Genomic DNA, 143481 nt, shown 5'->3' with positions numbered 1-143481 from the left:
TGATTTAAACCTGATGTTGCTCTTAATTGGTTTAGTTGGTTTTACTCCACGATTATGATCTAGACCTAATGCATCCATTAAGTGATTCAGACTTATAAAAAAAAAAAAAAGTGATTCAGACTCTGTATTCGGAACTTACTGTTTTATATTGAGGAGTGAAAACAGCCATTTTGGATCCACCATAAACAGAAAACCATCCCATTTCCTGATTGCTCGTAGCATCCACTGTTTGGTGAAACTCGTTATTATTTCTCTGAGTGTGACGCTCACCCACTCTGCAACTACTTCCTCTTTGTTTTTATCGCTTGTAGTCTGACCTTTTTAAGATAGAAATAATAAATCGCCTTAACTCAGTGCATGTGTTTGATCGATTGTAGATTTGCCTGGTCGGCCGAAATTGATTAGACAGGCAGCGAGGTATAGGATGAAAAGTAGAATTTTTCTTTGACAGCGTATCTTCCAACCACCACCAACCAAGCTCCCCCTCCTAAGTCTTGGTATTCTGAGTACCCTAAAAATATATCGTAGTAATGTGGAAGATATAATCCTTTTCACAGCAGGCATTTTGTAAATATCATAGTCCTAGTTCAAGAAACATGAGTTTTTAATACATAAATCGCTCCTATTCTTGTAATACCTTTACAATTTTTTGACCTAAAACTTTCTACAATTTGAATAAAAAAAGACATAATACGTAAATTTCACAACATTAAAGTGTTGTTCGTGAACTGATATTAAACACAGTGAAACTCAAATGTTATAGCTACGTGTGCCTATTCTATAATAAAATCAAATAATATGATCGGTATATTTGGTTTTCAAGAACCATTATTAATTTTTCCAATGGATTAATCATTCAATGTAACAAACCTCCCCTTAATTTTAATTCTTTCGATTATAATATTTTGAAGATCCAAAAAATAAATGATCTCATCTAAATATATAAATTAATACATTTAATATATGAGCTTAAAAAACTATCTTCAAAACAAAATTAAGCAAATTAATTATTTCACGGGCTTGATTATTATGTCATATGACTCGTATTAATATAAACCACACACTGTTCTTAGCTAAATGGAAAAGACTCGAAAGATGCCTTCCTTGAAACCCCCCACAAATAGCCGAGCCTTTCACACGATCCGTACGTCATTCACTCCCTTTCGACAAACGCAAACGCAAACGCAAACGCAAACGCCCCCCTTCTTCTCACTTTCCGTTTTTTCCCTTCCGCTTTTAAAAGTTCCCCCCAAGTTTTATCGGATAAGAATCCAGACCCCTCGATTTTCACTGATCCGCCAGCATGCAGCCACCCGGTGAAGAAACCTCCCGCTGCTGCGCGTGCTTCGACGGAGAGAATTGTTGTTTTCATGGCGATCAAGACCGATCCAGTGATCCGAACTGCCAGCATTGCGGAAAATCTGATAGGTCGTCTTCATTTTCATATTCTTCGCCCGCATTGGATTCGATTCTGTTGACGGACTCGGAGAAGCTACGGAGAATTTTCATTGCTTCCGCTAAGGGCTTCGCAATCGGAGCTGGTCTCAAAGGTGGCCTTGCTCTCTTCTCGATCCTTGCTCGATTGAGGCGACGAAAGGTTCTAACCTCCCTCAGGTGCGATTCGTTGAATATCAAATCTTCTGTATTTTTTTTTAATTATCCTTTTTTATGAGTTTGTTCTTACTTTTTATTTAATATTCATTTAGTTCTTTTTCGCATGGGGTTCAGGAAAGAGAGTGTGATTACGAATAGTGAAGCAACTATGATGGCTGTGAAGGAGACCTTGAGATACGGTCTCTTTCTTGGCACTTTTTCGGGTACATTCGTCTCTGTGGATGAGATTATTGGTTCTTTTGGTGGTCATCGTAGGCATGTCTTATATCTTCTGTTTGCTAGTTTTTGCTCTCTAAATTGTTTGAATTTGAGACATCTTTGTTTAATAAACTTATCAGCTTTGGTGCTCGTATTTGATGGGTGGACTGTTGTAACTCTAGTTCAGGACTGCGCGATGGAGGGCTCTGGTAGCGGGGGCAGTGGCAGGGCCTTCAATGCTGCTGACAGGGTTAAACACACAGCATACGACCTTGGCGATATACATACTTCTGCGTGCTGCAGTCTTGGCCTCCCGATGCGCGATAAAAAGCAAGCGGTTCGGGCAAATTTGTAAACCTCTGACCTGGTCGCATGGTGACATATTCCTCATGTGTCTCTCCTCTTCACAAATTTTGTATGTATCCGTACTTCCAAAATCATCTTCCATTAAATGCATAGCAGATTTGCAGTTTATTTGGATTTTAAGATTTCGATATGTTTTCATATTAGGTTGTTTTCTATATTTATTTCTGGCGGTGTATTGTGAGGTATAATGCTACTACAAACTGTATAAAGTTTGCGAGACCTTGTGATCTGTTCAGAAGATTTATCAGCTGATATTACGGCTGAGAATAACACAGCAATTATGATCTTTACTAGGCTGATAAATTATGTCCAACAACTATTTGAAAATACCTATGTAGATGTTTGATTGGTCATAAATGTTTATGTACACATATTAATAATATGCTGAATTACTTTATACCCAATATTGAATGAGCAATATTAAATTTGACATTCCAAGTAGCTTAAATGGTAAATATGTTGGGTGTTGTGCTATCCCGTTAATCTCAAACAACTTCCATGCCTACTTGGACTTTTAGCTAGTAACTATCTGCTTGAATATGAAAATTATGAAACCTATGTCTGACGAGTGCTGGGTGCCGTGTTCAACTCACAAACATTAGACGGTCAAACAATTATGTGTTGCAAGAGAGAGAGGTCAAACAAAGGTGAAAGGCACTTTTCAAGCCTTGAATTAGGAAACTTTGAATTCATAAGAGAGAGGGAAAGAAGGGATCATCTAAGATATTTATACCATTCCACATTTGGTTTTAGATGTATTAAATTAAATCATAGTGAGGCAGTGTTCAGGTTTTTAGATTGTCAAATTATAGTTATGATAAATGGAATTTTTGTTCTTACTTTTTTGGGAAAAAAATACACGGCGGACTGATTTGGCCATGCAAGACTTCCAAATTGAAGAAATGTATTCCTCTGATAGGTTTATAGGTCAATAGCTGACTTCAAAATCTGTTTTGATTGATATATTTATAAGGAGGCAGTTGATTCCTTTTTCCTATTATACATTCTAACCAGAATTATGTTTTCCAGGTCTGCTTACATATTGAAGCAAGAGAGTCTGCCTCCATCATACAAGTCCTTTCTCAACAAACATGGTGGAAAGGATTCCATTATCCTCCAAGGTGTGAAACAGATTGCAAGTGGCATGCCTTTGACGAATTTGGAGGAAATTGAGAAATATTTTAAGGCCATGGGCACAGACATCAAACTAGATCCAAAAATGAAGGTTCCCTGCTCGGTATGTCCCAGGTTTATTGTATTTTTATTTTATTAAGTGACCATATCATGCATTTTTGTACATGGATACACCATTCAGTACTCAATTGGACAATGTGATAAAAACTGGGTGCTCTACATTCTACAAATGATTACACAATCTAAGGCTAAAGTTCCTTTACTTTCCTATTTTGGTCAATAACTCCTAACTTTATTTGTACTATTGTGTTTAAGTTCTCACTTCTAGCACTCCAGTTCAATCCTGTGTGGTATTTTAATGATACTATTCTCAATTAGTCTGGCTTTTCAGAAAAATGGATGATTGATCGTTCAAAATGCATAGATGTAGTTGCAAAAGTAGTTTGAAATTGGAACTCCCAAATACATAGATTGAGTAGACGGTATTCATCAAATGGAAGGGGGTGGGGGGGGGGGGGGGGGGGGAGAGAGAGAGAGAGAGAGAGAGATATTTATTCTCCCACCCAATGTATCATGCAAATTTCCTGGCAACTGGGACCTTTGAATGTGAAATATGTCATTTTTCTTTATTGTTATTTTTTCTTGATCATTCATCGATGTACTTGCAACAGTAGTTTGAAATTGGAACTCCCAAATACACAGATTAAGTAGACAGGATTCGTCTAATGGAGAGGGAGGGGGGGGGGGGGGGGGGTGACATTTATTCTCCCGCCCAATGTACTATGCAAATTTCCTGACAACTGGGGCCTTTGAATGTGAAATATATCATTTTGCTTTATTATTATTTATACGTTGATGATTCTGCGCCATGCATTTAGCGTGCAGATCCTCTTCAAGGTAGATATATCCTAGAACGACATATATTTACTTTTCAGCTTGTGCTTTTAAGTATGTTTCTTATTGCTATAGTCTACTTTGCTTACATTTTTATGCATACTATTTATATTTATGTGCTTAGCTGGTTGCAGATCATACATGCAAATCAGTCATGCAGTTCACATGTTCTTTCTTTTTTCCTTCAAGCCTATAAAAGAGCAATACCGGTGTATCTTCCAGTATATTTGATTCCTGCACTGATAGTTCACCGTCAGGGCCTCTTGAAAAGGTGACAACTGGTTATTTTTCCTAAGTCATCATTTACTTCCTTGGCTTAATTGCTACAAGATATGCATTATATTGTCTTCTGGTTCTAATTGCCATAGATTATTCTAATTGAAGTTTAGTTGGCGTTTCATGTGAAAATTATTCTGTATTGACCACATCCTAAGCCCATATGGTTGCCAGAGTTCCTAGATGCACTTTTATATTAACGTGCTAGTTAGCTACGCGGCTGCATGAGTTTGCTATAAATTCTTGGCATGCCTTCGTAGTTAAAACAATATTTTTGCTTTAGCTTATGTTAATGGAACCAAGTTTATTCACAGTTGTTTGTTACGTATCTTTGTACAGTTGTTTATATTCATATATATATATATATAAAGTTGTTTCTATTCATCCATTAGCTCCTAATAGACTCATCTGCAGCAGTCTTATATAAAGCTGATGTCTTTCTTGTGAGACTGATGAAGTCAAGTTTGAGTACTGCAAAAATATTTTTTAGTTCCTTTTTTTCTCTGAACTCTATTCTGCATTATAATGAAGATTTCAGCTCATGCTTTATTTCTCCTGCTTTGGGCTTGTTTTTATTTCAATTAACAGTCTAAGTTGAATTCAGGACCCAACCGGTTTTGAAGATGAATTTGGTCCTTTATGATTGTGCTAAGAAGACATTGTTTTTGGTGCTTTAATGTGCTATAAGTTTGTATATATACATAGCGGGTGTTTTTGCTGTGAACCAATGTTCTGCTTGTAACATTGGCCATGAAATCTGTTTGGTGGTTGCAGGCCTTACACGATCTTAGGAAAAGGTCTTCTTGGCACTGCAAGATCAAGCTTGTTTCTATCTGCATATTGCTCATCTGCATGGTTAGACTATTTTCTTTTAATCATCTTATGGACTGTCATGATACCATTAATTTAGTTCTATTTTTACTTTTTGATTGTAGTTTGTAATCTGGTCTAATATTTCTTTTCACGTTGTTATTTGCTAGCTAAAGAAGGTATTTGGTGACATAAGAGGCTTATAAATTTTGTCTACATTAACACATGAATGGCATGACGTTATGAACTGGTTGTTTGCGTATACTGTCACTCCATTATGATAAATGATTGGAAAGCTATATGTGTATTCTTATTGTTAACAGAGAAAAAAGGGATGCAGAAAAAAGAGAGAAGTTTAAATACTGAAAAAGGATTCTGATCAAGTAACGGAATGTGGCATAAATAATCATGAAACTTCTGGTATTTCTGCTTATTGTTACAACAAAGAAATGCTATTATTTTTTTCCTTTTGTCTTTCATCTTTTTCGAAGTTTTGGCTGGCCTCAATAAAAACTTATTGGTCAGTGATCAAATTAAGTTGTGTTTGCAAGTCTTTTGCATTACATGAAGTGGTCCAATCTTTTTACTTACTCATTCGCATGTATCCTTAAAAGTATCTTCATTTTAGCTCATACGAACATTTGCATTGTTCACTGTACGAGAATAATGAACTGAGATATCCAGAGATCCCAATTTTATTGTTTTTCCAGGATGTGGACTTGCTTGCTCTTCAGGATTTTCAAGAGATGTAACATTCCAATGGTGGCAATGGGAACAGTACAGGACTAACCCCAACCATTTTAATAATAACAAGTTGTATGCTTTTGCGTTACTTCTAATCCTTGTGTTTTTGTGCAGTTCCCAGCTGGCCTGGCATTGGCCATTGAGAAGAAAAGCAGGCGAATGGAGATATCACTCTACTGCCTAGCACGGGCTATTGAGAGCTTCTTCACATGCATGGCTGAAGCGGGATATCTGCGGCAGTCTAAGAACTTGAAGAGAGCTGATGTGGTGGTATTCAGCTTATCAACTGCCATCATAATGCACTGCTATTCTCAGGAAAGGGAAGTATTTCGATCCAAATACTTGAATGTTCTTGATTGGGTGTTTGGCGTACCTCCTCCCCCTTGTGAAACGCCGCGCTGCAAAAATAGTTAGAATCTCTAGTTTTCTTTCCATTTATGTTTAACCTTCTCCCAAAATGAGTCCAGGCAAGTTGCTTATAGTGATGAGGGGTTAATTTATATATTAGTCAGTAACCATTCATGCTTAAATTTTGGTAACTATTCATGCTTAAATTTGATTAGAGTCGCATTTTTTTTCCTTATTTTTCTGTGCCATCTTTAAACTTGCGCCAGAGGTACAAATTGTGCTTTCAGAATGTCTTCTGGTGGCGCTCTCAGTATTGTAAATGACATAGAAAACTGTTCTCACCGCTCCATTATTGTATTGAAACTTGAAAGACAGTTTGTTAGGAAAAATCCTTAGCTCAGAAGTCAGAAGTGCCAGATGGCCTGGAAATCACCTGAAAAAATATAATAATGCTGGGCTTACCGAGGATGCCATCGATGCGGAGGAATTAAAACCAACCCTAATTTCACATATTAATTGCCAACCCAAACAAAGGCGCAGGAATTAAAATGTTCCGAAACCACATACAATTTTGAAATTCCGGGTACACACTCGATCCTATTAGCCAAAAAATACTCACTTGCACCTATAACTCAAATCATAGGCACCGATATCTCAGATTTCAGACCTCGTCCTCACGAAGGAGCATATTGGAAATACTTTTATTGACCGAATACGGCGACATGTCTGGAGACAAATTAGTGCGCCCTCCTCGAGGCGGAGCTCCAAAAGGCCATGGTGGAACTTTGTCAAGAATTTGTCAGAGTCTAGCAAGGAAGAGTCCGCCTCCTCGGGAAGCTCGGGGTAGCCCATGGTCCTGGCTGCATCTACGAAGGCCTTCCACTTGACCTTGGGGAAAATGTTCCGGAGGAAGCCGGCCTTGAATTCCACTTTCTTCTCCACCACCGTCTCCACCTCAATGCAGAGTGGGAAGCCGTTGGCCACGCCATTGATGTTCGACGAAAGCATGTTGTGAGTTAGCAACCTCATCTCTCCCTCTCTCCTTAATCACTTCACTTGCAAGGGATGGGATGGCCTCTTTTTGCCCTTTTGTATTTTGAATGGGAACAAGGGTTTTGAAGGAGGAAGAAAAAACCTTTTCCTATGATACTTGAGAAGGGGTAAAATGGTTAAATTGAAAACTTCTAAAGGATTATAAAAAAAAAATAAATAAATCTCAAATACAAGAATAGTAAATAAGTGATAGGAAATTACGACTAGGAAAATTCTTCTTGCACGCGAGTTTGTGCACTAAATCGCGTACCGATACTAACATGTAAGGCATTCATTTAATGAAATGGTGTGAATTAAATATGTAAATAATTTTTATGAGATAGATGACCTTTTCTTCTTTTCATTTTATTTTATTTTTCAATAAAAAGAGTCGTTGGTACACGATTTGGTACACCAAATTGCTTGTACCTAGCAATACTCGAATAATTTTTAAAATATCCTCATACACATCTCAAGCAGATTGCACTTAAGAGGTCGGAGATATTAAGTTTGTCGTGTACTCGTTAAAGCTAGGATCGCCTAGCTTCGGCTCTTCCTCAGAAAATCCTTGTACTTTTAGTAGTATGCGCTTGCATTCAGCCGAGGGCACGTGCCAAGATCTCACTACCATTTGGGATCAATAAACTTGAAGAACGCCCAGCTGACAGAAGGAATGGATCCAACTTTTATTTATCCTTTAGATAGATTTGGGCTCAATGGTTGAGATGGTCAAAGACTAGACCACAAAATCCTCGATCGACCAACCTCAATTGCTGAGAAATCCACCTCGTGCCGGGTGAAAACTTACATGACCTTGTTGTTCTTACGAGTATAAACATGGTAGGAAGAGCTCATATTGTTGAAGTCACAAGAGGCAATCCCCTCTCAAGTTCCTACGGTTCCTCCAGATAAAAGAGTAGTGGTAGAATGAAAGAATAAAATTCTGTTAGAGGTTGTTATCGTGAGTTGTCAATATATTCTTTGTATTCTTTATTCATTTTGGAATCTATAAATAGTAGTAGACATTTTGTTTACAGACAGATTATTGAATACAATTGAGCATATTTTTCAATTATGGGCACTTTGTTCCATCGTCTTCTACTTTCTCTGTGTTACTCTTAATATGGTACCAGAGCAATGATACAAAACTCATCCAATACCAATTCAAGCATGTAGATTAATCCTGAAACCAACCCTCACCATCCTACCAGCCCTTACTATATTCAACCTGGTGAAGGAGTCTCTTCCCCGTTGGTTCCAAATATCTTAACCACATAAAATTATGTGACCTGGGCAAGGACTATGTGTCGTGCACTCAACATAAAAAACAAGCTCGAATTCGGTTGGTTTTGAACATCGATCAAGCATCGCCCATGCCGATAACGCTACAAATGTTTGGAACGATCTTCGTGAATGGTTGTTACAGTTCTCTATCCAAAATGCTCCACGCATTTTTTCAACTCACCAAATCTATTTCCTCATTGCTGCAAGATACTAATTCTGTGAGCCAATATTACAATAAACTCAAAGAGTTTTTGGAATGAACTTGAGATCTATAAGCCCATGCCATTGTGCACTTGTGGCTCAGTGAAAACGTTGCTGGATTATGCACACAGAAGCAAAGTCATGCAATTCCTTGTGGGACTTGATGATTTGTATGATTCCGTTTGTGCTCAGATCTTACCATATGACCCTCTTTCTACATTAAATTGAGTGCTATCACTAGTTCAACAAGAGGAAAGGTGCAGGCCGCTCCACCCTCTACCTACACCTATTGCTATGACTACAAGAGGCCCCAACATCAACCTTCTGTAAGAAAAGATCGTTTGTATTGCTCCCACTACAATATATCTAGAGATTCTTTGGAACGTTGTTTTAAAGCCAATCCCAATCTCCCTGCGTGCTCCCACTGCCGCATACCTAGCCACACCAAGGAGAAGTGTTACAAACTTAATGGCTTTCCTCCTGGACACAAAAATGGTTCCAAATTTAAATCCTTTGCTAATCAATCTTCTCTTGAGCAGGACCAAATCATCCATGGATCGCCTATTACTCAAGAGCAGTATAGAAATCTCCTTACCTTGCTCACTCCTTCTAAAACTGCTACAAATGCACTTGTTGCCAACCACGTGCATGCTTCCACCTTTGATTCCACTCCCGTGTCTGGTATTCTCTCTTGTAATTCCATGCACACATCCACCACCATTCCCAACTCCACCACGGCATGGATCCTCAACACGGGAGCTACGGATCACATGATCTGTATGTTGAATCCAAGGTTTCAAATTTCGTGTAATTATAAATCTACACATGAATTTTGATGATAACAAATAAATTAAAAGAATAAAGGAGTCTTAAGCTCAAGTTGTTCACACAATGGAATCAAGTACATCAAGGAACCAAGCATGAGCAAGAAGGGAACAAGTTCACATTAAAGTCATAGAGTAATATTGTAAATCTCTTAAAAATTTGAAATTAGGATTAAGGTTCAAAATTAATATTTTATTATAAAACATTATAATACATTTTTCACATGTGCATGAATATTTTAAAAATTAAATTTGAAAATTTTAAAAAATGACTAATTTTCATCTTTCACATGTGCATTACATGATTAAAGATTTGAACTTTGAAAATATTAAAGATGATTGATTGTCATCTTTCACATGTGTATGTTTTATTTAAATATTTTCAAAAGTGATTGATACTTTTTTTGACTTATACAAAATGTAGATGATTTGTTTGAAAAATTTGAAAAGTAAAATATGCTCCTTTTGTCATATGCAAAAAATAAAAAGATTAGATTTGAAATTTTTGAAAAGTAAAGTGTGATCCTTTTGTCATATGCCAAAAGTAAAAGATTAGGTTTGAAATTTTTGAAAAATAAATAATGTTGTCTTTGACAATTGAAAAAGAATAACATTTTATTTGAATTTTTTGAAAAAGTGAATGATGTTGTTTTTGACATGTGAATATTTTTAAATTTGAATATGAAGTCTCATATGCCTATAAATAGATCATTTGAGAGTTTCACATTTACAACACCAAGAGTATACAACATTCATTCAAATCTTTCATTCTCTCTTCTCTAAATATTGAGCCTTAAATCCTTATTCATTTTAAGAGAGATATAGTTTACGCTGTATTGTTTTTATTTCACTCATTGAGGATTGTTTTATGATAACCTACCCACTATCAGCTCTTGTATCAGTAAAAGGGTATGTATAACCCTTGTGCATATAGAAAGTGTTCTACACATGACATAGTTGAATCACCACGTGTAAGGTGATTGCAAGTATAGAGGGTGTTCTACACGGATTCTTTGTAGTGGTGTTGTGGAATAGGTTTCTATCTCTACCTGAAAGAGGTTGAATAGTGAATTTGGGGATCCTCAAATGGTAGCTTAAGGCGAGGACGTGGGCGGTGGGGCCAAACCCTGTTAACATATTGAGTTTGATTCTCTCTTACCTTAACTCTTTATATTTATTACTGTTTCGTATTTTGTTTATATTTTATATTATATATTTGACTTATAATTGTTATTTTTTTAAATACAACTCAATTTACCCCTTCTTTTGTGTTAGTTATCTGGACAACAATTGGTATCAGAGCAAAACAAGGGCTCTGTTATAAGATTAACTATCTTTTGAGTTAAGATCTTATAGCTAACATTGCAGCTTCATTTGGTGAAGGTAAATCTCACAGTTGGCCTCCACTCTTTTGTGGAGACAATTATTCATTCTGAAAAGTTAGAATGAGAATATTCCTTCAGGCTCAAGGTCGAGAAATTTGGAAATGTATTGTAAATAGATCTTATATTCCAACAAAAGTGGTTGATGGAGTAAAGGTCAAAAAGAAAGAAAAAGAGTTTGATCATGAAGACGATAGACTTTATATTTTGAATTTAACTACTGTGAATTTATTATATAATGCTCTCAATGGAAATGAATTTAATAGAATAATGACTTGCGCTACTGCAAATGAAATTTGAGATAACTTGGAAGTTACTTATGAAAGAATTTCGTAAGTCAAAGAATCAAAAATTTATATTCTTACTTATGAATATGAAATGTTTAAGATGAATGATGATGAATTTATTTCTAGCATGCACACTCATTTTACTAATTTCATAAACAGTTTGACAGCTCTTGGCAAAGTTTATTCCAAGATAGAGATAGTAAGAAAAATTTTTAACTCTCTACTAAAACGCTGGGAATCAAAAGTGACAACGATTCTTCAAACTAGAGACCTCAAGAAGCTCGAAATGAATGAACTCATTGGGTCACTTATCACCCATGAGTACACATTGAAAAGAGGAGAAAAAGAAGGAAATTCAAAGAAGAGCTTGGCACTTAAAATTGTTCCTCATGAAAGTGAAAGTGATGAAGATAAGGAAAATTACGACAAAGATGAATAAGTTGCGATGATAACAAGAAGAATTCAGAAGTTTTTAAAGAAAAATAAAACTCTTCCGATAAAATCCTTCAAAAAGTTTTTCAAGAAAGATTCAGGTAAAAACGACACTTTAATTTGTTATAAGAGGAACGATTCTGACCGGAACATCCTATTATGTGCAATCAACGGAAACCAATGAGAACATGACACGTATGCATATCTTACAAATCTAAATACAGTGCAAAGTAGAGGATTATACCTCCTCTTTAATGTGCAGCGCCTGTCCCCCTCTACTCTCTCTCTCTCTCTCTCTCTCTCTCTCTCTCTCTCTCTCTCTCTCTCTCTCTCTCTCTCTCTCTCTCTCTCTCTCTCTCTCTCTCCGAAAATCCCTGTGTGACCGAAGAACACTTTCTCTCTTACTGGAAGTGGAAGCAGCAGCAGCATCACGCATTATATCGAAGCATCAAGATCTTGAACCGTAGTTTCGTATTATTTTTCACTTGTGAGTATTATTTTCTCATCATTTTTTTTTTATTATTTGTTTAACTATGCTTATTTAGATTTTTTGAGTTTCTAAATTAGGATTTTCTTAGCCCATAAAATTCCTACTAACAAGCTTTTTTTTTTTTTTTTTTTGAAATTCCTATTCGGATTTGTTGAGCCCATGAAAGAGTTCAGTTCAGATTTTTTGAGATTTCGATTTGATTTTTCTCTATTATTTTCCTGAGTATTAGGGTTTTATTTTTTTTATATTATTTTCATAATTTTCAGTGGGAAGATTTTCTCTATTTGTAATGATCTTTGTCTTTTTTTTTTTTTTGTAGGGTTTTGGCTTGGCTTCGATTTACCATTGTTCGCACATTTGGCATGGTCAATACGATGGTATTAAATCTGCTTGGTTTTCTATTGTTTGCTATGTTACAGTTTTCTTTTGAAGGAATATGGGTTTCATAATCTAGAATAAAATTTGTACATTAAAATAATTTGAAATAATTGGATTCTCATGTGGTGAAATATTATTGGATATGTTAAAAATCATTTTATTGGTTGAGATATTATTTATTTGTCTATTAAAAAGCAGTTTATTGGATATGTTAAAAAGTATTTTATTGACTGAGATATTATTTATTTGTCTATTAAAAAGTAGTTTATTGGATATGTTAATTGATATTTTATTTATGACATTATTTTATGGTGGGACGAAGGATTTTGGGTGGAGTTCAGATAGTGATGACGTTGAGATAGTGACGAGTAGAAACTGCCCAGAAGACTTTGTAAATGAAATTATTGAGGATGAAACCGTGGAAGAGCAATGTGATGTGAGCATGGGAGATGGATTGGATGTGGGAGATGACGTTAATTTGGGAGATGGTGATGGAGATGGAATCAATCTGATTTCCACTTCCAGTAGTGGAAATCTTGAACCGTTTGTTGGGAAGGAATTTGATGAGGTTGAGGATGCCTAAGCATTTTACAAGGCATATGTAAGACGAAAAGGTTTTGTAATGAGAACCAAACATACGCAATTATCCAGAGAGGACAGAAAATTAGTTGCAGTACACTATGTTTGTACGCGGGAAGGATTTAGGCGTGAAAGTCTCAAACAAAAAGAAAGAAAAAATCCCGAACTTGCTGAAACAAAGATTGGTTGTAAAGCTACCATGTGTATAAAAAAGGATAGTGAAAGGTGGATAGTTTGCAAGTTTGTGCCTGAACACAACCATGTGCTACTGACACTAAGAAGTACGAGATTGCTCCGTGGACATAGAGGGGTAACGCGTGTGCAAAAGAAACTCATTCTCACTTTGAATGAGTCCGGCATACCGACAAGGAAGATAATGTCGGTCTTGAGCAAAGAATCAGGTGGTGATTTTAATACAGGTTGTATTGGTAAGGACGTTGAAAATTATTTGGAAAATAAAATAAGAAAATTGTTTGAAGAGGGGGATGCACAAAGGTTATATGCATACTTTCTTGATCGACAGTGTAAAGAACCTGGGTTTGTGTATTCCATGCAGATTGATAAGAATGGGTGTATGGGAAGCTGTTTTTGGGCAGATGCAAGATCAAGGTCTGCATATCAATATTTTGGAGATGTTGTCACATTTGGTGCGACGTACCTCACAAACATTTATAAGATGTCATTTGTGTCGTTTTCAGGAGTAAATCATCATCACCAAACCATAATGTTTGGTTGTGCGTTGTTAGTTAATGAAACAACTGAGTCATATATATGGTTATTGAGGACATGGCAGGAAGCAATGCTTGGACGTGCCCCTTTAACTATTATTACTGATGATGACAAAGCCATGGCGAAGGCAATTGCAGAGGTACTTCCAAATACTATTCACCGGTTGTGCTTGTGGCATATTTTGCAAAAATTTTCAGAACATTTGGCACATGTTTATAACCAGTTTTCGGACTTTTTGAAAGAGTTCCGTCATTGTATTCATGAGACAATAACATGTGATGAAGTTGAGGAGGAATGGAGTTCAATAATCCTGAAATATGGTTTGGTTGGTAATGATTGGCTGGAAAATCTATACAACCAACGACATAAGTGGGTTCCGGCTTACTTGCGAACCACGTTTTGTGCTGGTATGTCAACCACTCAAAGGAGTGAAAGCATGAATAAATTTTTCAAGGATTATGTTCGTTCGAGCACGATGGTAAGTGATTTTGTTCATCAGTATGAGAAAGCCTTAGATGCACGCTATTTTAAGGAAAAAGAGAAGGATGTGAGAACGAAATCAACTAAGGCGGTTTTGAAAACATGTTGGTCAATTGAGGAAGAGGCGGCGTCAGTGTATACAAGGAAGTCATTCCAAATCTTTCAAGATGAGCTATTTAATAGCCAACGATACAAAGCGTCCAAAGTTCAGAAAAAGGGTGAGAGTAAGATGTATGCAGTAGCACCTAATGGCAAAGAGAAACCCATTTATTATGTGACTTAGGAGAGTGGAGAAACGAAGGCAACATGTACATGTCATATGTTCGAGTTTCTGGGTATTGTTTGTAGGCATATCTTATGTGTCCTAACAAAGAAATCAAAATTAGATGTGTTGCTATATCATTATGTGGTTGAGCGATGGACAATCAATGCTAAGAGTCGAGCTATAGTTGAGTTACCAGTTTCTGAGGGGTATGTAATGACACAAGAAGATCCGATAATGTGAAAAAACAAGTTGATGATGCAGTTTTACGATGTTGCAGACCTTGGCGCACAATCAAATTTTAAAATGAACCACCTTTCTCATGCCTTGGAGAAGGTCCACAATGAGTTGCTTTTAATAGAAGATATTGGAGAAAGAAATTTCGAAGTCGGGGACATGTCACATAATGATTCCCCTATGTTAAGATCACAAGTAATATCAAATTTCTCACAAACTATACAAGATCCTCAACGCGTGCCAACGAAAGGAAGACCGAAATCCTTGAGAGCAAAGAACCCGAAAGAAACTCAAACAGTGAAGAAAAGGCGTTGTAGCATTTGTAAAATTGAGGGTCATACGAAGAACAACTGCCCATCGTTCGGGTATAGTACTTATATCAAAATTTTCTTTGGTTTTATAATATAATAACTTAACAAGTCATTTTGATGCTTATTGTCTTGTTCTATTTTTTTGTAGGGATATTAGAAATATAAATGACAACATATCACAACGGCTTGATATTGAAGAACAAAATTAGATGAGGTTAGTGTTTATTTTATTTGCAACTGGTTTTTTAAATTTTTTTTTACCCTTAATTTTTTTTAAAGTTTGTTGCTAATTTTTTTTACCCATCTTGTGCTTGCTTTTTTGCAGAGTAGCTAACTGTTGGAGCATTTTGTGTTGAAGTGGCATACTACGCTGAACTGGATGATTTGTGTTGTACTGTCTTTGTATTTTATTTAGACTGTTGGACATATCTTTGCATTTTATTTAGACTGTTGGAAGTAATTTTTCTAATTATTTAGACTGCTCATGCATTAAGCAATGTTCAGATTCACGTATTCACGTGTTACCATAACCAGAAAATGAACTTTTGTGTGTTTAATCCCATATCCAGGTGCTTTAGTGGCCCATGCAAATAAAGATTGTTGGTCATTAAAAACAGTAATTTTATTACTAGAAAATTTGCTTGTGAATTTTAATCTCATATCCAGATTTATTTTATAGTGTAAATCAAACCGAAGTGGCACATGCATTCAGACGTTCTAGCTTACAGTGAGAGCATTACATTACTAAAAAGTGGAATGGAGTTAAAACCATCAAATTTACCAAAATGGGTAGTTACATTCAGATTACATCTATTACCCAAACACTAACCATATAATATTAGCATTGGAACTGACATACATGATTATTGTTCAAATAAAAAATAATTACAGCACAAAGCACAACGCCACATAACCATAACAAGAATAATGTTTCCTTGTACTTCTTTTCCATAGCTTTAAATTTTGCTTCCTCAGCCATTACACGTTCTTGGCTGATCCTATCATTCCTTCTTTGAGCTAATTCCAATGTCATTTTGCAACAATGGTTTAGTTCTTGTTCAAAATCAATCCATTGAAAAAATGAGCATTGTCTCTTCATCTTATAGTTTGGACAATTTAAGAATCGTCTACCAAAACTAGTATTTTTGACAGAAATTCCTAGCTTCGCTGGAATCCCACAATGGCAAAGTGGTTCTACACCACTGTCATCATCAGTGGACTGCATTTGTGATGCTGATTAATATTAGACAAACCAAGACATAAGCATACATATCACTGCCGTGCAACAGCCACTAATTTACTGAACAACAAACCAAGACATAAGTATACATATCAATGTCGTGCAACAACCAATAATTTACAGAACAACAAACCAAGACATAAGCATACATATCAATGACGTGCAACAACCAATAATTTACAGAATAACAAACCAAGACATAAGCATACATTATAAATATAAAAATGTTAAAACATGCATTTGTAAAAATATTCTAAACAACAAACCAGTTTACAGAACAACCCAGTATATGCACGATAACTCTAGGCATTGAAATTTATAGAACAAATCATCAGGCATTGAAATTTATAGAACAACAAAACCAATTCATTCGGGTACTAAATAATTAAGAAATATAAAATGTAGACATAATGACTCAAACTTGCTTCTAAAGAGAACCTGTACCTTCATTCTAATTCGGGTGAGTTCGAGTAGGACGATGTGGGTGGGTTCGGCGTTCGGGGGTGGGTTTGAGCAGGACGACGTGGTGGGTTCGAGAAGGACGACGTCGATGGGCTCGGCGTTCGGGGGTTGGTTCGGCTTTCGACGTGGGTGGGTTCGCTGGTAGGTTCGGCTTTCTGTGTTCGGCGTTCGACGTGGGTGGGTTCGCCGGTGGGTTCGGCTTTCTGGGTTCGGCTTTCGGGGGTGGGTTTGGAGTGGGTGGGTTCGACTTTCGACGTGGGTGGGTTCGCCGGTGGGTTTGGCTTTCTGGTTCGACGCCGGTGGGTTCGGCGTGGTTGGGTGAGCAGGACAGACAGGCCTCCTCTCGGTTCCTCGAGTTCGGCTTTCTGGTTCGATAGAGAGAGAGAGAGAGGGGAAGCAGACAGATACAGTGAAGAAGAAAACTCGTGATGTGTAAGAGAAGTGCTTGATGCAGTGCGACGCGGTTTCTTCATTTAGTTGATGTCCCTCTTACGTGTCATGTTTTTATTCGTCTCTGTTGATTACACATAAACGGAGTATCTGGTGGGAAGATTTTCTCTTGTTATAAATGCAATAAGTCTGGTAATATCAAATCAGATTTTCTTCTGTTAAAGAAAGATCAAAACAAGGGCAAGAAAGCAATGAAAACTACATGAGATGATGATTCAATTAGCTCAGTTAGTGAAACAAGTAATAGAAAATCAGCAAATTTTTGTCTTATGGCTAAAGATGATATTGAGGTAACAAATCTTGATAATATTGAAAATCCTTCACATGAAGAATTGTAAAATATTTTACAAGAGGTATATGAGGAATTTGAAAAATTGGGTATCAAGTACACTGTTTTGAAAAATAAAAATTCTTTTTTAACAAACGAAATTGATATTTTAAGAAAAGAAAGAATCGTTTTAAAAGATAAAAATCTTGAGTTGAAGAATAAGAAAATGATTTAGAAAATATTGTTGAAAACTTTACGAATGGAAAAAGAAATTTTGAAAAATTTCTTGGTAGTCAAATATGTGTTTTTGACAATGTAGACTTGGGATATATGTCAAAACAAAAATACAAACCTTATAAAAAAATTTTTAATAATCCTACTACATCAAAATCCAATATTCAAAATTCTTTTCATAAAAATAATTTTATCAAAAAAAGATACTATTATAATCACTCAAGTTTTTCATATATGCCACATGCTATTTATAATTTTTGTAATAGAAATGGTCATAATTATCATGCTTGTCCTATTAGAAGAAAGCATATAATGACTATTAAGGTCATATGGGTACCTAAAAATCTTGTTTATTCTAATACTAATAAATAAGGATCCAAAGAACTTGGGTATGCATGAAGTTCTCCATAAGCATAAACAAATAGTTTTTAGATAGTGGATGTTCAAGATACATGACGGGAGATTAGACTAAGTTATTTAATCTTAAATCTAAAAAAGAAGGACACGTGACATTTGGAAACAAATTGAAAGGGAAGATCGTGGGAATAGGTAAAATTAGTAATGAATCTTCTCTCATATTTGAAGATGTTCTACTTATTGAAGGTCTAAAACATAATTTTTTGAATATAAGTCAATTATGTGATAAATGATTTACAGTTACTTTCAAAATAGATAAATGCATTATTTTGAATGATCATGATTGTAATATTTGTTTTATTTCTTTTAAAAGTAACAACATTTATACAATTAATTTTGAAAAAATTACCTCACAAGATGTTATTTGTTTTTCAATTCAAAATGAAAGTAGTTGGGTATGGTATAAAAGACTAGATCATGCCAACATGGAACTTATTTCCAAACTTTCAAAAAATGATTTTGTGAGAGGTTTACCAAAAATAAATTTTCTTAAAGACAAAGTTTGTGATGCATGCCAATTTGGTAAACAAACAAAAACTTCTTTTAAATTCAAAAAACATATTTCTACTACTAGACCATTGCAACTGATACATATGGATCTTTTTGGACCAAATAGAGTTGCAAGTTTAGGAGAAAAATATTATATATTTTTTATTGTTGATGATTTCTCTAAATATACTTGGGTCATCTTTCTTACTCATAAAGATGAAGCACATAATACATTTACAAGTTATGCAAGAGAATTCAAAATGAAAAAAGATATACTATTTCAAGTATTCGAAATGATTAGAAAAAAAGACACATAATGCCTTTACCAAATTATGCAAAAGAATTCAAAATGAAAAGTGTTATATTATTTCAAGTATTCGAAATGATAGGGGAAAATAGTTTGTTAATAAAAATATTGAAATATTTTGTGATGAAAATGGTTTTGTGCATAATTTTTCTACTCCTCAAACTCATCAACAAAATGAGTTAGTAGAGAGAAAAAATAAATCTTTTCAAGAGATGGCATTAACAATACTCAATGAGAACAACTTACCTAGTTATTTTTGGGCCGAAGCGGTAAGTACTGCATGTTATATTATAAATAGAGTTATACTAAGGTCTAAATTAGATAAAACCTCCTATGAGCTTTAGAATGAGAAAAAACTCAATATTGGTTACTTTCATGTATTTGAATGTAAATGTTTTATTTTGAATGACAGGGATAATTTAGACAAGTTTGATACAAATTCTGATGAATGTATCTTTTTCGGGTATTTTACTAATAGTAAAGCTTATAGAGTATTCAATAAAAAGATTTTGACTGTATAAGAATCTATGCATGTAGTATTTGATGAATCTAATTCTCTACTCTCCAAGAAATCTATTGATGAAGAAACAGAATGTATAAATAACACGAAAAATCTTAATTTCAACAAAGAAAACATAATAGAGGAAGTTCAACATAGAAACATCAAGAAAGATGATCAAAATTTAATACAAGATGCAACCAAACAGTGAAAAATTGTGAAAGATCATCCAGTGGAACAAATTTTGAGAGAACTTTCACGAGGTATAAGTACTCGAATATCTCTTAAAAATATTTGTAATCATACTGATTTTTTATCTCAGATTGAACCCAAAAATATTAATGAAACACTTCTTGATAAATCTTGGATTCTAGCTATGCAAGAAGAATTGAATCAATTTGAAAGAAATGATATTTGGACACTTGTTCCTAAACCCAAAAATCATACTATTATTAGAATAAAATGGGTTTTTAGAAACAAAAAAGATGAATTCTGAATCATTACTAGAAATAAGGTTCGACTTGTAGGCCAACGTTTCCATTAAGAAGAATGAATCGATTATGATGAGACATATGCACCAGTCGCAAGATTAGAAACTGTTTGAATGCTACTTGCATATACTTGTTATAAAGATTTCAAACTTTTTCAAATGGATGTTAAAAGTGCTTTCTTAAATGGTTTTATAAATGAAGAGGTATATGTTGAGCAACCTCCAGGTTTTAAAAATCATATTTTCCCAAATCATGTTTTTAAACTCACAAAAGTACTATATGGACTCAAACAAGCTCCTAGAGCTTGGTACGAGAGATTCATTGGTTTCTTGATTGAAAAAATGTTTTTCAAGGGGAAAAATTGACACAACTCTTTTCATTAAACACGAAAATGACGATATTCTTTTAATTCAGATTTATGTTGATGATATAATATTCGGTGCTACTAATGAAAATATGTGTCAAATTTTTGCTAAGACTATGCAGGAAGAATTTGAAATGAGCATGATGAGAGAACTTACATTCTTTCTCGGATTGCAAATTAAGCAAGTAAAAAGTGAGACATTCATCAATCAATTAAAATATATTAAGGAATTACTGAAAAATTTTGGGATGGAAGGTGCTAAGGAAATTGGAATACAATGAACCCATCCACTAAACTTGATAAAAATGAATCCGGTAAACCAGTTGACTCGAAAGTATATCAAGGTATGATTGATAGCTTATTATATTTGACAGCCAGTAGACCAGATATTATGTTTAATGTGTGCTTGTATGCACGTTTTCAATCATCTACAAAAGAATCACATTTAATTGCAGTTAAGCGCATTCTTCAATATTTTAGTGGTACAATTAACCTAGGGTTATAGTATCTTAAGAACACATCTTTCGATCTAATCAGCTACACAGATGCAAATTATGCTGGTTATAAAATAGATCGAAAAAGAACTAGTGGAGCATGTCATTTCTTAGGTCATGCACTAGTTTCCTGGTTTAGTAAAAAATAAAATTCTGTTACACTATCTACTGCTAAGGCAGAATATGTTATTGCGGGTAGTTGTTGTGCTCAAGTTCTCTACATGAAGTAACATTTTGAAGATTTTAAACTCATGTATAATCACATTCTAATCAAATGTGATAATACAAGTGTTATAAATCTTTCAAAGATCCCAATACAACATTCTAGAACTAAGCATATTGAAATAAGATATCATTTTCTTCGAGATCATGTGCAGAAAGACGATATAGTATTAGAGTTCAGAAACACACACGATCAGTTAGTAGATATTTTCACAAAACCTTTACCAGAAGATAGAGTATGTATGATTAGAAGAGAAATATGTATGATGCATGTTATGAATATCTCTTAAAAGATAGACCAGAGTCAATAAAAATAGAGAGAGATTTTTTTAAATATTTTTACATAAACTTGAGATTCTTTGCCTCATGTTTGAGACGCTCATTCTTTTCATACAATATCATGTCATTCTTATCTATTGGAACTGGCAAGCGGAATGAAAAATCTAATAAAGGTTTCAACTATTTATTCTTCTGCCGAATGATTCTTTCCCTTATGTGAGACTCTTGAACAATTCGTTGAAGTACAACAATTTATTTTTTAAGTTTTTCAATTTCATGATTTTTGACTTGTAGCTGCTGGGAAAAATCAATAATAGAGGAAGACTCACCAAATCGTAGATAGCATCGGAGTCTGACTTATTAGCCGAATTATTATTTTCTTGCTGCAACATGGCACCAATGGTAGCTGCAGAAAGGACATGACGTTGATGTGTAGAATACCTCATAGATGGATCTAGAGAAATATTAGAAGAATGAGCCATTGAGAAAAGAATTGAAGGCTTAAAGCGAGAATATTGAAAGAATGCAGATGAGTAATAGAGATGAGAATACGATTTGATGCGAATTGGATGAACCTTAAGATTGATTTTACAGGGTATTAGATGGGTGAAAATTATTTTTTTTTTTTTTAGAAACTCAACCCTTAATCTTATTTGTCAACAACATCAAGCGATTTTTCAAATCTCCAGCCACACTTGTCGGATCACGGGCGGCTTCAATTTTTCAATTATCTACAGTTTTTCTTAGTAGCACATCGTTTTTTTTTCTTCAGTCCATTTACTTGCTGTAGATCCTTTTTAATGATGCTAAAAGGGAGAGAAGTTTTAGACTAGAACATTAATATTGTCTGAAGTGTTAAACTTGTTATATATGCTTGGGATTATATTTATACTTTTACTTGAATAACTAATGCACATTCTCAATGAGACCTTAAGTATTAATACAGATTTCAGGTTCTATCAATTATTTGTCATAAGCAAAAAGGGAGAGATTGTTGAATCCAAGGTTTCAAATTTCGTATAATTATAAATCTACACATGAATTTTGATGATAATAAATAAATTCAAAAAATAAAAGAGTCTCAAACTCAAGTTGTCTATACAATGGAATCAAGCACATCAAAGAACCAAACATGAGTAAGAAGGGAACAAATTTACATTTAAGTCATAGACTAATGTTGTAAATCTCTTAAAAATTCGAAATTAAGATTAAGGCTCAAAATTAATATTTTATCATAAAGCATTAAAATACATTTTTCACATGTGCATAAATATTTTGAAAATTAAATTTGAAAATTTTGAAAGATGATTGATTGTCATCTTTTACATGTATATTACATGATTAAATGTTTGAATTTTGAAAATATTAAAGATGATTGATTGTTATCTTTCACATGTGCATGTTTTATTTGAATATTTTCAAAAGTGATTGATTTTTTTTTTATTTATGCAAAAAGTAGATGATTTGTTTGAAAATTTTGAAAAGTAAAGTGCGTTCCTTTTGTCATATGCAAAAACTAAAAAAATTGGATTTGAAAATTTTGAAAAGCAAAGTGTGCTCCTTTTGTCATATACCAAAAGTAAAAGATTAGGTTTGAAATTTTTGAAAAATGAATAATATTGTCTTTGACAATTGAAAAAGAAAAACCTTTTATTTGAATTTTTTTAAAAAGTGAATGATGTTGTCTTTGACATGTGAATTTTTTTTAATTTGAATATAAAGTCTCATATACCTATAAATAGATTATTTGAGAGCTTCACATTTATAACACCAAGAGCAAACAACATTTATTCAAAGCTTTCATTCTCTATTCTCTAAATATTGAGCCTTAAATCCTTGTTCATTTTTAGAGATATATAGTTTGCGTTATATTGTTCTTATTTCACTTATTGAGGAGTGTTTTATGATAACCTACCTACTATCAGCTCTTGTATCAGTAAAATGGTGTGTATAACCCTTGTACGTGTAGAAAGTGTTCTACACAGGAAATAGTTGAATCACCACGTATAAGATGATTGCAAGTGTAGAGGGTGTTCTACATGGATCCTTTGTGGCGGTATTATGTAATAGGTTTCTATCTCTACCTGAAAGAGGTTGAATAGTGAATTTGGGGAGGACGTAGGCAGTGGGGCTGAACCTTGTTAATATACTGAATTTGCTTCTCTCTTACCTTAACTCTTTATATTTATTGTTGTTTCGTATTTTGTTTATATTTTATATTATATATTTGATTTATAATTGTTATTTTTTTTAAATACAACTCAATTCACCCCCCCTCTTGTGTTACTCATCTGGGCAACACTGTAGCCCCAAAATTTTCACACACAATGTCACTATAGTTTCACACACTATCAAGCTCCCTAATGGTGCCACAACAGCCACTACCCACATTGGTGATGTCCACCTATCGGAGCACTTAATTCTTAAACATGTGCTATGTGTGCCTTATTTCTCTTTTAATCTCATTTCTACTAAATTATTGACAAACCATTCTAATTGTTATCTAATCTTCTTCTCAAATTTTTGTTATATCCAGAACCTTTTATCTTGAATGATGACTGGAGTGGAAAAGGTGCTTAATGGCTTATATTGTCTTCAACTTACGTGACCCAACCTAAATGCCTTACACTCTTCTTTAACATTATTTTCCAGTTCTGTTAACACCACTAATGCTTCCCCACTTGATGAATTTACGTTGTTGCACTATCGGCTTGGACATAGTTCCATGACCCAACATGTATTGAATGAACTTAAAAGTATTCGTAAGCCTATGGCTACTTCCAAAGCTCCTTGTGAAATTTGTCTACTTGCAAAACAACACAAACTCCCATTTCCCCAATCTGAAACTAAAGTCACTAAACCATTTGAACTTATCTCTGTGGACATTTGGGGTCCTAATCAAATTCAAGCATATAATGGTGCTAAATATTTTCTGACAATGGTCGAACAATTTACTCGTTGTACTTGGATTTATCTACTCTAAACAAAAGCTGAAGCTCGAACTTCACTTTAGAATTTTTTTCTCCATTGTTGAAACTCAGTTTGACACTCAAATCAAAACCATTAGGTCAGACAATGGTGCCGAATTCCACATGCCATCTTTCTATCAATCCAAATGTGTCTTACATCAGCTTACTTGTGTTGCCATACCTCAACAAAATGTTTTAGCCGAGCGTAAATATCAGCATATACTCAATGTCGCAAGGGCCTTAAAATTTCAATCAGGACTTCCCATGCACTATTGGATTGATTTCATTACCACTGCCATCTATTTGATCAATAGAACACCCACCCAAACTCTTAATTACAAATCTCCTTTTGAACTTCTCTACCATACCAAACCTTCATACTCCCATTTAAAAGTATTCGGATGTTTGTGTTTCGCATCCACCCTCAGCCATGCTCGCTCCAAATCCAACCCAAGAGCTCAAAAATGTTTATTCCTTGGCTACCCATACGGTGTCAAGGGCTACAAATTACTCTATCTATCCACAAATCAAATACTCATATCCTGTGACATCGTGTTCCATGAATCTTCTTTTCCTTCAAAACATAACAGAACCAATGACTACTTCCCTTCACAGTCACTGCACAAATTCTCTAACTCTTCATCACCTTCACCAATTAATCATCCAAATTTTCTTGATCCTTCCTTTTACACTACCCAGCCTGATCACACCACCATTACCGAAATTCCCACCTCTCCTGAAATACCTTCTCCATCTCTTCCACGGCAATCCACTCACACACGCAAGGCTCCAGCTTACCTCCATGATTTTCATTGACAACAAGTCACAGCACCACCTCTCCTCTAGTTAGCATCCAAGCAACAAGCTCCTGGACCTTCTCCTATCACAGGTTTGACAATTTAGTTTTCAGTATCTTCTATTCTATATTATGCCTCACTTTCACCAACTTTCAAAGCCTTCACTATCTCTATCTCTACACACACCAAACCCACCTCATTTACTCAAGCCATCAAACACCCAATTTGGCGTGAGGCAATGGGGCAAGAGCTAACTACCCTTGAGCTTAATGAGACATGATCCACTGTTGATCTACCTCCTGACAAGATGCCGATTGACTACAAATGGATTTATAAATATAAATTCAACGTTGATGGAACCATTGAATAAGCCAAGGCTCGCTTGGTTGCAAAAGTTTTTACTCAGTGTGAAGGAGTTGATTTCCAGGACACCTTCTCGCCAGTTGCAAAATTAGTATCCATTCACTGCCTTCTTGCCGTAGCTGCAATCAAAGGCTGAGATCTCCAGCATTTGGATGTAAATAACACATTTCTATATGGCGAACTTGATGAAGAATTATACATGAAGCCTCCTCTTGGCCATCCTTCCACTAAAACCAACCAAGCTTGCTTGTCTTCAGAAAAGCCTCTATGGCCTCCGACAAGCATCTCGCCAATGGAATACCAAACTATCATCATCCTTGGCCGAATTTGGATTCATCCAATCGAAAGCCAATTATAGTTTGCTCACCAAACACTCAGATGCATCATGTGACTTCAACACATATTATTGACAAAGGTGAGATCTATATGTTCAAATTAGTTTTACTTTTTATCTGCCTCTTCCGATACGATTAGAACATTACAAGCAATTATGTAGGAAAAAAAAAAAAAAAAAAAGCATATTTGATATGAAAACTACAATGGAATGGTTGCAGCTGTGAAATATTTGAAAGATTTTTATTTTTTAAAAGAAGCAATTTTCACCTTTAACATTGAACAAGATGAGTTCAGATGCAATCTTGCAAACACGATGGCAATGAAAAGGTCTTCCTTTGGCCAGTATTGTTGAATGTTGATAAGTCCTCACCATTGTGTGGTAAAGGCAAAATTCATGAGAAAATAAAATTACACTAGCACTCACAAGCATATTTAGTACTACATGGAATCTTGCAAATCCCTAGCCAAAATAAGGAAGCATTGATGATGGGACCATGGTCCATGGGAACCCAAAGGTTACTGCTAGCTTGATACAAATATCCACCACTTGTACAGCGCTAAGCAATAGACTGTCGTGTAGATGGCCGTTCTCAGTGGATAGATCCTAAACCTGCAGCGAAAGAGAAGAACTTCTAAATCAAATCAGAAAATATTCGTTCCCCTCATTTTTCTATTCTAGCATTTCTCCTTATAACTGTGTTTTTGACATGGCTAAACTTCCATTTATACAAAGAAAATGAGTTTAACTATATGGTTTTCTAATAACAACCCAATGGTCCAAGTGCAATTCATGTTAGATCTGTGAAAATGGCCACTTCTTTAGAAGACCTTGCGCACAAGGTCAGGGATAGCAACCATCTCGTTGCGTGCATCATGCCAATCAATAGCCACGGACACAAACGTTTGATGAAATGGTAGTTAATTAAGACAATCACAAGTTGGTAATCAGATAGCCTCTGCTGCATGCCATTCAATTGATGGTGATTTCAATCTCTCCTGGATATATACACCGGGTATCACCGTATGAAACCCCAAACAAACGGAGGTGTTTTTCTCATCATTTTCACGACCTACGCAGTTACTTCTTGAAGTCCCGGGAGGGTGTAAATTTCCACCTTTAAAAAAAAAAAAATCTTTCGCCACTACGCCCCCACAGTAGTCATTAGACCATGCTTCAGTGCTGATCGCAGTCTCTCATGACTGGTCGGTTGAGCCTATGATGATGTAACCGTGTGGATGATGTTTTGGTGGTTCCGGAGAAAATGGGGTTGCTGTTGCAAGTGACTTTTTTGAGATTGGATCTGAAAGATAGTGGGGTACTGTAAATTTGTTATGATCCTGTGCTCTTCATCTACTCCTCAAGTGGGACCATAACAAAATGGTAGTGATTACTCGAATAGCAAGGTGTTTGTCAAGGTGATGGTTTTGAATGGGACTTGTCACTTTGGTGGTTGCCCGTATTGATGGAATTGAATGGGGGATGGGGATGTTGAGTTCGACCCACGATGGATTAAAAAAAAAAAAAAAATGTCTAGGAGGGAAATGAAAAATCAAACCAAAAGTGTTGGTTTATCCTAGATACACATAAAGAAGAACCTTTCCACAAAGTAAGTACCTTACCGTCTGTTTGTAAATAGATTTTATTTTAAAATTTTCATTTCATTCTCTGACATAATATAAATACAAAATTTTTAAACTAATAATTATAATACTTTCCAAACTTTAAAAAAAAAATAAACAATAATTTAAAATTTTCAAATCATCAAATAAAAATAATATTATAAAATTATATTATAATAATATTTAATTTTATAATATTTTTTTACTTAATTTTTTCTCTCATATTTTTTAAAATCTAAAAAATATTCAATTCAAATTATTTTATTACTATTGATAAAAATTTTATGTCTTCTCACTCATTTTATCTCACTCGCTTAGCTGGTTTGGGGAGTGAGACAAGCCATGAGGAGATCAAAATTTATTTTGCGTCAAAGAAAGAAAAGATGAAATAATTGTTAAGAGTGCCTTCATGAACGAAGGCCGGGAAGAAACTCAAGAGGCTTTCGAGGGCAATTCGATGCACGTGTTGTGATTTTTGTACAAGTTAACGTCTGATATAGACATAGGATTATGTCTCCAATACCCGGGTTTCTTTTGATTTTTCCCATTTTTCTCAGCAACCAACAGAGTAACATGCTACAATAAAATTAAGCTTGAATTCAAAGAATAAAAATTTGTAGACTCCAGTTAAGAAATGATGGAAGCTAGACACTAAACCTTGTTGATCCAGATCTTAGAGCAACATGAGAGGCCCTCTCTTGTGCAGTAACAGGAGAAGTCCACCTTGAGAAATCGCGATCGAAGTAAGCCCAATCGGGTAGGAGCACCCCAGCGATTCCAAGCACACCGACCAGGTACGTGGCCATCGTTTTCTTGAAAGACTGCGTGGTCACCCCAACAACCACTAGAATTGCAGCTAAACATACCAGAGAGTAGCGGAGTGCGGCAACATTTGCCATCACCTTGCAGGGGCTGAGTCTTGAAGATCGTGAGTGTAAACACCCAAAGAGCCAAACACGACGACGAAGAAGAAGGACGCCATGTTAATGGAATTGTGCGTTGCTTTTTGCGCGCTACAGAACGCAAGTAGTTATTAGTTAGGTGCATCTTTAATTCGTTCTGCCACGTGGCGCATAGTCAAGTGTTGAGCTACAGCTGCTCGATTTCATCTCGATCTTGATTTAAAAAAGCGGTTTGCATTAGGCCCATCTTGAGTAGGTGTAGTGTACCAATCCTGGCAGTACACGCCATGTAAGTACCATAGTGGGCCTTCTCAATATTTATTAGTAGGCCCAATATATCTTTGTATTTTGTTTATCTATTTTACATAGATTGTATACTGTAGATAGTCCAATTCTGTATAGCGCAAACAGTTTCTGTATCGTCCAATATAGTGGGCCTGTTAATATCCTGCATTTTCTACGAATCAAATTCAGTGCAAACTGTTTCTTGGTTTTTAATGATTCGTAACTAAAAAAACAAACAATTATTAATGAATATAATATAGAGGTCTAAAGTTCATCAACAATGAGAATTAGATGACAGTTGGTGTGGAGCTTCATGATTTCGAGGATCGAGTTCTAGACAGATGGCTTGTCAAAGAGATTAGGCAGGCTGAATATATATATATATATATATATATATATAGCCATTGCCATATTCCTGATTCAGTCAAAAAAGAGTAATTCTAGAACACAAGAAAAGCTAGCTAGCCATGTATGCATGCTGCTCTTTATATATATTTACTTCCATTATATCTTTGCACAAATGCCAACGTACAGATAAGGTATAATCATGACTATCTTAGCAGATTCCTTTTATCGTCAGATTTTTGTCTTCAACTCTTTTGATTTTGTTTGTTTGAACTTTGACCAACCAACGTACGACAATTCTTGCCTACTTCTACATAGCCAGCCTTGTTTTTCCACACTATAGCCTATATATGTCTTCCATCAAGTGATGATCTATATGCTAGCTGAATGCAATTTATAATATTGTTAATTAGTACTAATGAATTAAAACTTGTACAACCATTTTCATGTCACCTACATTTGTATTATTAATGTATTATTTTAATGTCCATGGATCTCAAAGTACTGTGTGCAAAAGTCAAGTTTAGTACCATAGGTTGAGACGTTGTGTCCATTGGTACTGAGGCTTGTTTTGGTTTTGCTTGTTGATTAAATTACTGTATGGTGTATATATATATAGATATATATGGTTGTTGCAGTAGTGGTTGGAATGCAGGCTCGTGGGTATTGGGTACTGCTACAGGTTGATGGAAATTTTGTTGTGTTCTAATACCAAGCTGGTATGACATATTGGATATATTATAATGAGGTAAGGTAGGTAGCAAATTCGTGGCTTCGACCAATTAAGAGAGGTCAATCCATTTTAATTGTGAAAGAAAACGTACGCCTCCTGCCTTCCAATTGGAAAGATCACGTTAATATATAATATATATATATATTATTAATTAATGCTTCAAACTTGACTATCACTACTACAACACGGGAATCAGACTCATCACTCATCATATATATTTCTAATCACATACACCATTTGCAATATTTTCTGTTAATAGGAGGAAATACTCGTAATATATCTATTTAAGTCAAAGGTCGCAGTCGTTTACTAGCTAGCTACATAGACCGAGCTACGCTCGTCTGAGGCTGCCTAACACTTTTTAGACATCTTTAAAAAAAAAAAACAAAAACACATGGGAAGGAAAAGAAAATGAGAGTTTCATGAGTCATGACTAATTTGGTCGAGCATTGTTCTCTGTCCTAATTGATCAGTCATGATGATCATTTGGATATATACATACATATATATATATATATATATGATATAGTACGTATATATATATATATATATTTCCATATCTAATCTTCCATGACATTAATTAATAACGTATAATATCCGCTATATATTAGTCATGATTAATAATTCCTCTCTGGTCTACACATAGCGCTGTGTTCCTAATTAGTTTTTTGTTTTTTAATTTGTGTTTTCTTCGCCACTTAGGTATTTTTGGTCATCAATTTTCTTCCTGATGATCTTCGTTTGGGTCAAAGAAGAAACTTCAATGCTAGGAATAAGTGATATTGAAATAATAACGAGGCTAGAATTTTAATTAGCCAATCAGACAATATTTCATTTCAGACTTCACACGCACACGACATGCACATGTAGTAGACCAAGTGAAAATCTGCATCATAACAGGCATTTATACATGCATGCATGCTCGTACGTAATATCGTTCCATATATAAACATAAAATTAAAATGCATGCATGTATGCATATTATATATAGCATTTTTATCATCAGATTAATTAACAATTAGCTTATTAATTGGTCCAGTTAGCTCCAACCTCTCTGAAATAAATAAACCAACTGGCATCATGCAGGGCACGAATATTGATCAATGGAGTGAGCCGTATACTATTATATGTTAAACCGAGCGATCATAAGTAACTAAAAGTCTGCACTTGTATTATTTAGTGATTTCTTTAGTCTTGGGCGCAAAGTCCTGATTAGGTTACCCATGAGGCACTTATAGCTCACACAAGTTACTGATCGATCTCGCAAAGAATTCTCTACCATATATTAAATTTATGCACTCTCACTACAAGAAAAATAGACTTTTGTGACTAATTTATTGAAATTAAAAGATTATTTATAACCAATTTTAACTTAAAATAGTCGATCGTTGAGATTAACTGATCGTAAATAAAAAGTTTTCTTGTAGTGCCAGCATGCATGCATGATGAATACATATATGCATTCATATATATATATATATCATCTTCTGTACAATAACTGTGATATCTATGGCGATTGTGAGTTTCAGATTTGGGAGACAAAATTATATATGTACACAACGAGTCTCACCTAAAATTTAACGAATGACCCAAAAAAACCTACGTGGTACGTTTGAATTCAACAGTCAGAAAACTTTTCTTGGATCGATACATACACGAGTACTACTCACTAGGGTTTTTTATGTGAGAAATTAATATATATATATATATATCTGTATCATGAGATAAAAGAGACATTAACGTGGCGCTAGTAGGCGAACAAGTAGATGGCCATAAAGTCTGGGTTTTAGATGTGTTGGTTGGAAATCTATTGAAGCAAGCAAATCAGTTGTTTAGCTGACACCACAAACAATGATTATTATTTTAGAACATATCTAAACACTACGATTTATCTGACATCATAGACTCTTTTATTCAAATGTATGGTCCACCCGACAAGGAATCGAACCTTGGCTGAATTAAGGACCAAATTAATTAAATCTCCGACTGTCTTTGTGTTTGAGTAGTAACCGTTTACTAACAAATTCAAGGAGGTGGGAAAATGAGGGTTTTCCAGCATATGATCATGACTGAGAGAGAAGAAATAAACGCTTAGAAAATAGCCCTCCCTCCTCAGTACTAGTCCTCAGTCCTCTTTGATCTGTTGTCATTTGACGCTGACACTAGAACAATTAAATGGGAAATTAGGTTTGAAACTTTGCTAGCTTTGCAGTAAGGTACGTAATTAACAACCATTTTCAAATCATTTCACTTACCCATGCAGAATCCAGATGGCTGCCCCTGCCATTGTATGATATTACAAATAAGAAATGAACAGATTCTTTTCATGTTTTTTCTTTTCTTCTTTCCTGGTCTTATAATTATTATACGTATTAACGAGAATTGAGTGGTAAGATTTGATGTTCGAAAATCTAGATAGGTTCACGTACATACAATTTTAAAACCTTGACTGGTTGCGGTTGGTAATTATATACGCGATCGCTCTGACATGCTTAATTTATATACACTTGTTGGCTTGTGCTACAAGACCAGATAACCTTTTACTTTAGTTCATTTAGTATCAAATTAAAAGGATACCCATGACATGCATGCATGGGGAAATTAATTTTTATATACAAGCGCGCAAAGGAGAATGAAGATCACAAGCCACCAAAAAATGCCATTGAAGTATTCTCAAGCGTGTACAGAATGTCAGCTTGTAGATTACAAATGGTACTGTCGCTTAGGGCGTCTGCTCCACCAACTAATTCCCCTAACTGCCCTACCCTCTCCGTCGAATTAATGGAACATCACATGATCCTCTTCTGTCGTAAAGAAAAAATATCCCTGCTAGCGTCATATCTTTCCTTTTCTTTCTTTTCATTTTTTTACATATTTTTTCATATCCACCTGCTTTGATTTAGCGTTTAAGGCAAGATGTTTAAGCACCATGCATGCATTCCATGGCATGTAGCGTTGACAAACATCTAGTGCGGCCGGGTTTGGCTTCGATCGCTTCAAATTATGATCATCTGAACCGGCTGGTTTTAACTTTCATCGCGACCTTGTTTCATGAATTAGTTGCACATCGGTTAGTTACTCTCAATTATGAGAAGGAAAGTAGTAGTCCCTGTAATGGGATGTGGAAGTGAAGTTGATCGAGCTAATCAGGGCAAATATTCGTGAGAAAATACTTACCAGCCAAAATTGAATTAAACACTTTAGCAATTTATAATTAATTAACTTTGTATATATAAAATATACTAGGTTTACAAAATCATCATTTTACAAAAGTAATTTTATAAATTGATATAATATTTATGTTAAATTCAATTTACACTACTAAAAAGAATTTAACAATATAATAAATGTATCAAATCACGTAAATTTATAAATTTATTTTTATAAATCAATTAAACATTTCTAATATATATGCGTGTGTTTTAGTAAATGCATCGTTTTCGTCAAAAAGTATTCTGCATTGCACCCTTCATGGTAAACGAAATGTACTGACCAATATCAATATATTATGGTACTTTATTTCCGCGCGTACAATCCATATATAAGAGGGAGATGTACATTTTAAGCTCCCGATGTTAAAGTTCCAAAGAAGGCCCAGATTACATATACGTACATATATTCTAAAAAAACTAGTTAATAATATAATTGAAATCCATTTGAGCCATTACAGAGAGAAAATTAAAGTTTTCATGTCATTTCCAAGCATTAATATGTATTTATGTATATGATTATATCAGGTAATTAGCGCCTGTATTGTGGTTGTGTCACGTAAATGTAAAAAACAGTACTAATCGAGACATAATAAACAAGTGTTGAAGTAAATTCGATCCCTTGGGCCTCGTAAATCCAAAATGTAAACAATGACGTTTGAAGCCATGCAAACAATGACGAATTAAATAGCTGCTTATTGCGTGCATGGATTAACGGGTTCCTCTGTCAAGTAGGGACGAGCCACGTTCCAGCATTTGAGGATAATTTAATGCAGGAATTAAAAATGAAACAGTACTGTAACAAGCTGTTGTCTTCGCCTTTCTTATATTTTTACCAATAGTACCGTCCGGAACTAATTATGACATGAAAATGTATTCATGCATGGCATAAACCGAGAATAAATTGGACACTTCCTTTGATTTTGTGTTTGAGCTGGAATTTCCTGTTCTCCGATAGCGATCGGTCAGTTTGGAAGAAATGTTCGTTTATCATCAATTACAAGGTTCTATACGTTTCCAATGTCAAAGAACAGCCCGCCATCAGGCCTGCTTTCTCCTCGGACCTCAGCCTAGGAACCTTTTCGTGTCGGCCGGTTGAAGAAAGTCACGGAAATACGTGAACTCTGAAAGGATATACTTGTCATTTCATGGAAGGGCCGGCTTCTCGCGTTATGTAAGCAGGTGGGAGAGTGTCTCAATCTTGATCAACCAAATGAAAAGGAGATCAGAGATTATTTAAATAAGATGATCAACCACCAGAATTTCTTTTAAATATATACCAAGCCCTAGTTTATGTAGCAACTGAGGGAAGCAGCAAAACGAAAGCAAATCTAGACAAAGGGGAGCAGAATGGGGAGGTCTCCTTGTTGTGATGAGAATGGCCTCAAGAAAGGACCCTGGACTCCTGAAGAAGATGAACAGCTCGTCCAGTACATCGACAAACATGGCCATGGAAGTTGGAGGGCGCTTCCCAAGCTCGCAGGTTTAATATTTTTAATTACAGACCCAACTCTCTCTCTCTCTCTCTCTCTCTCTCTCTCTCTCTCTCTCTCTCTCTCTCTCTCTCTCTCTCTCTCTCTCTCTCTCTCTCTCTCCAAGGGCTTTGTTCATATCTGCCTTTTTTTTCTCTTCGCAGGTCTAAACAGATGCGGCAAGAGCTGTAGGTTAAGATGGACGAATTACTTGAGGCCGGATATCAAGAGAGGGAAATTTTCTCAAGATGAGGAGCAGACTATTCTACATCTCCATTCCATCCTTGGGAACAAGTAATTCTCTCTCAACTCCTGGACGTTCTGTGAAACTAATAGATATATAAGTATCAACAATATTAACTCTGCCTAGCTATTCTGTTATCACAAACTTATCTTTATCTGCATGCATTGATGCTTTACAAGATGGTCGGCTATTGCGACTCACCTACCTGGCCGGACTGACAATGAAATCAAGAATTTCTGGAACACGCATTTGAAGAAGAAGCTGATTCAGATGGGTTTTGATCCAATGACCCACCAACCAAGAACTGACCTGTTTTCTAGCCTCCCCCATCTTTTAGCTCTTGCTAACCTCAGAGACCTGATGGAGCATCACTCCTTAGATGAACATGCTCTGAGAATACAAGCAGAAGCTGTCCAGTTGGTGAAGATCCAATGCTTACAGCATCTTCTTCAATCCGCCACTTCGATGACCACCAACTCGTATGGCCAAAATGGCATCACAGACATGGAGGCTGTCAATTTGTTGAATTCAGTTCCCACTATCAGAGAAAATCCACTTCTCAATTCATCACAAAATGAGAACCCAGCCTCATTTTCACTTGGAAATGTTACCCCTCAACTACTCCACCACCCAAGCTTATTAGCTCACCTGTCAGACCCACATGTCCCTTTCAGTTTTCAAACACCTTTCAATAGTAATGAGATGGGCCAAGGTTCTGACTTTGCAATGATCAGCCAAGGAGATAACCCACCTGATGATCACTCCTCATTGGTTTTCCCATTTCCCTCTTCTGTTAATCTTTCAATTATGACCGATGAGACGTCAATAAGCAATCCTGGAGATGCCAGTACTAGTAGTACCTCTAGCTATGGAGGAGGAGTTTCTTCATATTGGTCTGAACTATATTTTGAAGATCCTACTATGCATGAGATTGCTTAGTTAATTACTTCAGTTTGGGAGGTTTGGAGTTGCATCAGCATCATGTATTGTTGTGGTTACGTACGTATTGTCCATTCTCGCAATAAATAGACGCTTATTGCATGTATATATATAGGCACAGCAACCTAGCTCATTACACGAGTGCATCGATCTATGCATGTATACGACACATGATATTTACCTGTGATCATCCCTATATATAGTTTTTGTATCTTTCTGATTGTATTAGCTTCACTTTTGAGTTTTGTTTGTATCTCGTTGAACTTCCATTTATAGTGAACTTTGTGAGTAATTACAAGCTACAATTCTAGAAGTTGATTGAAGCATTAATCGCATATGACCTATACTGTAAGTTACAAATCATGGGAATCAGACAAACAAAGGTCAATTGGCAACAGCTTGGAACATGGTGTGCGTGTTTCCAACGAGCATTAGTTAATTAATGTTGTACCACGTGTCCTGATCATCCTCGCTTCTAGTACTCCTTATAGAGATAGATTAACCAAAATATCCCGTACTTAAGGTTGATTAATAATTTCTTGGACAACACTCGATGCACAAAGGCCAGGCATCATATATATAACTGTTGAAAGAATTAACTACTCAAACTTGGCAGTTGCTGCATTTTGACTTATCATCAGCCTCGCTGATCGCGTGCGCTAGCTAGCTCGAGCCTAACCGCTTCTTCTTTTTTTTATCACTTTTCAACCTTGTTCTGGGGCTAGCTCTGTGTGCAGCATGGAATGTTTATTGGTCTATCTTCGTTGGCTAGGAATGGTACTAGCGAGTCCTTTCTGCAATATATAGTACTACTCTATGGAAGATCAGGTGCATGCTAGTTTGCCGGTCTTTCACAACAGATTCGGTTACTAGCTAGGGTTTTAAGCCCACCTTCTACATATGCATGCTGGATAATTTCTGATATGGTGCTGATCTTTATAGGAAAATTCGGAGACGATTACTGATCAAGTCATTTTTGTGCCTTCTTTCTACAGTCTTTTGATCAAATGATCAGGTAAATTTTTATACGAGTACTCCAGCTTGATTTGCTTTCCAATTTTTATCAATAGATCAACAATAAGTACATATATATATATATATCGATCGTTATTTTATGACGACAATCCCTATTGAATATTATATAGGTGAGGAGAGGATCATGATGATAATTTGAATATGCACAATCCCGGCCTGTCATTTCTTAATTAGGATTGAATTTTCCTTTGTGAGCAGTTAGAGTACTTCACTCTTTTCTTCCAAGAAATTGACTCAATTAACTGATCAGCCCTTCATGTATAATAAAGTCTTCATAATGAAGTTATAAGTTTCACACGCACGTCGATATCTCATCAATGGACTCAACGAGTTACTTATATATATCTTTTTGTGAGCTGTTAGCTGCGTTAAGTCAAGTGGTATTGTTGTCAAAGCAGCATAGAAAAACAGGATATGGTTAGGTTTCTAGGTCTCTCGGCCTTCCATATATATATATATATATATATTTAAAACAGAAGAAAATATTCACCACCTAATCCTACCCCATTTGTTGGATGCTAGCCAAAGTTTCCCATCATGTACGTCATGGCAATCATGTCAATATATAAGATTTTCATGACGTATAATTTATTATACGAGTCATATTATATGTATAAAACATGTTGATGTATGAATTGGGACTCCATCAGGCGATCATATATAGAATATTATAGAGTTGGTGGCAACGACATGGAAAAGATGGCTCCGAGTGGAACATCAACAAAGGGATGTTTTGATTTGAGTGTTCATATAAGAATCAAACTTGCCATGCATTGTATATTAATATATGATTAAAATATGACAGAGATAGTTATGAACCAATGATTTTAACAAATTTATGCATTAATTTATGTATAAAGATATGTATTCTATATTGAGAATCATGAATTGTCATTTTCTTTTCTTTTTAAATTTTTCTAGCTTTAGGAACATTGATTAATGCAATTCACAAAACTAATAGATCAATATCACGACACTACACGTACGAAGATATTTCATAAAAATAAATTACTCACAAACTGTCATGATTTAATATGATATGTTAGATGGTAAAATTATTATTATTATAAAATAGATTTAACATAAATGGCATGAAATCACATCACTCATTAGTTTGTAAATTTATTTTTATAAAATCTATTTGTTCATGTAGCCCTTCTATATATATATATATATATCATATAAATGAGCTTATAATACGATAACACGAACAAAATAAAATCTTGGAATGTTGTGCTTACTGCTTGCATATATGTATGTGTAAGACCAGGAGCAACTCTCTCTCTCTCTCTCTCTCTCTCTCTCTCTCTCTCTCTCTCTCTCTCTCTCTCTCTCTCTCTCTCTCTCTCTCCTCTTGATTTCGTAGTACACAATTATCAATATTAATATTCATGACCAAGCACAAAATTCATTCACTCACCATGACTAAACCAGCTTGTTAATTAAGAGACAACCTCAAATATGTGCTTCTCTTCTTTTTCTTTTTTTTCTTTCTGAGCTTTGTTCTTGTAATGTATACAGATTCACCCAACGAAGTAAAGTACGGATTCTCCGAGGTCTTAAACTATACGGTATTACGGTACTAATCGAAAGGGGGAAATTTTGTGCAAATACCTTTTATCCTTTATTTAAAAAAAGAAAAAAAAAACAAAATACCCCATAATTATTGGGCTTAATCGGTTGAAATAGCCCTTATAAAAGGCCCACGGTTGAATACTAGTTGGTCTAAACAAACACGGCTCTGAACTCCGCATGGGTTAAGTACTCTGAGGAGGAGATAGCTTATTTGGACTGACTCAAATGAGTTCAACTCCGTAGCAAATTGGGTTTTGGTCCGAGTCACGTCCTAAGATTTGGGCCTGTAAATCAGGGGCCTACATATGTCAAAGGGAGCCGGATTAGCCCAGAACTCACCCATTTTTCCCCCTTTCACCATTAACTGCTTCTTGTATTAGCTGAAAGAAAAAAACTGTATTTTTTTTTTAAATAAATGACCAATGTTTATCTTCATCTTATATGTTGTCATTCTTCATTATATTTATTTATATGATACATTTTAAGTGATTTCATCTATTAATTTATTAATTAATTACAATAACATAAAATGTATCATTTATAGGTGGGATTAGAGATAAAATAAATACAATTAAATTAAAAAGAAAGATAACATTTCTCTTAACTTTTTGCCGCAGCCACCTAATTGAAAACCTCGTACATTTTCTTACCCACATGTTGGGAAAACTTTGCCAATGATCGTTTAATTAATCATAATGGCGTCTTGAGTACTTCATTATATTCTCATCAGGAAAAGTGATTGTAAGTAAAACTTAAAAATTTTCATTTGACATAAAAAGTCTTAGATGTGCTTGGGAATATAATTGTTTTTTATTATTTTATTATTATTTTTAAACAATTTATTATTATTTACAGATGATTTACTATTAATCACAAATTATTTATTATTATTTCACTACTATTTATAGTTGATCTAAAATACTCTGTTAAAAATCTAACTATTAATCTAAAAGTCTTAAGATTGTTAGATATTAATTTAATTAAACATTTAACCCCCATTATCATAACATTCTATCGTACTTTTGAATTTGACATTCACAATAACTCACTATAGTGACATTAATATGGTGGTACCCATTTTTCCTTTTAGCAACTTTACTATTTTATTATTATTAAATGATTTAACACAATGCCCATACAAAAGCTCATCCGCAACTTGAACTCATGACGTATTTTATGCTTTGACATCAATTGTTAAAATTCTAATAATTGATCTAAAAACTCTAAAACTATTGAATATTAATTTAGTTAAATTATGAACTCTCATGATCATAACATCCTCGCATCCAAAGGGAGCCTTACTTTTCAGCACCTACCACTTTAATCCTTAATTGAGACCTCAACAACGTCCAACCTTGATTCTATTAACGAAGTTGGAGCTTTTTCATCCAATCTCCGTCCTAAAAACACACGAGAGTAAAAACCCATCCTAATTTTCACTTCCAGGGAAAAGTTGAAATATTTTTTTCATCCCTTTTATTGTACATGCAAAAAAATATAATAAATGATAGTTATAATCGTGAGTGTATAAGTGTTACGTGATCATTTAAGAAAAATTGAATAAATATGAAACTTACATAACAAAAATTTATTTTTAATAGTGAACTCTAGTATTTTTTAAAGTGATTATATAATACTTACATATTTTATAACTATACGTAACATTACTCAAAACATATATGAGGTTTGGGAAGTAGCCTATGGAGAAGATAAATATTTTTCTTTTGTTTTTGTAACGAGCGGTTTTAGGGGTGTGAATGGTTGCTTGGTTAAACACAAACTTTCAGTGTTGTTTGGTGGTTGGTAATAAGAGGGGACCTCGAGTCCCATGGCAAATTATTAATGCAGTAGCAGCTGCATTAAGCTTTGCCTGCTTACAAACAGAAGCAGACGGACCACACCCACATGATCACATGTGCCTACATTTATTTTTGTGCTGCAGCTGCTAATAAGTCCCCTCAAGTGTACACCTAAGTGTTACCGTAGTACATTTGATTTTTATTTTTTATTTTTTTAAATATTATAATAAAAACACACACTCAAATATACTGACCATAATTTTTTTAAAACAAATGCACTAACAATAATTTTGAGCATTACACTTTAAACTCTCATACTTTTTTGTTTCAAGAGCCGGCCTTCTGCACATTATCTTTATAACATACACATTTTTTATTTTATTTTTTTGTTCTATTCTAGTTAAATTAAACAAGTTATTATATTCATCATCCATTAACTATATATTTGATAAGGAAAAAAATATTCACAGTGTGTAGTATAAAAATGATAATTATAATTTTTCTTGTTTCAAATTCAAGTTGGAAACGAATAGAGTCGTGACGAATTCGAACAAGGATACTCGAGCTCGATTAAAATTTTTGCTCATTCGAATTCAAATAAAACTCAAATATTGTTGTTTAAACTCGGTTTGTTAATTATTAATGTTGTTCGAATTTGACTAGAGTTAGAGTAAAAATAAACAAACAATTTGGCTCAAACTCGATTTTTTATTTTGAAATTCCTGAATTTTATTTTTTAAAATTTTACAAAAAAATTCAAACCATTTAACTATTCAACTAAATAATTTTGATTTAAAATTATTATGGTATAACTTTTTTATAAAAATAACTTATAGTTATATATTAAAAGAAAAATACACAAGATAAATGTAATAAACTAAACTATTTAATACATATAGATAATATGATAAATCAATAGTCGTAGTTGTATGATATATTATTATACAAATTATCCTATACACATTTTAGAAACATAACATATACATATTAAATAGGATAAACTATAAATAAATTAATAACATATATAAATAAGTATATAAAATATAATTAAGATATAATATATATTACATATACATATACAAAATATATTACAAATTTCAAAACGAGCTCAAACAAATTAAGTCGAACTTGGATAAATTTTACTCACGAATTTAAACCGAATCCAAACAAATTTATACAAATTTGACTTGTTTAATATTTAAATTTATATTAATATTTATGAAATTTCTTTTATTAAATGAGACTAATTCAAACCGAATATATCAAACTTTTCAGAGCTGATCTGTTCGTTTGCAGACCTACTCCAAACTCTCGGACTTGGTCTTTTTCCCAAACAACCACTTCTCTCTGATCTTTCTGCGTTAAAAATGTCAACGAGTGTCTGGCCGACTGCCCGGTACGTCGTAATAAAAAGGACGAATCTTCTACTATATCTTGTTGGTATGTCGATTTCGGAACCCTACAGTTTTTTAAAAGCCAACGTGCACGTACCTGATTTTATGAATTTGAAATCCACGATCATGACTACATATCCTTCATCCTTTTTTAGGTATTGAGAAATGTTGAGAAGAGTTATGAATAGTAATAAAAAGTAGATAAAAGGTAATAATAAAGTAATGAATAGTAATAAAAAATAAGTAAAAAGTAATGAATAGTAATAAAAATAGGTAAAAAGTAATAATAAAATAATAAATAGTAATGAGAAAAGTTAAGAAGTGTTGAAGATACTTCAACACCCAAACACACCCAAGTCTTTAATTTTCTGTTTCTTCTTTGCCTTTTTTTTTTTTTTTTTTTTTTTGATGTGTACAGCTTAAAACTTCAAAAATTAAGAAATATTTTATGAATAAATAAATTTTATAAAAATAAACTTATAAATTGATATGATATCATTATTGAATATTTTAAATTATAAAATTAATTTTATTTTAAAATAAATCTATCTTATTATATGAAATTATACTAATTTATAAATTTATTTTTAAGAAATCTCTCGTTATTTATGAATATTTTGTTAAAAATTGAATAAAATATTATTATAATATAATTTTTTAATATTAATTTTATTTTAAAATTTATAAAAATTAAATTATTTATTATATTTTATATAAAAATTTAAAAAAATTATAATAATTAGACGATGATAAACAAGCAATAATTTCCTGATCATCTATGATTGAAGTTTGCTACTTTAATTCTATATGGATATGATTCATATATATAAAGATCTGAATAAAACCAGATTGAATCTCCACTTCTAGACCAATAGAAGATCCCGAAATCTCAAACTCAGATATCCGATAGACGTTAATTAGAGACATGCATATATATATCTATATCTCTTGCTTATTAGTCAAGATATTGAATAATAAGGCAGCTTACACGTCGGTTTCCTAGCAGGAAAACAAGCCCTGCCTTGTCATACCAGTATCATTTAATTTAAGATCCTCCAGCTTCGGCATGCAGCCGGCCCTAACTCTAACGTACAGCTTCCCATCCATCACCATCTCAAAAATAGAACTAGATCGATCTAGAGTCATGCATGCTATCTTGAGTCATTTTGTACGGATGATATCTAGAATATCTTATCCTTATCTTGTTGATATGTTTGGTCCGTTGTCATTTTCTTTTTAAGCTATTGATTTTACTAGATATGCTTGTTATGTCCAATTCATATGTTGTATCATTTTATAACAAAACAAATTAAAAACATCATTATTAGGTAGCGTTGAAATGAGCTTCCTTGAAATTAGTTAGATTTAAAAATCATCTCAACTCATTTCATTTTATTTTATATAATCGTTACAATTTTTTAAAATTTTAAAATAAAATATAATAAATAATTCAATTTTATCAAATTTTAAAATAGAATTTATATTTTAACAATATTTTATTTAATTTTTAACTCTTATTTCACTTGATCAACTCACTATCTAAATCAATTACCAGTTAGTACAAGATGCTGAATGACATTTTCATAATCTATGCTTACGAAAGAATGGGTGGCTTTGAAATCACTATACTATTCCAATAATGACAATATTTATTTATTTTTATCTAGTTGATTAGAAAATACAAGCTACCGAGTACCGAATAGTTACTATATTTTTCGCAACCATCCGAGTAGTGTAAAAGTCACATTACTTAAGCGTGCTAGTTTTAGGGATTGTTTGGATATCTCAACTCATTATTTAAATTTGTCCTTAATCACATATAATTATATTCATGCGAATCTCTAATCACAATATATATGGAGTTTCTTACAACAAATTTTTTAGATCCGAACCACCTTGTCATACTAGCATTGGTTTACGAGCCACACACCACACATGATTACACGTGTATGAAAAATGTTTATTTCTAATTTACTTAACCAAGGGTATAGTAATATTATTAGAAGGTGATTACTTTTCCATGTCTGATATGATATTAAGATAATTCATGTTTACCGTGAACGATTCAGACTTCTGATAGCAACTACTGAAAATCTGTCGATTGACAAAGGAGATAACTGCCAACCGGGATCAAAATTAGAATCATCTACCGTATTTTTTTTTTTTTTTTTTTATCGTTAGAAATATCACATTGTTTTCTCATCTTAGTTCTCAATTTTTATATAAAGTTATTTTAGAAAATAAAAAAATAAAAAAGCATTCATGTTTCAATAAAATTTATAGAATTTATTTTATGATAAAAATAATTTTATAATTAAATTAATCTTACGACTCAGGCTAATCTCTTTAAAAATTATATTAGTTGATGTCAGAAAATCTTGAGCTATATACAGTACGGCTTGTAAGAGCAGGGGGAGGAACAAGAGCCACATCATAAATCACCCTAACAGTGACCTATAAAAGGAATCTGGGCAACATGAAGAGCCCCAAACAAAAGAAGCAGAGGCCCACCTCAATGCAAAAAAACCAAATCCAAGTAGTCAGCATACTTATCTCTACCATGGATCCTGTTCCCTTCCAATATCGGACCCTCCAGCGCAAACCCAAGTTTAAAATAACGTAACTATTGAAAATATAGGTTCTCGAGTGGCAAAATATTGCTGGAATCAGGTACAAGCAAAAGAAAAGAAAAGAAAAGAAAAAGATAAGAAATGAAATGAAAAACAGGTTGAGGTGGATGAATAATATTAAAGACAAAACATGTCATTTCTGCATAAAAAACAGAAACATTATTCGACAATAGGAGATTGGTTCAATATGTGCTGCAGTGATAAAACGATTGCGAGCGCCCGCATGGCTTCAAAATACAGACGACAAGATAATGCATAAAAATCAATTTAGCTTTCAATTTGCAAATTTCCACCCTGCCAAAGAGAAGGAACTAGAGACGTGGGAGGAATTTGTTGTTGCATAGGATGAGAAAAAACATAAATATATATATATATATAAAAGACGGAGAAACCAAAAGTTGTGGCTGCAATTTGCCAATCAATTCGTATCCCCATTACCCCAATCTCGTCTGCACTCGTTCTCCAATCAAAATCGCTCTCTCTCGCTCGCAAAGAGCCTTTTGGTTGCAACTGGTCTCCATATGCATAAAGAGGGCACTCACCCAACAAAGTGGGAAAATGAATAAACAGAAATTATACTGTAACAGAGTAATATGATCATATCAGAAAGACAAGTAAAAGCTGAGTGCACAACCCATCCACCCTAAAATGAATTGAGCTTTATTCTTGCTTATGGCCTAAAATTCCCTCTTCATAATAGCAAAAACTATAAGGAAAAAGGCAAAAGATAAAAGGATTAATTCCAATATCCTGCTGAGCTCAACAGACAGACACAGAGCAGAGAGAGAGAGAGAGAGAGAGAGAAGGGGGGCGGGGGGATTTGATGTAATTCCAAAAAAAAAAATTTATTATTTTCTTGGGGTGAAGGGGGAGATGTCAGGTGGTGGGTGTAGCATAGTCTGGTTCAGAAGAGATCTGAGAGTAGAGGATAACCCAGCACTGAGTGCTGGAGTGAGAGCAGGTGCTGTGGTTGCAGTCTTCATATGGGCACCTGAGGAGGAAGGTCACTACTACCCAGGCAGGGTCTCCAGGTGGTGGCTTAAGCACAGTCTGGCTCACCTTGATTCCTCTTTGAGAAGCCTTGGCACTTTTCTCGTCACCAAGAAATCCACCGACTCCATTTCTTCTCTACTCGAGGTTGTCAAGGCCACTGGTGCTACTCAACTCTTCTTCAACCACTTATATGGTCTGTTTTCAACTCTTTTCTCTTCTGTTTCGTCTCCCCTAATGTTACCCTATATTGCTAGCATTAAATATTCTTGTTCTTTTCTTTAATTTATATTAATTGTTTTCTTTCTATTTCGAAACATGATCTTTTTGGATGATCAAATTAAGTAGCTTTTTGTTTATACGTTTGATAGCTTCCAAGATTAGAAATTCAAAGATTATTTGTTACGATATAATCACTTAGATATTATCTTCTATGATGGGCTAGATTAATCAGTTTCTTTTATATCCATTCATCTTTCATAACTAAAGTTTGAGTATCGAAAGTTTCCTCGATTAATTGGAAAGGGAAAAAATATTTCTTTGTTCTGCTAAAAGGTATTCTTAAAAACTCGAGTCACGATCTTCTTATAAACTCGAGTATCTGATTAATTATGTCGTTAAGTCAACTAAAGTAGCTTTTTCGTTTAATATTTACTGGCTACTTTCTGCTTTTCAAAATTCAGATCCTTTGTCACTTGTTAGAGATCACCGGGCAAAGGAGGTTTTAACTGCACAAGGGATAGATGTACGCTCCTTCAATTCGGATTTGCTGTATGAACCATGGAATGTTAATGATGCCCATGGCCGCCCCTTCACAACTTTCGCCTCCTTTTGGGAAAGATGCCTTAGCATGCCTTATGATCCGGAGGCACCACTTCTCCCACCTATGAAGATAATTTCAGGTCAATATAGTTCTTTCAAATCTTTTCCTGAACTTTCCTCTATACGCTGTTTATGAGGATGGGATCCTTTATAGGTTAATATATGGATTGTATAACGTGTTTATTCAAAATATTAAGGCCGGTTCTTAATTCTAACGCAAAAGTTTTTGAGAGAGTATTGCAAACATCGGTCAGAGTCTAACTAATTAGTTTTAAAGCTCCCAAAAGGCTTTAGGGCAAACTGATATATGGTTTCTTGTGAAGTTTATAGCATGTACAAATGGGGTTCCTAATTTATTTTTATTTTTTTCTTTCAAAATCAAATCTCTATATTATTAAAATGTTTGCAATTACGTCCTATCTATCTTACTGCCACAACGCTAAATAGCTTCTGTGACAGAGCTGAAGGATGATTGAAACTCCACATAAAGTATAGGAAAAGAAAGCAAAATAATTTTATTAGTGTGTGTCTTCCCCAAGATCAATACTTTATCACGTTTATATCTTATAGTAACAAAAGCAGCTTAGCCTACATGATGTCAATGGAGAAAATCTCAAAATGTAGCAACCCACCCATGCTGGCTAACATGACTGTTAATATGCACCTTCTCAGGTGATGTATCAAGGTGCCCATCAGATGCATTAGCATTTGAAGACGAATCAGAGAAGGCAAGCAATGCACTTCTTGCTCGAGCATGGTCACCAGGGTGGAGCAATGCTGATAAGGCTTTGACTATATTCATCAATGGACCATTAATAGAGTATTCTAAAAATCGCAGGAAAGCTGATAGCGTCACAACCTCATTTCTCTCTCCCCACTTGCATTTTGGGGAGGTGAGTGTACGGAAAGTGTTTCATATTGTCCGTATCAAGCAGGTTCTATGGGCCAATGAAGGAAACAAGGCTGGTGAAGAGAGTGTCAACTTATTTCTGAAGTCTATTGGACTTAGAGAATATTCAAGATACTTGAGTTTTAACCATCCATACAGTCATGAAAGGCCACTTCTTGGGCACCTTAAGCACTTCCCTTGGGTTGTGAATGAAGGTTACTTTAAGGCATGGAGACAAGGTAGAACTGGCTATCCATTGGTGGATGCTGGGATGAGAGAGTTATGGGCCACTGGATGGTTGCATGATCGGATACGAGTGGTGGTTTCTAGTTTCTTTGTGAAGGTTCTTCAACTTCCTTGGAGATGGGGAATGAAGTATTTCTGGGATACACTCTTGGATGCAGATCTTGAGAGTGATGCTCTTGGATGGCAGTATATATCTGGTACTATCCCTGATGGCCGTGAATTTGACCGGATAGATAATCCACAGGTGTGGACTGATGTAGTTAACAGTTGTGGCCATCTTTGTTTTGTTCAAAAAGTAAACTTAAATCCAAGCAATTTTTCATTTACTCATCTATTCTTGAGTATTTCTTATTACACGAGGTTCCAACAACTTTCATTTCTTGTGACCTCTAATCTACTTTTCTCAAAATGATCTCTTTTTGAAAGTGTAAGGAACATCAAACTCTGAGAATACAATCATTCAACTTTGACATTGACTTGTGCATTACCAGTAGCAGCAGAGCTGCTTGTGAATGATAGACTTGAGGAAATGTTTCAACTAATTATGATTTTCTTACAGTTTCAGGGTTACAAGTTCGATACTAATGGAGAATATGTAAGACGTTGGCTTCCTGAACTAGCCAGGCTACCAACTGAATGGATACACCACCCATGGAATGCACCAGAATCCGTCCTCGAAGCTGCTGGAATTGAGCTGGGTTCAAATTATCCTCTTCCCATTGTAGAGATAGATGCAGCTAAAACCAGATTGCAAGAAGCACTATTGGAGATGTGGCAGCAAGAAGCAGCCTCAAGAGCTGCAAATGAAAATGGAACCGAGGAAGGGCTTGGTGACTCCACTGATTCTGCCCCATTTGCCTTTCCTCAAGATATACTTATGGAGGAAAATCATGAGCCAGTGAGAAGCAACCCCCATGCTACAGTTCGCCGCTATGAGGATCAGATGGTTCCAAGCATGACTACTTCTTCGGTGAGAGTGGAAGAGGAAGAACCTTCTTCAGATCTTCGAGTGGCAGTAGATATCACAGGTCAAGTGCCAACAAATGTAAATGTAAATCAAGAAGCAATGAGGAACTCGTTAAACCAAGTAGTTCTTCAGACCGTTCAAAGAGACAATCTGGCACAATTTGATCCTTCAATAGTGTTCCAGAGTGCTTCTGAAGCTTCCACAGCAGAATCTTCTAGTAGTAGTAGGCGAGAAAGGGATGGAGGTGTAGTTCCAGTTTGGTCTCCTTCAACTTCTAACTACTCAGAGCAGTTAGTGGGTGATGAAAATGGCATGGGAAATAGTTCATCATACTTGCAGAGCCATCCTCAGTCTCACCAAATAGTTAATTGGAGACGGCTATCTCAAACCGGGTAAGAACTTTTGAAGCGTTTGTATTATCAAATACAATTTTAATTTCCATTTTGAACATGTTAGCGATAAACAGATTGCGCTTTGGGTGTTCGTGTTTAAACAATTCTTCCTTTTGGCTAATCAGTTTGAGAAAGTGGATGCCAACATGTAATTGGTTCAGCTACTCTCATATACTGAAGTTTATGTAAGGTCAGCATAAAAATAAAAAATAATAAAATAATAATAATAATAATAAAAACCAAGTGTTAATGAGATCAAAATCGTGTTTCGTATCCTTTTGTGTTTTCTCAATATTTCCTAAAGAAGTTTCGCAAATTTCTCTAAATGTTTCTTTTCTCAACAGGTAGAACACACACTCATTCGAGTAGTAGTTTGGAGGTAGAGATGTGTAATCATGCACAGCCTGTTGGCCAATGGGACGTTGAACCAGCATCCCCATATATATCATGCACCGGCCTTTTATTTTCACTTGACTGACCTTATAGTTTATGAGATTCGAAGTTGATGCGGGAAGCTCACCTGCTAGCCACTCTCCTTTCTTGTTGTATTATATATGTAGCTATGCTGTATAGTAAATGTTGTAAGGGGAGAATAGAGTGAGTCATGAGAGGGATGTGTAGTTCTCCAATAACCCAGGTTTGTGCTTTCTCATTTTATTAGTTAGGCTGATATCATATTTGCTTTATGTTTTTTATGTTAACCAAATGTCCTCTGCCTTGACAACTTCGTGACTGATCCAGCTTTAAAAGTAGTAGGCAAACAAAAGGCGGCCATTTTGCAAAAGAAACCAACGGAATAGAATAAGTCTTGTCTTCATTTCTCAATTCCTATCAGTAATTGCAATTCAGCATACAAGAGGGGATTTTTCATTGTGCAATAAGAGTTGTAACTTGAGTCATGCCGATTCTCGTTGGTTGAAAGTGGAAGGCATCTATGGATCAGTATGTAAAAAAAGATGATTGCATGTGCCTTTAAAGCTCTCAGATTTTTCTGGTTCAGGAACACGAAAAAGGCAATGGCAGGGCCGATACTCCTTGCAGGGTTCATAGAAGCTCCAGTGATTTGCCAGCCAATCCAATCTGACAAGTTAGTTGTCTGTTGGGAAATTATATACCATGGCAGTGAAAAAGAAAAAGACGATGAAATACTTTAGGGGGGAATTCGTTTACCCAGCAATTATGATGTTAAACATAACTGTAGCGCCTATTGCAACTCCGGCGAGGCCTCTGTTCTGTTTTTATCAGTGAAGATTGGAGTCGGTTAAAAAAGTTTTGCTATTCGGGAATGGAGGAAATCTGTCGGTGAAAAGATGAATATTCAAGTTTTTTTTTTTTTTTTTTTTTATCTTTCTGTTTTTTGGGGGATGGGTGGAGAGAGTGGACAACACGACTCAACATGGTGAAATATGAGCAGGTAAAGCAATTGATGCAGGGAAGATCATCGTACTGCTCTGTGATTAGAAGCAACGCCAGAGATGTTGAACATCAGAATAAATGAAATTATGAATTCCCATGCGATGGCTTCCAGGTCCGTAGTTGAATCCGAGTACTGAGTCGTTGCGGCATGAGTATTGTCTTGGCCGTGAAACAATACTCTGAGGGTCAGGCTCGCAAGTGCTGCAGCCAACACTTGAGACAAGGCATACATTGGCACCTACATTATATTAGAGTAGCAGGCAAGTTTTTAGTTGACAACCAATGGTCCAGGAAAAAGGCCAAGACAAAAAACTAAAAAACACATCAAACATGGAAAAATGTTACGTGTAAAGGAGTATCGAAAGGTGTCTCACATGTTTCCATGGAAATTTAGAGGCAGCAGCGAAGGCAATGGTAACTGCAGGATTAAAATGAGCACCAGACACGTGAGCAAGTGCATATATCAACGCCATTAGAGTTAAACCCCACACAGCTGCTATACCCACAATCGAAAGCGTTTGTATTTTGCGACAAGAGCAGCCCCGCAGCCTGCAAATATGAGAATGAACTTACCCAAGATCTCTGCAACGATCTGGTCACGCAAGCACGGGATTGAAAGGAGAGAATCTTGGTTAATACCAGATTGTTATTTTGCGCCTTGATATAAAATCAATTCTATCTAGTGGCTACCCTTTTAATGGCTATCTTTTGGAACACAGATGGAGAGGTGTCAGCCCTAATGGCAGATTCTCGCAAGCGACTGCCTTTTGCTTCTTCCATAGGAGAGTGCCAAACCGGCAGCCCAACTTTGGGGGAGGGCTCAACTGTAATCGAAAGTGAATCAGACATGGATGGTTACACTCAGTAACTACACCACAATGGAAAGTGTCTGCCTTTTGCAACTATTCTTATAGTGGTATATTTTAAACTTTTAATCAATTTAAAAATAAAAATAAAAAGTGTTACCTTTCATCATTGATTTCATTATGGAATTTTCAGACTTAAAAGTCACTTAAAATGTGACACGACAGTTGGTGTGATGACAAAATTCAAGACAGAGAATTGTGTTTCTGTTTCAAAAAAAAAGTTGTCATGATTTTATATACGATTTGACAACCTAGAATAATGTATTGGAAGCTGGACTAGTTCAAGATGTAACTGTACAGATTTGGATGTCATAAGTATGGGTATTTGGGAATCATCTGATGGTATCAAAGGGGGGGTCTCTAACTTAATCTTCAATCCCATTTGTTGTCAAGGAAAATGTATGTTACTGAAAGACAAGAATTTGGTTTTTTTTTTTAATCTATCATTGATTCTATTCACAGATATAAAACGCCATTGAAGTAGAGCTAGGACATTCTTAGACGGCTGGCTTGGGAGATTATTCCACCAAAACCACTTAGTAGAGTCTGTTGTTGATGTCAGTAGTGAGCTCAATTTACCACTGGAATATAATTTAAAAACAAAACAAAGAACCCAGAAAGAGAATGTAAAGAATACCTTTCATTTAACTAGACCCATGTATCAGTCTTTCTCTGTTTTTCAAGTTTCATTTTCCTCCTATAAGCAACTATCATTTTTTAAATTATCTATATTTTTAATTTATATCTTGATTTACATTTGAAGGTTGATAGTTTAGAGTTTAGAATACAAATTCAAATTTGTTTAGGGTACCGAATGAAGTTTTGATGATAATTTGTGGGAGAAAAATGCAAGTTTTTCCCTTTTTTTTTCCCCAAAATAGGGGAAGCACCCGTTACTTATCATAAATCACATTTGAAGGTTGCATATTATTGACATTATCTTGATGCAAAAGGTCATAGTTCAATCCCGTCCTGAGATGAAAAGCATTCTGGTTGTGGAGATGCAAGGGGAGGGAGGGCAGGCAATGACACTTGGCAAATGATAAGGTTTCTACAATGGTTTTTATGAAATATAGCTTGTCAAATTTTTTGTTCTTTTATCTGTCTCGTTTAAATGGACTGTAAAGATTCAGGAATATACCAAGACGATTTTAATTTTGAAAAAAGAGTGGCTCTACAGCCATACAGATTACTATTGGACTAATGAAATATTAATTAAAATGCCTGATGGAGTATATTATTCTCTTGGTGACTCGTGTCAAGAGAGCACGCGAGAAACAACATTTCTCATTTTGTATTTTAATAAAAATGTTTTGTGTCTCAAGAATGGGTTCTAATACTTTTTTTTTTTAACTTTAAATAAATATTTTTTAATAATGTTGATTTTTTTTTTAAAAAAAAATAATATTTAGAAAGACTGAAAAATGCATGAAAAAAAAGTGCCAAATGGCCTCCTCAGCCACTTCCCTGGGGCTACACCCTTTTAGAACTCTCCTTTGTACAAAGAAGTCTATCCTAGTATTCTACGGCAAAATTGTATATTTTGTGTCTCAAGCTATCCATGTCAGTGTATTATAGTATATTTTTTCATGCCATTTAATTTTTCATTTATCTTAATAATTATAATTTTCTTTATCTTGATTAAAAATATAATGTGTCGTTTTGATAGTTTTGAGTGCAAAGAGTAATGAGGATACTTTGAATCTTTCATAATTTTGTAAATAGTAATAAAATAGTTTAAATAAATATACTTTTATTAAATTTTAAGAAATAAGAGAGAAAAAATAAAATAAAAATACTATAAAGTTAAAATTTATTAATATTATTTTTGTTTAAAATTTTGTAAAAGTTGTATTGATTTTTGTCTTTGAACAATAATTAAGTAACAATTAAATAAAAATTTTAAAAATTTGAAATTGAAAAATAGTTTTTGTTTGAGTAATGTCTGAGAATGAAATTATAAGAATTTTTTATTTTTTATTTTTACTATAAAGAAGTTTTAATAATTCTGAAAATTCTCATAGTGTTGAAACATAATATAATTTTTTTTATTAACAAGACGATGGAACATATTAGGATCTATTTGTATTGAGAAATTATCTCATCTCATCATTACGACTTTTCTAAATTCTTACATAAAATATAATGAACAATTCAACTTTTTCAAATCTCGATTCAACATTTTCAAATTCTAAAATAATGATAATATTAAAAAATAATATTCTAACAATATTTTATTTAACTTTTATCTAAAATCATCTTATCTCATTTCAGTATTCAAACAATCTCTGTCTTAATATAATTTTAAATTTTTTAAATGAGTTTTTTAAGATTTTAATTGAGTAAATAAAATCAATTAGAATGTCACGGCATTGATAATGGAGGTTGCAATAAATTAATGATAATAGTTGTTACATGTAGCATCAACCCCACAATTAACGAGCTTTCAACGGTTGGAAAAATTGGTTACGATACCAAACGCTAAACAGGACCATGACAATGACAACAGTATTAAAGAGGTTTGAAAGTAGTGCTGTTTGAATAGAGTGGTTAGTCATAATAATAAGATTAGAAACAAAATACAGATAATAATTAATCCAATGAAAAAATCTATAATTATATATGAAACTCTTGGTGCGGAAAACGTGTACATTGATGAATTTGTTGTATTTATCATGTGAAGACATTAGCATTCAACGAATGACCTGGTCAGGTCAACAAAATAAAAGACTTTCCGGAAGATCTTCTAGGATCATGCTAGAACGTGGATTATTATTCACGTTGTTTTTGCGTATGATCCGCAATTGGTCACATATTAGATAATATCGACACATCATACTTACCTAAAATTTATTATTAAAAAAAATTATTTATATAAATAATTTTTGTAGTATCAAATCTTGTAGGGTTCCTATACGGGACTGATTGTATATTTTGTTTTGTTTTTTTTTTTTAATATTTTTTTTAAAAAAAATAATATTATATATAATAGTGTAGTGCATAAGAACCATACAGTTGATTTGAAAAATAGCGAGGTTTTTCTATTAAAAATTTTATTTCTTTTCATATAAGTCTAGTATACATTCATTTTTTTCAAAATGATTATACGTCATTTATGTATTCACGACTATAACTATTATTTTTCTTAAAAATAAAAACATAAAATGTACCATCAGTGAATGCTATGGATTCATCATCATCATTCATGTAGGTCGAATTTCAGACTTACAGTTGGAAATATGCCCCTATGATATTGTTCTTCTGACCATGATTTTATTTCTTTTTTCTTTTTTAAATCCGGAAGGTGGGGGAATGAAGGAGACTGCTTTATTTATTTCTTCTTCTTTTATTTTTATTTTATTTTTTTTAATTTTTATGATAGCTTAAACAACTTTGATTGGTCTCTTTTGTTGTCCTACTAAGAAGCAAGAAAATGAGAATCCTGGGATGCAACCTTTAGGTAATAACTAATCAAGTGTAATGGCCTATTGTTCCTAATGCAATATGCATTGAGCATTTGGCAATTTTTATTTTTTGGACGAAGCATCAAAGGCTTGCATTTTCTGAGAGCAAGGCATTGGATTCTTCTCTGGACCACCAACCTTAGTCAACCAGTATAGAGACATCTCAAAAGAGTGGTATCAATCATTTATCGGATTATAAGTAACAAATCAGATCAAGATTTTATGAATTTTCTTTTATAATATATGGTATTTTGACATTTAATGATATGGATTTTGTCACACATTTATTTAACATTTTAAGCTCAAACTCGTTATGCTAAATAAATATCTATCATTGATTAGTTCAATCACTTGATGCAAATGATTTAATGATTATCATGAACACGGGGTAGGATTAGGATGAAGCACCTACAAGCCTACAACATTACTTACATTTTTATTTTTTATTTTTAATGAATGTGAGGAATATTGAACAATACTATTCTATTCACTTTAAAAATAAAAGGTTAAAATATATCACATCAGTATATTTTATTTGAAAATAATAAAATTTAAGATGTAGACAAATATTATTAAAAAAATATACAATTAGAATACAAATTCTAAGGGTTAAGAAATTAGAATACCATTTCATAATTAATTATATATTATATATAAATATTTATATATATAAACTAATAATTAATAGAATAAATATATATACATAAATATGCCCAATGTAAGTCTAAATTAAAGAGAAATGCTTCAAAAAAATCTACATTAGTCTAGCTAAATTTCTCAAGTTTGAAATTTATGTTACAGTAAATGTAAGCCTTTCTTCATGTTTGGAGAGCTCCTGTACATGGATCAAAAGAGAATTTTATTATGAGAAATACTTTTTGCAGTCAGGAGATGCAGTTGACGTGCAGTTAGCTGTAAAAAAAAAATTAATACGGGACCTACATGAAAAAAAGAAATTATTTTTATAACTTTTTATAATTCATGTAAGTTTCCTTGAATATAAAAAAAAAAATTATAATTTTTTTTATTCATTTCGTATAGCCGATTGCACGCCGACTACATGTGACGACTGTATGTAACAAAGCTGATTTATTATTTCTTTACCTCACACTTGCTCTTTACCTCTCCTTATCCCCACTGGAACATAATTTTTTTTTTTTTTCTCTTACCTGGTTTCTTCATCTTATCGTGATGTTTTCTCCCGTCTTTCTATCACGTCTAGGTTCTTTTTCTTTCTCATTACCCTATAATTATTTTTTATTAAATACTTAAGTTGTGAAAAAAAAAGTTGAAAAATAATAATTTTATTTTTTAATAATTAATATATGAAATGTATTTATAAAATATTAAAAATATTATAAAATATTATCAAAATAAATAATATCATATTATTATTTAAAATTAAGATAACTAGTACAATGTAGACTAATCTATTTAAAATTCTTTATTATAGCCAAAGGACCATATTGAAGTTCTATTTTAGACTTGGCAATGGCAATGTTCCACTATATTATATATATGTGTGTGTATATATATACTAGTAGTTGGGCAACGTCCAAGGGACGTTCGTCCAGTGTATAGAAATATTATTTTTATTAAGGAAAAAATTTTGAATAATAATGTAATACTTTTAGAAAAAAAATATATAAATTCTAACATCAAATAGTAAGATAGACTTAAATCAGTTTTAAAGCATTTAGAATTTATAAAAAAAAAAAAAAAAAAAAAAAAATCTTGAAACAAACATGTGCAGCACAGGAGATAAACTGTTAACAGTAAAGGAACGTGGATAGTACGTTTTCTTAATTTAATAAAGCGATTACTTTTAAAAAGTAACATAATTTTTATAAAGAAATAAAATACTAAGGTTTTTATAAGATATTATTATTTGATTTTAATGTTTCATAATGAATTTAAATTGATAAATAAATAATATTTTATTAGGATAATTGTATTCGTAAATGTAGTTGGTAAATATATTTAAACTTAATTATTTTACATTTTTCTTTGTTTATATAAGGAATGAATAAAAATTTTAAATCACATAAATAAATTGATATATAAATTATAATTTATATAAAAGATCATATATATATAATAGAATATAGAATATATATTTATATAATTTATATAGATATATATAATAAAATATATATATATATAGATATCTAATATACCTCATAAATAAATGATCATCAATGCATAGGTTACAGGATCATGCATGCTGCATGAATTTTAATAATTATAAATTTATTCATAAGTGATTGGGGAGAGAGAGATTAAAAAATTAAGAACTTTTAAGAAGAGAGAGCCACTTTAATTTATTCATGTAACTAACGGCGTTAATTTTAACGGTAAAACAACAAAAACCGTTAAACCAATAAAATTCCGTTAGATAGCCACTTTATATATATAAAGATATATAGAAGAATTAAAAATTTATAAAATGAATATATACTGAGAAAATTATAAACTTGAGTTGAGACACAAAAATAATAAAAAAGTAAAAATAAAAATAGAGAAATTATTAAAAATAATGATATTTATAAAAAAAATAGAGAATGATAGGATATATTGAAAGTTATAAAAAATTAAAATTATATAAATATATTTTATATTATAGAATTAATTAAATACTATATAGATTTAAAATTAATAAGATAACATCTAAATACAAGAAAATTATAAAAATAGTCTAAAATGTAATAGGGCTTGAAATGCCAATTTAAGCCGAAATGGTCTAAACGGATCAAAACGTACTAGAATTTGAAACAAAACGAAATGAGGTGGATGCCAAATACTAGACCAGAATGGAAGTTCCGCCACGGAACAAAATTTAAAACTATGGACAGATTCGATCCCTATGCATTCGTGTGGCATCTTAATATGCGAAATCCTGAAGCTGCTGTCTACCTTTCCTTCCTATGAAATTTTGCATGTGGGACGTCAAGGCAATCTGGTTGCCCATGCTCTAGTACGTCATGCCCAATTCGTGGATGACACCCTGCAGTGGTGGACTGACCCTCCTGCTTTCCTTTGTCCCAGGCTTGAAGTGGATGCAGGAACTCCTCCTTCCTAACTGCTGTCTCTTTGTTGTTATTGTAGTCCATTTGGTCTTATTATGTATCTGACCTATGATTTATATGAATCTATGGTACTGTTCTTCTCAAAAAAAAAAAAAACTATGGACAGATTCCCATTTTCTCCCAAATCCATCTTCTCATTCGTTGTCTCCCTACTTCCGCATCCCATTTTCTGGGTCTCTCATGTCTCTCTCATTTCTTCAGGGAAGCAACCCCTTCTCATCGCTCGGATCGGAAGACAATCTCCATCTACTCCCTCACTCTCGACGAGTTCCAGCACACGCTCTACGAGAGCGGCAAGAATTTTCGGTCAATGAACATGGGAAGAGTTCCTTGCCAGCATTTGGATGGCGGATGAGAACCAAGCTGTCAACTCCACCGCCACAACCACTACCACCACCAACAATACCGTCAATAATATGAGCAGTCATGCCCAGTTGTCTTTGACCAATGCACATACTGACAAGGGAATATCAAAGCAGCCAAGCTTGCCACGACAATGTTCACTCACGCTTCCCGCACCGCTTTGTAGGACGACAGCGGAATAAGTTTGGCCTGAAATCCACAAAGGGCAACAAGAAACCATGTGCATTACCTGTCTCTGGTGATAATGTTGGCGGTGGCAATGTTCATAATCCCGAGTCCACCCTGCGGTAGCCCACTTTTGAAGAGATGATCTTGGAGGATTTTCTGGTCAAGGTAGGGGTAGTAAGGGAATCACGTGCATTACAATTTAACTGTCTCTCAACCACAGCCCGTGTAGTAGTACCGACGGGGCGTACCAAAATAACAATCCCGCAGAGTCTCGCACGGTTCACTCTCTCGCTCCAGACGTTGCCTAAGTTTCTCTTCAATGAAACGCCCAATATCATATTTGACGTGTTCTGCCAGGTTGTGATTCGTGCGTCCGCAAAAAGGATTGACTAGTGAGTTTTTCTAAGAAGTGGGGATGATTGTAAAAGACTACTTCCTCAAGAATTAAATAACGTTTTGTTACCGTGATTGGTCTATAAAAAAGAAAAAGAATAAGAATGAAGATCATTTATGTCATGGACGAACCCTTAATTGTAACGATCTGAGAGTACGCGTTGACGGTATCATTGTTAGCACTGACGTTAGCAATTGAGTCTAAAGTTGCAACTGATTGTGGATGTCGGTTGTCGTATATCCACATATGAATATATTATGGACCATCTATCGATGAATCCCAATGCAGTTACGTCTCTCACCTACCAAATGAATTCCTGCAGTTTTTTAAGTCATTTACGAAGTTGTTATCAATTCAAAGTCTTTAATTTGAATTTATACTCTATTTTATTTAATTAAATATTTTAACTTAATTATTAATAAAAAGTTTGCCCAAACAAGTAAATGTTAAGATAAGAAATAATTAATAAATTTTATTTATTTTTATTACCTTAAATATTTAAGATCAATGGTGATCTCATAATTCGCATACGATAAATATACATCTCTACCTTTAATTGCCATGTAGTGTAAAAATTGCTTTAATTTGCGAGGTCGATCAATCATGGAGTTTTTGTTTTTCACTTCATCCCAATATTATTTCTTGACTCGTTGAAATTTATCTTAATTAAGTAGCTTACATGAATTTTGGACCAGCTTTTATAACTTGTCACACATTTTGATTTAGACGCTACTACTCGAGCTTTCTTGTATGACATGGCTTTGTTGAATTGGCTAATGGGAAGGACTAAGGAGTATTAAGAAAACTTTGGACTATTTCAATTCAATCTCCAAGTCAATAAACATATATACACATATATACACCGGTATACATCTCAAGGCACATACTCATACAGATGTTTAATTTCTTCCAATCACAAAAAATTAAAGAAAAATACTTTTCACAAAAAAGACTAAAAATATGCATTCTAATATGATTTGTGTGGAATATTTAATTAAATTGAAAGATTATATAATTAGTGTTTAAACTCATGATCTCTATTATAATATTATGTAAAATTATCACTTATTTTAAAATGTTAAGTTAATAGAAAAATATATATATTTAATTATTTTTATTATATTATTACTAGTAAGTAAAACTTAAACAGATTATATATTGGCCCTTAGCCAAACGAGGCATAGAGCATTGTTCATCTCCACAACTCGATAAAGTTCGTTGAATCGTTGAATCGTTGGGTCGTGGTCGGCAAAAGCATGATGTATCAATGTATCAAACACCAAAGAAGGTTTCTCGTGATGGTCGGGGGAACATTATTTTGTTTAGATTCTGCATTTCTCTGAATGGAATCTAATTTTGGTATACAGTCAACAAAAGGGGGAAATATAATTAAAAGAAAACTAAAGTTAAAAAAAAAAAAAAAGGATTTATGGTGTGCTGTAATTTTCACGCACAAAGAGATGAAGTCTGACCCAACATCTAAACTGATATTATCACAACAATCTTATCCATTTTAAAGCCCTAATGAATTTAATGAACTTTTGCAATTACCGTCTGTTAAAGACGAACTACCATTTAAGCAACACATGTTGTACTGTTTGATGATCTAAGAGTACCTAACTTTTATTAATAAGAAATGAGAAACATAATTGCAGCTGTGAATTATTTTAAAAAAATATGATATTTATATAAAAATATTATTTAATAATAGATTTTATTATTTTTTAAAATAATTATATAATATTTACACACGATTATACGTAGTATTATTTAAAATAAAATATTTTTTTCTAAAAGTTTCCTGGCCACAAAAGTAAAAAAAAAAAAAAAATTAATTGGAGTTGAGGATGCTGATAGAGCTGCCCCCACAGAGCAACACCTGTACCATGATATGTACCCATCGGAGGGTCACGAGGTTGTTCTCTTTTCTTTTTCCTTTTGCTCTCTTTTCTCTCTTTTACGTTCTTTGTTTTCGGTAAAGAGGCACCAAGTTGCTGGATGGTCATTTCTTGGAGGTCACAAAGGTTACGTTCAAGTACATTTTTATTTTTTATATTTTTTTGGAAAAAAGGAAATCTAGTTTGAAACCTTTTACTCCAAATTTGACTTTGATGACTTGGTAGCTTTTTCCCCCTTAAACGATTTGAAACTAAAATAAATAAAAGCATTTATTTTTTTATTTATTAATTATATAATTAAAATAATGTTTTATGTGAACATGCATCTCGTGATAGAGTGGAATTACAAAAACTGCAGTTATTTTTATTACTTTCTTATATATTTTATTAATGTGATTCTTTACATCATTTTTTTAATAAAAAATAATTGATTTGATCATCACATTAATTGAGTGTATAAAAAATACATAAAAGTAAATATATGTAACAGAATTCGTGGAATTAAATATCACCCCATTTATACTCTTAAAATTATCTTATAATAAGGTAAAAGAAGTTCCAAAAAGGATTGAGAGTTAATAATTATTGATTTATTATTGTTAATCTATATTACATAATGATATATGTAGGTGGGTGCGAAGAACAGTGGCTTATTTGATCATCTATTTTATTTTTAGGAGCATAAATTAATAAAGTGGAGCCTGATTCAACTTCTGAGTTGGAGCTCTATTTCAGTATTTTGTTTAGTCAATCATGTTGGGGAAGACCAAGTTTGTTTGCTAAGCATGAATGCTAGTCGTGTCAAACTTAAATTGTCGTGTCTCATTTTTTAATAATTTGTTTTGTTTTTTTAAATCCTTTTATTTGATAATAAAAAAAAAAAAAAAACCCCACACTATTACTTAATCTTAACTGTCCCAAATCATTATAGGATTTTCCATTGTACTCAAAGTTAATATATTTGTTTCTTTCTTCTTCAAGCTTGGATCATGAGTACCGAAGAAGTGTCATGCAATCCCGCCCTCCCACTTTTTCTTCAGCTATTATTTACTGTGAATCTAAACGCATCACAAACTTTAGATGATCAAACAGGTAAAGTCTGAAGAGTTTCAAACGCACAAGCTTTAACAAACGCTAATGATACTATGGCTCTAATTTATACCGCTAATTTTATGGTATCACATTGTAGCTTATTAAAAAAATATATATTCATATAGTTCTCAAAAACATTAAAATAATAGGATTAAAATTTTAGATTTTGGAGCCGTTTGGATTTAAAAATCATATTACCTCATCATTATAATTTTCTTAAATTTTCACGTAAAATTTAATAAATAATTCAATTTTTTTAATTTTTAAAATAATAATAATATTAAAAAATCATATTCTAACTATATTTTATTTAATTTTTATATATTTTATCTTATCTCATTATCTAAATAAGTCATATATTTTTATGTTAAGAAAATATATTTGAAATTATAAATTATGTAATCGCTACGTAATTATTTTAAAAAAAATAAATTAAACATGAGATTTATATAAAAAAATTTGTCTTTTAATGATGAATTATATATATTTTTAAAATAATTACGCAATAATTTTATAATTATACGTCAAATTACTCTTTAATGTTTGTGTTCAATTTTTTTTTTAATAAGTCAAATGATGGTATAAAGTAGGGGCGGGGTAGCATTTTAGTTAGAACCATTTTTTTTTTTTTTCTCCAACTTTTTCCGTTTGGCGTTAGGAGAAAGTTTCTCACCTATTAAGGCTAGAAGTAGAAGCAAGAGCCAAACAAAGAAACAGAATTAAAACAGCAGAAAAGAAAGTAGATACAGCGAAGTCAACAGGAAGGAAGTCTGCTAAGTGGCTGCCTTTCTTTTTCCTTCATTATTATAGCTTTTCCCATTGCCAACACTTCAGAAACGGTTGCAAATCATCACGGAGAAACATAGGCCTCCTCCGGCATCTTCCTTTCATAAACTTTATTTACACATTATTTTTTCTTTTCTTTTCTCTTTAGAAAAAAAGTTTCAACTATTCTCTCTCCCTTTCTCTTCTTTTTTTAATTTCTGTAGGACCTGTTTTTTTTTTTTTAATTATTAGCATTCTTTTATTCAATTGCTTGTGCGAACTAATAAGAAGAAGAAGAAGAAGAAGAAGAAGAAGCTGCAGCAGCACCATAAACAACTAAAACAAGAAGCTTGGCTATTTTTGGAGTTCAATTGGACCGGTGAGAGGAAGTTCTCGATTACTCAGTTCCTGTCCTTTTTTTAATTATTAGTTTTTCTGATTTTGTGGAGTTTTAAAGGCTGTATTTTAAGGGTTTTTGTTTCTTCCTATTCATAACGATCGATTATGTGTTTTATGGTGCAGTTTGCGAATTTGAGGAAGGTTCGTGATTTGGGGTGGTGGTCGGTTTGAGACTTGGACTGGATACGTCTACAGGAGTTGGATGTTCAGAATCTAGTTGAAAAAGTTGTAGAGGCTGTTGAGTTTTTTTTATGGATAGCTTATGTTGTTTCCCTCATGTAAGGATGTTTCCAATACTTCACGTCCATCAAATGATCTTTCTATACTAACTATAATATTGTGTTGCGTGAAAGCTCAACCAAAAGGCTGAAAAGGCATGGTTTTCAGTTTTTTGTGGGGGCTATTTGTGTGATTGATTTGAGACTTTGTTTTAGGTGCCTCAGTTTTCTTTTCAGGGTTATAGACGATGGATGAATATCATAAGTGCGTTATTTTATAGAGCTGAAGTGATAGACTTTGGCAGGTTATGGAGGGATTATTGATCATCCTTTGTTGTGTAACTTACATAACCACGGACGTAGCTGTGATGTTTAAGGGTGTCAAAGTATCTACTTGCTTTCTGTAGTGAGTTCGTTGGGGATATTTTAGGCCAGACTCTCCTTTAGGCTGGGTTGCTGAAATTGTGTAAGAGATGTTGAACATGTTGCACTATTAAGCCACGTCTTTTAGGACAGCCTGATGCGCTGAATTGAACTAACTGCATGTTTTCAGAGTAGCAAGGCCTTCCATATTGTTTCCGTTGTAGCAAGGTGGGGTGGTGCCCCTCTTTGGTCCCTCCCCATCCCTCAAACAGCACACAACACAGAGCCTTGACGACCAAAAAAGAAGGGGGTAAAGAAAGAAGTATAAAAAAAAAAAAATAAAGACGGAATTGGAGGAAAAACAAAGAAGCAATTTCCCATCTTGATAGGTCAGAGAAAAGGTCCCCGTGTTGATAACTTTCAGTGCTTTATTTGTTTGTGATGATGTAGTTAATCAAGCATGATAGTGATTTCTTCGTTTAATTTTCTTTCTGCTGCTGTATAAATGGTTTGAAAATTGCAAACTACCATTTGTTTGCTTCTGTGCCTTATGATTGCATCTAAGCCAGGCTAGATTTTTATTGTGGTCTTTGTTATTCATAATTTTGTTATGTAGCTTGTAGCACGTTCCTCATCTAGCTCTGGTAAAGGAAGAAGCCATGACGGGGTAATAAAGTATGGTTTCAGCCTAGTAAAAGGGAAGGCTAATCATCCGATGGAGGATTATCATGTTGCTAAATTTATGCAGATTAAGAGACATGAATTAGGGCTGTTTGCCATATATGATGGCCATTTGGGAGATACTGTTCCTGCCTACCTACAGAAACATTTGTTTTCCAACATCCTAAAGGAGGTGCGATGTTAATTTGAAAGATGAAGAGATCATTGTATTTTTCAGTCTCACTAAGTTCCATATTAATTTTTTTGGGGTGTGTTCTTACTCTTTCTAATTTTATCATCCTAGGAAGAATTTTGGGTTGACCCCCAGAGATCTATCATAAAGGCCTATGAGAAGACAGACCAGGCAATTCTCTCACACAGCTCTGACTTGGGGCGGGGTGGGTCCACAGCTGTAACTGCAATTTTGATAAACGGGCAAAAATTATGGATAGCCAATGTTGGAGATTCCCGAGCAGTTCTCTCAAGAGGGGGCCAGGCAGTACAGATGACTATAGATCATGAGCCCAACACTGAGCGAGGCAGCATCGAGAACAAAGGCGGTTTTGTCTCAAACATGCCAGGTTTCACACAAAACACGTTTAGAAAGTCTGTCTTTATGTCGACTTATCTAAAATTAATATAGCATAACTATGTTTTCTCTGAAACAATTCATCAATTTCTATCAGTCATCTTGTAATTCTTCAAATTTCTGGTATGGTTTGCAATATTTGGGTTATTGCTGCATTTAATGTATAGCTAGAGTTCCTCAGGGGGAAAATAATTCCATATGTTTTTAATCTATACATAATCACCTGCATGAAACTTTTGTAAGCACAATTTGCTGCGGCATTGATGAGATTTTGGCTGGCTATTTACTTTGACATGCACCAAAGTAATCTTAAAAGTAAAAGAGTGAATCATGTAATTGTTTCCACTTGATCAGCCAGGGAACCTCTGTGCTTATTCTTGAGATAATTTGTTGTGACTGATCAGTTCTCTGTCATGGAGAATCACTCTGTTGATCCTCATTGCAAGGATTATATGTCATAGCCTTGATTTAACCATGCAAATCATATTTCTTTCCAGTAAACTAATAACTTTTTACAAACAAAAACATAAATAATTTTTGTTATTGTTTGATTCAGACCCTCCGTGATTAGTTCACAGAATTTTCATGTCACTTTTTGTAGGGCTACAATGATGAATCATTAAGGCATCTAGATATCTCTCATGGTTAGATGGGATTTAGTACTTCCCTGCTCTGGGTACAAGACAACCCAGAAAAAAGAGTTTGCTTACACTATCTGTTAGTCATGAATTTAACTGTATCTACTGAACAAGGAATAACTTATTATTCTTAAGACCACCTGGGCATTTTAGAAAAATGTAGGGAGTTCACATTTGGATGCTTGTTGTCCAAAAGATTATAAGGCAGTACAATAATTCTAGCCAGCAAGGATCAACAGGAACTGCATTGTAGCCTTTTTTCGGATCCTCATCTTAAGATTTAAGAAACTTTAATGTGGGTTTTGCTCTCTAGTTTGGCTGGGTTGATTTGGAAGAGGGACGTGTATATTCTTATAACTAGGTCTCTTGGATGGGGTAACACAAACATAGTGGATATCCTCTATTGAGAAGGAAAAAACAAGAAAATTCTCTGCATCCATGTAAAAGGTGATAGCTCTAATCATCATATGCTGGTTAATTCAACTCCTGAAAAAACAGGATGCAGGAGGATTTTCCTTCTGAAGTAGGACTTCTAATCCTGGGTAAAGAAGCGGGTTCGTCCCTGGTACATCCATCTTCTGTTGATATGCTTCTCCACGTGTCTTAAGTGTCTCTTGATTTGGTTGACTAGTTTTTGCTGATCAGCAAACTTCCTGATATCATGTTCTCTTAAAGTAGATCCAATCTTAAGAAGAAGTTCAGATGGTGATTATTTTAGGATGTTTTTTCAATCTGCTTTAACTGTGCTAATAAATTTGAAGTAAGTGTATCCTTATTTTGATTTTTGTGCCTTTACCATACTAGGTTATTCTTGACCACTTCATTCTTGTCTCTAAGGCACGTAGGATACATTCTGAAACTTGAACGATATTCTTGTACCATAATCTGATCAAGAAGAACTTTACAAACATGGTGGCCTCCTATATTTATGTTTGAAGAGTTGGCCTTTTTTCGGATTTTAAGAAATTCACATTTTTCCTCCTTGATTTTTCTGTCCAGCTATATGAGACATATTTATTTGAAGTCCTGAGTAACTTCAATTCTAATTGCCAACAATATAACAACAGAGCAAGCCAAAGTTAGAATGGTATGCATCTGTGACTTGCATATGTCATGACATGCAATGTAGCCAGCTTTTATAAATTAACTCCTATGGTGTTCTTTCACGTTAAACTTTCGGGTGTAGTATGCTTTTTGTGGAGGTTTGATTTTGTGAGTTTGGAAGCCTGGTATGTTTACAATGTTAATCTGATCTCTGCTACACCTTCTCAGGAGACGTCCCTAGAGTCAATGGACAGCTGGCAGTTTCTCGTGCTTTTGGAGATAAGAGCCTTAAATCACATTTGCGATCTGACCCAGACGTACAAAATGCCACTGTAGAAAATACTGAGATTCTAATCCTTGCTAGCGACGGTCTTTGGAAGGTAAATATCAATATCTTTTTCCTCTGCTGCATTGGTAGTAGACACTGTTACACATTCACACGAAAATTGCACATGATTGTCTGCATGGTGCTTCCATCAGAGAGAGCCTTTGAAAGATCCTTTTGTTTTTATGCCTTTTTGCATGGTATAATCAGGTAATGGCAAATCAAGAAGCAGTTGACATTGCAAGAAAGATCAAGAATCCACAGAAGGCAGCTAAACAATTAACAACTGAAGCATTGAAAAGAGACAGTAAAGATGATATTTCTTGTGTTGTTGTTAGATTTAGAGGGTGAGACCCTTAAAATCACCTTGCTTTCCAGGTGCATTATATATTGCTATAATAAGAGTCATTTCACACAGGATGCCAGTTTATGGTCAGACCGCCAACAAATAGACACCGGGTTGGGGTAACGCATTCTTAATTTTCAGAAATGTGGAATTTGTCTAAGCAAAAAGAAAAAGTTAGCAGAAAAGACTGTAAATTTTTATTTATTTTTTCTGTATCAGTGTTTGATATTGTTTGATTTATTTTTGAAAGTGAATTAGAGGAGCATGATATGACATTAGTTTGTTTCCCTCAAGGAACATGTTTTCTTGGGGCTGTGTAGATGAAGAATATGCTTTAGTTGTGATCAGTGGATTGCTTTTTGTGTTAACACTCTGGGTGTTCCTACCCATTGTCATTACCTGATTATTAAACATGTTCAGGAATAGGCTTATCTACTTTGCATTATCCATTCATTATCAGTCTCTCTTTTTTCTTCTATTCTTGCTGATCAACATTCTCCCAAGTTGTGTGGAAAACTTTACCTTCTGGAGTTTCTTAATTCATAATCTTCTTGGAATATTGATATTTTAGGTATTCACCTTCAATATTTCTATTGTACTGAGATTTTTTAATTATTTATTTTGATTATTTTTCAGATGGAACAAGTAAAAGTTATAAAAAATAATATTTTTGTTTATTTTACTCATCATTAATGAGATATTTAAAACTGTTACGTAATATTATGAGAAATTATACTTGAAAAGTGTGAAAGCGCCATATAATCATTATGAAAAAAGTGAATAAATACAAAATTTACATGTAAAGAAAATTCATTTTTAAATGGTAAATTTCACTTCTTTTTTTTTTTAAATGACTGTACAGTATCTACACATCTCATGATTGTATAAAGTATTACTCTAAGAGCAGTCTCATTGGATTATGTATATCCAAAAATAAGTGTACCTTTTAACTATAAGATAGAAAATTCATTTGCAATGAATTAGCCATTAGCAAATTTTGTAGCTTTTTTAGCTACAGTAATTGTAAAGAAAATACTAAATTTGATATCTATTATACATATACCAAATATTTATTATATTTTATTTTTTTATAATACTCTCTTTATTCTCTCCATCTATATCCAAAAATTTCTATAAGTTTCTTTAAATTAAATAGTAAAATGTGATAAAATAAAATAAATTAATAATTAAAAAAATTAAATATTTTTAAATTATTAATTATTCATTACTATATAATAAATAAATAAATATTTAATATGAAAATTCGATGTGAATAGTTAAAGTCAAATTTATCTTATATTATTTTATTATTATATAAAAAAATAGCTCATCTAATGTAGAGACTTTTATAAATAAAATAGTTAAAATTTAAATTTATTTTATATTCATCAAAATTTTTATTTATATATATATAATCCGTTAACAATACTTAATAGAGTATTGTAGTCCACTACTGTCGTGGAAACTCGTCACTTAACTCACTTGACTGTGGTTCAAGCGCGTGCGCGTGTGAAGTGAATGGCCATATGATGGGCTAATAGACCGAAGGAACAGTCAGCAAAACCAGTTCACAATCTAGGGTTAACATGAGCCTGCTTTCTCTCTGTCCATATATATGGCCGCCACAGGTCATAGACTCACTTCACAATCTCTCTCTCTCCCTGTCTCTCTCTCTCTCGATTTTGAATGTGTGTGTGAAATGAAGCGTAGTGAGTGTGTGATTGCCTCTTCTTTCAGCTACAAGGCCTGAGATCTGAGGATCGATTTCTTGATGGCTTTGTTCTGGAGGCATATATGAATTTCACGTCCGAAGGTATTGGGGGTTCTTTTTTATCCGGATTAGTAGCTGCATACTTCTCTGGGCTCCCCATACCTTGGATACATTAGATTTCAACATTTTAGTTTGATTTATGCTCTGTTTGGCTGATCCGAATCTCTGAGATATTATACACCTCTAATACGCTCGTGAGTTGAACTGTCTTTCTTTATGGTCCTATGGAGGTGGTGTAGAGTGAAGCAACGATTAAAAACTGATATATATATATATATATAATGGTATAGAGAGTAGAGAGTAGTGGGTGTGTGTTTTGCCTCTCCTTTCGGCTACAAGGTGTTAAGATCTGAGGATCGATTTCTTGATGGCCTTGTTCATGAGGCATATACTGAATTTCGTTCAAAGTCAGGGGGGGTGCTGATTTGGCTTTCTGCCGGATAGGTTTTTGCTTGCTTATCCGGGGTCCCCTTTCTTTGATACATGCTAATGCTTCTATGTAAACTGACTTCAAGAATATTTCTCTGCTGCATTTCTTTGAGGTTTGATATTGTGAACCTTTGATTTCACCTACAGACAAAAAATTAGATAACTTGCACATCTAGATTGGTGTGGGGTTTCCATTCAGATGTTATTCGCACAGTGTGCGACAGCCACTCTGTTGGTGGAGTTGGAGCATGGCTAATGGGTTAATCTTGAGCACGGAAAATTTATTAGACCAAAAAGAGAGAGAGAGAGAGAGAGAGAGAGAGAGAGAGAGAGAGAGAGAGAGAGCTTCTTAGGCAACTATTCACATGTTTTTAAGGAAAGCACAACTTGAGAAAAAACTACACCTTGAATTTGCACACTGTGGAAGTCATAAGATAAAGGGTAATCTGCAAGAATCAATAAAGAAATTTTTACAATGTGTAGAAATATGCATGAAACACAAGCTTCGTAAATAGGATTACTGAATTCTATCTCTCAATCCTAATAAACTTGGACCATATTGTATATTTGATACTTTGTCCTTATTTCATTACGTAGACGCTGGCACTAAGGCCTAAAAGTGATACCATGACAAAGTTCAAATTTACAAATTTAGATGCTTCCCTTTGATCGGTTAAAATCTACCACCAAACCGTATTCGCAAAAGCAGCAGCGAATCCGCAAGGAAGAAAAATAAATAAAATTCCATCTAGTAAGGTGTAAAGATGACTGCTTAGTTCAAAGATTATTGTAAGGGATAGGTATTTTAATAATTATATATCCTTTGCAAATTGGTACTAATTTGTGACACGGCTTCTAGTGTTTCACCATTCTAAGAGCATTAGTATTGGTTTCTTTACATGCATCTTTAAAATTACATCTTTTGAAAATTAATTTTGTATATAAAAAAAAACTCTCATATTAGATTATGCATATTTGAACTAAATAATAATAAATTATTTTTATTTTTTATTTTTTTAAATTATTATTTTATATATATGTTACAGTTAGCACAATATGTTCAAAAATACCAATTTCTTATATCTAAATATTATTAATTTCATATATCAAAATAATCAATTTTATTAATAAATATTAATATGTACTAAAAAATATTTTGTATCATCAACTTAATACAAATTTCATATATTAAAATCATCTTAATACCAATTCCACAAAGTTGATTTTAATGGGTAGGAAAGACAAAAAACATTAAAAATAATGTTTGGAGAGTGAAAAGTATTTATAGCTATACAAAAATTTAGAGATGCATAAGCAGAGCACTAGCAATGGTTTATTCATCTTTATTTTTATTCTCAAATTTAAATAAACTTGCCTTAAAATCATCTACATTGATTGATCTATCTTTATAATTTTAAATAATTATAAACAGTGATTATTCATTTTTGAAAATGTCATTTTCTTTCTATTCATTTTTGAATATGTCATTTTCTTTCTTCAAATATTATTTTATTATTTTTCTCTCTCCTCCCAACTCTCTCTTTTCTCTCTTTTTCTCTCTTTTCTTTTTTCTCTTCTCTCTCTTTATTATTTTATTATTATTTGATCAAAAAATACATAATCCAATATAGAAATTTTTTTTCATATTTAAAATCAATCTTCAAAACATGTAATTTTATATATGAAGATAAAGATTCTATTACCAATGCCCTGTAGATAAATTTAAAGACGTATTATTCAAATTTGAAGATGAAGATAAAGATAAATAAGTCAATGTTAAAGCACTAACATTGATTTCTCCATATGCATATTTAAAATTACATCTTTTGAATATTGATTTTGTATATAAAAAAAAAACGCATACATTAGATTTTGCATTTTTAAACTAAATAATAATAAAATGTTATTATTTTTTATTTTTTTCTTAAAATTATTATTTTTTATATATTTTATAATCAGTACCATGTGTTCAAAAATACTAATTTCATATATCTAAATATTACTAATTTCATATACCAAAATGATCAATTTTATCAATAAATATTAATATGTATTAAAAACCACTTTATATCATCAACTTAATACAAATTTCATATATCAAAATTATCTTAATATAAATTTTATAAAGTTGATTTTAATAGACAAGAAAAAAATAATATTTAGAGAGTGAAAGTGATTTTTCAAACTTAAAGAATCACTATTCATAATTATGTAAAAATTTAGATATACAAAAGTGTTGCCCAGATGACTAACACAAGAGGGGGGTGAATTGAGTTGTAATAAAAAAATAACAATTATAAATCAAATATATAATATAAAATATAAACAAAATATAAAATAACAATAAATATAAAGAGTAAGGGTAAGAGAGAAGCAAACTCAGTATGTTAACGAGGTTCGGCCCCACTGCCTACGTCCTCGCCTAAAGCTACCCTTTGAGGATTCCCAAATTCACTATTCAACCTCCTTCAGGTGGAGATAGAAACATGTGATACCCCGTTTTTACGTGTATTTTCACTGAAGGGTTGTTTTTAATTTGAATAATATATTGGTTTATTTATTTTTAATTAATGTGTTTTAATTGGTTTTAATTTATTTGATGTGTTTAATTTATTTTAGTCGTTTTACGGTTTTTAATATCGTTTTCGGCGGATCGGTTTTTGGTCTCCGGAGTAAGGATTGGACCTCATTTCTTTTCTTTCCTCTTTTTCTTTTTCCCTTTTTCCTTTTCTTTTTCCTTCTTTTTCTTTCTTTTTCTTTCTTTTCTTCTTCTTTCTTCTCCTTTCTCTCCCACGTACGCCCAGCTGCCCCTTTTTCTCATTCCCGTCGCCGCCACTTTGACCGGCCAGTTCTCCGCCGTCCGGCCACCGTTTGGTGCGCCGTCACCACCATTCTCTTCCCCTTCCACCAAAGATCATCCCCACCAATTTTCAGAGCCATCGGACCAGCCGTTAGCTTTCGAGAGCTGCCGGAAGTCGCTGCACCTGCTCTGTTTTTGCCCCTGTCGCCGGTTGTTTTCGCAGCCCAGAACCGCCGCTCGCCGGCGGCGTGGCCGACACCACCCACCCAGTTTTCTTCTCCTCTCACCGGTGAACATCCCCACCAAGTTTCACCTCCATCCGAGCCACCGTTAGCCGCCATGAGCTCCTCCAAGTCATACGGTTTTTCACCGTTTCCGGCGCCGTCGCACCACCTCCGGCCACCATCTTTTCACAGCTTCTTCCCCTACCTCTTGCCGACCTAAACCACCCATTTCTGGCCTCAATCCGTTGCCGGAGCAGCTCCCACGAGCTCAACTCCGTTCAGCCCCTTTTTGGCCTTCGACCGCCATTTCCACCACCACCCACGGCCAAAACTCATTTCCCTTAACTTCATAAATATCTCAAGGCCATTCCCTATCAATCCCGAGCCTTGGTTTGTCCCCGTTCGAAAATGGGTAATTTATTACCCACGACAACAGTGTAAATTACACTGTTACGTTGCTTTTTCTCCGCCGTTTGCAACGTCGGGTGTTTTCTAAAATTACCGTATAGCGCTGTAAGTATTTTCCAAACCCTATTTTCAGATTTAAATATATATTGATCATTCAATTATTTATTGCTGCTGGTTAGTTGATTCCGGACTGAGTCCGAGGAGTTCGGGGGTCGGATGGATGGAGGACGGAGTTGCTTGATTTATTGTTTTATGGTTGGTTGTTTGTCTTGGAGCATTGATAATTGCATTTGCATGATGCATGCACGTGTATTTTATTTTATTTGAGAAACCCTGTTTTGCTGGCGTGATTGGATTTTCGGGTGCGTGTGTCTCACGAGCCCAAGTCGGGATGGGTTATTATCTCGGTGGAGCTCCTCTAGTCACTCGGGAGTGGATAATACTGAGTGACGTCCCCTGAGTTGTCGCTGGGCGACGACGGGAGCGGGGCTAGAGGATGGCCGGGCCAGGTACGCGCGGGGCTCGAGTCTGGGCATCGCTCTACTCACCGACTCCGTGGCCCTTCGCTGGCGAGGGCTAGAGGATGGCCTGGCCAGGTACGCGCGGGGCTCGAGTCTGGGCATCGCTCGTTTAGGTATCACATGCGTAGTCGTTACCTGCGGTGTGGCACAGAGCCAGGGTTTGCGGATGATCCCTAAGGGAGATCATGGTGCATGTATAACCGGTTTGTTTTTATGGTTTTCGGATGCGGGCCATTTTCTGGGAAAATGGCGAGTTTTGGTTTTGAGACTTTTGATCCATTTTCTGGGAAAATCGTGGTTTGGGCCATTATCTGGGATAATGGCGAGGCGTGGTTTTTAAAAATATGTTTTTATTGGGCCAAATGGGTTTTTGGCGTGCGTGGAAAAATGTGGTTTTGCGGGGCATGTGCATTGGTTTTTCTTGCATCCATGTTGTTTGAGTTCTATGTGTTTTTATCTGGTGGTGTTTGGGTTTTACTTACCTGCGGTACCATTTTTGGTTCCGTAGCTTTTGGTGCAGAGTTCGAGGAGGAGGAGGCTGAGCCCGAGGATGCGGCTCCGCCAGGTTGCTGAAGTTATGCTTTGTACTTGATATTTTATTATATGCGTGTTTTGTAATATTTTATTTATGTACGTTTTGGAATAGCTTTGTATTAAATAAGAAAATTCTGGTACTTCGTTTTTGACTTGCTTATCCGCTGCATGTTTCTTTGTGCACATATGTTGCATTTGCACACACTTGGCACCCGTCGATAGGATGGTGACCTGGGTTGTCACCATCCGGACGTCTCGATTTCCCCGTGTTCGGGCGTGGGGATTTGGGGGCGTCACAGAAACCTATTATACCTTTGAACAACACCGCTACAAAAGATCTATGTAGAACATCATCTACACTTGCAATCACCTTACACGTGGTGATTCAACTATTCCCCGTGTAGAATACTTTCTACACGCACAAGGGTTATACACATCATTTTTCTGATACAAGAACTGATAGTGGGTAGGTTATCAGAAAACATTCCTCAATGAGTGAAATAAGAACAATACAGTGCAAACTATATCTCTCAAAATGAACAAGGATTAAGGCTCAATGCTTAGAGAAGAGAGAATGAAAGTTTTGAATGAATGTTGTATGCTCTTGGTGTTGTAAATGTGAAACTCTCAAATGATCTATTTATAGGCATATGAGACTTTATATTCAAATTTAAAAAGATTCACATGTCAACGACAACATCATTCACTTTTTCAAAAAATTCAAATAAAAGGTTCTTCTTTTTCAATTGTCAAAGACAACATCATTCACTTTTTAAAAAAATCAAACCTAATCTTTTACTTTTGTCATATGACAAAATGAGCACACTTTCTTTTTCAAAAAATTCAAACCTAATCTTTTACTTTTTGCATATGACAAAATGAGCACACTTTACTTTTCAAATTTTTCAAACAAAATCATCTACCTTTTGTATAAGTCCAAAAAAATATCAATCACTTTTGAAAATATTCAAATAAAACATGCACATATGAAAGATGACAATCAATCATCTTTAATATTTTCAAAGTTCAACCCTTTAATCAAGGCATGCACATGTAAAAGATGACAATCAATCATCTTTCAAAATTTTCAAAAATATTCATATACATGTGAAAAATATATTTTAATGCTTTATGATAAAATATTAATTTTGAGCATTAATCCTAATTTTGAATTTTAAAGAGATTTACAACATTACTCTATAATTTTAATGTAAACTTGTTCCCTTCTTGCTCATGCTTGTTTCCTTGATGTGCTTGACTCCATTGTGTAGACAACTTGAGTTTGAGACTTCTTTATTCTTTGAATTCATTTGTTATCATCAAAATCCATGTGTAAATATATAATTACACAAAATTTGAAATCTTGGGTTCAACAATCTCCCCCTTTTTGATGATGACAAATACTTGATAGAATCTGAAAGCTGTATTAATACTTAAGCTCCCCCTGAGAATGTGCGTTAGTTTTTCAAACAAAAGTATAAATATAATTCCAAGCATATATAATAAGTTTAGCAATTCAAACAATGTTAATATTCTAGTCTAATACTTCTCCCTCTTTTGGCATCATTAAAAAGGATCCGCAACAAGTAAATGGATCTGAAGAAAACGGTGCGTTAGTAGACACTGTAGATAGTTAAAAAAAATAAATAAATTTCATCCGTCCGTGACCCGACAAGTGCGGTTGGAGATTTGAAAAAATCGCCTGATGTTGTTGACAAACGAGATTGAAGGCTCCGAGTTTCTAAAAAAAATGTCATTTTCACCGATCGGGAAAAAATACATTGCTCTTTGACTTGGATGATAGCTTGTCTTATTCTTTATGCTATCTCTATAAAATCAGTCCTGAAGTTCATCCAATCCGCATCAAGTTTTCTTCTCATCTCTATAACTCATCTGCATTCCTTCAACATTCTCGTTTTAAGCCTTATATTCTTTTCTCAATGGCTCATTCTTCTAACATTTCTCTAGATCCATCCATGAGACATTCTGCATCTCAACCTCTTGTTCTTTTTGTAGCTGTCATTGGTGCCATGTTGCAGCAGGAAAATAATAATCTGACTAATAAGTCAGATTCTGATGCTATTTATGACTTGGTGAGTCTTGGGACTCGTTACTCTTCCTCTATTGTTGTTTTTTCTCAGCGGCTACAAGTCAAAAATCACGAAGTTGAAAAACTCAAAGAACAAATTGTTGTACTTCAACGAATTGTTCAAGAGTCTCACACAAGGGAATGAATCATTCGGCAGAAGAATAAGCAGTTGAAATCTTTATTAGATTCTTAATTTCGCTTGCCAGTTCCCATGGATAAGAATGACATGATATTGTATGAATAGAATGAGCGTCTCAAATATGAGGCTAAGAATCTCAAATTTATGTAAAAGTATTTAAAAAATCTATCTCTATTTTTATTGACTCTGGTCTATCTTTTAAGAGATATTCATGGCATGCATCATACCTATTTCTCTTCTGATCATACATAATCTATCTTCTGGTAAAGGTTTTGTGAAAATATCTGCTAACTGATCGTGTGTGTTTGTGAACTCTAATATTATATCGCATTTCTGCACATGATCTCGAAAAAAATGATACCTTATTTCAATATGCTTAGTTCTAGAATGTTATATTGGGTTCTTTGAAAGATTTATAGCACTTGTATTATCACATTTGATTGAAATGTGATTATACATGAGTTTAAAATCTTCAAGTTGTTGCTTCATGTAGAGAACTTGAACACAATAACTACCCGCAGCAACATATTCTGCCTCAGCAGTAGATAGTGCAACAGAATTTTGTTTTTTACTAAACCAGGAAACTAGTGCATGACCTAAGAAATGGCATGCTCCACTAGTGCTTTTTCGATCTATTTTACAGCCAGCATAATCTGCATCTGTGTAGCTGATTAGATCGAAAGATGTGTGCTTAGGGTACCATAACCCTAGGTTAATTGTACCACTAAGATATCTATGAATGCGCTTAACTGCAATTAAATGTGATTCTTTTGGAGATGATTGAAAGCGTGCACATAAGCACACACTAAACATAATATCTGGTCTACTGGCTGTTAAATATAATAAGCTACCAATCATACCTCGATATATCTTCGAGTCAACTGGCTTACCGGATTTATCTTTATCAAGTTTAGTTGATGGGCTTATTGGTGTTCCAATTTCCTTAGCATTTTCCATCCCAAACTTTTTCAGTAATTCCTTAATATATTTTGATTGATTGATGAATGTCCCACTTTTTGTTTGCTTAATTTGCAATCCGAGAAAGAATGTAAGTTCTCCCATCATGCTCATCTCAAATTCTTCCTGCATAGTCTTAACAAAAACTTGACATATATTTTCATTAGTAGCACCGAATATTATATCATCAACAAAAATCTGAATCAAAAGAATATCATCATTTTCATATTTAATGAAAAGAGTTGTGTCGATTTTTCCTCTTGAAAAACCTTTTTCAATCAAGAAACCACTAAATCTTTCGTACCAAGCTCTAGGAGCTTGTTTAAGTCCATATAGTGCTTTTGTGAGTTTGAAAACATGATTTGAGGAAATATGATTTTCAAAACCTGGAGGTTGCTCAATATATACCTCTTCATTTATAAAACCATTTAAGAAAGCACTTTTAACATCCATTTGAAAAAGTTTGAAATCTTTATAACAAGCATATGCAAATAGCATTCAAATAGCTTCTAATCTTGCAACAGGTGCATATGTCTCATCATAATCGATTCCTTCTTCTTGATTAAAACCTTGGGTTACAAGTTGAGTCTTATTTCTAGTAATGACTCCGGACTCATCTTTCTTGTTTCTAAAAACCCATTTTGTTCCAATAATAGTATGATTTTTGGGTCTAGGAACAAGTGTCCAAACATCATTTCTTTCAAATTGATTCAACTCTTCTTGCATAGATAGAATTCAAGATTCATCAAGAAGTGCGTCATCAATATTTTTGGGTTCAATTTGAGATAGAAAAGCAGTATGATTGCAAATATTTCTAAGAGATGATCGAGTACTTACACCTTATGAAGGTTCTCCCAAAATTTGTTCCACTGGATGATCTTTCACAAATTTCCACTGTTTGGTTGCATCTTGTATTAAATTTTGATGATCTTTCCTGATGGCTCCATGTTGAACTTCCTCTATTGTTTTCTCTTTGTTGAGATTGAGACTTTCCGTATTATTTATACCTCCTGCTTCTTCATCAATAGATTTCTTGGAGAGTGAAGAATTAGATTCATCAAATACTACATGCATAGATTCTTATACAATTAAAGTCTTTTTATTGAATACTCTATAAACTTTACTATTAGTAGAATACCCGAGAAAGATACCTTCATCAGATTTTGCATCAAACTTGCCTAAATTATCCCTATTCTCACGATCTTCTCTTTCGAGTTGTCTCCAAATGTCACATGTCCTTCTTCTTTAGATATAAGATCAAAGAACTTAGTCTTGTCTCCCGTCATGTGTCTTGAACATCCACTATCTAAAAACCACTTGTTTTTACTTGTGGATGACTTCATGCATACCTATAAAAACAATTAAAATGATTTTTCTTGGTACCCAAGTTCTTTGGGTCCTTTATTTATTAGTATTAGAAGAAACAAGATTTTTAGGTACCCATATGGCCCTAACATTCATTGTATGATTTCTTCTAATAGGACAAGTATGATAATTATGACCATTTCTATTACAAAAATTACAAATAGCATGTGACATATATGAAAAACTTGAATGATTATAATAATATCCTTTTTTGACAAAATTATTTTTATGAAAAGAATTTTGAATATTAGTCTTTGATGTAGAATGATTATTAAAGAAATTTTTATAAGGTTTGTATTTTTGTTTTGGCATATATCCCAAACCTGCATTGTCAAAAACACATCTTTGACTACCAAGAAGTTTTTCAAAATTTCTTTTTCTATTTGTAAAGTTTTCAACAATATTTTCTAAATCGGTTTTCTTCTTATTTAATTCAAGATTTTCATCTTTCAAAATGATACTTTCTTTTCTTAAAATAAATTTTTCATTTGTTAAAGAAAAATTTTTCTTTTTCAAAGCAGTATATTTGATACCCAATTTTTCAAATTCCTCATAAACCTCTTCTAAAACATTTTGCAATTCTTCATATGAAGGATTTTCATATTATCAAGATTTATTACCTCAATGTCATCTTTAGTCATAAGACAAAGATTTGCTAATTTTTCATTGCTTGCTTCACTATCTGAGCTACTTGAATCATCATCCCATGTAACTTTCATTACTTTCTTGCCCTTGTTTCGATCTTTTTTTAGCAGAGGACAATCTGGCTTGATATGACCAGGTTTATTGCATTTATAATAAATTAAAGTGTCATTTTTACCTGAATCTTTATTGGAAAACTTTTTGAAAGATTTCTTCAGAGGAGTTCTATTTTTCTTCAAGAACCTCTGAATTCTTCTTGTTATCATCGCAACTTCTTTATCTTTATTGTCATTTTCCTCATCTTCATCACTTTCACTTTCATGAGGAACAACTTTAAATGCTAAGCTCTTCTTTGGCTTTCCTTCTTCTCCTCTTTTCAATATGTACTCATGGGTGATAAGTGACCCGATGAGTTTATTGACTTCGAGCTTCTTGAGGTCTCTACCTTCAAGAATCGTTGTAACTTTTGATTCCCAACGTTTTGGTAAAGAGTTGAGAATTTTTTTTACTATTTCCACCTTGGAATAAACTTTGCCAAGAGTAGGGGTGAGCATCGGCCGGTCCGGACCGGCAAAACCGACCGGACCGGCACTGTTTGGACCGGACCGGACCGGACCGAATTGGGTTCGGTCCGGTCCGGTCCCATTTTTAATGGACCGAAAAGATTCGGTCCGGTCCCGGTCCGGGAGTTTTTCACCCCGGACCGGACCGGACCGGACCGAATAGAAATAAAAATAAATAAATATTATTTATATATATTATTTATATAATAGTATTAGCATATTACTAATATATATAATAGTATACTATATGTATATATATTAAATATATTACAATATAATTACATAAATATTAAAAAAATGTCATTAAATATTAGCATATTATATAAATATATAGTTATCACTATTACTATTATTACATATAGTTATTAGTTATAGTATAGTTATTATTACATATATTTATTAGTTATAGTATTATTACTAATAGACTAATAGTATTAGCATATTACTAATATATATATATAATACTATATGTATATATTAAATATATTACAATATAATTATATAAATATTAAAAAAATGTCATTAGATAAAAAAAAAAAAAAAAAAAAAAAAAGAAGTCAACCTTGGACCGAATGGACCGACCGGACCGGACCGGACCGGATAGGACCGGACCGGACCGGTCCTGATGGAGTTCGGTCCGGTCCAGGGTTGGAAAACCCTGGACCGAATAGGTCCGGTCCGGTCCACAAAACCTCCCCAGACCGGACCGGACCGGACCGAACTCACCCCTAGCCAAGAGCTGTCAAGCTATTTATGATGTTAGTAAAACGAGTGTGCATACTAGAAATAGATTCATCATCATTCATTTTAAACATTTCATATTCATGAGTAAAAATATAAATTTTTGATTCCTTGACTTGCGAAGTTCCTTCATAAGTTACTTCCAAGTTATCCCAAATTTCATTTGCCGTAGCGCAATTCATTATTCTATTAAATTCATTTCCATTAAGAGCATTATATAATAAATTCATAGCAGTTAAATTTAAAGTATAAAGTCTATCGTCTTCACGATCAAACTCTTCTTCTTCCTTTTTGACCTTTACTCCATCAACCACTTTTGTTGGAATATAAGGTCCATTTACAATACATTTCCAGATTTCTCTACCTTGAGCTTGAAGAAATATTCTCATTCTAACTTTTCAGAATGAATAATTATCTCCACAAAAGAGTGGAGGCCGACTACTAGATTGACCTTCACCAAATGAAGCTGCAATGTTAGCCATAAGATCTTAACTCAAAAGATAGTTAATCTTATAATAGAGCTCTTAGCTCTGATACCAATTGTTGCCCAGATGACTAACACAAGAGGGGGGTGAATTGAGTTGTAATAAAAAAATAACAATTATAAATCAAATATATAATATAAAATATAAACAAAATATGAAATAACAATAAATATAAAGAGTAAGGGTAAGAGAGAAGCAAACTCAGTATGTTAACGAGGTTCGGCCTCACTGCCTACGTCCTCGCCTCAAGCTACCCCTTGAGAATTCCTAAATTCACTATTCAACCTCCTTCAGGTGGAGATAGAAACCTATTACACCTTTGAACAACACCGCTACAAAGGATTCGTATAAAACACCCTCTACACTTGCAATCACCTTACATGTGGTGATTCAACTATTCCCCGTGTAGAATACTTTCTACACGCACAAGGGTTATATACACCCTTTTTCTGATACAAGAGCTGATAGTGGGTAGGTTATCAGAAAACACTCCTCAATGAGTGAAATAAGAACAATACAGCGCAAACTATATCTCTCAAAATGAACAAGGATTAAGGCTCAATGCTTAGAGAAGAGAGAATAAAAGTTTTGAATGAATATTGTATGCTCTTGGTGTTGTAAATGTGAAGCTCTCAAATGATCTATTTATTGGCATATGAGACTTCATATTCAAATTTAAAAAGATTCACATGTCAAAGACAACATCATTAACTTTTTCAAAAAATTCAAATAAAAGTTTATTCTTTTTCAATTGTCAAAGACAACATCATTCACTTTTAAAAAAAATTAAACCTAATCTTTTACTTTTGGCATATGACAAAATGAGCACACTTTCATTTTCAAAAAATTCAAACCTAATCTTTTACTTTTTGCATATGACAAAATGAGCACACTTTACTTTTCAAAATTTTCAAACAAAATCATCTACCTTTTGTATAAGTCCAAAAAAATATCAATCACTTTTGAAAATATTCAAATAAAACATGCACATGTGAAAGATGACAATTAATCATCTTTAATATTTTCAAAGTTCAACCCTTTAATCAAGGCATGCACATGTAAAAGATGACAATCAATCATCTTTCAAAATTTTCAAATTTAATTTTCAAAAATATTCATGCACATGTGAAAAATGTATTTTAATGCTTTATGATAAAATATTAATTTTGAGCATTAATCCTAATTTCGAATTTTGAAGAGATTTACGACATTACTCTATAATTTTGATGTGAACTTATTCCCTTCTTGCTCATGCTTGTTTCCTTGATGTGCTTGACTCCATTGTGTAGACAACTTGAGTTTGAGACTTCTTTATTCTTTGAATTCATTTGTTATCATCAAAATCCATATGTAAATATATAATTACACAAAACTTAAAATATTGGGTTCAACAAAAAGTCAATATAGATAAATTTAAAGGTATATTATTTAAATTTAAATTTAAAAATAAAGATAAATAAACCAATACCAGTGTAAGACCATTGGCATTAGTTTGACCAAATTCATTTTCAAATTTGATCAATATCAACACTTTTATACATTTAACTACTTCATCAAAATTCAATCTCCACATTGGATTATTCATTTATTCTCTACATAATAATAAAATATTATTAAATTAATAATTTTTTTTTAATTTTTTTTCTCACATTTTGTAATTCTACCAATTAAATGTTAATAATAATTATATTCTAATTAGATTAATATTAAAAAAAGTATTATTAAATGTTAATAATAATAATTATATTATATTACATTAATATTATTATATTATAATTAAATTAATATTAAAAAAGTATTATTAAATGTTAACAGTAATTATATTCTAATTAAATTAATATTTAAAAAAGTATTATTAAATGTTAATAATAATTATATTCTAATTAAATTAATATTAAAAAAAGTATTATTAAATGTTAATAATAATAATAATTATATTATATTATATTAATATTACAAAAAATTATTATTAAATGCTAATAGTAATTATATTCTAATTAAATTAATATTAAAAAAAGTATTGTTAAATGTTAATAATAATTATATTATATTCAATTAATATTAAAAAATATTATTAAATGTTAATAATTATTATATTCTAAATGTTAAATGTTAATTATATTCTAATTAATTTAATTTATTTGTTTGGAATGATAAATTAATATTTTAATATTTAATAAATGAATAATGATCTTCTATCTTTAACTAACTACGGTAATAAAAATTTAAATTATTTTAAATTTATCTAATTTAATGTAAAAAAATTTTTAATTAAATTATATAAAATTTGACCAAACATATCTTGGATCCATTCATTCATCCTGAGGTATAGTTTCTATATACCTGTCACCTGATACCACTGGCAATCAGAACTAGGGAGAACCGGATAAGAACGTAGAACTAGAAACTCATCATGAATTTTTGAAAGGGTTAGAGGATACCCCGAGGCAGACCGGGGCCGAATTGAAGACCGCCAAGTGCCAAGATCATAGTGGTCCACCCGGTAAGATAGAGCCTAGAGGGGGTGTAATTCTTAATTTCTGCCGGAGCCCAAAAACTGAACTGAGCTTTGGACAAGTGACTCGGTGAGGTGCAAGCCCATCTTAAATGATAGTATTTCAGTTTTAGGTGTATAAATTTTGTCTAATTATTATTATTATTTTTTAAAATTTTAATTTTTACGTTGGGTGGACTTTTTTATAAAATACCTGCGAAACTTAAATTCGTGAAACATGTAAAAATGATATAAGCCATACGATCTTTAAATAAAATGTGGATTTTCGGGTCAGTCAAAAAAACAAACATGTGATCCTAATTATATTATGGCCTACGAAGCTGACCGTCTGGTTCCATCTGAGTAGCCAGAATTTCCTTCACCTAATTCATTAATCCTGTTGAGCTCAGCTCTGCCCTTCTCTCTATTGTCTTTTTTCTGATTTTCTAAGCAGCCACTTTAATCACTGAGCTCCTTTTTCCAACCCAATCTAGAATAGGATACAATCTTCTTTTCCCCACTCCAAACCCACCACATCAGCTTGTTAGTCACCACGAGAAAAAAGGGACCAAATCCAGACTCCCAATGACCTTCTAGTTTCTACTACGCAAGGAGTTTCCAGATGCCGAGATGTTTCAGCTTCACCGAATACAGGAACTGGTGCTACCGATCCACTTTCGTCAAATGGGGGCTGCGATCCACCGTGACGGACCTCGAAGATGGCACCATCATGCACTGTTGGGTCCCCAACATCCGGAAAGAGAGCAAGCCCGACCTTCTCCTGATCCACGGCCTCGGAGCCAACGCAGTGTGGCAGTGGGCCGACGTCATCCCTCACGTCATCGCTTACTACAACATCTACGTCCCCGACCTCGTCTTCTTCGGCGACTCGGTCACGAATCGGCCGGACCGGACGGAGTCGTTTCAGGCGCAGTGTGTGATGCGGGTGATGGAGGCCAACTCGGTGCGAAGGCTGAGCCTGGTGGGCCTGAGCTACGGTGGGTTCGTCGGGTACAGTATAGCGGCGCAGTTCAAGGAAGTGGTGGAGAGGGTGGTGCTATGTTCCGCCGGGGTGTGCATGGAGGAGAAGGACCTGAGCGAAGGGGTTTTTAGCGTCTCGGACTTGGAGGAGGCGGCCAGGATTTTGGTGCCGCAGACGCCCGAAAGGCTTAGGGAGTTGGTGTACTACACATTTTTCAGGCCTCCACCGGTGGGATTGCTGCCCTCTTGCCTGCTCACCGATTTCATTGACGTAAGTGACTGTCATTCGTTGATTTCCTATTTAAATTTGGTAAAATAAATAATGTTACCTCGCTGTCTCCGTCTGTCCAAACCCATCCCTCTACTCATCCTGCTGGCAACTTCTGCGCATAAAATACAAAAACATCGTTTATTTTATATTATTATCCCACCAATGACATTATTGAACATCATTAGATATCATACTATAAAAGAAAAAAATGTATTGAATGTATTGATCATCTATTCTCTCGTGACATTAAATAATAAATTTACAAATAAAATATAATAAATAATTTATAACTATCTAATGTTATGTCATGAAATAACGAGAAGATGATAAAAATTTATAATGAATAGCATTCCTCAATTAGAATTATTCTTATATTGATGTTGAAATGGTGGTGCTGTATTATCATACGAATTGGTTTTTTCAAAATGTATCCTCTCTAATTTATATCACAAACTTTGTTACGTAGCATTTTGGTGTCACGTGACTTATTAAAAAAATTATATTTGAAATAAAATAGAGTCTGAAAACACAAAAGAAGGAGCTTAAAACTCTAAATTATCTCTATCATTTTATGTCTGTGTTTTTAATTTTTTTAAAAAACCACGTGATACCACATTAAGAGGATAAAATAAGTGGTATAAATTAGAGGCATAATAACATTGTCCTTTTTATATTTTGTTGATAATTTATTATCCTTCACAATCAATGATAATAAAATCGGGGGTCAAAAAAATATACTTAAAAAGAAACAAATATTTCTCTATATAGAATTTAGTTTCTTGATACGGCTGACTTTCACATTGAGATGCTCTTTAAGATTTTGGGTAATATGGGCAGGCAATGTGCACGGAACATGCGGAGGAGAAGAGAGACCTGATTCGAGCTATTCCCAAAGGCCGGAAACTTTCAGAACTTCCCAAGATTTCTCAGGTTCTTTTAAATTATTGTTATTATTATTATTATTATTATTTTTTGTGGGTATTCTCGTTTCTCCCACAATATTGTTTATCTGATGCAAAATGTAAGATAATCTTCTTTTTAACTTCCCCCGCAGCCCACGTTGATAATCTGGGGGGAGCATGATCAAGTATTTCGACTGGAACTTGCTTACAGATTAAAAAGGTTCGCCATGCGTTGGTCCCCCGATTCGATCTGCTGATGTATGTTGTAGCTCAACTTATTTTTCTATTGGGAATGCAGGCACCTGGGGGATAATGCTCAGCTAGAAGTCATCAAGAATGCAGGGCATGCCTTCAATGTCGAGAAACCCAAGGAGTATTACAAGCACTTGAAATCTTTTCTGGTAGATTCGCAGCCTCCTCCATCGAGCCTACCTCCCAAGCAGATCAAACCCACTACCGTCTTGAACATATAAAGGAGCACAAACAAAGATATGTTATCCTCTAGGAAACTCGTTCCCTTTCACGAAGGCTAACATGTAATTTTATTTAAAAAATTTCCCTTCTGAGCTAACATGTAAGTAAGATTTTTCTCTTAAAACAAGTCTTGAACCCAGGTATTGAATTTGTGATTCAATCAAGCACGGGTTTGGTAACCCAACCCCATTTTTAGCAACATTGTTATCTGAAATTGCAGTTTTCCATTTTGGGGTCGTCATAAGCGCGCACCTGCCCACCATGAGCGTGAGAAATCCATTTGTATCTTGATTGAAAATGCTGCATGGATGATGGATGGCCAAGCGAACTGCGAACTGAATCAATGTGCAGCTCATATCAACTTGTTCTGATTTGTACTAAAATGGCTCAGCTTATCAACAAATAAACTGTATTAAAAGGCAGTATTCAACACCACAGTAACAACAATCTGTTGATTGAGTTCTGGGGTTCAATCCTACATCTAAACCATACTAATATCGGAGCAATGTGGGCTTGTGTGGTGTGTGTGCTTATGTTTAGAGTTTTTCAATAACAAATTCCAATTGTCCACATGATGCCCAGCATCCAATGTTTGAAGGAAAACAATCAGTTGCAATTGAATGGATTATGGAAGAAGAGACACAGCTTGTAAGGGAACTGAGTTCAAGAAAATCTTCCCACCCAGTCTAATGTGTCCTTTTAGCTTGTTGAGAATTACGTACTTTTTTAATAGAATCAATAGAACATGTGAGAAGCACATACTTTTTTAATTGGATTAAATTAATCTTGCTAGACAAGTAGGTGCTTCTCGTATGTTCAAGGAACACATGGCAATTTCATAAACTTGATTGGAGGAAAACCTTATTCAAGAGGAAAACTAAGTAGCGTAACGGCCAGCAAATGAAGTTCATCAGGGGCAGTTGGGTAAGAAATCTCCACCACAATCATAAATGTAGCAGACATGGTATAAGATAGGAATACAAGCCATAGTCACAAATCCTGGTCCTACGACTGCAAATAAAAGTCCTGAACGCACCCTATCATTTTCCACTCTTGATGGATCAAAGAATCTCTTGCTGGATTAATTCTGCAAAGTCAATGTTCGTGAGTAATTGACCAACAAGGAAATAAGATGTAATGAAAATAAATGGAAACAAAATAAATCTGGAGAAGGAATTGAAGAGAGCTGTGACGTTTTGGACATGCCAAAATCCACATTAACTGAAGATTTAAACATTGTTTTTCAGTTTTATGTTTCCCTTTTCAAAATGCATAGATGTTACAGATAAAAAAATAATAATAAAAAAAAGTCTCTCACCTCTGCTGGAGTTTCATCAACTTTGGATTGTTCGCCTGCAAGTTTACCAAATCAAAATAGAAGAAATCAGAAACTATTGACTGTGAAAGTTGCAACTTTGGCCATGACTCTAGGAAATATATACAAAGTGGTAAGACACCATCAGAACAAAATGGCTTATTTTTTGGCACCCAATAAATCTGTCTCAAATTCCCTCAAGAAGAAACTTGGTTGGCATAGCCAAACGACACACAGACCTTTTTTTATAGGTGCCAAACAACGCAATGACTTATTTGCTAATTAATCTATATATATGGGCAGACATTAAAAAAAAAAAATTAGAGTGTAAACAGCATAAATAATGCTAGGATCCCTATTTCCAAATTGAGGGCAGGGAATTTGTTTTTAATGGAACTTAATTGTCCTTAAACCAAACCTTAAGCTTTTCAACAGCCCAAACCATGACCAAAAGAATCAAACAATTCAAAATGATAAATAGCTTAAGATGAGGCCCAAATTTTCGACAGAGACAGAGCGAGATAAAGAGAGATTAGAAATGATTACCTCCCTCATCTGGCAGATCTGAGGTCCATAACGTAAGGTTGTCCCTAAGTAGCTGCATAATAAGGGTACTGTCCTTGTAGGATTCTTCGTTAAGACTATCAAGTTCAGCAATAGCCTCATCGAAAGCTTGCTTTGCAAGGTGGCAGGCCCTGCACGATCCAGACACAGTTAAATAAACTCAAAAGTGGTACTACCCCCCCCCCCCCCCCCCCCCCCCCCCCCACACACACACACAGATGCATGTCAACCTCTCAGGGGAGTTCAAGATCTCGTAGTGAAAAACAGAGAAGTTCAGGGCCAGGCCAAGTCTGATTGGATGAGTTGGGGGCAAATCGGAAGCAGCAGTACTAGTAGCAGCCTACAGTATAAGAGGGGGCCCAGATGACAATATATCATAGCAGTTATAAAAGATGAAATATCTTATTACTTATCAAAAAAAGTTATAAAAGAAACAAAAAAGGGGGAAACAGCTGAAAAACTGAGAGGCAAGGAGCTTCAGCAGAGAAGCCAAGTTGAATACACCTCATACGCTTTCAGTGACTGATCTGCAGCTTCCTTACGTCCCTCACCCGCTTTAAACTCAGCTAAATATCGATAGTAGTCTCCTTTCCTGAAACAAGGAAATCAGGATCACAATGCAGATGTATTCTCCCATACAAGCACACATACTCACAAATTCCACATCCAAACCAAACTGAATAACCACAGAATCTGTGCAAGAAAGAAATATAAATTATCAAGATAAAGCACTTCCAAAACCAATATGGCACATTGTTTTTTTTTTTCACTACTATAAGAGTCTTGCTTATATTGAAGAAAAGGTAAGTAAATGTTCACCCTAAAAAATGCTTGCCTTAAGTTTTGGCCGCACGAGTTCATGTTAAATGGTACGAACTATAAAATCTCCAGCCAAAACTGCTATTAGGCAATTGTTCAAAGTACTAGGCTACCTAAAATCTTGTAGAAGAGAAAAAAACGTAAAAGAATTCTTACATCTTATAGTAAAAAACAGTTGATTCCCCTGTTGAGGAACATGGAAGGAGGTGGTAATCAATGACTGCTAATATGTCGTTGCAGATACTTGCAAGCTCATCTTCAACCCTCAGCCTGTACTCTTTTATCCTCTTCACATTGTGTTCGTTCCCTTTGGCCTCCTCCTTCTGTTCAATGGAAGATAATATCCGCCATGATGCCCTCCTTGCCCCAATAACATTCTTATACCCAACAGACACCAGGTTCCTTTCATCTACTGTCAATTCCACATCCAATTTAGCGACTTTCTTCATTGCTTCAACCATCTCTGCAACAAGAAAACACGTAAATATACACCATTAAATCTAACATGCTATGAAATAAACGGTTACAAATTTACGAGAGGTCTGCTATTAGAGGACAAAAATTACTACAAATCTGCTATAGCTCGCTTCAGTAACGATGGGATACAAATATAAACCTTAGGATGTGCCGTATAACATAAAGATCCAAACCCCCTTTTCAAATAACACAAGAAATCAAAAAAAAGAAGAGGAAATATTTCATAAAACCACTCGAGAAATTTTTTAAGGAGATGACATATGATGGATAGATCATTTTTACTGTACACGTCTAGCGAACATCCGCATCAGCTCATTTCATATGTTAACGAAACCGCGGCTCATCATCAAGGCCTCTTTTAGTTCTGGAAATATATAAGTGAAGGAAAAATACTGAGAGAGATATATTTCCCGAAGCTTTCTTGACAAACATCTGTATTAGTATTCTCCAAACCGATTACTTGTACTATTTTAAACGGAAATGAAATCATCCGGCGCACTTTTCTGAATTGTTCTTTCTCATCATCTACCGTGAAAAACTTACGATCAAGTGAGCAACGAAACGTTTTCCTCTCAGCACTCAACTGCTTCCTTACTCTGAACTTTGCTTATGAGAATTCATCAGCTTGTAACAGCTTACTTGCTCATAAATTTAGCTTATTCTTGATTCATTCGTCAAAAACTCAGTAGGCAAACACTTGGTGAAACACAGTCAGTATACTTACATGATAAAAAAAAAAAAAATGGCCAACCAAACGAATAACCGTCAAAATACCAAAATCCTTGATAAAAAAGGTAAGGAGAAGGGGGGAGCTGAGATCCATAAAAGCTATACCATCGTGTCTCTCGGCCTGCTCCGCTAGTCTCGCCAAGTAAACCTGTTGCTCTCTCTCCTTCTCCATCGCCTCTTCCTCTCGAGCGCGCGCGCTCGCTCTCTCTCTCTCTCTCCCCCCAACGAGCCTTAAGATTTTGCCAGCTTTCTGATATGCGGTGCAGGGGGATCGGGCCGTTGGATGCAGTTTTAGGAGGGGTGGTAGTGGGAATAACGGTGGGAAATGGGGCCCTCGGCTACTAGGAAGATGATATCTCAGCCGTTGAAGGGAACTAGGTGTCAATGAGGGAGGAGTGTGATGTTGACTGGGACAAACATGGACGGCTGTAGATTGACAAAGAGTTGTAGTTGTGAATCGTGATAGTGAATGTGGTGGGCTCCACTTTTTGCCACAGCAGAGACCCAATTTCGTCAGCACGGAGAGGGAATAGTACTGGCAAACTTCGACGCAATTGTTGTGGGCCACACCATCACCTACGCATCACTATAGCCTATGGGTTCCTAATTTCCTTATTTGGGACTCTTTTGCCCTCGTGCCGTGCATCATGCTTCCAATAAAAACGAAAAACCACATGTTTTATCGTGTATATATTTTTATTTAAGATTTTCTAGTCATCATTTTTAAAATAATAATAATAAAGTTTTGAAGTTCAACAAACATAACGAGTCAACTACAAGGCTTTCGAAAAATTGAAGAATACAAAATTAGAAGCTGAGTCTATTAAAATAGAACTATTCACAAATAGCAGTCTAAGAATATTGCTTTTTCACTAGTAAATAAATCGTAGCTAACGAGAAATGGACAGCTACAACATCAAAATACATTAAAATATTACAGCTTCTCCGCAATACATTCAATCCAGCCGAACTCTAACTATCGATGTCGTGAGGATTATCCAAAGCAAAAGGTGCGAGCTTCTGGCAAATAGATTCTGAAGCCAAAACGTTTAATGGGTGGGGAACTTTCCTCTATAATCCAGTAATATTGAAGAGGTCAGTGACTTTCACCTCCAGGCAAACCCCGGCTGTTTCCTGCATCCCCAATAGAGACTGTGGCTAGGGACTTGGAAGCCCAGGCCCTGGCATTCATTGCCCCTTCCTGTAAATTGCTTCTCTTGCAAGGCTCATTTAGAGAATTGAATAACTGTATTGCTCGCCTCAGATAGGCCAGAGGATGCTCCCACAAACCCCCCAATCTTACATTTCGAATGTGCCTTCTCCAAGCATACCGAGCACAAAGAAGTACAGTTGGAAAAGAGAAATATAGCAATCTCAGAAGCACAAATGCGGTGGCCAAGGCCAAATATGTCTCCTGCCGAAGCAATTTCTCTGGTGATCTTGCCCACGAGAATGGACAGCTTTCCTGCTCGGTGTTATCGTGCTTCTCATGATTTGACAGACATCCAACATTTTCTATGGATATTTGATCCAAGGATGCAGTCTTAATGCCTAAATATTGCACAGAAGAAAGTTCAGTAAGAACATGCAATCAAATGCATGTAAGGAAGACAGATGTGCAACTCAATAAAGAACAGCAGAGTAAATGGTGTTAAGGATGCATTATTCTGCTTGCAGATGCAATTTTCTTTTTTCTGATAAGTAATGAGGATTTTATTGATGACAAAATAATAATGAGAAAAAAGAACAAACATTTTTGCATTACTGGTAGACAACCGCATGGCTGATACCAAACTATTCTTAGCAATCAGAATTAGTCAGGATGCTGTTCCCAGACACCCGGTGTCACAAAAAAAAAAAAAAAAAAAAAACTTTCCCATGCACGCGTTAACATATTTTTTTCCAACAAAGTGAGGAATAAATAAAGAGAGATGTTAAATCTAGTTTGCCTATGAAGAGGCATAACCAAAACTTCCATTAACCAAAACAGAAAAAATCACAAATATCAATTCAGAAAGGTTCATATCATAGTAACATTACAAAAAGTCAAGCAGCATGTCAATGGAAAAGGATAAGAATTTTTCGGTCAGATCTTTGTATAAGGTCATGTTGATCCATCCTTCTACTGATTTCCCTTGGAATAGCATTTGGAGAAGCAAAATGCCTCTCAAGGTCGCTTTATTTGGCTGGTTGGCTTCTCATGGAAAATTTCTGACTATGGACAAGTTGAGAAAGCGCAGTATTATTATAATGTACTGGTGTTTTATGTACAAAAGAAATGGAGAATCAGTGGACCATCTTTTTCTTCACTGTGATGCGGTTAAGATTTTATGGGATGAAATTTTTGTTAGGCTTGGCATTGCATGGGTGATGCCTAGGAGGGTGGTGAATCTTTCTTTTTTTCTTTTTCTTTGGCACAAGGTGTCTGGGAACAGCAGCCTGACTAATCCTGGGGGTGTACAGGCTCTCAGCAAGGAGCTTCTCACAAGTGCACTTCAGGTAATTCAAGGAGAAAATCCCCTCAGTCTGATGGCCCATAAGAATTGTTTACTACCCAAGAGGATTTGAACCTTAAAGTGGGAGGGAATACACCACCAAGACCAAGACCTTTACCACTTGACCCAGGAGGGTGGTGAATCTTTTGGCTTGTTGTAGAGGAATTCAGATCAATCGTCAAATTGCGGCTGTTTGGAAGATGATGTCATTATGTCTTATGAGGTGTATTTGGAATGAGAGGAATGGTAACTGTTTTGACAATAGAGAACGTTCAGCGGGGGGGTTTAGAGATTTTTTCTTTCATATGTTTTTTGGGCTTCAACTATTGTATTGGATGGGACTAGTTTTAATAACTTTCATGCTCTTTTTCACAGCTCTTAGCTTGTAATTAGGTGTTCTTCTCTTGTATACTTCTTGTGTACTTGGGCTATGCCTAATTATGTGGATTAATAAATTCTTCTTACTTATCCAAAAGAATAAAATATGCCAATAGCAATAATCTATCAATCACATAAGCAAGGACACATTTACTTGCAAAAATAAAATTTTCTCTTCAACTTTCACGGAAGCAGCAGCCTCTACTTTTAGCCAATTCTTCTCTACAACTAGCTATATCAATTATCATAGACACAGGTTAGTTGAGCATTAAAAACAGAAGCATATAGTAAATCAGTTCCAAATGAAATTGCTCACCAGTCACATCGCCGTAGAAAGCAGCAAGAGAACTGAGGGTCCGGGAGCCAAGATAGCGGACACGCATTGTGGAGTTCAAAAGGAAAAGGGTAGGAAACCCATGAACTCCATACTTTGAAAGTATGCTGCATGTACTCAACCAGCGTTATTCTCAACTGTCAACAGGATATAATTGCTAAATGCAAACCAAAAAGAAAACCGGTGATATACAAACCTTGGCCTGACAGTTGATTCTTCAATTGCAAAATGAGGGATGGAGGGATACAAAGAAGACAGGATGGAAAAGCTTGGCCAGAAATTCCTGGAGAACGGGCACCAAGATGCATAGAAGAGCACAGCCACGTATTGATGACCCTTTGTGTGAACCATGTTTAATGCCCTTTGAAGTGAAACCTCATCTCCCTTTCCAGTAACAAAATGTAAATTCCCTTTAGGATTATATTAATAGGTTTACAGACGCATAACTAAAAATATTTATAAAAGCTAAGCAATGTTGCTCAATTTCACCATGTCAGTGGCGATCCAAATAAAAGCAAATCAAATTCTTGATTTTTCTCGTAATAGTGATTGTTAGCCTTCCTATTACCCAAAATAAAGTTGCTTTGAATAACAAATCGACATCTACTCAATTTCATACTGAATTTTTAAAATTACCATGATTTTCGACCTAAGAAACTCACAAACAATTTGGATGAGAGAAACAGGAGCTAGGGAGGGATTCCACACAAAAGGTATCTTGAGCAACACCCAAGGCGTTTTTCTGGCTCAGATACAGCTCAATTAGCACTGAGAACATTTTATCTTAGTATCTTGGGCAGTAAGCAATAACAATATTTCGAAAATCAAATCAAAATGGTTGCAATGCTTCATAATTTCGCAACCCTTGACTTCCAGCAGCCTCAAATAATTCCCAGTATAAATTCCCAACTAGCACAAACAAATCACAGAGCACATTTCGCCTAAAAACACCACGCTAGAGATTTTTTTTTTTTTTTTTTTTTAAAGAGTATTAAAAGGAAAGGAGGACACGTACCACGGTAACTGCAACAAGACCAGGGGATCCAGAATCACCGTGTAAAGGACAATTCCAAAGCCGGAACCCTAAGATCGAATCGGAAGCGGACTCCACGGGACAAACGGTGGTCGAAGACGAAGCCCTCGATGGTTCGGCAGCGCAAGTAAACCTCACCCAAAGCAGCAACGCCACGACGATCCCCGTTCCCCAACCCCCCATCCCCATGAAGAACAATAGCCCTAGCTATCAGCAAAATTTATTCTCCAAAATTAAATTAAAATGGGAAAAAAAGAAAAGGGAAAAAGTCAAGGCCTGGAACAGAAGGAAAATGAAGGGTGTAGGGAGCGAACCCGGCGCATCTTAGCGAGGGCGTGGGGTTGGGACTAAGGGAAAGGAAAAGGGAAGTCACGACTCGCTCATTCGCGGGTATTTAATTATTTGCTAAAAACAATTGTTGGAGAAAAATAAAAATTGATATTTCAAGCTTTGAAAAACAGCTTTATAATTTGTTCAAAAAGCATGGAATTAAAAATGATTTATGCCGATCGATTTATTTGGAGAATCGGAATCGGAATCGGAGGGAAGATCGTCTGCTTTTAGCTCTGGGAGAACGAAGAGAGGGCACGACGCGCTTGGTGGCTCTGTCAGATCCGTATGTGTGCACGAGAGTGGGTGGGCGGGTGGGTGGGTTATCTTTCTTGCTATTGGCCAATTTTTTTTTAAGCTGTTTGATTTTATTTTGAAAAGCCGAAGAAAAAAAGAAAACGAAAAAGTTACGTGTACATTTTCTAATTTTGAGTTTACTATTCTTGAATTTTTATCTTTATAACTGAATCAATTTATACGATTCATGCAATTAATATTATATTTATAAAGGATTCTATAAATTAATTACTTAAAATATATGAAATATTAATTGATATAATTAGAGTAGATAGAATTCAAGATGAAAAACAAAAATACAAAACAACTAAAAACTATGCACATAGGAAAATGATGTATGAAGGAGATTTCGGGCAGGGAATGCGCAAGAACGGTCTATGTGGAAAAGGAAACAGTGCGTTTCACACAAACGTCAGTTTCGTTTCAGCAAGGTTCTCCTCCATCTCAACCTCAGTTCCTCTTTGAAAGGTTCCCCAGGTTTTGCACAAACCCACTTCTTGTTTTCAATTCCATCTCCACCAAAGTTCCTCTTCCATCTAACTCTCCTCCATATCTCTGAAGTATTCCTAAGATGAAATGAACCCACAACTTCGTATTTCAACCATTTTTTCATTTGCATAGATCTTTAAAAGTTGAATGAATTAAAGGAAAATAATTCATTTCACACAAATAAATGAACATTAAAGTTATGGAATTGAAAAAATGGAAAAATTGATGAAGAATGAGATTTAAATTTAGTTTGTTGGGATTTCATGGATGGAATGAGTTTTTCCGATTAATGTTATCAAATGAGCTGATAAAAAATCAAACAATCCGCATTTTATCTTAAATCAACCAGAAAAAATCAAAAGAAAAAATGCTATCAGGAAATTCTATCAGGAAATGCTACTAGGATATGCAAACGATGTGAATGAGGGAGGCGAACGGGCAGGGAATGACGAAACACTCTCAGTTCCGTTTCAACCTCAATTTTTTATTTTGTCTTTTTATGTGAAATATAATATTCTTTCCTGTGCAACCCCTATGCAAACTTCCCTGACCGTAGAAGAACTGATGCACATATGTTGTTTGTATCTAAGTACCAATGCCTATACAAAAACTTTTATTTTCTTTTTTCCTCTAAACCAGTAATTTACATGTGCACTTATACATGTTTTGTAAAAGAAAAAGTCTATAGACAACTGGCCGCTTGCAGCCTCGCATCTGACTTGAAAAAAAATTTGAACGATGTCGTTCGTTACAGCTCGAAGATAGAAGGGGCTTTGGTGGCCTCCATTCCCATTTCGCCCCCATCCTTTTCATTTTCCTCTTCCTCTACCTCTCATTTCATTCACCCTCTTTCTCCATCAAAATTTAATTTCTCCCTCCCTCCGTCCATCTCCATCTATAAGAAGCAGAGTGCTTTCCCTCGCAAGCTTGGCTCTTGTCCAAAGACCCAAAGTATTCAACTAGAAACATAAGATACATAAACTAGATTTTCTTTGCTTTGGATTCTCAACCCATTTAATTGACGTGGTTTTTTTTAATACCATAGCATAACAAAGGTTCCCACCATTTTCCTCTTCCTTATTCTTGAGCAAAATAGTTGTTGATGATGCTAAATGCTTGCTCTGTTTCCTCCCCCCTTCTCTGGTTCTTTTTTTGTTGTTCCTTTGAAAAAATAGTTATATTTTTCTCTTTCCGTGATAAGCTTCTTGAAGCTTTATCACCACATTTTTTTAACTTTTGGATTCAACTCAATTTTTTATGCTTAAAATCTTTCTCAGAGGTTCTAAGTTTCAAATTATTTCCCTTTGAGAAGCAGATACTAAATTGAAAATGCATATTATCTTAGACTCACAAATCTGTCTTATAAGTACGTCAAAATACCATTTAAATTTTCATTTGTTTTGCTGTCTAGGCTCCTCTAACGAGAGCTAAAATTGGTGATTTCCACCATTTTTTCATTACCGCAACTGCTACAACTATCCTTGAAAGAATGGAGTAACCAAGAACAAAGGAAAGTATGGTGGGAGGGAAAAGGGGCAAGCTTGTAGAGGTTAGACTTCTATAGAGTTCATTGTATTAGGAGTGTTATTTTGAGTGTTAGAACCTTCTTGTTGTTTCGGTTGTATCAAGAAAGAAATAGTGTAAATGTAGAAGAGCTGCTGCAAAGGGGGCTAAAAATGCATGTAAAGTATTTCATAAATTGTTGAAGAGAAAATCACTAGCATCCTGGACTACTTTCTATTTTTCATGTCATCTTTCATCCGTGTTTTTTTCTTTTTTCTTTTAATAATATTTGCTAACGTGGCATAAGGTGCCGCGGCAGGGATGCACGCGGTTGTTCATAGAATAATTGTTTGTAAAAATATTATTCCAATGAATGAATTTACAGTTTTTCGCATAGCACTATCTCGAATGTAAAGAAAAATGTGTTGCTAAGAGCTTGAAAAAAGAAAAACCACAATTTTGTTTATAGGATTCAACTAAAAATAATTACTTCAATAGATAGCTCACACAGAGGCCCCAATCACCAAAAACACTCAAAGCCAATAATTGAACAACTTTTCCATCTCATAATTTTTGTACGTTCGGGAGAACTGATTTGAATGAAATCTATTAGCTCTTCGTTTGATTCGGGCTAACAGTGAAAAAAAATCTGAAAAAGTGTTGTCTCAATTGCGAGATTGTTTTTGCTAGCTACGTTATTAAGAACTTCAGATTGACTACTTTATGTATTTCAAGTGAAATACTTTAACCAAATGAAAATTCTTTAATCATAATGCGATTACACAAAAGCCAATAACGTAGGGGGAAGTTAAAGCACAATTCGAGGCCCCAATCACCAAAAACACTAGAAGCCAATAATTGAACAACTATTCCATCTCATAATTTTTGTACGTTTGGGAGAATTGATTTGAATGAAATCTAGAGAAATATTTTTTGCAGTCGGCTGTAAAAAAATGAATTAATACGTGACCTATATGAAAAAAAAAATTATTTTTATAACTTTTTTTTATTCATATAGGTCCCCTTGAATATAAAAAAAAAAAAAAAATTATAATTTTTTTTATTCATTCCGTACGGCTGACTGCACACCGACTACATTTGCCGACTGTATGTAGCAAAGCCCTGAAATCTATTAGCTCTTCATTTGACTCGGGCTAACAGTGAAAAAAAATATGAAAAAGTGGTCTCAGTTGCGAGATTGCTTTTGCTAGCTACGTTATTAAGAACTTCAAATCGACTACTCTATGTATTTCAAGTGAAATACTTTAACCGAATAAAAATTCTTTAATAATAAAGCAATTACACAAAAATAAACCAATAAATTGATGTGGTTTGACATGGTACGTCATATTATAAAGTTATTTTTATTATAAAGTAAATCTAATAAATTTCATTAAACTACATCAACTTGTAGGTTTTATTTTGTGTAATATCTTTTTGTCAGTAGCAGTTCTCTTTTAAACTAAGTCTAATATCCAAACACTTAATTCTCAAATCACTAAATTCATTTCAACTCAAAACCTCTTTACACGAAGACCCACAACCTTTTTCAACTTTCTATAAATACATCTAAACTCATCTTCAATAGACCACATAAAACTCACTCTACAATCTCAACTCATTACAGTTCATAAAAATTTAAATTCATTTCAACTCATCTCAACGCTAAACGTGACCTAAAAAGGTTAAAAAAATCTCTGAGTAGCTGCTCAAATTGATTCCAAAAATCTAAGTGTCCTCGCATCCCTAAATATTCCTATGAATGGCTCTACAATCACACATGGTGCCCATTTCTTTTCTTTTCTTTTTTGCTGCTTTTTCTATGCATTTTTTAACACTTTAATCTTCTTCTTCTTCTTCTTCTTCTTTTAATTTTTTAACACTTTAATCTTCTTCTTCTTCTTCTTTTAATTCTCAACAACCTTAAAAAATACTTCCTTAATCACTAAATAAAAACAAAAACACAAAACTGTCTAGATTCCCGTCTGGATCCCCCATATGTAAGAATAGCATTTCTCACGTGCCTCTACCTTCAACCATTAGTAAACTGGAAATATGCGACAAACTTTCCTGGCATACCCTCACCTCTGAAGAACTCGTGCGAAAATATTGCAGTGTTTAAAGCCACAATGTTTGATATGCACGATGCTAAAGCTTGATACCTAAACCACAGTAATTAATGCCTTATATTTCAACTTCTTCTTACCCCATGTTGAACTTGTGCCCAAGCCAGAAAATAATCCCATTTCCCTAAAACACATTTTAAGATCTTTGGCATTTAGTCCAACGCATTTCTAGAAGAAAATCATCCTAATTCCTACGTTTCTTGGAAAAGCAGAAATCATCCGGGTCAAATTTTCTGGGATATATAAACTAATGTAGATAACACGTCGTAAAGTCCTAACATGAAATAATTTAATTTGGAAGATAATTTTAAAAATTTAAATCTTACAAATCAAATTGTATCATTTAAATTATGTGCTCTACATACCAACTTGAGAATATAATAACTCTTGCCTTTTTAAGGCTATAAAGATTATATACGATCTTGAAGATTTACTATTTTTTAATAAGGTCGCAGAGTCTTTCAGTCTAAGTAAAAAGGCAAATTGAAAGTAGGGAAAAGGGTCCTGTACGTCGATGAATTAGAGAAGTCAAGTCAAGAACCAAAAAGTATCCAAGAACTTCTCCTCAGATCGGTCCACAATACAACTCACCACACGGTTGTTGGCAATCTATTTCTATCTTGTGTGGGTGTAAAGATGGTGGGTCCTCGAAATAAAGGAACCCCAAAAATCTGTTGTCAGCATTTTAATAACAATCATTTTGACACAACGGGAAAATTGAAAATGAATTCCCAGCTAAGTGATCGCCAGCAAGAAACAAAAGAACACCATACCAGAGTTGCAAAATCAGGCTCTTGGTTAGGACCTCCATGCGTAAACTGACAAATCATCAACAAACCATCGTTGTCTTCCAACCGGTCCCCAACATTACCTGTAAAATAGCTATCAATGTAATTCAGCGTTAACATCCTTATCAATATCATCTACTAAAAGAAACTCCGGACATACAAACTCGCAAGCCCTGAAGAAAATTATATATATATATCTTTATTATGTCATTGAAACTTTCCGTTGTCAACATCTTTGATTGTAGCATTTGCATGATCCAGTTGGCATGTAAAAAGCAATTAGAATGCAGCAGTACTGGTACACACGTATCTTAAGAATAAAGAAGACCTTTAAAAGGATCAGCCTATCCTTCGACACACAGAGCAAATGCATCCATAAAATTAGATGTAGCAATTACCTCATAGCTAGTTCAAGATAGGAAGTTGGCCATGCGAGAAGCAAATTGTGGGGTCAGAGAAAATGTTGACAACTACAGTACATTGAATTGCCCAGAGAATTTAGCATTGCAGGCTGCACACATAAAACCCACCGAACCTGATTGCATCCTAGAGTTGACAGATTCGAGATAAAACTCTTCCGCACACCAGACACACATAGTCCTGACCGGATGCCCATTCGCTACCTTTGGCAATGAAGGCAAAGCTTCCTTTTTAAGCCAATAAGAGGAATTAAACCCTTGATCCATCTCTGCATCGTATGACAAAACCCTCGCTTCCTCTGGATGAGAGCTTGCCTGCAATGTCAGGAAGTTGATTGGCATGCATGTTTCAGCATTTAGAATAGTATGGCAAAAGTATATAAATGAACAATAAAATCTTTACCACAAAGGAAAAGAATGATAAGAATTAATTCTATGGATCAGGGATTTCATGAAAAGGTTAAAAACAATATATATCTAAAAACATAGAAATTTTGTGATAAACAAGAAAAATTTAAAACAGACCATCATATTCATGCCGTGGGACATCACCAAAATTTAGAAGGTTAAAATCGTCCTTCTGGTCCTCAATGGTTGACACATTTAATTTCCTACCTATAATTCGAACCCTGTCAATTGAGTAATTTAATTTCTTAAAATCATTCAATTTATCTGTGACCAGACAGACATGGGATCAACAAACAGAAACTGCTCACATGGTGATAAACATGATGATGTGGAATAGAACATGACAATGATGTGGCATCTACCCCCACAGTGTCAACTGTCATGTGGCAAATGCCACATACATTTGCATCACCAAATTGCTTACTCTGGAACTGGCCATGAGATTGCTTGCATATCAAATGGCCAGACTTTTCAGGACCAGAGAGCAATCTTGAATTCCATTCTCAGCAACACCACATTACTCCCACTCTTATTTCCACCTTTGATACTTATGTCTCCTCTCAATTCACATTTTCTGGCACAAAGACAAGGCTTTTCCAGTTATGTTTGGATGTTAGGATAAGTCTAAAACAGAACCCAACTGAAATGAGCTAAGCTCATTTAAGGATCCAAACGAAGCCTAAAACATCAAAATCGAGAATCAAAGAAATTATACAATTGTAGTACTTTAAAGAAAATATAACAATTGGCATGCTTGACTGCAAGAAACACGAGATAAAATCAGTAAAACCTGATAATATAGGGAAAACTGAGAATGGGAAATCATCGTGTCCCGATTCTCTCTCAAAAGAAGGGAGTTGATTTGGGTTTGTGTGTCAAATTGATAACATTAGACATGGTTATTCTGTGATGGTGGTGGTAGTTGGTGAATCTAAAGGGTACATCTCAGCCGTTTCATTTTAATATATATCTATATATATATATATCTAAACTGATAGCAAATGAGTAATACCATGGCAAGTTCATAATAATCTGGGACAAAGAATAGCTAAAAAGGACCTCACTGAAGCAAAAAATTAAGTAGTTTACTCTCCCATACATCCAAACAGGTCCATATTCATCCACAACAACCAACTCTTGCCACTAAAGTAGTTGCTTTTTCGTACCTTGCTTGACATTAAATTTGGAAAACATCCTGACGATTGCACAAGTGGAGATGAAATATTGGCTAAACCATTCTGTCCGACATTTTGCTCTGCAGTTCTCCACAAAAGTTCTGCCATGATTTCCTCATTTGATTGCGCCTGATTTCCAAGATCAATCATTGACCCACCATCCCTAAGATTTTCAGAACATCTTTCATGCTTCCCCACTGTGCTACTACAAACACTAGTCACCTTATTATCAGAGGAAAATGTTTGTCTGTCCCCAGAAAGAACAAGGGAAGAGCCTTCAGAACTTTGTCCCTGTATAGTGCTTCTCACATCTGCATCCGTTCCTACCTGGGTGCCAAAATCAAGGAATGTCTTAGCGTTCCAAGAGCTCTTAACCTTCTTATGCTTGGCCTCCTCTATTGAGCTACATGAAACCTTATTCACATTATTTATTTTATCATGGTTCTGTTCATAGCCACACTGGCTATGTAAGCCACTTTCAGACGAACCCATGTCCTGTTTAAGCTCCTCCATTGTGCTACTGCAGATATGATTTTTAAAAACACATCTATGCTCATCTGCAGATGAAACAAGTAAAGAGCCTTTAAAACATCTTTCCTGCCCGCTGCATGCGGTAGTATCTATGTCAACTTCAGTTTCATTACCATCAAAAGCAAAATTTAACTCACCAATCCTACAGTTTCTGACTTCATCAGACTTAAGCCCCTCCACTGCACCCGTAGGAACCTCAGTCATCCTATTGTTAAAATGAGATCCATGCTCATTAAGAGATGGGGCAAATTCATGGTGATGAAACAATTTTCCCTGAAAGGGTGCCTCCGCCTCCACCATGCAGCAGGAACTCTTAGTTGTATTATTTTCAACAATATATTGGCGATTCCAAGATGCAGTAACTAAACAGCTTCCCAAACTCCCTTCTTGCTTGGTGCTGGTCACAGCTTTGTCATTTTGTGAAGCATGATTGCTCCCAAAACCAACTGTATTTATAGTATTCCCAGAGCTATCAACAGTAGCACAGACATACTCGAGTCCAATGTCATGATTGCCAAAACTAGACACTAACTCACTATTCTCTGATTTACAACCATCATCAACTTTCATATCTTCCACTGTGCTTGCAAAACATTTAAACTCAATATCTTCACCACTACATGTTTTATTCTTATGATTCAAACCACTTTCAGAGCCTATCTCCAGCTTTTGCTCCTCCACTGATGGGAAAGATACCTTAACATTGTTTTCAACAACAAAAGTTCTCTCATTTATGGGAGAAGCAAGCGACCAGCTTTCAGAACCATTATTGTCTGCAACACAGTTATTAATTCCACAGGGAATGCAATTGCAGACATTTGTTTCATCAGAAGATACACAAACACTTATATTCTCATTAGTAGAAACTGTTTCATTTTCCAAACTAGCATTACATCTATTAGCAACAATGGTAACCACATCTACCTTTCCCAATTTATCATTATTCATACTGAAAACTTTATCCGGCCTTTCACTATGTTCCTCAATTAAAGCTTGGTCATCTCTGTCACTGCAAGCTTCAATTGCAGTATCTGATTTTATAGCCTTACAACCAAAACCAGATTTGATAATGGAAGTTTCTGCCCAGTCAATTCCCCTTGATTCATGCACCATTGAGGTTGATGGCAGAACTCCAGTTGGCGTAGGATCAGTGCTCTTCTGCATGGTAATTCCCGAAGCCTCGACGCTCTTCTCATAGTTCCCCATATGGACGCCAATATGGCCATTGTAAAGATGCCTCTCACCAAATCTTTTATGACAGAACTGGCATTCATATTTTTCACCTATAATTATTAAATTATCACTTATAGATGTACTGGATTTACACCTATTTGCAGTATCGCTGTGAGATGATACCAGATGGTGAACCAAATCATTTTTCTCATCAAATGTCGTGGTGCATTTGTGGCATTTGAAAAGTTCCCCTGTTTGAATCCTTGGCTCCCCCATCTTTATGGTGTTGTGCTCCTCATTATCAGTTAGTATAGAAGTCATGGGTGGTGGTGAGCTAATGAGGTCATCAGCATTCTTTCCATCTCCAAGGTTAAGATCAACATCCTGTTGCAAACCTAGTAAATATAAATATAAATAAAATATAAAGTCAGTAAGATGATGATCCCAGACACGGACTTACGTCTGCATGATCAGCTTCCCTGGCCACCAGGTAATTGTCATTAGTATGACCAGATCTCAGTTGGCTTGCATCTTGGAGTCCAGAAGATGAGAGAAAGTATGAAGAGACTTCCTTGCACGACACAAACTGCCGTCCATTAGGGCTGGATGGTTCCGAATTAGGCAAATTTGTGTAAGAAGAACACAGCCATTAAAACTAAGAATGCAAGAATAAGCACCATAATCAAAGTATCACACAGAACAACAACAAAATTAACATTTGAAGGCAAGATTGATGGTACAGCTTTTCAAATATCCGTTAACTTCATTATTTTATGTCCATCCTAAGTACTGGAACTAGAATAAAATTGATGTTGTACTTATACCATGGTGGAGCATGAAAATTTTTTCAATGGCCCAAGACTAATGAAGACCATGTGTACATGTAGGTGATTGAGTGGTGAAGTTTTGAATTTATGAGGTGCTGAGTTGCGTTAATTACATAGAATTGATCGTGCTATAGTGGAAAAAAAAACTGAAATTTTTAATTTTTTTTAATAAGCAACAGATTATATCAATCAGAAAAAAAATTATATTCTCATGCCACTGTGTAAAATACACCTAGTAAAGTGCTCAAATGGCATAATTTGATTTGGAAGATAAATTTTAAAATTTGAATCTTCTTACAAATCAAATTTTACAATATAAGTGATGTGAATGGTGTACTCTACACACTAGCTTGAGAATGGTATAAACCCTAATAAGCATAGGCATAGCCCAAGTAAATAGATATATTAATAAGTAAAAATCTGAAATTTCTAATTAATAGAATTGTTAATGGATTAAATTTCTTTACAACTTGCATAAACCAAGAAAATGATATTTTACTGTGTTCAAGCTTGATTCTACTGAGAAGCCTTTGGCTTTCAGTTTTTCCTAGGACCCCCTTGGGTAATCGGAGAGAAAAAAGACAAAAAAACAAAAGAACAGATAGACTTCTACTATCCCATTTTCCTGCATTCGCAAAATGAATTTTTTCCTATTCCAAATATGCCATTGTCCAAAGCCAATATTTCCACTGTCTAAATTTGCAACAGACCCAAAAGTCTATATAAAAAAGTATCAGAATTTAGAGTTACATGTGTTTTCTCTCCGTACAACCTGCATGCATACATGCAACCTCCTCTCCGGCGCTGCTCGCCAGAGCTGACATTCCTCTCCCCTTTGTTTCCCATCTCCAGCGATTTCTTTCTTTCTTTCTTTCTTTCCCTTTGTTAGTATCTTTTCTCCCTAGTTTCGATGGATGAAGTTAGGCATTTTGTGGTGGAGTCAAAAACTTTCATTTTCTCGAAGGTTGACAGTTTTCGCATTACTAAGAAGAATAGACGTATGGCTTTGTTCATACTCATTAACGGTGGTACAGCCTCTTGGGTGGTGAGAATGGTCGTGGAAGCCATTGATGCTCCTCTGCGTGAAGGTTTTTTTAAAAAGCTGAGGATGGGTAATGGGCTTTTCACGTTGCAACATCTCAAAAACTCTAGGGGACGTTATCTCCTATTGGAGGAATTTAACAATGGCAGGAGAAGGGGTTTGTTGATCATCCCCAAAGGAGCTAAGGGCAGCGGCTGGGAGGGGTTTGCTTACCATCTTACGAAGGTGGCTGTGAAAGTGGTGACTCACTCACAGGGGGTTACGCGACGAGATGGGACTGGGCTGGAAGCCAGAACAGCCTCATATGCCTCTGCTTTGGCTGGTTCCTTGCCAGAGCGTCATTTATCCAGTGGTTTCAACAAACCTAGTTCTTGCCTAGTAGTCATGGGAGGGCCTTCTGATGGTTGTAAAAAGATGGGGGACGTCGAGGGCGTCCTTTGGGCTGTCAGAGCTCAACTTTCTGGCGTCTTGGAAGAAGTTTCCTTTTTGATGCAAAAGGTTGATCTGGGTCTAAGTATGGTGATGGGACTGGGCAATGAAGGTGGCGGGAGAAAACAACCAACGGACTCTGCAATTTCGCTGGTCGCTAAAGACACATCACTGGAAGTGGGAAGGAATGGGTCGGCAAGGGCAGAAGAGAGTGAGGTTAATGGGATTAATGGGCTGGGCACTGCTTTAAGAAAACCCGTGAGCCCACTGCTGGGCTCAGTTTATGGGAAGCCTATGGTGGAGCCCAGGCCCAGGGGTTATGAATAGAGGGAACCACTTTCCCCTCAACCACAGGTCGTAAGGCCTCACTCACAAGCCCCAGGCCCACGGGTCCAAATCTCACGAGCCTCAAGCCCCTCAGACAGGCCTCAGCTCTCGGAACAGACACATGGGCTCCGGCATGTTCATGGCTTCCCCGCCGGCAGTGAACACGACCACCTCTCCGACGGCACAGACCCTTCCAATGGCCGTCGGCGAACAACCCGAGATGGGTTTGGAGCACCCAATGCCCCAGTTTCAACCCACAAAAGCCTCTTTGGCCGCAAAGGACTTACCCAATTCCTCCCAGGCCACCGCCAACTCGCTGTCGTCACAGAAGAGGCTAATGGACTCCGTCGACCTTGGGGTTTGCACTTTGAAGCAGAAGACACCCACAGATTGTAGACTTAATGGCACGGGGGTACCGTTTGCACCTGGCCCAATCATGGGGGCAATTTCTGAAGCCCTGATTCTTTCCTTGGGTCTCTTTGAGACCTTATCCAGGGTTCTATGTACTAAGGTGGATGAGGTAGATGTTTCTTCTACGAAGGGGGGGTCTTCGGAGGTAGGGTCACCTTATGGGTCAGATTTATAGATTGTTTGCAAGGAGCTAGGGGTTGAGACTCTGTCAACTAACCCAAGTGAACCCGAGGATTCACCTAGCCCTCTATGCTCGTTGCCACTAGCAGGTTCATGGACTGATTTGCAACCGAAGTGGGTCCTCCAAAAGGTCAACAATATGCAAAATTGCTTGGGCATGTCCTATGAGGGCTTTGAGGACCAAATGCAAGCTTTACTCATAGCAATTCAAGTTGGTCAGCCTTCTCTTGCTAGATCTGGAGGCTAGAAAGACAGGGATAGATTGACCTATTCTATAAACCATGATGCTCGGGAGGGTAGCGTGAGTAGGGGGAGACACAAGGATAGGGTGAACCTTGGTGATCCATGAAGCCCAAAATTCTCACATGGAATGTTCGTGGCTTGAATGACCCGAACAAACGTCTCTCTATAAAGAACTTTTTGTGGGAATGGAAGGCTGATGTTATTTGTTTTCAGGAAACGAAACTAAAGTTCATTGATAGGCACATCATCAGAAGTTTGTGAAATTGTTCTTATGCAGGATGGACCATCCTCGCTTCTAAGGGCGCCTCAGGGGGTATTTTGGTAATGTAGGATAAGAAAGCAGTTAATTTTGTTGAGGAATGCATCGGTGAATTTTCAGTAGCTTGTTTTTTCTCGAATGTGGACGATGGTTTTTGTTGGGGCTTTGCAGGTGTTTACGGGCCTAATGATGACAGTAGTAGAAAACTTCTCTGTGATGAGCTGGCTGGCCTTTGCAGTTGGTGGGGTATCCAGTGGTGTATTGAGGGTGACTTCAACATCACTCAGTTTCCGAGTGAGCAGTCCGAGGTTTCTAGCACAGGTTCAACCATGGCTGATTTCTCCTCACTCCTTTTTGACTTAGACTTGGTGGATCTCCATTTGGCAGGATGAGACTTTACTTGGTCAAACGGAAGAGCCTAGTCGAGGTTGGACAGGTTTGTTGTCTCTTCTTCTTAGGAGGCCCACTTTCCCACTCTAGGCCAAAAGCGATTTCCCCGGCTTTGCTCGGATCATTTTCCCATCTTGCTAGATTGTGGGGGTCTTCATGAGAGAAGGAGATACTTTAAGTTCGAAAACATGTAGTTGAAGGTAGATGGGTTCCTTGAGAAAGTCAATGCGTGGTGGGCCTCTTATCAGCTCACGAGTACTTCCAGTTTTGTTCTTGCAGGGAAACTAAAAGCTTTGAAGCATGATCTAAGGAAATGGAATTTGGAAATCTTCGGGAACATTAACAACCAGCGAAACAGTTTATTTTTGGAGCTGCAGCAACTTGATGCAAAACAAGCGGCAGGAACATTGTCGGTTGATGATAGGGCAAGAAGATTAACTGTTGTTGCTAAGCTGTAGAAACTTACTCTTATGGAAGAGATTTCATGGAGGCAAAAGTCACGGGCCCTTTGGTTGAAGGAATGGGATAGAAGCACAAAGTTTTTTCATAGAGTTGCCAACTCTCACTGTAAAACAACGCCATAGAGGTCCTTCATGAGGAGGGCAGGGTCGTAGTGGGTAAAGATGCGATAAAGGATCATATTGTCCACTTCTATGATAAGCTTTTGACAGAACAGTATTTTTGGAGACCCAAGGTAGATGGACTAGCTCTCGATTCCATTGACCACATAAGTGCGGCTTGGTTGGAGAGACCTTTTGACGAAAATGAAGTGCTTGGTGTGCTAAAAGGTATGAATAAAGACAAAGCCCCAGGACCCTATGGCTTTCCAATGGCTTTTTTTCACGCCTGCTGGGATATTATTAGGGAGGATCTCATGAAGGTTTTTATCGAATTTCACTCCTTTATGAAATTTGAGAAGAGTCTTAATGTCTCTTTCATTGCCCTTATTCCCAAAAGGGCAAGATCGGTGGAAGTGAACAATTTCCACCCCATAAGCCTGATTAGTGGGGTTTATAAGATCATCTCCAAAGTTTTGGCAAAGCGGCTGAATGGTGTCATGGGAAAGATCATCTCGAAGTCCCAAAATGCTTTCGTGAAAGGAAGGCAAATCCTAGACTCGGTCCTCATCGCCAATGAATGCTTGGAGAGCAGAGTCAAATCCGCCACTCCAAGTATCTTGTGCAAATTGGATATGGCAAAGGCTTTTGTATCCTTAGTAGGTATGGTATTGGGGAAAGACGGTGCCAATAAATAAAGCATTGTATCTCAACAGTCAAGTTCTCGATCTTGGTCAATGGCACTCCGGAAGGCTTCTTCAACAGCTCTCGAGGTTTGAGACAAGGGGATCCTCTCTCCCCACTACTATTTATTCTTGTAATGGATGTGCTGAGCAGAATGTTGGAAGGAGCGGTGGATAGTGGTTTCATCTCGGGCTTCTCGGTAGGCGGTTCTCCGCATGGAAGCTTGACAATCTCCCATCTCCTCTTTGCCAACGATACTTTGATTTTCTACAACCCAGATCTGGACCAATTTTGATCCCTACGAGCACTTCTTCTTTGCTTTGAGGTTGTATCTGGCCTCAAGGTAAATTTAGCAAAGTCAGAAGTGGTTCCTGTTGGCTCGGTCATTAACTTAAGAGAGGTGGCTGCCATCTTGGGCTGCAAGGTCTCATCCTTGCCTATGAAATATCTTGGACTCCCCTTGGGGGGCCCCCATAAATCTAAAGTAATGTGGGAATGGATGATTGAGAAAATTGAAAGCAAACTGGCAAGATGGAAGAGAATTTACTTGTCTTTTTTTTTTTGGGGGGGGGGGGGGGGGGGGAATACACTTATTAAGAGCACGCTTTCTAATCTTCCAACATATTTCCTCTCTTTATTCCCTGTGCTTGCAGGGGTGGCGAACAGACTGGAGAAGATTTTCCGCGACTTCTTATGGGGTGGGTTAGAGGATGCAAATAAATTCTACTTGATCAAATGGGATAAAGTATGCACTCCATTGTCTTGCGCTGGGTTGGGTTTAAAAAATTTGCGAACCTTCAACAAGGCACTTTTGGGAAAATGGTTATGGCGGTACCATCTTGAGGGAGATGCTCTTTGGAGGAATATCTTAGATGCCAAATATGGGAGTGTCTAGAGAGGTTGGTGCACTAAAAAAGCAAGAGGGACTTATGGCGTAAGAGTTTGGAAACTTATCCAAAATGGATGGGATAACTTTCTCGATAAGTGCAAATTTGTGGTGGGAAGGGGCACGCGCACCCGTTTCTAGCATGATATTTGGTGTGGGGATGTCGCTCTAAAAAACGGTTTCCCCTTTCTTTTTAGGATTGCATTTGATCAGAGTTCCTCGGTAGCCGATAATATGTGCGGTACTATTGATTCCATTCATTGGTCCGTGAGATTCTCTAGAGCTGCCCAGGATTGGAAGGTGGGAGTCATCACTGACTTCTATAGCGTGTTATATGAAATGAAGTTGGGCTGGAGGGGGAGGACAGCTTACTTTGGACATGCACAGGAAATAAGAAATTCTCAGTCCGTTCTTATTGCAAGGCCTTGAGAAGCCACTCTTGCAATGTCTTCCTGTGGAAGAGCATTTGGAGGTGCAATGTTCCCCTCAAGGTAGCGTTCTTTGGATGGATGGCTTCTCATGGCAAAATTCTAACTATAGACAAGTTAAGAAAGCGTGGACTCTATTTATTGGATTGGTGCTTCATGTGCAAACACGACAGTGAATCTGTGGACCACCTTCTTCATTGCGAAGTAGTTAAGGTCTTGTGGGGTGAAATCCGCTCCAAGCTTGGTATCGCATGGGCTATGCCTAGGAGGGTGATCAACTTATTGTCTTGTTGCCAAGGGATAAGGAGCAATCGCTAGATAATTCCTGTTTGGAAGATGGTACATTTATGTTTAATGTGGTGCACATGGATCGAAAGGAATGGACGCTGTTTTGAAAATAAGGAACGCTCCCCGGATGGCTTCAGGGCATTTTTCTTTCATACCCTATTACTTTGGGAATCTTCTATTGTATTGAACGGAACAAATCTTAATGACTGTTACACTACTATCCATAGCACTTAGTTTGTAACTAGGCTCTCTTTTGTATACTCCCTGTATACTCGGGCTTTTCCTATTTACGTGGATCAATAAAATCTTTTACCTATCAAAAAAAAAAGTATCAGAAGTTCCTTGTATCTTTTTTGCACTCCAACTAGGTGTTTTTTCTTGTATACATCCAGTGTACTTGGCTATGCCTATTGGTATTAATAAATTTAAAAAAAAAAAAAAAAAAGAATCAGATGCATTTAGGCAATTGTCAGGAGGTCCATAGAGTGTTTTTTTAAATTATATTATGTTATTTTGGATTTTCTATAAAATCCTGCAACCATTCTTCTATTTCAAAGAACCTATAAATGTCATTCGGAGTTTCGGGTCCTTCATCACCTGCATGATAATTAGCTGTGCACGTTTTCATACACATGAAAATAAATAAATAAATGCAGGGATATTTCGTTAAAACCACATTTTGTTTGAAGGTTGAGATTGGCCTTGTGTAAAGTGTTCTTCGCCATGTTTAGTTTCACGTTCAATAATAATATAAATGAATTGAAGGGAAAGAAGAATATATGCCAAGGCAGTAAAATGCATGACAACTGATAAATAGTAACAGTCCAAGATAAGGACGCGTAAATTTTATTTTATTTTTTTATAGGTAATCAAGAAGTTATATTCATAGAAATAGGCAAAGCCCAGGTATCCAGGAACTATACATAAGGACGCGAAAAATAAAAGAACCTTAATTCTAACAAGTAAAATGGATGAAGTATGAATATCACGAAATGAAGCACAAGAATCCCATAAAGGTGTATAGATGCAATCAATAACATCGAATCCATATTAGTTAAATTCAACTTACTTGAATAAATATTCTTATCCAGAAAAATATTTAATACATACAGTCCTAAAACTAAAATAAAAAGCAAGGAGATTATGAAAACCTTATGTATCGGCGGCAATGCAACCATACACGGCTGGCCCTCTTCTTGATAGAAAGCATAAGCCTCCACCCCTTGGGCAACGCGTGGCCGTAATCGCTAGCCAGCACAATCCTCTTTTTCCTGCTCTTTTTCCACCACTCACCATTCAACCCACCCAAAAACCCTAACAACTCCGCCTCGGTCTGCAAACCCTCCGTCCTCCTCTTCAGCTCCTCGCCATACGGGTCCTCCACATTACCTAACGCAGCCACGTCCGGCACATCCACTCTCTTGCTCGCCATCACCATCTCGACCTCCTTCTCTTCGACATTCTCACACAGCATCGCCATATTTCTCTCGGACTGATCGCTCTCGATCTTTGGATTCAAGTTCTTACGCGGTCGCCCTCGCTTTCGCTTATTTTCCCCCTCAGTGGCAGCCGCATCTACTGGAAAATTCGGCTCCGCTTTGCGTTCCAGTGCCACCTTTCGCTCAATCATCCGATTCTCATCCTTCCGCGGCCGCCCCCGCTTCCGCTTCCCCTGTCCATTGTCACCAGAAAGAACCTGAACAGGGACATTTTGCAAGCCCGCACACGATAAATCAGGCAAGAACTCTTCAAATTCTAAGGGGACAGAAACAAGGTTATCCTCGTCGGCGGTGGAGGGAGTTTCTGCGGCGAACAGTTCTTTAAGAATGGAAATGATTTGGGAGTTTTCTTCGTCAAGGGGTTCGGGGATTTGGCGGGGAATGGAAAAGGATGATGAGGAGGAACGGGTCGGGGCGGAGGTAGACGAGGAATGGGGCTTACGAGGGGCGAGGCGGAGACGGGAGTAAGTTTGCTTGCGGCTACCAGCGGATTCGTTGAAGACGGAGCGGTCAATTTTGGGGATCAAAACGTCGTCGTTGTCGTTGGAGAAGGAGGTGTAAGAGGAGGATGAGGAGCAGAGGGAGAGGGAGTACAGCTCCGGTTGAGAGAGGAGACGGAGGTCGACCAGACGGAGGGCTTCGAGGCTGAGATTTTCCACAACGGAAGCGGAAGCCATGACATTGGTTGGGCGCAACTGTTTCTGGACTAGTGATGTAAATGGAGACAGGCAGGGGGCGAGCTCAGTTGAGGGAACGAGATGCGAAGGCGTGATTCGGTGACCCGACGAGGTATGTTTTCATTCGTGAGATTGGTTCGGTTTTGGCCGCATAAAATTTTCTTCTTATTATTATAATTTAGATAAAATAAATTAAGGTAAAATTTTAAAAATAAATAAAATATTATTAAAATATATTTTTAATATTATTATATTTTCAAAATTTTAAAAATATGAAATTATTTATCATATTTTTATATACAAATTTAAAAAAATTATAATAATAAAATGAGATATATGATTCACAATTTAAACCAACCTTAACGGCACAGCGCACGTGGACATGGAGTTTGGACTTCAATCTATGAGGATTATATGCGGATTACAATATAGGCCGCCATGTTCGCCCAGGTTGATTCGGATTCTCAGCCCACTGGGCTAGAATGTGATGGGTATTTTCTGTTATAGCCCGATTGCTTTCTCTCAACCCAGCCCATACACGAACGAAAATACTTTGTCCTTTTCTTTTTAAGTCAAATTGCAACCTTTTTTTCTACTTTATAATACTTCCGTTGTTACGGCTATGCCTATGTTCAACCGAATTAAAACATAGGTGCAATAGAGAAATTTATTACATATCTGACCATAGAAGGACCCAATTTCTTTTTCTTTTTCTTTTTTAAATCAATAATATCCTCAATCTTCATTACTATTTCAATCAGTTTTATATATAAATCAGTGATTTAATATGTTATAAGAACATAAGCCATAATTTAATCACATTTTAATTAAATATTTTATGCATTGAGCCACCGGTTAAGAACTGAGTCTAATCTATTTTTTTTCAAATGGAATGACTGCACACTCCAAATTTACAAATATCATTTAACTAAAATAATTAATCAATCTTTTTCTGTCGACTTAATCTAATAATATAATTGATTATTTAAATTTTAAAGTCATGAAAAGTCAATTACACAAACCAAACGTATAGGTTCACGCTCAGACGTTATAAAACTAGTCTTGGTTCTTAAGAGAAGTTGTTTCGCAATTATTAGGAAATTGGGTGGGTCTACGCCCAGGAGCCCCCTTAGTGGTAATCAGGTTTTTTTTTTTCTTTTTTTCTTACATGTATTTTTTTTTTATATTTTTAAAAAAAAAAATTAAGAAATTATAATATTATTATAAAATATTTTCTTAATCGTTAAATAAAAAGAAAATTTTAAAAAAAAAAAAAAAAAAAAAAAAAAAAAAAAAGAGCGATAATAACAAACAATAAATTTAAGTGGTGAGAATAGCAGAGTATCAACAACAAACATATCGAGGAGCAATAAGATGACAAAAGCTACAATCCCTATCATTGGTTCTCCAGCCATAACTCACACATCCAAGATCTTTTATGATGTCATGTCATTGTCGACCTACAACTTCATGGCTTAAAATTTAGGTACGTGGACACCCTTAATTTCTATAGCATGTCGCTAAGTTATGTCGTCCATGTGAAACCTGTCTTACGTTTTTTCTATATTTATATACATGCCTGTCGCCAGGCCTGTAACAATTAAGGGTGTACGACTGTTTGGGCCTTGATACGTAGTTGAGGGACCACTTCTAGGGTTGTTGGACTTAGCTCCAATGATATTGGATTTATGTAAAAACAAATACACGAGTTTTAAAATAATTATATAAAAATAAATTTATAAAAATATATTAAATTATTTTTATTATAAAATAAATCTAAAAAATGACAAAATTAATTAAAAAATTTTTGTATAATTTTAAAATTTTTTATTTTAATCTATAGCACTTCTATGATGTAAAAATACACATGAAGGATAGGGAAAATAACTGTCCCAAACTATATGGGACAAATGTGAAAAGGGAGGGAGGCTAAGCAGATGTTGGTAGAAAAACAAACGAGCATTTGATGGGATAGAAAGTGTGGAATGTGACAAACAAATAATTAAGGTTTTTCGCTTTTGATATTGTTTGCTCCACTCTCTTGACAAGGTGTGGGTAAGTGAGTTAATACAGGATTGAACTTATGGAAAAGGATAGTATGTCATTTAAATTTAAGTTTGTTATCTCATTTTGATTCTTTATTTTTTTAATTTATTTTCTGTATTTAATATTTAAGAAAATGACTTTTAATGTATTGGTGTATTTTTTTAAAAAATATTTAAACATGTATTGGTATATATTTTTTTAATTAAAAAGGAATAATCAAATACAAGCTGAACATGGCACGGTATAAATAGAGTAACCTTGCCACTTGTTCATATACCAAACTGACCGATAAAATAGCCCGATTATTTTCACCAATCAAATTTGTTTTGCATCCAAAGGAATCATGTATAAGGAAATCTCAACAAAAAATTATAAAGTCGTTATTATAGGCCGTTCAAACCAAATTAAACAATGAATGGGACGTTTATACTCTCGGAGTTGTAAGGCTTCGTGGAAGATAGCAGTGTAGAAATAATATTAAATAATGGAAAAGGCATTTTGATTGAGCACGCCAGGGGTGACTTCATTGAGCGAGGTAAATAAAAAAATAAAAAAAATGAGTCAAGTTGTAGTGATTTTGCGTGAGACCGAACATGCACTCATTATTAGTCTCACTTTATGGAAGATCATGCATGTGGAAAAGAACGCAAAGCCAACAAATTAAGGGATATGCAATGCAGCCTGCACCGTGCACGTCATTTCCACTTGGGCAAGTGCTCGTTTTACCAGGGACAGGGCGGGACCCGGTCCCGGTGAGTGGAGATTTATTTACGATAAATAATTACAAACACCCTCTTCAAAATATCCTTTATTATTGAATTAAAATATATAATAAAACGCATCTATTCTAGCTAATTTAAGCTGATTTAATTCATATAAATAATAATAAATATATAATAATTCGGGATATAAAGCGTATATTCTTTCGATAGTTGATCTCTTTTTCTATAGCTACGACTTCAATGTGAGTGGCACGTGGAGCTATGCATCCTGGTCTCTAGGTGGTTAGCGTGAAATATAAAATAATGTGGTGGCATACGCACTTGGTTCCAATGAATTCGACCGAGCAAGCAAAAATATCATGGATTGGGATTTCTAATGGAGTCCGAGTTTCTGTATTATATATTATATGCAACAAAACACCTGAAATGCTGAATAGAATGGATATAAATAATGATATGATATTAAATGATTAAAAATTATTTATTATATTTTATTTATAAATTTATTATTTAATATTATATTATAAAATGATAAAAAAAAAATAGAAGATAATTATTTAAAAAGTGTACGTAACGTACCCAGTCTCCTCCACGAGGAGACGTGCTCTTTCGGTAGCTGCCAATACTGATGAACCGACGCTCTCCCTCTTTCTAGAACTATTTAGAATAGATGTCTTTATTCCGTGCAGGAGCAAGTCCATGTTACTCTTCCGATTAATATTTCAAATCGTTTTATTTCCGAATATAGATAAACACGTAAAAGATGTTAGATCTGTATACAAATTCTTTAAACTTTGCCCAAAAAAAAAAAAAAACTCATTTCAAATGATTTTATTAAAAAACAAAAAGTATAAAGCTCATGCGTTCCAGAACTATTGTTATAAAATTGTCACTAAAATATTATTCTTAAACTTTTTACTACAATTCACGAAAACTTTCAAGCTCAAGCGGATTTTGATTAGTTGGTCGTGTTCTCCCACTTCCACTTCATTCTATCCCTATACAAAGTCCATATATAAATCGTAATGGTTGAATTTCTCTTTTGTTTTTTAAGGTACTAAATAAATACTTGTTAAGTATATTTCTTATTGAGAGTGTCTGTTTGTAATTAAGGTAGAAAATATAGCTTTTTATAGATAATTTTAAATAGCTTTAAAAGCTTTTTAATAAAAAATTTAGATTATTTGGGTGTGACATATTAAAATAATTTATAATTTAAAATAAATTAAAAAGTACGTTTAAAAAAAAATATATCATTTTGATGCTACAACTTTTTCTCAAAACTTTTTTTTGGGATAATCCAAATTCCATACGTTGTTCAAATTTTAAAGAAACTATGAATGAACAAAAATATCCATATAATTTTTAAATATATGTAATTTTTAAAATTTTAAGGATATAATCAGAATTTTTTAAAAATTAAATGATTGTCATTTTCACCTCATAAAGCGTTTATTTAATTTTTTTCTAAATAAATATAACATGTTTAAAAGTGCTTTAAGTATATAGTTATCAAATAATAAATAAATTTTTAATAGTAGAATTTATTTTTTAAGTTATATGTTATAAGCCTTAAAAATTACAAGTTATATTTTTTACCGCAATTCTAAACATGCACTAATTGTAAAATTATACTTAAAAGTTATACTGTTGAAAAGTTGTTTATTGCTTAATAAACTTGTGCCTAAAGATGAGATAAGATGATTTTAGATGAAAATTGAATAAAATATTATTATTATTGTTTCGATATTTGAAAATTTTGAATTGTTTATTATATTTTATGAAAAAATTTAATAAAATTATAGTGATAAGATGAGATGAAAAGATATACTTTCTGAATAAAAGCGGGGTCTAAAGTTAGTTGTGGTATTTTTTTAAAATGTAGCATTGTTCTTTGTTGGAGGAGTTTTTCAACAAAAAGCTTTAGTTTGGTGTTTTTTTTTTTTTTTTTGAAAAATTAGATTTTCAATTTGTTTAGTGACTCAAAGCGGTAGAGATTTATCAAAGTATATTATTATTAAAAAGTTATTTATTTATTTCGATAAATATGCGTTCAAAATGTTTTTAAAGTTAATTTTGAGGATCCTTTAAAAAATGTAGCAATATTGCAAGAATTTTTTTAATGATAGCTAAAAAAAAGCACTTTTGATAAATTTTTTTAAAAATTTTTTTTTTAAGAAATAAATTTTAAGCTAGTAAAATAGTTTTTTAAACTTTGAAACTCAAACATGCACTAAAATTTGAAAAAACAACCTAGGTACCATTGGACTCAGGAGGCAAGCCATTTCCTGATAGGACTCAGGAAGATGTATCTATAACCAATTGTGAAGCAAGGAGTGGAGCCTGCTCAGAAATTCAAAGGCAGGAGTGGCGATGTTTCCACTGTAATTATCCTTGCTGTATTTCCTAATATATTATAGGCATCCTATAAAGAATGTATGCCGGTGTTCTAGCCTTCTAGGCTCCGCGTTACAGGAGAGTGTGTTGCAACTTGCACTCGCTTTTTTTATTTTACAAATTTACTCGTACGGAGACTCCTCCGCATTTCCGTCCCTTCTTCGAACTCCCAACTCATACCCCCAACAAACGTGAATATAAAAGGAAACGCAAAACCAATGAAGACTCAACTACCACCACCCCAAAGATCTCTCTATTTCTCTCGTGTTGGTCTTCTTGGCCGTGATCTACGAGGTTAAACTGTCACCTGACCTGAGTTGTACAGCCGAAAACTGCTGCAGTTTAAGGTCCCATTGACAAGCTGGGGGAGTTCAGCTTCATAAGGTACCACTTTCAGACCATAACCCCATGGTTTTTCTTTAGCTTTCTGTACATGATTATTTTCTCTTTCAATAGCCTCTAGGTATTTTTCTTTTCTACTTACGTTGGTGAGGCGCTTTCTTGTTTCCAAATCGATAAAGGTCGTTTTGTATAGAGTGGGTTTTGAATTTCTCTACGTAGCCCATATGGTTTAATTGTGTATCGGATAAGGATCGTGTTTTGGTTGTTTCGTTGGAGTTTTCTTGACATGGGTTCAAATGTTTGCAATCACAAAGCTTGACACGGGGCATGTTTTGTTTAATGGGGTTGTCCCTTTCTGGAGCTTTCTTATATGGGGTCTGCTTGGTTTTCTTTGTGATTTCATTTTTTTGGCACTCCACCAGGAAAGTTTCTGAAGAAACGTTGTTTGGTGAAGCTTCTGGAGAGAAGCTACTGCGAATACAACTCTGGCCGACCCGATAGAGAAATTTTCTCGATCCAAGGCATGCGCTGGTTCTTTCTTTCCCAGTCTCCGTTCGTGTTCGAGTCGGACTCTGTCATTAGTTTCACGCCTTCCCATTGATTACGGCTAACTTTTGATTCAAAAGAGAGAAAAAAAAAACTCCTATGTAATCTTTGTTTATAGAGAATCTCTCTGCCACAGTTAAAGTATCCGCCATTAGAGATGTGAGCAGCAGTAGAGTAGACGAACAAGAACCAAGAGGAAAGAGAAAATTAGAGCTTCCATTCTCTCGAGCATTTAAGCAAGCCTGGCTGCTAAAATGGCAAAATTTAGCTGCTTCATTTTACGTGTTGGAAGGAAGAAGAAAGATAAGGTGAGAATCAGTCGTATTCTGAGTTAATATGTTATTTTTTTGAAAGATCTAGAATTCATCTATCTTGCGATTTTCTAACTTCAACATCTTTCATTTGTTCGCTTCAGGGGGATGAGGAATCCCTAAAAAATGGTGAGCGCAAGGGTTTGCAAACCCTGCAAGTCAAGATCGAACACCCGGTGAAATCTTCTGAAAATGAAGAGTTGAAATTGACGACTTTCAGCGTTGCGGTACCGTATCCCAACAACTCTCAGTGCAGCGTCAAGTTTATGAGCCATGAAAGTCCTGTTGGGGTCAAGGCAGCGGAGATAGCTTATGAAGGGGAGGACGAGCACGAAGAGAAGTCCTCTATCAAGAGGGATTTCTCTGACCTCGATCTCTCGGCTCATGAAGATATTTCTGGGGACAAAGATTCATATTCCAGAAACAAAAACTTGGATTTATCCTATGCATTTGATCCTGATACTCAGGTGAAAGACCATTTTGATGACAAGATTGAGAAAGAGAGTGAGAAGGGTATTGATGTGAATCAAAACGGACATGTTAGTGATCCTGGCATTACAAAAGCAGAGTTTGGACCTTCCCCAAAACTTCAGCGCTCCTGCTCCAATGTTGAAACAAGGACTGTTTTTAGGGAGATGGCTGATCGGTTGCCTCCCTCTAAGTCGCAGTCTTTTGAAGAGTTACAAGATTTATCTGAAAAGGTGAGGGAGAATGTTGACACAGGCAGCCCCAGATCTGAAACGACCCACTTCAGTGCGGACAGGGTGATGTTGAAGAAGCATTCTTCAAGCCAAGTTCTCCCCTCTAGGAGTAGAAGATTGTGGTGGAAATTGTTCCTCTGGAGCCATAGAAACTTGCACAATGCCCGGACCCTGAAATCATCCCGCTCACTTCCTAATAGTGCTGCTTTGAAACCCCAAGGTGGGTACTCTTCAGATACACTTGAACCGAGCCGAGTTATAGAATCGAGCAAGTTAGCATCACCGGGATCATTTGCTGGATATTCCTCGAACGATAATGTTTTCAAGAGCTGGGATACTTTTCATAATGGAGTTTCTGGTTTATGGCAAGCGAACCAATGGGTCGCTTTCCCTTCAGAATCATCCCCCATTGCAAGAGTGGAAGAGTGGGTGAAAGATCTCGAAATCGAATATCCATTGTCAGGAAATGATAGCCATGGAAATGAAGACGGAATTCTCTTCCCCCCCTCTCCTGAGAATGGTAGATCACCACCAAGACACACAACCCAATTGATCCGTGGGAGGCATGGCATCAATCTGGCGGCGGAGATTTTGCATGCCAATAGTATCATCCAGTCTCTGAATTCCTTATCTACTGTGGCTCACATTTCTGGTATTGGCTTAAAAGCTATCCCCACCATTTCAAGCTTCTCCAGTCTTCGATCCATCAACCTATCAAATAACTGCATAGGTAATGTCCCTTCCAACACAACAGAAAATATTCATAGGTTACCCACCCTGAAGTCATAATTGAGCTAATTGGTTTTATTTTTTCCTCAAATTGTAGTCCAAATTACTCCCGGATCTCTTCCAAAGGGCATTCACACACTCAATTTGTCGAGAAACAAGATCGGTACCATTGAAGGACTCAGAGAACTGACTCGTCTGCGGGTGCTTGATCTCAGTTACAACCGCATATCTAAAATTGGACATGGTATTTGTACTGTTTGTGCTTGTCCAATGAGCGTGTATCTAACTTTTATAAACATTAGACAGTTTGAATATGAACTTATTAGATTTTCACTCACTTGATCAGGGTTGTCGAACTGTACATTAATCAAGGAGCTCTATCTTGCTGGGAACAAGATTAGTGATGTTGAGGGGCTACATAGGCTATTGAAGTTAACAGTCCTGGACCTCAGCTTCAACAAAATAACGACAACAAAAGCACTGGGCCAGCTCGTAGCCAACTACAACACTCTGCAGGCACTCAATCTTCTGGGAAATTCGATCCAGAACAACATCAGTGATGACCAGCTGCGCAAAGCAGTTTGTGATCTCCTTCCAAAGCTAGCGTACCTGAACAAGCAGCCAATTAAATCGCAGAGGGCAAGAGAGGTGCTGACAGACAGTGTAGCCAAAGCTGCACTCGGCGGGAACAGCAGTTCAAGCTCTTCTAGAAAAGCAGGGAAGAGAGTGAGCCAGGGCAGGTCCCTTTCTGCCATTGGACATAAGAGCAGTGCAAGTGTTGCTCAAAAAAGCAAGAACAGGTCAAAGGACCGAACTCATCAGAACTTATCCCTAAGGATTGCTCCACCAGCACAAGCTTCTTCATCCCATTAGATGCTTTCACGTTCTCCTGGAATCTATTCAATATTTCAGTTTTCTAAAGTGATGCATTGTGGTAAAATGTGGGTTTGGTGGTTCAATGCGGGTGTCGTGAAATGTAATGTAATGCAGTGTCCAGGTCTTTAAATTCTTGTTTGCTTTGATTCACTAAGAGCATCAACTTTGTACAAAATATTATGTTTTCTTTTTTATAATCATATTGGATTGTTATGGAATTAACTAGCACTGCAGCCTTATCTATAAATTTGATCGGAGCATGATTTGAGACACGGTTTTGGACTAGAAGGCAACGGACAATCTATAATCAAGTTAGATGATCTTCTCCTTCGATCTTCTGTTTTCCCTCAAGTATATATCACTCATGGCCATGAGAACATGGTCATAAATGTTTCCATTTTTGTAAAGAAAACTAATCGGAGAGCAGTTCGCGAGCACTCCATTTTTCTTAATCAATCAGAGGAGAGAAACCAATGAGGATCAGGAAATTTAACTTCAAAAAATGCGAAATAGACAGATAAGTCCTAGGATAAAAAGTAGACTCCAACGCGATGGAACAAAAATGAAAAAACGTAAGCCAATCCTAGATAGCCAGATCAAAATGACTTTAGTACTTGAACAGGCCTTATCAAAAGCAAGTACTGCCCTTCAAAATTTTATATTGGCTATTGAAACAATGTGACCATTACCAATTGAGCCAATCCTGGGATTACCTTTTTAATATCAAGTTAATGTTCTTCGAACATCTTTTGTTCATCATTTTAATTCTGAAGTGCTTAGGATGGAACCCAGAGATCATACTTTCTGAAAATGTAGACACCAAAAAGAATGCAAGTCTCCAAACCAAAAGCCTCATAAAAGTGGGAAACTGTCCTCAAGCCATGGAAAGTATAAAAACAAAGCCTCCTTTCTAAGAAAGACCACACTGCTAGATTTAAAGATAATTCGATGTGAATGTTACAAACATGAAGTAATATTGACCTATAACAATGGGGCTTATCACTGGTGAACACAATTCACCTTGCTGATGAGAGAAAAAAGAAGACATAAGAAACAAATTCTTTGAACCAAAAATGCCCTGCCAAGCATTTTATATACTACAGCAAACAGCCGTGGATTATTCTGTAATTATCTTCACAATCTTAATCATGTGTTTGTATAGTTATATATATAATGTGACATCACTTGGAAAATTAAATCCCATCCTGTACTTTCTGACTTGCACTGCGCCTAAATTGCCTACTTACATGGCCCTATGTAAGCCTTGCGGCTACATAGTAGTTGTGGTCAATTCCACAAAAGATTCTTTTTCTGTCTCTCTATCTCTCTGTTTTCTTGATTCTTCGGTTCAAAAAATTATCGATCCTTCTTTCAGGGAGGAGCTTTATGGAGAGTAATTAACATCCAGAAAATAAATACTGATACTAAGATGTCGCTTCTTGGGCACCCTTTGAAAACTCGTAATTAGTTTGCTTGTCTCTTGAAGAAAGGTTTCTGGCAAATAAGAAGTCTCTCGTCACTGTTATTTTCCACTTCTACAACCCGCGCTTCCCACTTTAGCCTTGTCGTTAGAGCTCTCACAGATTCAATAAGGGCAGCTGTGTCGCGGAATATTGCCCAACCCTGCAGAGCAGCCATTAATGCCGGCATATTTAACCAGATAGATCAAACGCAAAGACATCCAAGACAGCAATTTTTCCAACATATAACTTACAAAGGTTTCTGTAAATATCGACAATTTATTTATTAATATATGTACCAAGCGTTGAATTTTCTCTAGCTGCACTATTCTTGAGTTGGGTTTTCTCACGGTCAAATGATATTGGAAACAAATTGAACTCATTCAATTTTCACAAGGTTTCCAAACAAAGCCTCGAAATAAAACTCATCTGGGATCCCCAAAGCATGTTTTATGATTCCAGTTTTTTTCCTGCTACACCTGGACATGATTCTGACTTTTTATAAATCACATAAACTCGTGTGACTCATCATAAATAGATAGGTATTTGTCAACGGAATATGAACTTATAACGTTGGTTCAAGCAGCATGTTCTTTTACATCACTCAGTACAATGTCTACTTTCTTATTAGAGTATTGATCAACTGCATTTTCCCTGCCTATTATTTTATTAATACATAACCGGCATGTAAAGTTGCAGAAGATGTAATACAAACCAATGCTATTAATTTAGACAATAGATCCTCACTCGTCAAATGTTTTAACATAATGCAACTTGCGTGCCTTTTTTGATAGTTTTATTGAACAAGTTGCACATTCCTTTTGTTCTAGTTTTTAAAATATTTTAACGAGCCCAGGCACGCCCACATTCCCATAGAAGAGTATTTGGCAGACAAAAGCTCCTTCAAAAGCAGCTTTTTTGTTTGGATGGGCATCATTGGACAAAATTCTCATTACAGATAATTTAAGGAAATGTAGGGTAATGGTGTTGGACTGGTGTTGCATGTGTAAAAAGAATGGTGAGTCAGTAGATCATCTGTTTCTACATTGCAAGGTGGCCACGACCACGTGGGATGACTTTTTTGCATGGATTATCATGGGTCATGCCTCTTAGATTGGTGGATTTTCTAGCAAGCTGGAGAGGCCTTCGAGGTAATCCACAAGTTGCAGTAATCTGGAAAATGGTTTTTATTTGTATGTGTTGGTGCATTTGGCGAGAGCAAAATGATGGAAGCTTCGAAAACCGCGAGAGAACAAAGGAGAAGCTGAAAGTTTTCTTCTTTAAAACATTATTCTTATGGGTGGGGGCCATTGTTTGTAACGGACTAAATGTCCGTGACTTTTTACTGTCAGTTATAACTAATAAAAAAAAATAGTTTTTAAAATATGACATGTTCAAGTAGTGCATATGGAAGCCTTGGGTATGAGCATTTGAGGTTCAATAGAAAAACCTATGGCAATTGATTTCAAAGCTGCCCTTGATCAAAATATAGAAAGAATTACAAAAAAAGTCAATGTTTTGGTACCTCTGGACGAAGTAATCTATCAAGCTCAGAGAACAGATCAAGTGTGGTACACCTGCGCTGCTGACCAATTTCAAGGGATAGAAGTCCTGCTGCATGGACCAAGTCATAAGTTCTAGGATATGTTGGAAAAGATTCACACCTGAAGGGAAACGAAATTATACATAAATACAAGACAAAACAATAAACATAGCATAGATTATTTATAATATTGCTAGATAGAAGCACAATTTGGTGACCGACTTGAGTAATGATACACATACAATACTCTTCACAATACTTTTCACAACACATGATATAAAATGAGGGCATTTTTGTAAAGTGGTGTTATTTTTATATGGTATATTACAATAATACCCCTCATTTTAAAACGTGGTTGTAAAATATGTTGTGAAAAGTATTGTGAGTTTATCATTTTTCTAATCATATTTATTACTTGAAAGAATCATTCTGCAATCCTTCTTAGTCAGGACAATATAAAACACTGTACCAGGCTTTGCCTATTCTTTGATTAATATACTACATTTACTTGTCAAAAAAAATAAAAAATCATTCTGCAATAACACTCATTTTTTCATAGCATTTGCCTCTTTTTTTACTTGGGCTCATGCATTCAGATACTCTACATGTGTAAACCGTCTAGTTTTATTATTCCTTACTTAAAATAAATAAATAAATAAACACACACACACACACACACAGACACTTTTTCATAGGTTTCTTGAACTGTACTCTGTTTCTTGTATGAAGGTCTTAACATTTGCATGCAACACGATTTTTAGAAACTTGTTCATCACTATTCCAAACTAAATCAAAACCTCCAATTTATTGGAATGGTATAGAACTCAAATCAATGCACTTCCTCATGAATGTTTTATTCCTCCAGTTAGAAAGCAGACATATAACATGTAACTTGATCAATACATGACCTCACTAACTAAACTATTCCACCCATATATTATCCTTGCATATAGATGAAGCCGTGAAGCAATTAAATAATATTTGGTTGAGAGTTCAATACCAACATGTGTAACAGATACTGAGAAAAATAAATGGTAGGAGGCATTACCAATTGTGCAATACACCTACAAAACCCCTATCCATGATCAAGGGAAGATAGTTGGGTCCATTTGTAGGGACCACGTTCATGACCCACACAGACTTCTTAGCTTCCAATAATGCAGAATTGAAACCGCCAAAGTTAGCATTCATGTCTAGCACATTTCTAAGCATGTTATAAGGTGCTGAGGGATCCTCATCACCAGGTCTCTTTGGATGATCTGAGAATATTAATGGTGACAGAAGAGACCAATAGTTACGGACTGCTGCTTTCCAGTGATCAGTATCATCAGCATATTCTTCCAGGTGTAGACCTGACAAAACATTTAAACATGGAATATAATGAGCAAAGGGACATGGGTAAAGATTTTCCTTCTCTGCAATTTATATTTTAATTTAATTATCGTTAGCTTGCTGCTTCGAAGTTTTGACCAAATGTAAGAATTACCATGGAGAGCAAGTTCCCTCTTGTTCAAGTTAGCTCTCGATGGCCAGGCTGTCCTCTCTTCAATTGGAATCCATCGGCGGCTCCGAGTTCCACCTATGCAAGCTTGTAGTGGTCGATAATATGGAGACTCGACATCATTGCTTTTGCTGCATATAGAAAGGCCCGAACCAGGTTTCCTGTACACAAGCAGGTCATGCTACTAATCAGGACTAGTTTTTAATACTTACAAACTAGACCACCCATATTCTACAATATCCATGTCCACCTACATACAGATCTCCATGCACACAGATGTGTGTGAGTGGGTGGGTATTCACGTGTATCCTATGCTAGAAGTATTTTTTTTTTCTTTTTTTAATAGAGGTAATGCTAGTAGTCTTACCTTGAACTATAACAATTCCTTTTACTGGTCTTTTTCCATACAATAGTTTCTTCTTGTTGTGACAACATCTCCCAGCAAAGGTTTTCTGCAAAATCATGAACGAACTTCCCCATTTTTTTATGCTCTTTAGTACGGATTACTCCTTGGAAATTGGTATCTGGTGATGTCCAGACGAAGTATCCACCCGGTTTTAATACTCTATCAACTTCAATCAGGTAAATACCATCTGTACCACATAATATGAATATAGTTTAATAAGACCAACTCAAAAACCGAGTGTTAGCAAATGTCTCTGATTAAAAAACACTCTCCAATATGTTTCACATTGAAAAAAAGAAGCCTCCATGATTTAACAATTCTAAAGTTTTTGAAAATTTTCATTAGTAACTTGAACACCAGAAATCTAGTATCATTTTGGGAAAAAAAAAATGTAAAAGAAGGAGAATTTGTAGAAGAAGTATCTTTGCCTTTGTGGATAAACATTCCCATATATAGCCAATGAATTCATGAATCTTTATTCAATTATGTCCTTGATTTACCGATCAAAAATAAATCATGTCCTTGATTTAATATATGTTCAACATTTAACCTCAAATTGTTACCTTTTTGGTCCCAATCAATGCCGCATCGTGCGCAATGCAACATATCAAAAGAGAGAGATGGATATGGTAACTGTTTCGAAATAAAGGAACCGATCATTGCAGGAAGACCCCTTTCAAGAGTGAGTTGAACTTGACTGCCCAAAACCTCATAGTTTGCAATGCACATGGTTAAGAGTTCATTTGAAAAGAGATGTGCTCCAAAGCTACCATAACCACATCCTATATCCAGGATGGTTCTAACCTGCAAAATTTAGGAGGTAATCACATTGAATCATGATTTCAGATAAGGGAAGAAAGCGTCCAAGTATTTGAGAACTGGTTCAATTTGAAAGAGACCATGTCCATAGACTAGAAGGATATTAGTACGAATGCTGCATCGGCACATGTATATACAGCACAATCGCCAAATTTAGGGCTTTAATGAATAGAATGGAGAAAGATATGTTAAAATAGGATGCTAACCATCATGTCAAAATGATTGCAACGTAAACCATAAAATGATCAGCCATATTTGACTAATCAAACAGTACACACCAACCTGGATGAAAAGATTCATAACACCAAAAGTTATCTCTCTATTTTTCAAAAAGCATACCCTACATCCAGGGTGGTGATTTAGCATGGACCCCACCAGTTTATAAAAATAGGTGCATGCCAATAAGTAAGTCACCACGAGGCCGGAGAGTTATATACAAAGGAATGACTACAAAATGGATAACAGGGAAGGAAAACCAAAAGAATAAAACAAAAAACATGTTTGACATGTGGATTTGAACATAAAGTAATTAACCACTTACCCCAGCACGAATGAAGTTGGATTCATTTCGCAGCCCAATCATTTCTGCAATTTGATGCGAGTAATCTTCAATGCCATCAAACATGAAAGAAGCAGAACGGAAGGAGATCTGCTCTTCGTCCAACATCATCATCCTGCAACCATGTGAAATGAAGAAATAAAAAAAAAAATTCAAGCTCATATAAGAGAATGAGTTAATCAGAGGCTCTGCTCACCTCTTGGTCAAGCTTCCGGAGGACATTACCTCCTGTGCGGTAATTTTGACATTTGCAAACCATATGACATCTCTTCCAGTAGGCCACCTGATAGGAATCTTGTAATTTAGTGGTGGAACAATCAAACAATTTTGCCTTGGCTCATGCCCGCAGAACCTGTCGAATTCATTGCTATCAGAATGGCTCAAAGCAAGATTGGCCGTAACATTGAAGCAAGGAACATGATTTTCAAACTCCTGAGGACAGAATTCCAACTCTTTCAACTTTAAGGAACCCAGAGAAAGCTCCCCGATATCCCACAAGTCTAAAACAAGTTGCTCTTGGAGTCGCCTATAGCCATGGAATATGTGACCTCTCGAAGTTGTAGAGATAGAAATCGCCCACCAAAAGGATCCAGTGAGTGCAAGAATTGCAATCAATATCAGACTGAACTTTAAAAGCAGCATTGTCAATCTGTGCCTACTTCGCTGAGTTCCAATGACCAAGGAATCAGATGCAAAGTCATTCTCCGCCATACCATATTTGAGAGTATAATTATCTGGGAGAAGTAACCGGAAAGGAAACTTCAGGAATAAACAACTATGATCAGAACCTCTTCTATCCAGCTCTTCCTTTTCTGTTTTATCTTTCATTTGAGAGTCGCACAAATCATTGCTGCTAGCAGAGATCCGTGGCCCAGATGCACCTCTATGCAGAGGCCTGGACATCCTCTGACCTGGAAACCCAATCACATGAAAATTTTGCAATGGGGAAAAGAAAAAAAGACAATTCATAAATAAACTGACAAAACCAAGGAAATACGTTCACTCTAATAGAGTCCACAGTAAAAAGAAATGAAGAAATCCACACTCAAAAAACGAGTTAAAACCCATGAATCAAAGATGCCGAGAAACGTTGCACCAAAACAAATCAAATCTTAAGAAGCATGCAAACACAGAATAGTTTTTCACTCGAACGAGCTAAAAAATGAAGTATAAGGTAATTGTGTAATTGCATACAGTTCACAATTTACGATCCGAGATCCACAAATTGAATCAACAAGAAGTTCGTCACCCAGAAAAGGAAAAAACAGTAATTGAGATTCAGAGGAAACGAAGGGAAACTAAATCAGAAACATTTCCCCTCAGTTAGTCCCATAGCCCCGAAGTAACAAAAAGGCACACCATTTCCTTTAAAAACTTCACCTTGGTACACTATATCCTACTAAAATCTGAACCGGACCCTTAAAAGTTAAAATACGACCACAAATCCCACTTATATCAATTCAATCGATAATAAAAACTACCAGACATTATTTAAAAATCAGATCAAAATAGAAAACGTATCAAGCAAAAGTGGGAGAGAGTAGTCGAAAACCAAACACTACCTTGCTCTGTGGGTGGTAGAGCTGGGGAGTGAGACAGAGAGAGAGACCCTGAAAATCAGCGTGAATTCATGAGTGGCTTGTTTGGTTAAGCCACAAACACCCACTATTGTCTTTCTTTGGCTCTTACTCTCACTCTCTTTCGCCGTGGGGAACGCTTCAGAGAAGTGAAAGAGAGAGTCACAGACAGTGCGAGAGCAGCAGTGAGCAGACTTTGTACCGATCCAATCACGAAGTTACGAACACAGCTCGTGAAAAACAAGAAGTTTGCTTTATAATTTTTTTTTTTCCTTTTTAAATCAGGAAAACCATCCAAAATACAATAACAAAAATGGGCATAACCAATGCACCATAATAAATGTAAGAAAAAAAAAAATCCCAACTCCTGTATACTTAACTATAATTATTATTCTTGTTATAAATAATGTACAGTCTTCAAGTCTCCCATTAATTACCCGATTCTCTGAATATTATTAATGTCAAACATACAAAATCCCCCCATTCGCAGCATGGTTTATCTGGAAAAACTAAAAAGAAACAGAGAGGAAGCTCCCCCACGGAATTGGCTCTCCCGAATACCCTGCAGATTTTGGTGAATCACCTTCCCCACTTAGAAAATTTCAATGTACGTGCCTTTTACTTGCTGTCACGTAGTTGCGTATGTATGGTAGATCTTTTTTTTTTTTGGTAAGGTATGTATGGTAGATCTGATAAAAAGAGAGGAAGACAAAAGAGGAATGCCTAAAAAATTATATGAAAGATATGGGTATGGATTACATTTGACTTGCGTCTTATTTGTCGGTCTCCAAACTCCAAAGACTCCTCCTTTATTGCCAATTTTTTTCCGTCTTTATTCAATTCATAATTCCACACACACCTCCCTTGCACTTGCATACTTGCATAAGCTATTGGTCTCGCTGGCTCCACTTATTTAATTTTCCACGCACTCGCACATCCGTAATAATAACTCAATTTTTCTCGTTCCTCCTATAAATTTAATAATAATAAAAATAACCAATTTCTTTTACAGCACATCTAGCCAAGTTATAAAGCAGAACACTGCTTTCTTTTTCCATAATATCTCTGGCGTCGGTGTAGGATTGTGGAGATGAAATGATGAGCTTTTGGGGTTCAAAAGGCCTCAATTTAGACAAATTTCCAACCGGAATTACTGCAGGTTAATCATTATCAAAGTCAAGGCCCGCCTTAGGCTCGGCATGGTCCATAGCCGTCCGCAAAGGCTATCTCCGATGAAGAGTTTCCAATAATTTTTTGTCTAGATGATATTTACAATATGCAAAAAAAATTGTTATATATATTTTTTCTAAATAGTGTATATTCAACATTTAATATTATGAAATTTATATAATATGTATATCTTTCTCTGAATTTTAAGAAATATTTAGGACAGAAGATTATAAAAATTTCTAATTCATCTTCGAACTAATTTGAGATTTTGCTTTCATTATAAATTCCTCGTATTGGTTTTTAAACTTTTTAAATATGACATTATTTAATAATTAAATAAAAAATCAGATAAAGAAAAAAAATATATATATATACAAGCCGTAAATGTACAAATGGATCTCATCTTTTTTTGATGGGATCCAAATTTTAAAAAAAGTTTATACATTTGCAACTTGTACTTAAAATTACTCTTCTTACAAGTTTAAAGTGTGTTTGCAGTAATGTTAAGTACAAGTCTCAAACATACAAGTATTTTATTAAAAAGTTTTACTACCCATCATTCCTACATATCACATTTATTTTTTTCAAAAAATTTGACGTGGGCTCCATAAAAAAAAAAATTGAGTTTTTCACATTTTCTTACCGTGAGATCCACTTTTTGTAAAGAATTTACACTAGACTTATACATTAAGAGGTTATATATATGATTTTTCTAGTTAAATTATATGGTTCAATAAGAATGAAACTCTCACTTTAAAATTTTATATATTATTTAATATTTATGAATTATTATTTTTTAAATCGATACATAAAACATATTATCTACATCATTAAATTTAAGATTAAATTTATAATATTTAACTGTAGCTAAAATTTATATTTGTAATTGGTTCCTTTTAGATATAATAAGTGTTTCATCTCTTCTCATTTCATCATTATAATTTTTATAAATTTATATATATAAAATATAATAAATAATTTAATTTTTTAAAATTTTAAAATAATAACAATATTAAAATATAATATTTTATTTAATTTTTAACTTTCATTTCAATTTAATATCTAATCGAAAAATGATTTTTTTGCCTTTTGTTTTAATCTCTCTGTCATTAAAGAAAGAAATACTACGGAATGACTCGGCTTTATCAAAGAAGTGGGAGTGTGTGTATGCTTGACGACGACGACGAGAGTCAACGTGGCGTCATATTCCAACAATTTGAAGGAGGCGGCGAGAGAGCGGGACTCGGAGCATTCACATTGAATTAGTTAAATTCTTTTTCATCTTTAAAATTTTAAAAATATTATAATATTTGCTCCACATTAAATTAGTTAAATTATTTTTATCCCAAATATGAGTTACATCAATTTATTTATTTTTTTAATATGAAGTATAATGTAACAAGTTTAAATCTATTTTTTAATATATTTTCTCTATTATTGTCTACTTTTTATCTCTATCGTCGGATGTTCTCATGCACTGCCGACTACTTATACGAAGAACTTGTGTTTGATCAAAATTTCAAGACCCGTTAAAGAAAATATTAACAATTCTAAGTAGGAATTAAAAGTGAGACAAACAATATTATATGTTATTTTGTTATATTTTGAGATTATCATATCATAAATATAAGATTTTTATGAATTATATATATAATTTTTATTTAAGATTTTACTATCTATGTACATATAGATTATTATATTATAGATTATTGGATTGTGAAAATGAAAATGAATATAATTGTTGAAGGTTATTGAATATTAGGTAACTAAAATAAAAAGGTAATTAAAAAATAAAAATTAATTAAAGAAATATAAACAATAAAAAATAATAATATTTTATTATTATAGAAATTGTGATATTTAATCTAATTTAGATTTTAAACGTAGAGTGCTTAGTTAAAAGTTCAAAAATTTCTTACTCTTTAAGATTCGGTTTGGTTATTGAGAATTTTGATATAAAAATTTTAAATTTTAAGATAAAATATTTTAATTTAATATTATTATTGTTTTAAAATTTAAAAAAAATTATAATGATAGGATAAAAATTTTAAATTTAATAAGAAAATTTAATATAAATTTTAAATTTAATATGTAAATTTTTGTCGACTAAACTGAATCTAAATTTTAAGAATTTTGCTACATACAAGTACAGTTGCGTACTAATCTGCATATTAATACTGATTTATTCATATTAAAAATTTTAATTAACACTATTTTTAATAAAATTTATTTTTGACTAATCACATCATATTGATGCATAAATTAATGCACAATTATACTTGTAAATATATTTTTCTAAATTTTAAACGTTGTGATAGGCTATAGCGAATCCAATGCCCTTGAGGAGGGGGTGGGCGCCACCCTGGCTCACTGGCTGGTCGATGTGTAGGTGTAGGTGAGCGAAACGTGAAAGGTTTACGTGTAGGCCATATGGCGACCGGCGGGAGCGTGTCCCATAAGTAGTAGTTCGTATTCCATCAATAGAATTTTTCTCTCTTTTTACTCACCACCCTCTTCATTGCCCGTTTGTTACTTTCGCACTCACGCTACTCATGTAGTGATGCAAACGCGGTATTGTATCCCATTGATGAAAGGACGGCATCGTAAAATGTTTATTTATTTTTTAAGATTAAATATTAAAATAATTCTTATAATTTGATCTTTAGACGTATTAGTCTCTATATTTTAGTTTTAAATCTTTCTTTCTTAACATCTAAAATACCAATGTGATATGTCACATTCAAAAAAATTATAATATTATGAAAAATAAAATAACTAAAATCTAAAAGAATTTTAGCTAGATGCATGCTCTCTCTTGATCCCATTTAAGTAAAATTAATATTTAAACCATTTCACTATTATTTATAAATTATTTTATTACATATTTACAGATTTTTCTTCTTTTTCAACTTTGAAACGACGCCTTGAGATCTATAGCCATATGCTATCTATAACTGTATTTACAGTTCATTAATCCAGTAAGAACCCCACCCTGGAATAGATCGTGAGACGGCCCACATTCTCGGTTCATTATCCAAACGGGCCCATTGCAGCCGATTATTTCAGCCGGCAATGTTACCTCCGTACCTAAAATTTAAGTAGTTGAAACCCAGTTTACATGATCCGTTGTATCCAAAGCAAACTCACAAAGGCTGCTTATGTGGGGTTGCTTTTCTGCCATTTCCAATCTGTTTTTTTTAGTCAAAAATTTCACCAGCCTTTCACTCACATAATAATGCCATTAACTCGAGACGAAGCTAATTAAGATAGATATTTAGGTTCGGTTTGGTAATTTGGAAATTTTAAGTTGAGAATTTTAAAATTTAAGATAAAATATATAATATTATTATTATTTTAAGATTTAAAAAAATTATTTATTATATTTTATATAAAAATTTAAAAAAATTATAATAATGAAATGAAAATTTAAAATTTAAAATGAAAATTTTTTTTGATATTAAAAAATTTAAAAATAAAGATTGAACCTAAAATTTCTTTTATTAAGATTATATCTCATGCCATGTGAACTATATACTCCTGGCATAAAATGAAAATTTTATATGGTTAAAGCCAACCCAATCGACTCGACGTTAAAATCACGTCACGTTGCATTAAAATAAGAACAGGTGTGAATATTTTATACGTCTAAGATCAGTATTCACCGGATCCCACAATTACCAACCACGGAGTGCGTCTTGATCCCATGTTTGACTCCAAGATATTTTTTTTCTCTTCACACAAAACTATAAGTGGTGGGAAATGAACTTCATGGACGATGAAGGATCTTATCAACGAATCGTTTGTTCGACTGATGGAAAAAGTTACTTTGCCGTCCGGACGGTATCGCTCAAATGTACTGTTTGAAAAAAAAAATTTATTTAGTGATTAAAAAAAAAATTTTAAGCGTATTGATATATTATTTTTATTTAATAATTAAGAAAATGATTAAAAAATTGTGAAAAAATAATTAAAAAAGAAATTTATACTAAACAGTAAATCAGCGGTCAAGGTGAGGCAGCAGAGTAGCCCCCACCCAAAAAGTATATACGGAACAAAGTTCCACCGTCCCCGCATAATGTCCATGATTTACGCCTAAATGGCAGAGTACTGAGAGTGGACAAAATGATAAGCTAAACCAGGACCACCACGGCCTTGCAGCTCTACTTTTTTTAGACGTCCAACGAAAGGAACGTACAAGTGAGGAGAGTATGACATAATAGGACATGATAGGATTTGCGACCGCTACGAATAAATTTTATAAAAATAAATTTATAATTTTACATGATACTATATTAAATTTAATATGTTTGTAAATTTAATTATATTAAATTTTTTTATGATTAAAATATTTCTAAGTTTTTATCTTTTAGTACTGCAATCAAGTAAAATAGAGTTATTTATGCGAAATGAGTTATACAATATTAATACGGTATAAAATATCATAGGTTTAATTTTCTTTCACTTTAAATTTTATTGAACTCTATAGAATTTATATCATAATAGAAAAATAGTGCCTTCGACTCTCGAAGTTTTCCTAGTATTAGATGAGATATTTTATGAATAATAATAAAATATTAAATAATAATAAAAAGTATATAATAAAATATTAATAAAATAATACGGAGCCTAATTAGTCAATCTATAAAGCATCGCAGCCACCGACATCCTCTGATTGCGCATTGTACGTACTTAAGCTACTCGTCTACGGTCTACCAGTATTCTTCCTGGTCATACGATCAGACAGTCATAGCCATAGGGGAATCAAAAGCATCTTACGACCCTTCTTTTCATTTATTATGCTCGCCTCTTTATTCCATTCAGAAAGTGGGAGTGTGCAAGCCATGTGAGGGAACCAAAGTTTTGGGTTTCTTGGGGGGCTGATTTCTCATGTTTTATCATCGAAATTTATGACCTTTACAAATAATATGAGGTTTCAATCCTCTTTCTTAAATCAGGAAAAAATCAAAGACTTCATTAGAAGGGAATAAATTCGCTTGTACAAATCTTAAGCTGGCGCGAAGTATTTGTACCTTTTTAAGTGCATGGGAATCTTTTATTAGCTGGATCACTCAATTATGTCTTGACAAAACTGAATTACTTGCTAGCCATAAGCCTATAACCGACACAAGTGAAGCAGTAAAATGTATGTGGACGAGGTATTTAAACCAGGAACAAAAAAGGGAATAATTAAATATATAATAATAAAAAACATTCCTTCTGATGGCATTGCAGCTTTGCAAACAAGAATGCAGAGAGCAGAAGCTTGCTTCTTAAGAGTATTCTCATTAGATTATATAAATGTAAATTTAATAAAAAATTTAACTAATAAGACTTAAAAATACTCTACATTAAATTATTTAATTTTAAAATTTTTAACTTTTAGTTACAATAAAATTAAAGTTTACAATTAAATTTAATTGTTACTATTTCACATTCAAATAAATAAAAAATAATATCTTTATACATCATCTATTTCCTCTATTCTCCCTCTCCATTCTCATCTTTTCACTTACATTATCTCTCCATATTCTTTAATAAAAAATAATAATGTATTTTCATATAAACTCTTAATTTAAAAAAAAAAAATTAATAGAAAAGAATTTTTTTTAAAAATTATTACATTTATAATATTTTATTATTATTTTAACTAATAAATAGATAATCCAATATAAAAATAAATTTTAAATGAAATAGCCAAATATAAAATTATGTCTTATTATAAAAATTATATATTTGCATTTAGATAATTCAATAAAAATACTATACGATATATAAGTCATATACGGACTGTCACGGCACTAATAATTGAAAAATGTAGAGAGAACATGCCCTCGGGGCCTCGACAGTCTGCAAAACGGCCCATGCTCTACTCCCTCACGTTCTTTTTGTGCTAAATAAGATAAATATGCTTTAATTTGTCTAGAGATATACACGGAACAATATTTTCAGCAATTTTTATCGATATGTATTACTTATCTTAAAAATTTAAATAAAATAAAATAAATTTTATTATTTATTTTATATCTTAAACACTATCCATCCCATATCCATCCCTGCACTGACTGTATTGTCCCATATTCAGGTAAGCTCACGATCCAATTCAAGCACAAAGCCATTGAGCTCGGAACGGAATGGGAAACGACAAAAGGACAACCTTGGCCTCCTATCCCATGTGTCCATGTAGAGGCGCTGTCTTTCTACATCGAATGGCCTGAGACTTATATCCCATCATTTTCTATAGAAAATACCCACTCCCGATGATTAGACGGTAAAATGAATCAAAACGTGGTGGAAAATTAACCGTATATACTTCGGCTGATGTCCATGACTGTGATGTTTTTTTTTTGGCAGCAACGCATCGTCATCACGTAGGATTAACAAGTTCACCAAACGAAGTGGGAAAAGCCTCGCTTTCAATGCAATAATAATTGCACAAATGGCAACCTCAGCACGTAATTGTAAGCCCCACTCACCCACAAGAACCTCGGGGCCCCAGCACTTGCATGTGAGGTGTTAAATCTGGGGACACCTTCTTTTCCATATCTGGGGTTTAGCACTACTAGGTTGGCTGTGCCCACATCAGAAAATTGAAAATTTTAACCCTTTAATGAAGAAGAAAAAATATACAGATCTAGCAACTGCACGCGTCTATGAATCAATTATGGAAACTAACTATAAAGCAAAGGAAAAATATAATTGTAAACATAATTATGCATTAATATATATATCAATATAATGTAATTAGTCAAAAAGTAAATTTTATTGAAAATAATATTAATTTAAATTTTAAGTATGAATAAATCAATATTAATACACAGATTAGTATGCGACTATATTTGTACGTAGAAAAACTCTAAAGCAAATAGCAAATGTCATTTAAAACCGGAACGAGATTAAATCATACCCCCCCCCCCCCCCCCCCCCCAAAAAAAAGGACTAAAGTTATAAACCCAGACAATGTTAGATAAAGATCAATACATGGGCTAGCTTAGTGATCGGATTTTGGCACAAAACATGGGTTAAATCAATCACCATTCCCGGTCCCATACCACTTAAAACGAAAAAAAAGCCAAAATCCATTGGAATCCATTGAGGAAGAGCTACGGCCATAACTTTTCACTACAATTGTTGCTATCATCGAGTAGAAGTAATGACTAAGCAATTCTTTCTTCCATGACTAAGCTATCAATCATTGCCTTCCAGATTCCGGTGCCATGATGTTCATGATAAGGCAAGTGGGCCGGTGGCAGTTAAGTTTGTGGAGAGGACTAGAGTCCCATAACCTTGTAATATCCCGAGATCAAAAGTCATCAATGAAAGCAGAGTCGACATATCGATTCTGCACAGGAATCCTAATTTGTATTTTGTACCTAGTGCATGAATCTGACATGCAACTTAATTCTGATCATTCCCTTCAAATCTGTTTTAAGAAGAGCCAGTGAAGACCTTCCGCTGGTATATTCCAAGCGCTTAATCATTGCTGCAACTTCTTATCCGATTTCAAACCAAACTCTCCTTCACCAAAATAATTACAACACTCTTGGATAGCTAATTCAAAATGGCACTAAACCATTGAGAAAAGACTACTAATTATATAATTAACTTGTCTTTCATGTGAAGTATGGAGGCAACTCACGAGTCGTCACATGTCGACTACATGTTTAATCAGATTCATTATTTATGGGCCCAACTACAAGGTTTAAGGCCACTAGCTAGCTAGAGACACTTCAGAAACTGAATATTTTATATGGGCCATTTGTTAAGAACCCATGAAGTCTTGGGCCTGGTACTTATACAACAATAGATGAGAATTCACAAACGCAGATTATTGGGCCAAACAGGCTAGGGGCTAACGGACGTAATGAAGAGTTTCACGACTTTCAGAATCTATCAAGGAAGATCAAGGGCATTTTGAGATTGAATAAATCTGGCTTACCAATGATATGTTGTAATTAGTTTATTTATTCTTTAAAATACACAGAGTTATATGGTTTTATTTTTCAAATTACGGTATTCTTCACCACGGATGAGAAATATTACTAAGATTACGGAATGCAACATTCCTCATCTAAATAAAACTCGGTCCAAATGTTCTGACCATATATATATATATATAAGGCCTTGGCCCATTCTCTGGTTGTGAAGTTTAATTGCAGACCATAAGCTAATAGCATGACAGCTGCTTTAGAGCCCAACAAACAAAAATCATAAGAAAGTCCCATTCCGTTGCAGCCTGGCGAACCTTCCCCGCTCGTTGCAGCCTTCATTTCAGCCTGTGGCAACCCAGGGCAACCTTTACTTCAGCCCGTCGTAGCCCAACAAACCTCTCCAGCTCGTCGCACACTTCTCCACAAAAGTAAAAATTGCCTGGACTAAAAATTAGAGGGAAATGCAAGTTACTTTTCTCACATGTAATAGTACCAGTCACGGTTGCTTCATTTGCAACTGGTTCCTCTGTCCAACTACTCCATTTGATCCAACCATTTGGCAGTTTCAACCATGTACAATGTTTTACTTCATAATTTCTTGTGTTTCCTTCATTCTCATTTCCAAGTCATTCACTCACAAGCCACAATGTCCATGGAAGGACGGGCTGAAGCTGTTGTTACCTTGGTTTTGGAGGGAGTTATCATCAAGTTTTCTTGTGTCCTGAATCAAGGAAATATAGAGGAGGAAGAGGGGGTCAAGAACAACGACGGAGAGAGTCGTGGAGAGGGGGACAAAGAGGGTTGGGGCACGTTCCTCACTTGTTTGGAATGGATTCGCTTGTGGGAGAGAAACAAGATTGAAAGACGGGAGAGAGGCAGGGGTGAGGCTAGGGCATGACGGAGGGAAGGATGGAGTGAGTGGTTTCGGTGGGGGCTCGAGTTCAACGGCACTTTCAAGGTGGGGCAAGGATCGAGAGAAGCATTTTCAAATGGTTCCTAAAAGAGAAGTGAGAGAGAGGAAGGGAGAGAAGGGAATTTATGAAAATTGAATTTCTCTATAACGTAGACGCTTCATTTGAAAATAGAGTATTACGTGGCACAATGTAATTAAATGTCCTTTTTTAGGAGAGAAAAGATATCTTGCGTGAAGGTTTTCTCAATATAAAAAAAGAAGCGGGGGGCTGAGTCACGTATTGTTACTAGTTCAGTATTTTGGTTTATGATCAAAGCGTCTAAGTGGGTCATCTTAAATATATTAAATATTTAATATATGAATAATGAATAGAATAATTGGATTAATATAAAAAAATAAACTCAAAAGAAAATTTAAAAAAATATTAAAAATAAAAAAATATGATGTGTAAAAGTTGATAAATCGTGTAACACTACTTTAAATATATATACATGATAAATGAAAGAGAAATAGGGAGAGAGTAGATGGAAATCCAGCTCAGAGTACTGAAAGAGTGATAGGACCCCACGTGGGAAAGACTGCCAGATCTGGGACTTGTACAGTTTTTATTCATAAAGCTAGGCGTCCTTATAGCTGTGTCCCCGTCCCTAACGCTGGCAACAATCTGCAAAATAAACGCCTTCTGTACCTCTCTGTCACTCCAACTTTTCGTGCGTGCGTGTGCATAATGGCCTTGCAGGGAAACCTTCAAATATAATAAAAAATATATATTACTTTATTTGAATAAATTCATAGACTTGATTCAATTCATAAAATAGATGGATTCAACGATAGAGATTTACATGTTATTTATAAATATATCTAAAACTTTATTTACAAGTAATATAAGATTTCTTAACACTTTTCTACATGCAAGTCAACATTTTTATTTATTTTTGTTACGAGATAAATAGTGTGAGTCTCTATTTTTATTGTGACATGCTCTGATACTATAAAGAAATTTATAAGCCTAACTCATTTCATAAATCTAATTCAATAAGAAAAGTTTGCACATTACTTATAAACATACATAAGATTTTATCCACATGTAATGTAAAATTCATTCTTCAATATTATTCAAAAAGTAAAATGATAAATTTAGACGTAATTTAGATAATGAGATTAGATAATTTTTTGTAAAAATTGAAAGTTAAATAAAATAAATTTTTTTTAATATTATTATTGTTTTTTAATTTTAAAAAAATTGAATTGTTTATTGTATTTTGCATGAAAATCTAAAAATTTTGTAATAATAAGATAAGATGAAACCTACATAAGTTTTAAATTTTAAATTTTTTATCTTACCAAATAAGTGATGTATAGATGATGAGTTGAAAAATTTAATAAGTTTAAAAATAATAAAATTTAAAAAGATATATATAATAAAAATAAGTGTGATGTTAGCGTGTGAGGATGATGAGTAGTAAATTTCTAAAATGAATGGTAGTTAAGTAGAATTGAAATTATTTTTTAATGAAGTGTTAGAATTAGATTGATTGATTTAAAATGAATTGTAAACTAGTTATAAAATAATTATAAGCGTATCGTTATTCATTCAAAAATACATATAATGCATTTTTGAAATTATAACAAACTTTTGTATTTCGTATTGTCTTCTAATTTTGATTGTTAAGGCATATAAGAAGATAAAAAATAAAGCAAAATATCCTAAGTTATATTTTCATGAAAGATGTATATGATGAATTTTTTATTTTTAAAATAGTATTTATTACATTTATTTAATAATTTAAGATGTGAAGTACAAAATCAGTGATAATCCCAAGGTGCAGAATGTATTTGTTTGGTCATTTAGAACGGAATACTATTGATTAAAGCTTTTAAACACTTTATAGTTATATCTTTATTGTTTAAAAGTTACAAGCTGCACCATGGAATACCGACCTGTATTTTCAAGAAAAAGATGCTGAGTTGTCAGATTCTTAGACGATGGTTTAAAATTAATATCTTATAAATAAAGTCGCGTATTAATCTGCATATTAATACTGATTCATTCATATTTAAAATTTAAATTAATATTATTTTTAATAAAATTTAATTTTTGACTAATCATATCAAATTGATATATAAATTAATACATAATTATACTTGTAACTATATTTTTCCACTTTAATGATATTCAGAAGTACCTGTAGAATATGACTTGTACGTGCCTTGTAATTGTACATACGACTAATTTATAAATTAAGGTCTCCTCTTTCGAATCCGGAATTTAAATTGATTTTTTGACCTTTCCAGAACAATATATCTTATATTATTCTGGTAGTGACTTAAAATCTGTTATTATTTAATTATTAAACTTTTGCTTTTTTGGCAATATTTTCATAATGAAAATTCTCATTCTTAATGTAGAGTACTTAGGCCTGGTTTAAATAATAAGGTAAGATAATTTTAAATAATATTGAAATAGTTTATGAATTGTAATAAAATTGTTTAAGTTAAGATGTTTATAGAGTTTTAGAAAATTAGAGAGAAAAAATTGAATAAAAATATTATAAAATTAAAATATTATTATAATATAATTTTTATTTTGGTATTTTAAAAAGTTAAATTATTTTTTGTATTTTATTTGAAAGTTTGACAAAATTGTAGTGATTAGATAAAAATTTTAAAAATTAAAAATTAAAAAATATCTAATGTAATTCTAATATTTTCTTTACGTTATTCAATGTTTTTTTGAATTTTCGCTGCCTTATTCTTGAATTTTTTATCATTCAAATTGTTATCTCTTTCCTCCTCCAAGGAATGCTTCTCGAGGGAGAAAGAGAAAAAAATAATAATAATAATAATTAGGAATGCTAGCTTCATGTTCATTGGCCTGGAGACTTCGATCCGTGGTTCTCGTTGTTAAGGGGTTACGGACAAGATAATGGTCTTCCATTAACATAAAGATTCTCCTTCTCTCTCTCTCTCTCTCTCTCTTTTTTTTTTTTGGTTCAAATTTTAAAATTGATTGATTAGGGAACGTCTCGATGGGGATGGATTTTGTTTCGCCGCCCGTGCCTTGGTGTTGCACATGATTTTCCATCTTCATCTCGATTGAGTTTTAAAATATACATGATAGATCTGATCAAGTGGTCTAGATCTTAACTGTTTTATTCGTTTCTTCTGTTGCTGTTCGGAAGTTAGTTTGTCAAACTATTCCGATCAGGAGAGGGTTAGGAACATGGGATTACGAGGGGATTTGGATCTATTAGCTAGGAGTAGAGAAAAAAAAAAAAAAGGTACTACGTTTACCTTCCCACCACCAACATACAAACAATAGAAAAATGGGTAGAAATTTTGTAGTTTTATGGACTAAATTAGTTATTCCTTTCTATATAATTTTTTTTTTTCCAGACAAGCAAACAACACGATCAAGTAGAAAAACAAATAACTAAAGCATGATAATCCATTTACAAGAGGAAGAGAAAAGATATTTATAATTGTGAATTATACGATCGCCGTGTAATCATTTTGAAAAAAATGAATAAAATATAAAATAATTTAATTTTTTAATAGTAAAATTTATTTTTTTAAATGATTACGCTGCATTTACGCACTTTAATGTTGTATGTAAAATTATTTTTAGAAATATATAATCATTACAATTTTTTTAAATTTTTAATAAATTGAAAAAATCATAATTAATCATCTCATCATTACAATTTTTTTTAAATTTGTATACAAAATATAATAAATAATTTAAAATTTTAAAATATTAAAATAATAATAATATTTTTCATGTATATTTTTCGTATATCCTTTCGTTTATTTGTGGTAATGAAATCCTCTGAATTTAATTTATAAAATCAATAGCATCATAAAAATATACACGAAATTGGTACAAAGTTTCACACTAAAAAACCTACCCAACCGATGAAGTCCATTGAACATTAAGTTATTACTATTATTATTATTATTATATAAGTGGCAATCTCATGATGATATGAGGTCCATCTTTTGCTCAGAAAAACAAATGAGGGTCCATTAATTTTTTATCGTGTCGCTGACCCCATCATGGCCACTGTTCACTAATGTGGTGGCACATTCATAAACCTTATTTTAGTATGGGAAAATGTTGTCTAGCAATAAAGAGAAGCAACAAATCAGCTGTTCCAACTAAAAGATAAATAACTACAATATATGACAAGTGTCACCTATACAAATAAATTATATAATAATAAATATATAAATTGATGTAGTTTTAAAGGATTAATTAGATCTATTTTACAATAAAAATAACTTTATAATCTGATATAATATATCAAAATATATCAATTTATAAATTTATTTTTATATAATCTTTTTATATCTAAAATATTTTCCCCAATAAATTTATATATAGATTGAAATTGATTTTATAAAAAGATTTTTTGTTACATATAATTAAATTTCTATACCGATCTGTATCTCAATATTATCATTTTTATATTTAAAATTTTAATTGATATTATTTTTATTAAAATTTAACTTTTTGATAAATCATATTAAAAAGATATAAATATTAATATTCAGAATTGTTTAGAATTAAATTTTTCCTTATAAAAAGAAGAAGGAGAGGCGGGAAGGAAGGGGGAGAAGAACCAGATAAAAGAAGGGGAGGAGATTATTATTATTATTATTATTATTTTTGACAGGGAGGGGATTATTGATTGGAGGGTGGTAGGGTATATTAATGGAGAGACAGGGAGGCAGGCTTCCAAAGTGGATTAGCCACGCAGCTGTCATTCGGTTCTACAAAGCCAACCCTCTCCCTTCCCCCTTTAGACAGCAAATTAGAGTTTGCAGCTCTCTCTCCACTTTTTTTCTCCTCCTCTTATGTACTTGACCAACCCACTGTATCCAACAACTCATCAAATAATAACAGCAGCACCAACTACAACGATATCATCATAAACTATATCCACCTCTTCATCTGTCTCTCTCAACCTCTTCAATGATTCTTCCGCTGTGAAAGAAGGGAATGGAGGTTTATCAGGAACGTCATATACAGCTCAAATCAAAGAAAATGAGGTGGGAACAAAGATTTAGACAAGTCCAG

At 34.6% G+C, this 143481-nt stretch overlaps 12 protein-coding genes, 2 long non-coding RNA genes and 1 pseudogene across 24 annotated transcripts in view; 9 read left to right on the top strand and 6 right to left on the bottom strand.

Annotated features, from left to right (window-relative positions):
• Positions 1-1030: 1030 nt before the first annotated feature.
• LOC122315775 (transmembrane protein 135 homolog) lies at positions 1031-6733 on the top strand. Of its 4 annotated transcripts, none has more exons than XM_043131921.1 (8): positions 1031-1614; positions 1729-1869; positions 2000-2227; positions 3208-3415; positions 4341-4477; positions 5257-5337; positions 6003-6069; positions 6151-6733. In XM_043131921.1, the coding sequence occupies exons 1-8, from the start codon at positions 1304-1306 to the stop codon at positions 6448-6450; spliced, it is 1473 nt and encodes a 490-aa protein (XP_042987855.1). In that variant the 5' UTR covers positions 1031-1303; the 3' UTR covers positions 6451-6733. The 4 variants fall into 4 exon arrangements, with proteins under 4 accessions (XP_042987855.1, XP_042987857.1, XP_042987858.1 ...); XM_043131923.1 differs by having other exon boundaries at positions 1572-1614; positions 1729-1817; positions 1995-2227; XM_043131924.1 differs by lacking the exon at positions 1031-1614 and having other exon boundaries at positions 1734-1817.
• Positions 6734-6871: 138 nt separating this feature from the next.
• LOC122315777 lies at positions 6872-7577 on the bottom strand (annotated as a pseudogene).
• A 6867-nt stretch (positions 7578-14444) lies between these two features.
• On the top strand, positions 14445-15852 carry LOC122314674. The gene is made up of 3 exons (XR_006243854.1): positions 14445-15346; positions 15441-15506; positions 15618-15852. It is a non-coding gene; the product is annotated as an uncharacterized LOC122314674 (long non-coding RNA).
• A 10435-nt stretch (positions 15853-26287) lies between these two features.
• Positions 26288-28657, bottom strand: LOC122315101 (signal peptidase complex-like protein DTM1). Its single transcript, XM_043130867.1, has 2 exons — positions 28251-28657; positions 26288-26583 (listed from the first exon to the last, which is right to left on the bottom strand). Exons 1-2 carry the CDS (start codon positions 28490-28492, stop codon positions 26496-26498), a joined length of 330 nt encoding a protein of 109 aa, XP_042986801.1. The 5' UTR covers positions 28493-28657; the 3' UTR covers positions 26288-26495.
• Positions 28658-34205: 5548 nt separating this feature from the next.
• LOC122317029 (transcription factor MYB93-like) lies at positions 34206-36035 on the top strand. The gene is made up of 3 exons (XM_043133918.1): positions 34206-34550; positions 34704-34833; positions 34963-36035. Exons 1-3 carry the CDS (start codon positions 34418-34420, stop codon positions 35720-35722), a joined length of 1023 nt encoding a protein of 340 aa, XP_042989852.1. The 5' UTR covers positions 34206-34417; the 3' UTR covers positions 35723-36035.
• Positions 36036-44559: 8524 nt separating this feature from the next.
• On the top strand, positions 44560-50782 carry LOC122316038 (cryptochrome-1-like). 4 transcript variants are annotated; one of them, XR_006244217.1, is made up of 7 exons: positions 44560-45341; positions 45829-46047; positions 46640-47346; positions 47662-48461; positions 48587-48651; positions 48806-49098; positions 49203-50782. XR_006244217.1 is itself a non-coding variant. In XM_043132485.1 (6 exons), the coding sequence occupies exons 1-5, from the start codon at positions 45029-45031 to the stop codon at positions 48648-48650; spliced, it is 2103 nt and encodes a 700-aa protein (XP_042988419.1). In that variant the 5' UTR covers positions 44560-45028; the 3' UTR covers position 48651; positions 48806-49185. The 4 variants fall into 4 exon arrangements, 3 of the variants coding, with proteins under 3 accessions (XP_042988419.1, XP_042988421.1, XP_042988420.1); XM_043132485.1 differs by lacking the exon at positions 49203-50782 and having other exon boundaries at positions 48806-49185; XM_043132486.1 differs by lacking the exons at positions 48587-48651; positions 49203-50782 and having other exon boundaries at positions 44562-45341; positions 48806-49185.
• Positions 50783-61866: 11084 nt separating this feature from the next.
• On the top strand, positions 61867-66990 carry LOC122316793 (probable protein phosphatase 2C 10). Of its 2 annotated transcripts, XM_043133581.1 has the most exons (6): positions 61867-62352; positions 62496-62650; positions 63570-63806; positions 63918-64194; positions 66113-66264; positions 66420-66990. In XM_043133581.1, the coding sequence occupies exons 2-6, from the start codon at positions 62624-62626 to the stop codon at positions 66558-66560; spliced, it is 834 nt and encodes a 277-aa protein (XP_042989515.1). In that variant the 5' UTR covers positions 61867-62352; positions 62496-62623; the 3' UTR covers positions 66561-66990. The 2 variants fall into 2 exon arrangements, with proteins under 2 accessions (XP_042989515.1, XP_042989516.1); XM_043133582.1 differs by lacking the exons at positions 61867-62352; positions 62496-62650 and adding an exon at positions 62659-63342.
• A 16010-nt stretch (positions 66991-83000) lies between these two features.
• LOC122314948 (2-hydroxy-6-oxo-2,4-heptadienoate hydrolase-like) lies at positions 83001-85544 on the top strand. The gene is made up of 4 exons (XM_043130603.1): positions 83001-83969; positions 84807-84899; positions 85024-85091; positions 85170-85544. Exons 1-4 carry the CDS (start codon positions 83340-83342, stop codon positions 85342-85344), a joined length of 966 nt encoding a protein of 321 aa, XP_042986537.1. The 5' UTR covers positions 83001-83339; the 3' UTR covers positions 85345-85544.
• Positions 85545-86160: 616 nt separating this feature from the next.
• On the bottom strand, positions 86161-89528 carry LOC122314949 (14-3-3 protein 7). The gene is made up of 7 exons (XM_043130604.1): positions 89355-89528; positions 88200-88506; positions 87729-87816; positions 87455-87564; positions 87207-87355; positions 86664-86698; positions 86161-86432 (listed from the first exon to the last, which is right to left on the bottom strand). The coding sequence occupies exons 1-7, from the start codon at positions 89419-89421 to the stop codon at positions 86427-86429; spliced, it is 762 nt and encodes a 253-aa protein (XP_042986538.1). The 5' UTR covers positions 89422-89528; the 3' UTR covers positions 86161-86426.
• A 441-nt stretch (positions 89529-89969) lies between these two features.
• On the bottom strand, positions 89970-94131 carry LOC122314947 (5'-adenylylsulfate reductase-like 4). The gene is made up of 4 exons (XM_043130602.1): positions 93472-94131; positions 92653-92840; positions 92439-92563; positions 89970-90800 (listed from the first exon to the last, which is right to left on the bottom strand). The coding sequence occupies exons 1-4, from the start codon at positions 93676-93678 to the stop codon at positions 90346-90348; spliced, it is 975 nt and encodes a 324-aa protein (XP_042986536.1). The 5' UTR covers positions 93679-94131; the 3' UTR covers positions 89970-90345.
• Positions 94132-94389: 258 nt separating this feature from the next.
• LOC122314950 lies at positions 94390-96328 on the top strand. The gene is made up of 2 exons (XR_006243915.1): positions 94390-94593; positions 96017-96328. It is a non-coding gene; the product is annotated as an uncharacterized LOC122314950 (long non-coding RNA).
• Positions 96329-98724: 2396 nt separating this feature from the next.
• Positions 98725-111992, bottom strand: LOC122315461. 3 transcript variants are annotated; one of them, XM_043131368.1, is made up of 6 exons: positions 110831-111992; positions 103189-103330; positions 101693-103112; positions 101016-101581; positions 99421-99756; positions 98725-99105 (listed from the first exon to the last, which is right to left on the bottom strand). In XM_043131368.1, the coding sequence occupies exons 1-5, from the start codon at positions 111853-111855 to the stop codon at positions 99493-99495; spliced, it is 3417 nt and encodes a 1138-aa protein (XP_042987302.1). In that variant the 5' UTR covers positions 111856-111992; the 3' UTR covers positions 98725-99105; positions 99421-99492. The 3 variants fall into 3 exon arrangements, with proteins under 3 accessions (XP_042987302.1, XP_042987301.1, XP_042987300.1); XM_043131367.1 differs by having other exon boundaries at positions 98725-99116; positions 101016-103112; XM_043131366.1 differs by having other exon boundaries at positions 101016-103112.
• Positions 111993-117105: 5113 nt separating this feature from the next.
• Positions 117106-120747, top strand: LOC122316504. Its single transcript, XM_043133076.1, has 5 exons — positions 117106-117404; positions 117785-118216; positions 118324-119650; positions 119747-119893; positions 119996-120747. Exons 2-5 carry the CDS (start codon positions 118163-118165, stop codon positions 120520-120522), a joined length of 2055 nt encoding a protein of 684 aa, XP_042989010.1. The 5' UTR covers positions 117106-117404; positions 117785-118162; the 3' UTR covers positions 120523-120747.
• An 839-nt stretch (positions 120748-121586) lies between these two features.
• On the bottom strand, positions 121587-129036 carry LOC122315903 (probable pectin methyltransferase QUA2). The gene is made up of 9 exons (XM_043132217.1): positions 128376-129036; positions 127010-127724; positions 126796-126928; positions 125999-126239; positions 125397-125622; positions 125015-125190; positions 124577-124880; positions 123511-123649; positions 121587-122148 (listed from the first exon to the last, which is right to left on the bottom strand). The coding sequence occupies exons 2-9, from the start codon at positions 127714-127716 to the stop codon at positions 121990-121992; spliced, it is 2085 nt and encodes a 694-aa protein (XP_042988151.1). The 5' UTR covers positions 127717-127724; positions 128376-129036; the 3' UTR covers positions 121587-121989.
• Positions 129037-143135: 14099 nt separating this feature from the next.
• Positions 143136-143481, top strand: part of LOC122315024 (RNA-binding protein 38) — a 4332-nt gene continuing 3986 nt past the window's right edge. The window contains exon 1 of one of the 2 annotated variants that reach the window (XM_043130706.1): positions 143136-143481. This exon is cut by the window's right edge and continues 283 nt beyond it. The gene's annotated coding sequence lies outside the window, so the exon portion shown is untranslated. The other variant, XM_043130705.1, reaches the window with a different exon arrangement.

The sequence above is a fragment of the Carya illinoinensis genome, chromosome 7 (assembly GCF_018687715.1).
Source record: "Carya illinoinensis cultivar Pawnee chromosome 7, C.illinoinensisPawnee_v1, whole genome shotgun sequence".
NCBI lineage: Eukaryota > Viridiplantae > Streptophyta > Magnoliopsida > Fagales > Juglandaceae > Carya > Carya illinoinensis.
The sequence above is the reverse complement of the archived record's forward strand: the minus strand, read 5'-3'. Positions and strand labels throughout refer to the sequence as shown.

Excerpts from the sequence above, each read along its gene's own strand:
- LOC122315775 (XM_043131921.1), top strand. The coding sequence starts at position 1,304 with ATGCAGCCACCCGGTGAAGAAACCTCCCGCTGCTGCGCGTGCTTCGAC. Across the intron at positions 5,338-6,002 it reads GCATATTGCTCATCTGCATG|GATGTGGACTTGCTTGCTCT; the intron begins GTTAGACTATTT and ends TTGTTTTTCCAG. Across the intron at positions 6,070-6,150 it reads CAATGGTGGCAATGGGAACA|TTCCCAGCTGGCCTGGCATT; the intron begins GTACAGGACTAA and ends GTTTTTGTGCAG.
- LOC122315101 (XM_043130867.1), bottom strand. The coding sequence starts at position 28,492 with ATGGCAAATGTTGCCGCACTCCGCTACTCTCTGGTATGTTTAGCTGCA. Across the intron at positions 26,584-28,250 it reads CTAAGATCTGGATCAACAAG|GTTTAGGATCTATCCACTGA; the intron begins GTTTAGTGTCTA and ends CTTTCGCTGCAG.
- LOC122317029 (XM_043133918.1), top strand. The coding sequence starts at position 34,418 with ATGGGGAGGTCTCCTTGTTGTGATGAGAATGGCCTCAAGAAAGGACCC. Across the intron at positions 34,551-34,703 it reads GGCGCTTCCCAAGCTCGCAG|GTCTAAACAGATGCGGCAAG; the intron begins GTTTAATATTTT and ends TTCTCTTCGCAG. Across the intron at positions 34,834-34,962 it reads CATTCCATCCTTGGGAACAA|ATGGTCGGCTATTGCGACTC; the intron begins GTAATTCTCTCT and ends ATGCTTTACAAG.
- LOC122316038 (XM_043132485.1), top strand. The coding sequence starts at position 45,029 with ATGTCAGGTGGTGGGTGTAGCATAGTCTGGTTCAGAAGAGATCTGAGA. Across the intron at positions 47,347-47,661 it reads ACCGGATAGATAATCCACAG|TTTCAGGGTTACAAGTTCGA; the intron begins GTGTGGACTGAT and ends ATTTTCTTACAG. Across the intron at positions 48,462-48,586 it reads AGACGGCTATCTCAAACCGG|TTTGAGAAAGTGGATGCCAA; the intron begins GTAAGAACTTTT and ends TTGGCTAATCAG.
- LOC122316793 (XM_043133581.1), top strand. The coding sequence starts at position 62,624 with ATGGATAGCTTATGTTGTTTCCCTCAT. Across the intron at positions 64,195-66,112 it reads TTTTGTCTCAAACATGCCAG|GAGACGTCCCTAGAGTCAAT; the intron begins GTTTCACACAAA and ends ACACCTTCTCAG. Across the intron at positions 66,265-66,419 it reads CTAGCGACGGTCTTTGGAAG|GTAATGGCAAATCAAGAAGC; the intron begins GTAAATATCAAT and ends TGGTATAATCAG.
- LOC122314948 (XM_043130603.1), top strand. The coding sequence starts at position 83,340 with ATGCCGAGATGTTTCAGCTTCACCGAATACAGGAACTGGTGCTACCGA. Across the intron at positions 84,900-85,023 it reads AACTTCCCAAGATTTCTCAG|CCCACGTTGATAATCTGGGG; the intron begins GTTCTTTTAAAT and ends CTTCCCCCGCAG. Across the intron at positions 85,092-85,169 it reads CTTGCTTACAGATTAAAAAG|GCACCTGGGGGATAATGCTC; the intron begins GTTCGCCATGCG and ends TTGGGAATGCAG.
- LOC122314949 (XM_043130604.1), bottom strand. The coding sequence starts at position 89,421 with ATGGAGAAGGAGAGAGAGCAACAGGTTTACTTGGCGAGACTAGCGGAG. Across the intron at positions 87,565-87,728 it reads AGTCACTGAAAGCGTATGAG|GCTGCTACTAGTACTGCTGC; the intron begins GTGTATTCAACT and ends CTTATACTGTAG. Across the intron at positions 86,699-87,206 it reads AGATCTGCCAGATGAGGGAG|GCGAACAATCCAAAGTTGAT; the intron begins GTAATCATTTCT and ends GTAAACTTGCAG.
- LOC122314947 (XM_043130602.1), bottom strand. The coding sequence starts at position 93,678 with ATGGGGATGGGGGGTTGGGGAACGGGGATCGTCGTGGCGTTGCTGCTT. Across the intron at positions 92,841-93,471 it reads GTCTTGTTGCAGTTACCGTG|GGAGATGAGGTTTCACTTCA; the intron begins GTACGTGTCCTC and ends GTTACTGGAAAG. Across the intron at positions 90,801-92,438 it reads TTTCTACGGCGATGTGACTG|GCATTAAGACTGCATCCTTG; the intron begins GTGAGCAATTTC and ends TGCAATATTTAG.
- LOC122315461 (XM_043131367.1), bottom strand. The coding sequence starts at position 111,855 with ATGGCTTCCGCTTCCGTTGTGGAAAATCTCAGCCTCGAAGCCCTCCGT. Across the intron at positions 103,331-110,830 it reads CATTGCCGCCGATACATAAG|CCCTAATGGACGGCAGTTTG; the intron begins GTTTTCATAATC and ends GGAACCATCCAG. Across the intron at positions 103,113-103,188 it reads GGGAAGCTGATCATGCAGAC|GATGTTGATCTTAACCTTGG; the intron begins GTAAGTCCGTGT and ends GGTTTGCAACAG.
- LOC122316504 (XM_043133076.1), top strand. The coding sequence starts at position 118,163 with ATGGCAAAATTTAGCTGCTTCATTTTACGTGTTGGAAGGAAGAAGAAA. Across the intron at positions 118,217-118,323 it reads GAAGGAAGAAGAAAGATAAG|GGGGATGAGGAATCCCTAAA; the intron begins GTGAGAATCAGT and ends TGTTCGCTTCAG. Across the intron at positions 119,894-119,995 it reads CATATCTAAAATTGGACATG|GGTTGTCGAACTGTACATTA; the intron begins GTATTTGTACTG and ends TCACTTGATCAG.
- LOC122315903 (XM_043132217.1), bottom strand. The coding sequence starts at position 127,716 with ATGTCCAGGCCTCTGCATAGAGGTGCATCTGGGCCACGGATCTCTGCT. Across the intron at positions 125,191-125,396 it reads AGGAATTGTTATAGTTCAAG|GAAACCTGGTTCGGGCCTTT; the intron begins GTAAGACTACTA and ends GCTTGTGTACAG. Across the intron at positions 122,149-123,510 it reads ATAGATTACTTCGTCCAGAG|GGTTGGGCAATATTCCGCGA; the intron begins GTACCAAAACAT and ends GCTGCTCTGCAG.